Source organism: Rhinopithecus roxellana, chromosome 8 (genome assembly GCF_007565055.1).
Source record: "Rhinopithecus roxellana isolate Shanxi Qingling chromosome 8, ASM756505v1, whole genome shotgun sequence".
NCBI lineage: Eukaryota > Metazoa > Chordata > Mammalia > Primates > Cercopithecidae > Rhinopithecus > Rhinopithecus roxellana.
In genome coordinates this window covers 39,514,058-39,658,236 of record NC_044556.1, presented here as the reverse complement: position 1 = coordinate 39,658,236, position 144,179 = coordinate 39,514,058, and the positions used below count along the sequence as shown (strand labels likewise).

General features: G+C 41.2%; 2 protein-coding genes and 1 long non-coding RNA gene across 7 annotated transcripts; 1 reads left to right on the top strand and 2 right to left on the bottom strand.

Annotated features, from left to right (window-relative positions):
• Positions 1 to 36,959: 36,959 nt before the first annotated feature.
• FCRL5 (Fc receptor like 5) lies at positions 36,960 to 73,535 on the bottom strand. Of its 2 annotated transcripts, none has more exons than XM_010381266.2 (17): positions 73,335 to 73,535; positions 70,496 to 70,516; positions 69,032 to 69,286; positions 67,256 to 67,507; positions 66,691 to 66,975; positions 65,290 to 65,568; positions 61,510 to 61,788; positions 58,109 to 58,387; positions 51,049 to 51,327; positions 47,899 to 48,177; positions 44,649 to 44,924; positions 44,064 to 44,180; positions 43,369 to 43,396; positions 42,324 to 42,406; positions 42,053 to 42,121; positions 39,422 to 39,453; positions 36,960 to 39,344 (listed from the first exon to the last, which is right to left on the bottom strand). In XM_010381266.2, the coding sequence occupies exons 1-17, from the start codon at positions 73,363 to 73,365 to the stop codon at positions 39,255 to 39,257; spliced, it is 2,934 nt and encodes a 977-aa protein (XP_010379568.2). In that variant the 5' UTR covers positions 73,366 to 73,535; the 3' UTR covers positions 36,960 to 39,254. The 2 variants fall into 2 exon arrangements, with proteins under 2 accessions (XP_010379568.2, XP_030792272.1); XM_030936412.1 differs by having other exon boundaries at positions 39,114 to 39,344; positions 47,899 to 47,979.
• An 18,091-nt stretch (positions 73,536 to 91,626) lies between these two features.
• LOC115899259 lies at positions 91,627 to 102,149 on the top strand. The gene is made up of 3 exons (XR_004058977.1): positions 91,627 to 91,944; positions 95,476 to 95,591; positions 101,767 to 102,149. It is a non-coding gene; the product is annotated as an uncharacterized LOC115899259 (long non-coding RNA).
• FCRL4 (Fc receptor like 4) lies at positions 94,655 to 117,879 on the bottom strand. 4 transcript variants are annotated; one of them, XM_010381265.2, is made up of 12 exons: positions 117,713 to 117,879; positions 116,137 to 116,157; positions 109,160 to 109,414; positions 107,806 to 108,060; positions 107,217 to 107,501; positions 106,129 to 106,416; positions 101,353 to 101,466; positions 100,185 to 100,212; positions 98,657 to 98,739; positions 98,361 to 98,429; positions 95,631 to 95,662; positions 94,655 to 95,542 (listed from the first exon to the last, which is right to left on the bottom strand). In XM_010381265.2, the coding sequence occupies exons 1-12, from the start codon at positions 117,741 to 117,743 to the stop codon at positions 95,432 to 95,434; spliced, it is 1,572 nt and encodes a 523-aa protein (XP_010379567.2). In that variant the 5' UTR covers positions 117,744 to 117,879; the 3' UTR covers positions 94,655 to 95,431. The 4 variants fall into 4 exon arrangements, 3 of the variants coding, with proteins under 3 accessions (XP_010379567.2, XP_030792856.1, XP_030792858.1); XM_030936996.1 differs by having other exon boundaries at positions 109,160 to 109,411; positions 117,713 to 117,849; XM_030936998.1 differs by lacking the exon at positions 109,160 to 109,414 and having other exon boundaries at positions 117,713 to 117,849.
• Positions 117,880 to 144,179: the final 26,300 nt, after the last annotated feature.

The following is a 144,179-nucleotide window of genomic DNA, read 5'->3' as shown; positions in this document are numbered from 1 at the left end:
ATACAATTCAACATCCCTTCATGTTAAAAACTCTCAATAAGCTAGGTATTGATGGAACATACCTCAAAATAATACCCATTTATAACAAACTCATAACTCATATCATACTGAATGGGTAAAGCTGAAGCTTTCCCCTTGAAAACTGGCAAAAGACAAGGATGCCTCCTTTCACCACTTCTATTCAGCATAGTATTGGAAGTTCTGTCCAGAGCAATCAAGCAAAAGAAAGAAATAAAGGTATTCAAAGAGGAAGAGAGGAAGCCGAATTATCTTTGTTTGCAGATGACATGATTGTATATCTGGAAAATCCCATCATATCAGCCTAAAAGCTTCTTAAGCTGATAAGCAACTTCAGTGAAGTCTCAGAATACAAAATCAATATGCAAAAGTCACAAGCATTCCAATACATTAACAACAGGGAAGCAGAGAGCCAAATCATGAACTTCTATTCACAGTTGCTACAAAGAGAATAAAATACCTAGGAATACAGCTAACAAGAGAAGTGGACGACCTCTTCAAGGAGAACTGCAAACCACTGCTCAAGGAAATCAGAGCTGACACAAACAAATGGAAAATCATTCTATGCTCATGGATAGGAAGTATGAATATCATGAAAATGGCCATACTGCCCAAAGTAATTTATAGATTCAATGCTATTGCCATTAAAATGCCATTGACATTCTTCACAGATTTAGAACAAATAATTTTAAAATGTATATGAAACAACAAAAAAAGAGCTCATATAGCTGAGACAATCCTAAGCAAAAGAAACAAAGCTGGGGCATCATGCTACCACACTTCAAACTATACTACAAGGCTATGATAACCAAAATAGCATGGTACTGGTACAAAAACAGACACATAGACCAATGGAACAGAATAGACAACTCAGAAATAAATCCATACATCTACAACCATCTTGTTTTTGACAAACCTGACAAAAACAAGCAATAAGGAAACGATTCCTTATTTAATAAATGGTGCTGGGAGAACTGGCTAGCAGTTTGCAGAAAATTGAAACTGGACTCCTTCCTTACACCTTATACAAAAATTAACTCAAGATGGATTAAAGACTTCAGTATAAAACCCAAAAGTGTAAAAACTCTAGAAGAAAATCTAGGCAATACCATTCAGGACATAGGCACTGGCAAAGATTTTATGACAAAATTGCCAAAAGCAATTGCAACAAAAGCAAAAATTGACAAATGGGATCTAATTAAACTAAAGGGCTTCTGCACAGCAAAATAAACTATCATCAGAGTCAACAGGCAACCTATAGAGTGGGAGAAAATTTTTGCAATCTATCTATCTGACAAAGGGCTAATATTCAGAATCTACAAGAAACTTAAACAAATTTACAAGAGAAAAAACCCATTAAAAAGTGGACAAAAGACATGAACAGACATTTCTCAAAAGAAGACATTTATGCAGCCAACAAACAAATGAAAAAAAAAAAAAAAACTCAATGACACTTTCATTAAAGAAATGCAAATCAAAACCACAATGAGATACCATCTCCAGTCAGAATGGCAATTATTAAAAAGTCAAGAAACAACAGATGCTAGTGAGGTCATGGAGAAATAGGAAGGCTTTTACATAGTTGGTAGGAATGTTTATTATTCAACCATTGTGGAAGATGGTGTGGTAATTTCTCAAAGATCTAGAACCAGAAATACCATTTGACCTAGCAATCCCATTACTGGGTATATACCCAAAAGAATATAAATCATTCTATCACAAAGATACATTTACGTGTATGTTCATTGCAGCACTATTCACAATAGAAAGACATGGAATCAACTCAAATGCCCATCAATGATAGACTGGATAAAGAAAATGTGTCACATATCCACCATGGAATACTATGTGTCATAAAAAGGAATGAGATCATGTCCTTTGCAGGGACATGGATGGAGCTGGAAGCCAGTATCCTCAGCAAACTAACACAGAAACATAAAACCAAACACTGCATGTCTCGCTTATTAGTAGGAGCAGAACAATTAGAACACATGGACACAGGGAGGGGAACAACACATACTGGAGCTTGTCCAGGAGTGGGATAGGGGAAGGGAGAGCATTAGGAAAAATAGCTAATGCATGCAGGGCTTAATACCTAGGTGATGAGATGATAGGGGCAGCAAACCACCATAGCACACGTTCACCTATGCAACTAAGCTGCACATCCTGCACATTTGCCCTGGAACTTAAAATAAATTTTTTTTAAAAAGAAAGTATATACCCATTTTATTTTATGAAAAGCTTTATCAAAAATAAAATGTCAAGTATTAACATCTCCCTTTCTGCATCTTTGAATATACCATATAGTTTTGTGCTTTTAATTTATTAGTAATACATTAATAGATTTCCTACTATCAAACCTTTCCTGTATTATTGGGATAAACCTCAGTTGATGTATTACTCTTTTAATGTGCTATTGTTGGATAATATTTTTATTTATGATTTTTGCATCATTATTCATAAATGACATTCTCCTCTAGTTTTTATGCTTTACTTTGTCAGTTTGGTGTTTGTGTTATGCTTATTAAGGATTTGTTTACTAAGGATGTATTTTATCTTTACTTCTTTCAATAATCTAATAAAATATTTTTAAGTAAAAAATGTTCTTTTTAAAAAGTTTTATTACTGTTTATTTAAATTATTTTTATTACAATGTTACTTAAAGACATACAAACATAAAACTATGCATAAATGTCTTGGGCTTATAGCTTTTATATTACAAATGAAAAATGTATATAATATAAATAAAAACAAAACAGTAAAACAAAGAAAAAATGGTTATTAAACTAATATTCAAAGCTACAAATGTAAGCTAATGGGATGGGTGTTTTTGTTTTGCTGAAACTAAATAACTGATGTTGGGATTGAGAGGAAAAACAGGCTTCATATCAGGTTCTATAACCTTTAAAAAAAACTTTAATACAAAGAATGGTAATTCATATACATTTATTGTACAATATTTTATTAATTTAAAGTATTTGTTTACTAGTTCAAGACAGTTAACCTTATTCTTAACCAAAAGGCTTCCAGGTAACAACTAATCTGTAAAATTGTTTTCTTCACCTGAAAAAAATTAACATTTCAGCATAATTGAAATTTTGACTCAATGCATATTATCTACTTATTATTGGAATCATAGAACAAAAAAGTTATACCCTGGGTGTTTGCTACCATAGTGAGCATTTACCACAGTATTGCTAATGAACTATTTCAAGTGGTTACAACAAAAATAGAATCCCATACCTCTGCTTGAAAGTCAGGTATGTCCCTGGCAGCTGTGAAACAAGGACTTTTGGGTTTGACAGGCCTGTTTTAGAGGCGCTATGGGACAGAAGTGAGCCAATTTGCCAGGTGCCAATTCAGTGAATGATCAAGTCATCAAAATTATCAAAGCCATCCGTTTTTCAGAATCCTCTTTCTTTTAACTATGGATAAGGCTTAAAGCATATTGTATAGGATGGTTTAAACAGCTTTTAAAGATTTCTGTGTCATTTTAGTTAACAGGTTTTCATTATTTCTTCTTAAGAGTGCCTATGTTTAATTTTTCTCTACCCAACTCCCTGCTAAGAGAAAGAAAGACAAGTCAGTTCATAAGAATCTAGAGTCGCTGATTCCTGAAGGTAGGGGATTGAGGGACAGAGAGAGGAGGAGACTGAAGGGGGAAGCAGGGGCGAATGACTTCCAGGGAAGAAATCTGAAGCCAGAACCTTTTCTTCCCAAAGGTCTTATAACCTATCTGATTCAAACCATTCCACACTTTATCAAAAATTGATAGAAATACTTATTTTATAAATTTAGCCAATTCAGCAAATTGGTCATTCAGTGATTTGCTCACTCATGAAATGGATTCTCTAGTAAACTGTCTTTCAGCAAATTGGTGTCAGAGGAGTTGACTTTTGGGTAAATTGATGAGAGCCTTACAGCTTAATGGATAAGAAATTTGGCTTTGGGGCCAAGCTGTCTGTGTTACAATCCTAATACTTTCTGGCAGCGTAGGCTCTGGAACAGGGACTTAGCCTCCCAGTGCCTCAGTGCCTTTATCCATGAAAATGGGAGTAACTAGAATGTCTTCCTGCATAGACCTGTAAAACAAGATGATTAGTTAATACGCTGGCAGCACTTAGAGTGGTGCTGGCAATTGCAAGTGCTCAAAGCAGCCCTGAGTAAACTTTTTCTTCTTTTTATTATTATTTTTTTTAGAGACAGAGTCTTGCTCTGTCGCCCAGGCTGGAGTGCAGTGGTGCCATCTCGGCTCACTGCAACCTCCGCCTCCAGGGTTCTAGCAATTCTCCCGGCTCAGCCTCCCGAGCAGCTGGAATTACAGGCACATACCGCCATGCCCCGCTAATTTTTGTATTCTAGTAGAGATGGGGTTTCACCATGTTGCCCAGGCTGGTCTCCAACTCCTGAGCTCAGGCAATTCACCCTCCTTGTCCTCCGAAAATGCTGGGATTACAGGCATGCGACACCACGTCCAGCCAAACTTTTTCTTACATATGATTGGTCAGACTAGTGTCACATGCCCACCTCGTCCCTGATACCAGGTATCTCTCCTTGACACGTGAACCATAAAGGTTCTCTCAGTAAGAAGGGGAATGGCTTTGGGGGAAGAAACTGATAGTATTGATTACTGTATTTTCTCCTCTCCATACCTTTGATCTCTTTTTTGGGGACACTAGTTACCCATATATTTGATCTCCCTCATCAGTCGATAGTGTTAAAAACAACAGAAAATGGATTAAGACGCCCTCCTTCGTCTTGTCAAGATGTTGCTCTTAACAGAATACCTGGAACTAGGTAATTTATAGAGAAGAGGAATTTATTTCCTTACAGTTATGGAGGCTTGGAAGTCCAAGGTCGAGGGGGCACATTGGTGAGAGCCTTCTTGCTGGTGGAGATCCTGTATCGTGTCCTGAGGTGGCGCAGGCTATCACATGGCAATTCTTGCTGCAGCATCATCACCTGACAAAAGATTTTCTATGAGGGTGAAGGCAGGAAGGACTTTCAGTTATGAAGCTGAGGGGGTGCTGGGGCTTCAGATACGCTAGGGAGGAAGGGGAGCCTTAGTCTAAGGGGCCTAGGTGTGAGTGTACTAGTGTACTTGCTCAGGTCTCTCTTCCTCTCATAAAGCCATCAGTTCCACTCCCATGATCATCCATTAATCCATTAACCACTCGTAAAAGAAAAACTTTAGACAAATTACATTTAACCGAATTTAACTGAGCTAAGAACCATTGAGAATTAGATAGCCTCCAGAATCAGAATAAGTTCAGAGCAACTCCTGGGCTGCCAGATGGTCAGATAAGATTTATGGACCAAAAAAAGGAAAGGGACAGACAGAGAGTGGAAGTGAGATACAGAAACAGTGTGATTGGCTAAGCTATAACCTATCCTGTTCATGTAAGGAGCTTAATGCCTACTTGTATTAACACAGTTTGAGGAGTTGACGTCTGTGATGGGCAGAAACTCTGCGATTGATACAAGAGTAGGTTATAGTTTGTTTAAACATCCAGCTAGGTCACATTTCACTATGTGTGGAGAAAACTTTAGGCTGAACCTAAAATATGTAAGGGGGCGATTTTAGGCTAAACTTACTTTTACACCCGTTAACCCATCCATGAGGACTCTGCACTCTTGACCAAATCACCTATAAACATCCATTAGCCTATTCGTGAGGGCTCTGCCCTCATGACCCAACCCAACCTATTGAAAGCTTTCACCTTTCAATACTGCCACATTGGAGATTAAGTTTCAACACATGAAATTTGTGGGACAATTCAAACCATAGATAGGGTGAGGAAGAAATTTGGCCCCACACTGCCCACTGGTTTCTGCCTCTGCATGTGGCTGAGTGAGAATATGGTACTCAGAACTGTAAGAGCCCAGGAACAGAAAACCAAACAATGCAAGTTCTCACACATGAGTGGGGAGCTGAACAGTGAAAACACATGGACACAGGGAGGGGAACAACACACACCAGGGCCTGTCAGGGGGTGTGGAGTGAGGGGAGGGAGAGCATCAGGACAAAAAGTAATGCATGCTGGGCTTAAACCCTTAAGGACGGGTTGATAAGTGCAGCAAACCAGCATGGCACATGTATACTTATGTAACAAACCTGCACGTTCTGCACATGGGTCCAGTAACTTAAACTAAAATTAAAAAAACAGAACAAAACAAAACATATCTGTGGCAGCCCTCTCAGAGCAGAGGTTAAGAGGAGGCAGAGGCTGACCTGGGCCCTGGAATTCCTGAGTGCTGATCCAAACTCAGCCAAAGCTCATCTCAGTGCTTAGACGTTACCACAGGAGCAGCATGAGTAACTTTATGATTGTGGGAAAAAGTGTGTAAGTGGGAGGAAGGGAGTGGTCTTGGAGTTTGTTTGTATTTGCTAAATTACAGAGTGCTGAGAAGGAGTAGTTGGAGATTAAGTTGGACATGTAAATAGACATGTAAAGTTAAGTTGGGTGTAAATCACAATTGAAATTAGGCTTTGGACTTCTTGTTCAAGGTGTTCATGAACCAGGTACATCCACGTGTTTCCTATCCTTCCCTAAGCTTCTTAAAAATAATATAGTGAATTTATGTTGTTTTAGTCTCTGAATCACAACATGAAAGTAAAACTGGTTGGCAGCTAATAGCATACCAGAGAGGCCTGGAATCTCACTGAGAGATGGAAGATGGTTTGGAAAGACAGACAGTGCCAGACTCTGGACCAACCACATCAGAATCTCTGGGATGGTTTCCAAGGAACAGTTTTCCTTTAAGGACCCAGGGGAGCCCAATGTGCCCAATGCACAGCTAAGTTTGAGAATCACTGACCTAGAATACACAAATAGAGGTGCAGCAGGGATTGGAGCTCTCTGGCCAGAGGAACCTGCAGGGATTCTGAGCTCAGAGAAGCCAGGTGGGATGCAGGGTTGGGTGAGAAGTGGGGCTGAGGCAGGGAGCTTTGTGGGAGGCCCATGTATGACACAGTCAACCCCCAACCACCAGCAGCTCCAGATGTAGCAGGAGGAGCCACAGACAAAATTCCTCAGACACCAAGTTAAAGAAGGAAGGGGTTTATTCGGCCAGGTGCATCGGCAAGACTCCTGTCTCAAGAGCCGAGCCCCCTGAGTGAGCAATTCCTGTCCCTTTTAAGCGTTCACAACTCTAAGGGGGTTTGTGTGAGAGCAAGCAGTGGGTACATGATGGGGCTGCATGCACCTGTAATTAGATTAGAACAAAACAAGATAGGGATTTTCACAGTGCATTTCTATAAAATGTCTGTAATCTATAGATCACATAACCAATTAGGTCAGGGGTCTATCTTTAACTACCAGGCCCAGGGTGTGGCACCAGGCTGTCTGCCTGTGGATTTCATTTCTGCTTTTTAGTTTTTACTTCTTCTTTCTTCGGAGGCAGAAATGGGGCATAAGACGATATAAGGGGTGGTCTCCTCCCTTACAGACACTGACCTTCCAGAAGCCAGGCATTTCCTCCTCAGACACCAACAACAGATGGCTCTTCAAACACGAAAAGGAAAAATCCCTGAATGTATGGTCTGGAGAGAACTCGGGCAGCTGGTGTGGGTAATGGAGACTCAGGAAAGTCCCCCTCATTGTTTAAATTTTTTTCTTCTTAATTATTATGGGTACATAATAGGTGTATATATTTATGAGGTACATGTGATATTTTGATACAGGCATACAATGTGTAATAATTACACCTGTGTAATTGGGGCATCCATCTCCTGTACACTGTTAGTGGAAATGTACATTAGTACAGTCACTATGGAGAACAGTATGGAGATTCCTCTGATGGAGGAAGATTCCACTGATGGAGAGATGGCTCAGGTCTGTGGTAGGGTCAGCTCCCGCCCAACATCAGTGTGTTGGTGACCTTTGCACCCCAACCACAGCAGACTGATGCCTTTCTGCAGGACTTCCTTTATCTCAGGAGTTCCCTCTCGGTTCTTGGTTTCTTTCGTCCATCAGAGGAGGACAGACCATGTCACCTAGTTCAACCTCCAAACCCACCAAGGACTCAAGCCACAGCTATTCCACCCATCAGGGAAGTGTGTGGTCTCTGTAGATCCCAACTGCAACCCGAGAACATGCCCACAGGCCTTTGAGCCCCCTCCTGATGGGATACAGAGGGGAGAGAGAGCCCAGCAGGAGCTGTTCATTGGGTAAACAACTCCTCATTTACAGGGGTTAGCCCCATTCCTTATGGACCACAGAAGGATGCCCCGTCAGCCTCCAGCCTGCCCACCTGCACCCAGTCCCTGAGTAAGAGCCTTCCCTGCCATCCCCTGTCAAATGTCTGCTGCCCCTTCCACATGCAGCTCACATGGCCCTGGGGAGCTGGCCCCGCCCCGCCCCAGGTGAATTAGGGGCTCTGAGCTCTCCTAGGACTCTTAGCTGTTCTCCATGAAGACCCTGAGGGTGTCATGTATGCTCTGGAACAAGACAATTAGCTTCCAGTTAAGCTACAGGCAGCAGCCTGGACTGCTTGTCATGCAGCACATATTTACTGAGCACACCTGAGCCTGGTACTGGAGGAGACTTCCCTTCCTGTCCAGTCACCATGTGCTGCTGTCACTGAGCCGCTAGGTGGCTTCACAGAGAGCATAGCCTCACCCAGCACCTCCCCTTCTGACAGACACCTCAGCCCACAAGGGCCCAAGCTACGTGTTCTGTGGTAAAATGAAGGAGAGCTCCTCTCCTCTAGTTGTCTTCAGGCGGCCCTGAGCAGTCAGGTGTGAGCTGCTGTTCCGTAGCTGACAGCACAGCCCACCCTGGCACTGTGGTGCCCACCTCCTTAGGAGCCAGCAGGGCTCCAGCTCAGGGCTGGCCCCAAGACACACTCCAGTGCCAGCCGTCTTGCTTGCTGGGAGAGGCATCTCAGGTGCAGGCTGAACTTCTGAAATGCAGTTTTTTACCCTCAGCAAAGAAAAATGAGAGAAAAAAGTAACAGTTTAAATTGTGCAGCAATTCTACCCCAGTAGCTATCTCTTCAACATACTAATTTCATTTCCTTTGGATATATACCAAGAAGTGGAATTGCTGGATCATATGGTAGTTCTGTTTTTAATTTTTTGAGGACTCTCCATGCTGTTTTACCTAATGGCTGTACTAATTTCCATCCCCACCAAGAGTGTACTTGGGTTCTGTTTTTGCACATCCTCACCAACACTTGCTATCTTTCATCTTTTTGATAACAGCCATTCTAAGAGCTGTGGGGTGATAGCTCACTGGTGTTGATTTGCATTTCCCTGATGATTAGTGACTTCGAGCATTTTTTCATATACTCATTTGCCATTCATATATCTTCTTCTGAGAAATGTCTATTTGGATCCTTTGCCTACTTTTTAATCAGATTCTTTGTTTTCTTATTATTGAGTTTTTGGAGTTCCTTATATATTTGGATAGTAATCCCTTATCAGATGCATGGTTTGCAATTATTTCTCCCATTCCATAGATTGTTTCTTCACTCTGTTAATTGTTTCCTTGGCTGGGCAGGAGTCTTTTAGTTTAATGTAAGCCTATTTATTTCTTTTTGTTTTTGTTTTCTTCTGGTAGTTTTATAATTTCAGGTCTTATATTTAAGTCTTTAATTGATTTTGAGTTGATTTTTGCACATGGAGTGAGATAAAGGTCCATTTTCACTCTTCTGCATGTGGAAATCCAGTTGTCCCAACACCAGAGTAATTTTAACTGTATTTAACTTCCACTTTAAAACTTAATTCTTCCTTCCAGTAATCGAAGTAAAGGCATGGTTACTCCTTCTCCACCCTTCTTCACTAGGCCATCCAAGTCCAGGCTGAAGGGAGTTCCCCCATCTACCTCCCCACCAGACTAAAATTTGAAGGCACAAAATGACTTTATATTTGGGAGCCCAACATGCTCGGAGGTAGGACTTGGGATCCAGCGAGACACTGATTCCATTCCTGCTTTTACCACAAAGCTCTATCATCCAGTAGATCCCCAATGGCCTCATCTGGAAAATGGGATAATATTTCCTCTGCAGGATTGCTGGTAGGACTAAATAGATAGAAGAAAGCCCCACACACAGCACAGCACACAACAGGGCAACTCCTATTCCCTCTCCTTCCCTATTCTTCCTCAGAGAAACAGGGCTGAGCCTCGTAGGCGGGCAATGTCGCCACTTAGTGGCTGTGCTCAGAATTGCCGAAAAGACCAACAGTTCCTGGATTTGAGGAAAACAGGGAAAGCACTTAGAGAAGAGGTGTTGGGTTTCTGAGAGGCCATTTGGCATTATGGAAAGCGACTGGGCACTGGCATCCGGAAAACCAGGTTCAGGTCCCAGCCTTGCCAAGTATTAGCTGTTTGACCCTAATCAAGTTGTGTAACTTCTCTAAGCATCGGTTTCCTCTTGTGTAAAATGGAGACAAGAATTGTCATCTCATTAGATTAATGCTCGTTAAGTGTTCATTGCCCTTATCTTGCTCCTGACCCTCTTTCATCCCCCTCTCCCCATCCTGATAAACGTCACCTTCCTGGTTCCTGACCCCCTCAGTAGTTCCCTTGGCCACATCTTTTCAACTTTATTTTTCAGATATGGAACCTAATTTCCCCTCAAACCCTTTACCCCTCACGGGAGAACCTCAAATTCTACAGTTTTATCCTCAGTACCTCAGGTTTAAAAACTCTAAATTCTTATATTATTTAGTAACAGACTCCTGGTGATACATTCATGGTGACAAAATTATATGGACAATGATCTATAAAGCAGAAAGCAAGTTACTCATTTATAATAGAAAAGATACTCCTGTCTGGGGATAGGCACCAAGTCAGCAAACCAAGATACTCCCCATTAATAAGGGAGCAGCTTCCAAATAACAAGTGCTGTTGCTGGACACAGACTCCGAGGCGGTCAGGGTGAGGGACTGTTTCTCCCACATTCAGGAACACCCCGACACTCTGTGACCCCGGCTGGAAACACCTCCCTGATGGGCTGATGCCTGCGACCCTGCTCCAAGGACGCGTGCCCACCAGCCTCGCTTCCGCACTGACCAGCGCCTTCCAAGTATCAAGCTCTCCCTAGATGGGCCGAGCCTTAGTCAGCTGGCCTGGGAAAGCCTGGGCTTTAGAACTGCACAGAATTGGGTCTGAATCTCATTTTCCACTTATTACCCGAGTGACCCTGGACAGATTGCTGAACTTGCCTGAGCCTGTGAGCTCATCACAGTGGGGCACAAGCATCCACTTCAGGGAGTGTCTGCGTTTAGTAAGTGAGACTCTGTGCGTGCCCAGTGAGGTCCCCGGCAGATGCTCAGCCAATGCTCCTAATTCATTCTGAACCCCGCACCTAGGAGATCTTTCCTCCTTTATGAAGGTGCTGGCTTTACCACCAGACCAGAGTCCAGGGCGCCCCCTCGTGGCTCTGTATTTTCCAACTTTTCTTTCAAAGTAAAAACTATTAGACAGGCTTGGTGGCTCACACCTGTAATCGGGAAGCAGAGGTGGGAGGATGGCTTGAGCCCAGGAGTTTGAAACCAGCGTAGGCAACACAATGAGACCTCGTCTCTACAAAAAAAAAATCTAAAAATTATCTGGGCGTGGTGGTGAACACCTGTGGTCCTAGTTACTTGGTAGGCTGAGTTGGGAGGATCACTTGAGCCAGGGAGGTCGAGGCTGCGCTAAGCCCTGATAGCACCACTGCACTCCAGTCATGGCAACAGAAGGAGAATCTGCCTCAAAAAAAAAAAAAAAAAAAAAAAAAAAAAAAAAAAAAATCTGAGGACAGGAAACACCTGAGGATAGATACATACTAATTCTTTTAGTCAACGTATTTCTGCATTTTGAAGTATGAACCACTGAAACCCATTTACAATGAAAGAAAAATTTTAAAGTGTATATTTATAACACTTCCCTCCACACCCCCAGTAGGTTCAACACTCATCAGAAAGAAATGTCATTAAACCTAAGCAAATGGATAGGCTGAATAAATTATATATTTGTGTCCAAAGGACTAGAAAAAACCGGTTATGAAAAAGGCAATTATTTCAAACGAACATTAGAAATCCATGGGGAACTGTATAAATATGTGCCCAGGGTTGAAGTCTCTGGGGTAGAGTTAAGTGTGTGGCATGATCCCAAGCGCCTCACCAACCAAAATACCAATCAGAGATAAGACCAGGCTAGTAATGAGGCAGGGGCCCTCCCTCCTGTCTGGGATTTGGTTAGCGAGCACAGCCCTGTTCTTGCCAGGACCCTCACTCAGCGCCAGCTCCATCACAGAGTGGATGTTTTCTCCCCCACTGACCTTCGGAGACCACTAGGCTCCACAGATGATGTTGGCTGCTGTTGCCAAAGTCCTCAAAACCTCCCTACCTGAGAGATGGAAGAACCTTTCCTGTGCAGAGACAGATGTCCCCTGGGCTGAACCCTTCCATCCACTGAGATCTGCCATGAGTCTCCTCATGACCTGGAGGGAGATCTGACCTCTGCCCATCACACTCATGTAACCACTCTGCTCTCTGTCCACCCCTTCTTTCCCCTGGACCTTCTGCCCAGGGAATGTGCAGAGGAAAGGAGGGAAGTCCACTGTCCCCATTCCCCGTAGGGTAGGCATTTATCAGAATCTAACCATGCAAAGAGCATCCGCACTCCACCCAGGAAAAATGTCTACTACTAAATGGGTGTCCCTATGTTTGGGGCTTTCAAACAGGTTTTATCCCTTTTGGAAAGCAGTGCCCACCAAAGGACAAAATCTGCTCTTCTAACAAATTTATTTGCAGGCTTCCGAATAATCTCTGGGGTCCCTGGGCATCTTCTCTATGTGTTTACATCTGACTGTGTGCTCCCTGGCATATTTCGGTCAGTTAACAGTCATTTAGTGCCTACTATGTACAAGGCAATGTGGCTAAGCACTTGATATGCATTATCTCAATTCTCAAAACAACTCTTTGTGGTGGGTATGATCAATGTATTCACTTTACAAATGAGAAAAGCAAGGTTTAGAGGATCAAAGGGACTTAATCCAGATCCAAGGCTGGTAAATACTGGAGCGAAAATTCAAACTCAGGTCAGTCTGGCCCCATATCATTTGTTCTATACTTCCAATACAATCTTTAAAAGAAAACAACTTTGCTTACATACCATGTATTTCCCCATTTAAAGTGTACATTTCAATACTTTTTAATATATTCACAAGTTTGCACAGCCATTGAAGCAGTCCATTTTAGGACTTTTTTTTTTTTTTTTTTTTGAGAAGGAGTCTTGCTCTGTTGCCCAGACTGGAGTGCAGTGGTGCAATCTTGGCTCACTGCAACCTCTGCCTCCCCGGTTCAAGTGATTCTCCTGCCTCAGCCTCCTGAGTAGCTGGGATTACAGGCATGCACCACAATGCCCAGCTAGTTCTTTTAATTATTATTTTTAGTATAGATGGGATTTCAGCATGTCAGTCAGGCTGGTCTCGAACTCCTGACTTCGAGATCCACCTGCCTCAGTCTCCCAAAATGATGGAATTACAGGCATGAGCTACCATGCCAGGCCAGGACATTATTGCCTCAAAAAAAGTTTGTATCCTTCAGCCATCCACCCATTTTCTCCTATTCCCCATCTTTCCTCAGCCCTGGGTAATCACTAATCTAATTTCTGTCTCTACAGAGTTTCCTATTTTGGACTTTCATAGGAGTGGAATCAAATGGATGTGGTCTTTTTGACTGGCTTCTTTAATTCAGCACAACATTTGAAGGTTCTTCAGTGTTGTGTTATATATCAGTTCTAATATCCCATTGAATGGATATACAATATTTTATTTATCTATTCATTCATCCACTGATGTCTGAGTTGTTTCCACCATTTGGCTATTATGAACAATGCTGCTGTAAACACTCATGTGCAAGTTTCTGTGTGAACATGTGTTTTCATTTCTCTTGGGTATATGCCTAGAATTGGAACTGCTGGATTATATGGTAAAATTCTATGTTCAATCATATGAGAAACTGACAGACTGCCTTCTAACACAGCTGCACTTCACCATCAGTGTGTGAAGGTTGCAATTTTCTCACATCTTTCCCAGCATTGTAGTTATGAACTTTTTGATTCTAGCTATCCTGACAGTTGTGAAGTGGTATCTCATGGTTTTGATTTGCATTTTCCTGTTGACTAATGCTGTCAAGCACCTTTTCATGTGTGTATTGGCCATTTGTATATCTTCTTTGGGGAAATGCCTATAAGATCATTTGCCTGTTTGTAAATTAGGTTACTTGTCTGTTTATTCTTCAGTTGTGAGAGTTATTCATATATCCTGGATAAAAATAACTTATCACATATACAATGCAAATAATTTCTCCTACCTGTGGATTATCTTTCTATTTCATTTTAAAAAACTATTTCAGGCAGGGCGCAGTGGCCCGTGCCCATAAACCCAGCACTTTGGGAGGCCAAGGAGGGCAGATCGCCTGAGGTCGGGAGGTTGAGACCAGCCTGACCAACATGGAGAAACCCCATCTCTATTAAAAATACAAAATCAGCTGGGCATGGTGGCACATACCTGTAATCCCAGCTACTTGGGAGACTGAGGCAGGAGACTCACTTGAACCCGGGAGGCCAAGTTTGCCATCAGCCAAGATCATGCCATAGCACTCTAGCATGGGCAACAAGAACGAAATTCCATCTCAAATATATATATATGTACACACACATATATATAAATATATTTCAATATTTTGTTTTATTTTTACATTTTCTTCCTGTAAAAAAAAATTTGAACCTAGGGGTCTTCGAGGCTCAAGGACAATATAGACGCTGCTGGGGACTGTCCCCCAGTGCCAGAAAAGAATTTGCTCAGAGTCTTCTTAGAGAGATCTTCTGTTTTTCACAATTCCAGGATGGGGCAAGAGGTGGTAGTTTCAATCCACATTCACAGATGGGTTCATCTGATGATGAGAATACAGTCCTTCATGGAGCATATGTATGCAGAGAGAACCACACATTAAAAGCAACAGGCACACATAACCTTTAGTTACAAATGATAAATGCTTCAGAAGCAAAACGCTGCAGATCAGATGTAGTATGAAGGAGCTGGGAACTGGGAGGAAATGGACGTGACATTCCAGGCAGAGGGAGTGGTGTGTGAGAAGCTCTGAGATAGGAGGAAGCAAGTGTAATTCAGGGGCTGATGGCTTCTATTGAGGTCCAGTTTACATCCAGTAGAATTCATCACTTTGAAGTATATTAGCAAAGTTTCCTTGTGTTTCTTAGAGAAAAATTTTAACTTTTCTACAACTGCGTATTAGATTCACGTACTATTTTTCTTCTTACATGGGAATAGGGGACATTCTGGTCTGGTCTGTCATTTTTGACAATATCATGAGTCAAATCATGTCTCCTCTTTCTGTTTGCATCTTCTCCTTGGAAATTAAGTTGAGAGAGACACATGTTGATGTTCTCTGCTTAGCTACTGTGTAGACACAGGTGGGTTTAGAGGCTGGACTGTGGGTAGCTACATTCTGAAAGCTTAGTTTCTGTGGTCTTTCTCTGAATTTGTTGGAAACATTTGCACTTCAGGTCAGTGTCCTGGGCTTATGCACTGTTTTCCAGTGACAGTAGTGGCCCGTTAATGTTCATGTCTGTGAGTGGGCATGTGTATTTTAATTTCTGCAAGACCCACCAACTTGGTAACCAGTATCATTTGTATTACTATCTCTGGGAGCAGAGCCTAAAGAAAACAGCAAGCAGCTGGGTGTGGTGGCTCACGCCTGTAATCCCCATACTTTGGGAGGCCGAGGTGGGCAGATTACGAGGTCAGGATTTCGACAAGACTGGCCAGCATGGTGAAACCCCATCTCTACTGAAAAACAGAAAATTAGCCGGGCATGGTGGTACACACCTGTAACCCCAGCTACTCGGGAGAGTGAGGCAGGAGAATCACTTGAACCCAGGAGGTGGAGGTTGCAGTGAGCCAAGATCATGTCACTACACTCCAACCTGGGCAATAGAAGGAGACTGTCAAAAAAGAAGAAAGAAAGAAAGAAGAATGAAAGAAAGAAAGAGAGAGAGAGAAAGAAAGAAAGAAAGAAAGAAGGAAAGAAAGAAAGAAAAAAAGAGAGAGATGGAGGGAGAGAGAAAGAAAGAAAGAAAAAGAAAGAAAGAAAGAAAAATAAAACAGCATGCTCATTGCAAACCCTTCTGGGAGAACTTCTTGGGTAAGAATGAAGAGCTTTACAGAAGCTACAAAGTTTGTTTCCTGAAACAAAAGGCAGAGCAGGGTATCTTGGCTGTTGTAGGGCTGAGATTTGGGTTCACTTGGCATCGAGCCATTCTTCCCTCTTGAGATGCTTACTCAATGCAGATCAGCTCCCACCGCAGATGTTAGAGAGACCTGTAATTACAATAGAGTGTTTGGGAATTCTTCTAACAGATGTTCAGCCACATCCTCACGTTTCTCGTGTGCAGTTCCACTGCGGGAAAGACCTGGAGCTTGGGTGAATTAATGGGACTCTTCTCCTTATATGTTGATTTGCAGAGGCTGGGGAGGGATGGAACCCACACATGGACTCCCAGCTTCCCAGTTGTGCTCCCAGGATATAATGCTGTTCTGCTTTAGACTCCTTTCAGAGCTCGCACCTGAAGGCCCAGACCTATGATAGCTGAGCTGAGCTGAGCAGGGCAGGGAGGGTAACCCACATATTTGGCCTCATAGTTGAGACCCGGTGTCAGCAGCTCATGGTTCTGGGGTTTGTTGCCTCTGATGACAAAGCTGGTGGAGGCAGGTGTTGAAGACCACAGGGACCTGCAGGGCAGGGGTGAAACAGCTGCACCGCTTGACTCAAGTTGCACCTGGTGGTGGTGTCAGGAAGGATGGAGCAGACCTGGTAGCTTCTGCTCTCCAAGGTCGGGCTAGCTCTCATTCACTGAAGGACACAAAGAAAATATTAGTAGCTACTTTAATAGTTTGTATTTACATATAACTCTTTTAGGGAAATATTTCAAAGATAATTAGCATTATAAAGAATCAATACAGCAAGGGATTGTGTAAAATGGGGTATAATTGAATTGAATTGTTGGAGTTGTATTCTTCAATTTATTGGCACCTGAAAAGGATGGGTTGATGATTTTAAAACTAGGTAGTTTTTAAGTGAAAGTTTAAAAAATGACTCAAGTGATGGTCCATCATATGTGTAGTAAATAGACTTAAGTCCATGACCAGTAGACCAAAAAAAAGAATGCACATTAGTGATGTTAAAAACTCCAAATCACTCATTTAGTTCCAGTAGAACAACATTACCTAGCATATTAAATTAACTTGAATTTTATTGCTTTGTTTCTATTTGTACACTTTTAATTTTATTGCTTTGAGCTAAGCATACAATATATAGATTTTGTGTTTGTATGCCTTTGAGTAATGTGATAATAAAGCAATTTAAGTCAAAATTGGGGTTCAAAGGGCATGTTTCACTTTTAACAGGGGACTCAATTGTCAGCCCTCACACGTGTCTGCCACGCATAGTGTCAGTGACACCTAGTGGTTCAAGTCAGAACTGCAACTTCATTGAATGGTGGACGATTTCAATGACAAACAGGTTCTCCTTTAGATAAGTCTCTGGATTCCTCTGGCGTGGTGTTGAAATGAGGGCCTACCAGTCCCTGGTGTCTCCCATAATTGGCCTGTTCCACACTGTAGCTCTTCAGGTATTTGCAGCAACTTTATGGAGGAAGGGATGACACTTCATATACTAGGAACAGAATGCAGAAACAAATGATGACTTTTAGAGTAAGAAAGTTTTCAGGAAGGCATTTCTAACAATTACAGTGGTTCAACAATGTACACGACTAGAGAGCCACTAAGCCATGATTTTAGGTTCACTTGGCAGTCTGCTGGGCTCACTCACTAGCTAAGCCATCTACAATACACCAACCTCACAGAACACACAATTCAAATTTTTTGTATTTGTAAATTTGTGAATTGCTACATGCTAGAGAACTTCAGGCAATTTATGAACGGTCAAATCCACTGATTACAGAATTCTAAAGGTCATCATGGTCTTTACAATGCTCTGTCCTCAGCAGCCTGTGCCTGACCCTTTCCCATTACCATGCCTGCTCTCCCACCCAAGCTCAAGGCCATCCTGAAAAAGTTGCCTACAGCATCATGCAGCCACCAACACCTCTGAACTCTCATAATTGTCTTCCTGAATCCTGGGATTGGGCACAGGAAGAAGAAGAGGGGAGAAGCAAAAGTAAATTGAGCTTGCAACACCTTCGGCACGAATCATGAGGTCTGCTGCTCTCTGACTGCTTCCCCACAGTTGTTTGGTGCCTGTTGCCTCAGAATCACATAGATCCTGTTATGGATTATAGTTCCTATCAACTGCTCTATAAATAACAACTTGAAATGTTATGTTTTCCCTTTGAGATACTCCTTCAGGTCTTGCATACTGATGAAACTACTGAGTCAGTGGGTCTGAATGATCCCAGGAACAGCTGACTCACCAAAGTTTGCAGTTTCCAATTGCTAATTATTTCTTCCCCCTTACCCCAACCAATCAACAACCCCAGCTTTCTGGTCTCTCACCCTCCACGATATCCTTAAAAAGCCCGGCCCAGAACTTCTCAGGGAGATGGATTTGAGGATCTTCGTCTATCTCCTCACTCAGTGCCCTGTGATCATTAAACTTTTTCTCTGCTGCAAACCCTGCTGACCTAGTGTAATTGATCTGTTACTGCACAGCAGTCATAGGAACCTATTAGCCCTATAACAGTAGGTACCATTAATATATTCATATTCCCATTTTAGAAAGATGTGAAACTACTTTTCATAAGTTCTCCAGGCACACCCAGCTAGAAAGTGACAGAACTGGGCATCTGTCTGCAGAGCCTGCACACTCAACTTCTGTTCTTAGAGTGTGTCTCCAGATGGTGGTCACAGTTAAGACCCACAAACCTGTCATCATTCCTAGGCCACACGAAGCCCTTCCAATCTTTGCAGGATTTCAGACCCACCTGTGTGTCCAGACAGACCATCCCTGCTTCCAAGTGGAATGCCTGGAATTTCATTTATTTCTGCTCTGCAATGTTGCCAGAGGTTCCCCAAATGGGGCCAAAGGTCAGCGTGCTCTCAGGAAAAAGTATACAGTGTCACAAGGAAACTCCTGTCAAGTTTAGGAGCTCACACAAGAGCAGGAAATCAAACTTGAAGAGGATGGTCAGGTCCCGCAGCACAACATGCCCAGGGAACAGAACCTGCCACAAATAGCTAAGGTCCAGGGCCTGCAGCATGGAGACCACAAGGCCAGGCACCTGATTCTAAGGAAAGGCGTTGAATAATGGCTGAGAATCAAAGTGAAGAAACCATTTGCATCTGATCTTTCCCAATTCTGGAAAGCCTGGAATCCAGAGGCCTCACGATCCCCTTAATTTATTAGGCTGCCTCCTTCATTTAATGAGAACTGTCATGTTAACCCCATTCTCAGGTCTGTAGAACCATCAGAGTTTTTGTTTTTAAATATCTCTTTTGAACACAGTTTCTTTTTATCTCAGGATCCCCATAAATCTCCTCTTTGTAAATAGGATGTTGGTCACAATCATACTTGGGATGAATATCTCACAACCTCTTAACTGCATTTTACCCATGACCTTACTAATTTTATCACATTTGTTTGAAACAACTTTATGTTGCCATCACCCTTCTTCCTGGCCTCTGTGGATTTTTCCTGATGGCATCATAGTTGAAAGCCTTCACCCTTCTGAGGGTGTTTGTGGATGTTGCACCTATGTTCTCATTGAGTTTGCTCTGTAAATCTGTGGCTCGAACTCCTGAGCCTCCCACTGCACATGTTATGACACATTAAGTACAAGGCCACCTTTGGCTCCTTCATCGTCACAAAGGTGCAATCTTTTCCCTGTTTGCAATTTGGAGCACATCTGTTCTTGTCCCTACGGCAGTGACTCTCAAACTCTAGGCTGTATCAGAATCACCTGAAAGGCCTGTTGAACCACAGATTGCTGGGCCCCACCCACAGAAAAGAAGATAACAGACAGGAAGGAAGAGGGGATAGGAGGAGAGGGGAGAAGAGAAAAGAAATGACTAGAGTTATTGCATGTCACAGGGTCAGTGGTGAAATATGCATTTATTGTCTGTCAGTGGCAAAAGCTTTCAGGACTTCTGTCACCTCTCTGCTAAGAGTTCCTCCAGTCTCTGCTTGGGTAATTCTAGGGAAGGAGAAACCCACTGCTTCCCAGGATAGCACCTTAAGCATTGGGGAGCTGAGACAAGTCACATGCCATGTGGGGGCAGGAGTGACAATCAGGAAGTCAGAGTCATTTCTGACCACAACTTCTCTTATGTCCCTTGGTTGTGAATCTCTTTTTCTACCATGGTCTTTGACAGTCACTGGTGTGTTTGCCGTCCCTATAGTTCTGTCTTGTAAGAGTGTCATGAGAATGGAATCTCACAGTTTGCAGTCTTATGAGAACAGCTTCTTTTGCTTGGCATAATGCATTGAGAATCATAAATGTGAGACAGGCAGGTGGCAGGGGCTCCTCAGAAATACTCCAACCAGCCTGCACACTGGGTGGAGCCACAGAATTTTGCACCCTTTGCAGTGGGGAGGAGTTGGGCCTCTCTTCTTCCTGTGTGAAACCTGGGATTTGAAGGGTGGGAGGGAGATGCTCCAGCAGGGACTCTGACCTTCCAAGAGTTCTTCCTTGCCCATTTTCTTCTTTTCACCCAATACAACCCTATCTTGCTCACCATTTAAATTGTATGCAAGCCTGAATTTTGATGGCTGTGGGACAAAGAACCTTGTTTTTAGCTGAACTAAGGAAAAGTTCTGCAACATTTTTGGTGCCCAACATTGGGCTAGAAAAGCAGTGAGTGAAATAGGGACTCAAAAACTCTCACTATTGCTCTAAGCCTTTTCATCCTCAGACTCCTAAGACAAAACCTTACACCTAACCACCTTAACTCCTGGGATTTTAATGGCCTTTTCCTTCCCTTTTCAGGACCCACTGGTGAGCAGCAGCTCCTCGCTGCTCTCCCCTCCCTGCCAGGGCTGGGATGCATGGCCCAAGGGTCTCACACAGCCAGCTGGCTGGCATTTTCCCACAAGCCACCGGAGACTTCTCCTTCCCTGCTCAAGGGGTTCAGCTCCATTGGGCAGTGATTAAACTTTTCTCTTGGTGGAGGAACCCCTTGCCTAAGAATAAGAGATTCTTCCCCAGGCATTTTTAAACTATTCTCTTTTTTTACCCTCTTCTCTACCCTGTCAACAGTTAAGTTTTAAGCACATTTAGCACATTTTTTGTTTTTGGTTTTTGTTTTTATAGAAGAAGTGTTACTAGGCCAAGCCCCACAACTATCACTGTTTGTACTCTCCATAAAGTTTTTCATTGTGAAAAAGAATCTCGTGGGGACTGGGTTTTCTTCTGCATGTTCGTGTGTGTATTGTGCGTAATGTCTGTAAAAAGAGCTCTAATTAATTTGGCCTAAAGAAAGACTAGTGCTTGAATCAAGCATTTTTTAAGGGAAGTTAAAAGCTGCAGTACCCTCAAATCTTCACAAGGATAACTATAGCCACCAGTTGTCTGGGTGTGTCACAAGACATCTTTTTCTCTCCCTTGTTGGAGAAGGACTCAGTTCCACAGTTTCACCTTAACATTCGGCTTATGAGAAGGAGTCCATGCACCCCCCGAGACACATTTTTGTCCCAAATTCAATTGCGAGCTTCAGGTCAATGCTCTAAGAAAGAGAACTGGATCTAAGGGATCCAGGGGCAGGCAACTACAAAGGCTAAAAGTCAGAGTGCAGGTGAGCGTGGCTGATTCCTGCCAATTAAGCCAACCCCTAGCTTCCTATTTCATGGATAAAGGCCACATTAATATCCATGGCATAAATGAGATCTAGGGAACTCCAAGGCTACTGACAGCAGGGGAGATAGGGCATACGTGGGTAAGAGTGGATGATTCCCACCCCCAAGGTCCCGTGCTTCATGGGTGCAAGCCTCTTTGTCATTCATGGCAGGACCTTCCAAGGTCACTGGAACGCAAGGATGGAAGGACAGAAGAGGAAAGAGGACGCTCTTCCTTCTCTCCCTCACATATCCCGGGTATCTGCTAGGAAGAGAAGTGAACCAGGGATGCCTGCTCCCCTCTTTCTTGATGGGTAACCATTCATCTTCAGTCTATACCCCTTTCGAATGCATCCTGAACCTCTAGGACTCATTTAACTGGTGCCTCTTTTTTTCCTTTCTCCTTCTCTGTCCTCTCTTCACTAATAGGTAATTGTGTCTCTGTACTGCAAGACACTCCCTTCAGATGCATCCTACAAACTGGAAAGAGTTAATTTCCCAGGCCTTAAACTGGTTGGCTTAGGATTGGGCTCAGGGGAAGGGAACCCAGGAGCCCAACATGCTGACAAAAGAGTAAAGTATTTTAACCAATTGGGTTTTTGGCCTCCCTCTTTCTGTGCAAACTGGTAAAAGGCCTCGGAGTTTTAGAACTGTCCTTAACCCTCCCCTTGTTTCATTTTGATACGTGTTTTCTAATAATCTGGTTTTTCTTTTCTTGCCTTCAGGCCATTAAACTCCAAACAGTCATGGAACTGGAGCCTCTGACAATGTCCCCTTCTGCTGGGAAACCTTAAATAGACCTCAGAGGGAACTCGGACAGTTGTTTCCCCAAAACAGCGTCCCTGTCAGCAGGAGGCAGTTAAGCTGGGTCTTCATCCTTATCCTTAATCTAACAGTAGTTAGATGTACTTCTTTAGAAAGGGGAATGAGACAGCCGGGCGGGAGGGGGCTCCCCGGCAAAACTCTAAGCAGCCTGCACAATGGTATGGAGCCACAGAAGTTCACACCCTTTGTGGGGAGGAGTCGGGCCCCTCCTCTTCCTGTGTGGAACCTGGGATTTGAAGGTTGGGAGGGAAGCGCTCCAGCAGGCTCTGTCCTCCTAAGAGCTCCTGTTTGTCCCTTTTCTTCCTTTTAAGTCAATAAAAACCTGCCTTACTCACCATTTAAATTGTCTGTGAGCCTGAATTTTCATGTCCATGGGACAAAGAACCCCATTTTTAACTGAACTAAGGAAAAGTCCTGCAACCCAAGTCATATGTTTCTTGAGTTTGTTCCCTTTTTTAATTGCTGAGAAGGATTCCAAAGTATGGAACTTGTGCAATTTGTTTATCCATTTCCCTATTAAGGGATATTTGGGTTGTTTCCAGTTTTGGGTGACTATAAACAAAACTGCTAAAAATGTACATGTATAGGTTCTTCTGTGAATTTCAGATTTCATTTCATTTGGGTAAAACCTAGGGGGGATTTTCTGGCTTGTACAGGAATTGTATGCTTAACTTTATAGGAAATTGCCAAACTAAGAAGCAGTTTCTAAAATGTTTATGAATATTTTAGTCTTCAGAACTGCGCGGGGTGGGTACTGCTCTTTTCCCACTCCCAGGTGAGGATGCTCAGCTCTCCTGGGCTAAGCAGCTTGCTGCAGTCAAAAGTTGGCACGTGGCGGATCTAGGGAAGGTGGGTCAGGCACTCTCGCTTGATGCAAGTACTGCTCTCTGCTTCAGTTTCTGTTTTCTCACCACTGACTTCCTTTGCTTTCTCACAGTCTCTGCCCTCCTAATGCAGGTTGGCCCGGCCCAGCCTTCTGTGAACTGCCTCCACCGGGACATTTTCCCCATGATGGTGCCATCTGGGGCTGCCCATGCCCTGAGAACTGCAGCTATGTGGAGAATGCCAGCTCTGCTGCTGGCAAGCCACTGGCCTCCAGCAGCTGCCTCCCTTTGCCCCGTTCCCTGTCAGGGTCCCAAAGAGACAGAGCAGTCAGCTCTCCTAGCTACTTTGCTCAGAGCCCTGCACAGCCCGAGGACCTAGTGACACCTACCGGCCATTAGTTAGAACTGAGGCTGTACTTGAGTTCAATGTGGAAGAAGAAGGCTCCACGTTAATATAGGTACATATGTGGCTAAAGGATATGTGCTCACGTTTAAAAATTCAAACAGCTGGTACAGATATACAATAAAAAGTAAAGTTTCTCCTCCCTATAGATTGTGTTGATATAGGTTGTTTTTAGTTATCTGGTCAGCACACGAATATAAATAGCATAATACGTGTAAATCCTTGATTTACCCATTTTAGATAGTGTATTAGTCCATTCTCTCTTGCTATAAAGACATGTTTGAGACTGGGTAATTTAAAAAGAAAAGAGGTTTAATCGGCTCATGGCTCTGCAGGCTGCACAGGAGGCATGATGCTGGCATCTGCTCAGCTTCTTGGGAGGCTTCTGGAAACTTACCATCATGACCGAAGGCAAAGTGGGAGCAGGTGCATCACATGGTCATAGCAGGAGCAAGAGAGAGAGGAAGAGTGTAGGGGGAGATGCCATGCACTTGTAAACAACCAGATCTCACAATAGCTCACTATTGTGAGGGCATTATCAAGGGGGATGGTGCTAAACCATTCATGAGAAATCTGCCCCAGAGGTCTAATCACCTCCCACTGGGCCCCACCTCCAACACTGGGGATTACATTTTAAAATGACATTTGGGCAAGAACACATATCCAAACTATGTTAGATGGTGTCTATTAACTGCATTGTAGGAAAGATCAAGAATTTAGGGCATTATAGGGCTTTCCTGTCTTCCTGTCTTCCTGTCCCCTTTACTTCCTGGTTTCAATCTGTAATATGACTAGGTTCTTCTAATGGATAGATTTATGCTTTAAAAAAAGTACTTAAATGTCAATTTCTTTTTTTCTGTGCTTCAGAATTTGGATTTATTAATACAGATTTTTTTATTATACTTTTAAGTTCTAGGATACATGTGCATAACGTGCAGGTTTGTTACATATGTATACTTGTGCCATGTTGGTGTGCCGCACCCATCAACTCGTCAGCACCCATCAACTCATCATTTACATCGGGTACAACTCCCGATGCAATCCCTCCCCACTTCCCCCTCCCCGTGATAGGCCCTGGTGTGTGATGTTCCCCTTCCCGAGTCCAAGTGATCTCATTGTTCAGTTCCCACCTATGAGTGAGAACATGCGGTGTTTGGTTTTCTGTTCTTGCGATATTTTGCTGAGAATGATGGTTTCCAGCTGCATCCATGTCCCTACAAAGGACACAAACTCATCCTTTTTTATGGCTGCATAGTATTCCTTGATGTATATGTGCCACATTTTCTTAATCCAGTCTGTTACTGATGGACATTTGGGTTGATTCCAAGTCTTTGCTATTGTGAATAGTGCCGCAATGAACATACGTGTGCATGTGTCTTTATAGCAGCATGATTTATAATCCTTTGGGTATATACCCAGTAATGGGATGGCTGGGTCATATGGTACTTCTAGTTCTAGATCCTTGAGGAATCGCCATAGTGTTTTCCACAATGGTTGAACTAGTTTACAATCCCACCAACAGTGTAAAAGTGTTCCTGTTTCTCCACATCCTCTCCAGCACCTGTTGTTTCCTGACTTTTTAATGATTGCCATTCTAACTGATGTGAGATGGTATCTCATTGTGGTTTTGATTTGCATCTCTCTGATGGCCAGTGATGAGCATTTTTTCATGTGTCTGTTGGCTGTATGAATGTCTTCTTTTGAGAAATGTCTGTTCATATCCTTTGCCCACTTTTTGATGGGGTTGTTTGTTTTTTTCTTGTAAATTTGTTTGAGTTCTTTGTAGGTTCTGGATATTAGCCCTTTGTCTGATGAGTAGATTGCAAAAATTTTTTCCCATTCTGTAGGTTGCCTGTTCACTCTGATGGTAGTTTCTTTTGCTGTGCAGAAGCTCTTTAGTTTAATTAGATCCTATTTGTCAATTTTGGCTTTTGTTGCTGTTGCTTTTGGTGTTTTAGACATGAAGTCCTTGCCCATGCCTATGTCCTGAATGGTACTACCTAGGTTTTCTTCTAGGGTTTTTATGGTATTAGGTCTAACATTTAAGTCTCTAATCCATCTTGAATTAATTTTAGTATAAGGAGTAAGGAAAGGATCCAGTTTCAGCTTTCTACTTATGGCTAGCCAATTTTCCCAGCACCATTTATTAAATAGGGAATCGTTTCCCCATTTCTTGTTTTTCTCATGTTTATCAAAGATCAGATGGCTGTAGATGTGTGGTATTATTTCTGAGGACTCTGTTCTATTCCATTGGTCTATATCTCTGTTTTAGTATCAGTACCATGCTGTTTTGGTTACTGTAGCCTTGCAGTATAGTTTGAAGTCAGGTAGCGTGATGCCTCCAGCTTTGTTCTTTTAGGATTGTCTTGGCAATGCGGGCTCTTTTTTGGTTCCATATGAACTTTAAAGCAGTTTTTTCCAATTCTATGAAGAAAGTCATTGGTAGCTTGATGGGGATGGCATTGAATCTATAAATTACCTTGGGCAGTATGGCCATTTTCACGATATTGATTCTTCCTATTCATGAGCATGGTATGTTCTTCCATTTGTTTGTGTCCTCTTTGATTTCACTGAGCAGTGGTTTGTAGTTCTCCTTGAAGAGGTCCTTGGCATCCCTTGTAAGTTGGATTCCTAGGTATTTTATTCTCTTTGAAGCAATTGTGAATGGAAGTTCATTCATGATTTGGCTCTCTGTTTGTCTGTTACTGGTGTATAAGAATGCTTGTGATTTTTGCACATTAATTTTGTATCCTGAGACTTTGCTGAAGTTGCTTATCAGCTTAAGGAGATTTTGGGCTGAGACAATGGGGTTTTCTAAATATACAATCATGTCATCTGCAAACAGGGACAATTTGATTTCTTCTTTTCCTAACTGAATACCCTTGATTTCTTTCTCTTGCCTGATTGCCCTAGCCAGAACTTCCAACACTATGTTGAATAGGAGTGGTGAGAGAGGGCATCCCTGTCTTGTGCCAGTTTTCAAAGGGAATTTTTCCAGTTTTTGCCCATTCAGTATGATATTGGCTGTGGGTTTGTCATAAATAGCTCTTATCATTTTGAGGTACGTTCCATCAATACCGAATTTATTGAGCGTTTTTAGCATGAAGGGCTGTTGAATTTTGTCAAAGGCCTTTTCTGCATCTATTGAGATAATCATGTGGTTTTTGTCTTTGGTTCTGTTTATATGCTGGATTATGTTTATTGATTTGCGTATGTTGAACCAGCCTTACATCCCAGGGATGAAGCCCACTTGATCATGGTGGATAAGCTTTTTGATGTGCTGCTGGATCCAGTTTGGCAGTATTTTATTGAGGATTTTTGCATCGATGTTCATCAGGGATATTGGTCTAAAATTCTCTTTTTTTGTTGTGTCTCTGCCAGGCTTTGGTATCAGGATGATGTTGGCCTCATAAAACGAGTTAGGGAGGATTCCCTCTTTTTCAATTGATTGGAATAGTTTCAGAAGGAATGGTACCAGCTCCTCCTTGTACCTCTGGTAGAATTCAGCTGTGAATCCATCTGGTCCTGGACTTTTTTTGGTGGGTAGGCTATTAATTATTGCCTCAATTTCAGAGCCTGCTATTGGTCTATTCAGGGATTCAGCTTCTTCCTGGTTTAGTCTTGGGAGAGTGTAAGTGTCCAGGAAATTATCCATTTCTTCTAGATTTTCTAGTTGATTTGCGTAGAGGTGTTTATAGTATTCTCTGATGGTAGTTTGTATTTCTGTGGGGTCGGTGGTGATATCCCCTTTATCATTTTTTATTGCGTCTATTTGATTCTTCTCTCTTTTCTTCTTTATTAGTCTTGCTAGCAGTCTATCAATTTTGTTGATCTTTTCAAAAAACCAACTCCTGGATTCATTGATTTTTTGGAGGGTTTTTTGTGTGTCTATCTCCTTCAGTTCTGCTCTGATCTTAGTTATTTCTTGCCTTCTGGTAGCTTTTGAATGTGTTTGCTCTTGCTTCTCTAGTTCTTTTAATTGTGATGTTAGAGTGTCAATTTTAGATCTTTCCTGCTTTCTCTTGTGGGCATTTAGTGCTCTAAATTTCCCTCTACACACTGCTTTAAATGTGTCCCAGAGATTCTGGTATGTTGTATCTTTGTTCTCATTGGTTTCAAAGAACATCTTTATTTCTGCCTTCATTTTGTTATGTACCCAGTAGTCATTCAGGAGCAGGTTATTCAGTTTCCATGTAGTTGAGTGGTTTTGATTGAGTTTCTTAGTCCTGAGTTCTAGTTTGATTGCACTCTGGTCTGAGAGACAATTCGTTATAATTTCTGTTCTTTGACATTTGCTGAGGAGTGCTTTACTTCCAATTATGTGGTCAATTTTGGAATAAGTGCGATGTGGTGCTGAGAAGAATGTATATTCTGTTGATTTGGGGTGGAGAGTTCTATAGATGTCTATTAGGTCTGCTTGCTGCAGAGATGAGTTCAATTCCTGGATATCCTTGTTAACTTTCTGTCTCATTGATCTGTCTAATGTTGACACTGGGGTGTTGAAGTCTCCCACTATTATTGTATGGGAGTCTAAGTCTCTTTGAAAGTCTCTGAGGACTTGCTTGATGAATCTGGGTGCTCCTGTATTGGGTGTATATATATTTAGGATAGTTAGCTCTTCTTGTTGAATTGATCCCTTTACCATTATGTAATGGCCTTCTTTGTCTCTTTTCATCTTTGATGGTTTAAAGTCTGTTTTATCAGAGACTAGGATTGCAACCCCTGCTGTTTTTTGTTCTCCATTTGCTTGGTAGATCTTCCTCCATCCCTTTATTTTGAGCCTATGTATGTCTCTGCATGTGAGATGGGTCTCCTGAATACAGCAGACTGATGGGTCTCGACTCTTTATCCAGTTTGCCAGTCTGTGTCTTTTAATTGGAGCATTTAGTCCATTTACATTTAAGGTTAATATTGTTATGTGTGAACTTGATCCTGCCATTATGATATTAACTGGTTATTTTGCTCGTTAGTTGATGCAGTTTCTTCCTAGCCTCGAAGGTCTTTACATTTTGGCATGTTTTTGCAATGACTGGTACCGGTTGTTCCTTTCCATGTTTAGTGCTTCCTTCAGGGTCTCTTGTAAGGCAGACCTGGTGGTGACAAAATCTCTAAGCATTTGCTTATCTGTAAAAGGTTTTATTTCTCCTTCACTTATCCTTGGCTGGATATGAAATTCTGGGTTGAAAATTCTTTTCTTTAAGAATGTTGAATATTGGCCCCCACTCTCTTCTGGCTTGTAGAGTTTCTGCCGAGAGGTCTGCTGTTAGTCTGATGGGCTTCCCTTCAGAGGTGGGTAACCCGACCTTTCTCTCTGGCTGCCCTTAAGATTTTTTCCTTCATTTCACCTTTGGTGAATCTGGCAATTATGTGTCTTGGAGTTGCTCTTCTCGAGGAGTATCTTTGTGGTGTTCTTTGTATTTCCTGAATTTGAATGTTGGCCTGCCTTGCTAGGTTAGGGAAGTTCTCCTGGATCATATCCTGAAGAGTGTTTTCTAACTTGGTTCCTTTCTCTCCATCACTTTCAGGTACACCAATCAAATGTAGATTTGGTCTTTTTACATAATCCCATACTTCTTCCAGGCTTTGTTCATTTCTTTTTCTTCTTTTTTTCTTTAGACTTTTCTTCTCGCTTCATTTCATTCATTTGATCCTCCATCGCTGATACGCTTTCTTCCAGTTGATTGAGTCGGTTACTGAAGCTTGTGCATTTGTCACGTATTTCTCGTGTCATGGTTTTCATCTCTGTCAGTTCATTTATGGCCTTCTCTGCATTAATTATTCTGGTTATCAATTCTTCCACTCTTTTTTCAAGATTTTTAGTTTCTTTGCGCTGGGTACATAATTCCTCCTTTAGCTCTGAGAAGTTTGATGGTCTGAAACCTTCTTCTCTCATCTCGTCAAAGTCATTCTCTGTCCAGCTTTGATCTGTTGCTGGCGATGAGCTGCATTCCTTTGGAGGGGAAGATGCGCTCTTATTTTTTGAATTTCCAGCTTTTCTGCCCTGCTTTTCCCCCATCTTTGTGGTTTTATCTGCCTCTGGTCGTTGATGATGGTGACATACTGATGGGGTTTTGGTGTGGGTGTCCTTCCTGTTTGTTAGTTTTCCTTCTAACAGTCAGGACCCTCAGCTATAGGTCTGTTGGAGATTGCTTGAGGTCCACTCCAGACCCTCTTTGCCTGGGTGTCAGCAGCAGAGGCTGCAGAAGATAGAATACTTCTGAACAGCGAGTGTACCTGTCTAATTCTTGCTTTGGAAGCTTCCTCTCAGGGGTGTACTCCATCGTGTGAGGTGTGGGGTGTCAGTCTGCCTCTAGTGGAGGATGTCTCCCAGTTAGGCTACTCAGGGGTCAGGGACCCACTTGAGCAGGCAGTCTGTCCATTCTCAGATCTCAACCTCCGTGTTGGGAGATCCACTGCTCTCTTCAAAGCTGGCAGACAGAGTCGTTTGCGTCTGCAGAGATTTCTGCTAGTTTTTTTTTTTTTTTTTTTTTTTTTGTTGTTGTTGTTGTTTAGCTGCGCCCTGTCCCCAGAGGTGGAGTCTACAGAGACTGGCAGGCCTCCTTGAGCTGCTGTGAGCTCCACCCAGTTCGATCTTCCCAGGGCGTTGTTTACTTACTTAAGCCTCAGCAATGGTGGGTGCCCCTCCCCCAGCCTCGCTGCTGCTTTGCAGTTAGATCTCAGACTGCTGTGCTAGCAATGAGGAAGGCTCCATGGGCGTGGGACCCTCCTGGCCAGGTGTGGGATATAATCTCCTGGTGTGCCCGTTTGCTTAAAGCACAGTATTGGGGTGGGAGTTACCCGATTTTCCAGGTGTGTGTCTCAGTTCCCCTGGCTATGAAAAGGGATTCCCTTCCCCCTTGCGCTTCCCAGGTGAGGTGATGCCTCGCCCTGCTTCAGCTCTCACTGGTCGGGCTGCAAGAGCTGACCAACACCGATTGTCTGGCACTCCCTAGTGAGATGAATCCAGTACCTCAGTTGAAAATGCAGAAATCACCTGTCTTCTGTGTCGCTTGCGCTAGGAGCTGGAGACTGGAGCTGTTCCTATTCTGCCATCTTGCTCCGCCCCCCCCTTTTTTTTTTTCTTGAGACAGAGTCTCACTCTCTTGCCTAGGCTGGAGTGCAGTGGAGTAATTTCGGCTTACTGCAACCTCCACCTCCCGGGTTCAAGCAATTCTCCTGCCTCAGCCTCCCAAGTAGCTGGGATTACAGGTGCGTGCCACCATGTCTGGCTAATTTTTGTGTCTTTAGTAGAGACGGAGTTTCACCATGTTGACCAGGCTGGTCTCAAACTCCTGGCTCAAATGATTCACCCGCCTTTGTCTCCTAAAGTGTTGGGATTACAGCTGTGAGCCACCGCATCCAGTCAAATCTCAATTTTTTGATGTATTATTTTTAGAAAAAGTCTATATTGATTCTCCACTACAAAAACACACACACACACACACACACACACACACACACACACAAAGTTAGTGTATGTAGACTTTCCTCTGTTCTTCACCTCCAGATTTCTATCAGCCATAATATCACTTTTCTGTTGCACATGTTTACAGAATTTGAATACTGAAGTAGCCATAATTAAGTGTTCTGTGCTTGAAGTTGATTATAAAAATTGAAAACCCTTAAACAGTATTTACGGCATTATGATTATGTAAACACGATTCACTACAGAACCAAGTACTGTGATTAAGCCCACAGAAAAGGAAATAAAATACTATGTAATTAAACTTTGGGCACTCAGAGGAGAATGTTCTGTGAATGAAGGTCTCTTTTCTCCACTCCATTAATTATCCACAGTTACCCACACTTCCGTTGCATCAAATTTGAACCATGACTTTCTTAGACTGTCTTGTTTTCCCTGGGTTTCTAATTGTCATTCTACTTGCTGTAATTTTTATTGAAGAATAACACATCTCATCCGATTGTTTAGAGTCTACCAAGACCTGCTTAGAATCTTTATTTTGTGTTCTTATTTCTATAGTTTCTGGAGTGGAAGTGACTTGTTCTGGTGGAAGTGGCACAATCTTCACCGAGTCCTCTGATTTTTGGATGCATTGTTTTCTGGGGCTGCTGTGTAGTTGTCAGCTTGGATTTTTTTGGGGCACATCTGAGTCCTACATTCTCATGGATCTTGTGACATTTTCTTTCTTGGATTTTATTTTTATTGCTTAGGTTTAGATTTGCTGGAACGTGTGCTACGTTAGCATAACATGGTGGTTAAGAGTGGGCCTCCTGAGTTTGAAACCTTGCTTCATATTAATCCTGTGGTCTTAGATAACTGGATCTCAGCACTGTGGCATCTTCATCTGTAAAATGGGAACAATATAACTCTCTTGCAAGTTATTTTGAGATGGGGTGAGACAATATATGTACTGTTAGGACAATGGCCAATAAATGGTAAACCTAACATTTTGGTGCTCATTTGGCCATCCTGAATTGGCAGCCAAAACATGTTTCTGAAGTAGTCAAGAAGGCCCACCTCATCACTATGCACACCCTTGATGCCCTCCGGCCATCCTCCATGCCAATGACTGACACGTACATCTCCAGAGCTCCCTCCTGAATCCAGCCTTCCATTGCCGACTGTCTCCTTGACATCTCCACCTACGTGTCCAATGCACATCTCAAGTGCAACTTGCTCAAAACCAAACTCCTGATCATCTCCCACAGCGTTCTCCACCTCAGGATGGAGTTGCCATCCTTCTAGAATCTCAGGCCAAATATTGTGGAATCATGTTGTTTCGTTTCTTTCTCTTGAATCTTCAGTTCATCCATCAGAAAATTCTGGATATTCTAGCTTCAAGATATGCCCAGTATTCCATCACTTCTGACCCCACAACCTTCACCCTCATCTCAACTGTCATAATCTCTCACCTGGATCGTGTAGTGGACTCCTAACTGCCCCGCCCCGCCTCCATGTGGCTCTCTGCTGTCTAGCCCCAGACTTGTTGGGTGTGATCCTATTTTATGCCCTCTTCTTGGGGCACTCCTCCCTCCGACACCCATGGGCTGTCCAAATGGCCATGGAAACTTTCATGCCTTTGTTCAGATCACCTTCTCCGTGAGGACTTCCCCGGCCACTCTTTATTGTTGCAGCCTCCCCGGGCATCCTAATCTCCCTATTTGGCTCTATTTCTTATTTTTCATGGCGCATGCCACCTTTTAAATTAAGACATAAGTTACATATTTATCATGTTTAGTGTTCACTGTCTGTTTCCCCTGCTAGAATGTCAGCTCTTTGAGGGCAGAATTTTTAAAATCTGCCTTGTTTACCAGTGTATTCCAAGTACTTAGTACAGCAAGCACCTGGCTCAGTTGCAGGTACAGAATATGAATACATATGAATATGAATTCTCAGCTGTAGGCAGAACTGAGGATGTGCATAGTGACAAGGTGGGTCTTCTTGATGAATTATCAGCAATTCTCAGTTGTAGGCACTGAATATGAATTCACACTAAATAAGAACACATGCTTAGTGAAGGAATTTGCAAATGATAGTGAGGAGAATGGAGGAGCTCCCACACTGCCTTGCCCCACAGTTTAGCTATTGAACGTGACACCTGAAAGAGGCAGTTTGGCTAATAAGTACAAGGAGCAGACTCTCCTTAAGGTTAAGAGTGACAGGGAGGTCACTTTCAGAGTATAAGAAGGGTGACAGGAAGCATGAGCATGGGCAGGGCCTGACAGTCCCAAGGGCCCCTTCCAGCTCTAACCTTCGGTTATTTCAGGCCAGGTGAGGTGCTGAACTCTCTGACCCCGGAGGCATTCCAGCATAGGCTGGCTGATGTCTCAGCATGGATGCTGTAGAGGGGCCTAAATATGAGAAAAGTACAAGAAGAGGATGCCCTTTAAGGTCTTCTCTAATAATAAGACTTGAAAATTAGACAATCACCCCTCCCTGGCCACTCCCACACCCCAAAACCTGAAGCCTGGAGTCCCTGGGCCAGCTGGGGAGGGTCCTTCTGAGCCATTCCCTGACCCTCCCTGCACCTCTGTTACCCTATGGTTATGGCCACAGCACCTCCTCCTTCCCTTCCCATGCAGTGCTCATTCTATTTTTGGTGAGGCCAGGTGACAGTGACCCTGACAGAGAGTGCAACCTGGTCAGATGGAAGGAAGGCAAGTGAGTGACACCTGCCTCTCAGCCTTACTCTCCCATGTCTTCTGCCATCTAATCCATGAAATGCTGAATTCATGTATTCCCACACCTCCCATTCCTCTCACATTAAAAAGAATACCAGGTTATTTTCCATCATTTTCTTCTGAAGTATGCTTTTGCAATTCAGCATCTGCTTCACTGTAATGATAGGGGAGGGACAAACAAAGGCAAACAGAAAGCAATGCAAACTTTGCAACAAACACAGGCACCTCCCCACCTGCTTCCAAGAACATCTGCATGGTGTTTACTCAAACCTTACCTCCTTCCATACATAATTCAGTCAAGCAGCTGTTATTTCTTTTCCAGTTTTATACACGAGGTAACCAGAGCTCACAAAGGCTAAACAGCAATGGCTAGTGGCCTGTACAGGAGCCAGGCCTTCCAGCTCCAAGTCTCATGTACTCTTTTCCTGCTTCACAAATGCCTCTCCCCAAATAGGACTCTGTGGCCCACAATACTCATGGAGGACATTTGGCAAAGTGACTAAGTGTGGACTCTGGGGATGCACAGTTCTAGCTCTGACTTACTATTGTGTGGTCTTAGGCTAAACTAATTTCTTTAAGTCTCAGTTACATCATCTGTAAAACAGGGATGTGGCAGGTCAATTCTCCCTGATAGTCACACAGACAGGCCTGCATGACAATCACACAGACAGGCCTGCATAGCACCCCAGCGACACACACAGATTTCCACAGCACTGCCTTAACATTGAGCAAATAGTTAAACCTAGGGAAGTCGGTGCCCAGACATCAAAGCTGGAAATGAAACATATGGTCAGTAGAAGTCTTGCATGGGCTTCTCCCTAACCTGGAGCAAGCCAAAATCATAGAGACAGTCACACATTCCTAGTGCCAGGACCTGTCTCTGGTCAATGAAATCTGAGATGAGTCACAGTAACAGAGGCAGCTGTTTGAATAGATTCATTGGAGAGTCTAAGGCAGGTCTCTGGACCAACAGTCATTGGTCCTATTCATTGACCTAGAGCCAGGACCTGTCTCTGGTCAATGAAATCTGAGACGAGTCAAGGTAACAGAGGCAGCTGTTTGAACAGATTCATTGGAGAGTCTAAGACAGCTCTCCGGACCAAGCCGTAAAGGAGATAAGATAGAAATAATCACTCCAGTACCACAGTAGACAGGTGTTGAAGGTACTGGGGGCCTTTTAATTGGACTTAGCAAGCTCTTTTTTTTTTTTTGCCTCTGACCTTCTAGTTGAAACAAAATTAGTTACCAATAGACTTAAGCAAATGCTATACCGCACGTAGGCACATAACCCCAACATATATAAACACTAAGAAAATTGTAACACTTTGAGTTGGACTGATGGAATTATCTCTGGCTTTCTCACTATATCTGGTTACAGCAATAAACTCCCTTCTTTCCTAGTTTGTCTGCTTCTCATTATTGGGCCTTGAGAAAATGCAGCTGAACTCGGCTTCGTTCTGGGAACAGGGACAGTAATGGATACGTATTGCATAGGCCTGTTATGCACCCTAAATAAGATAATTTATGCAAAAAGCTTAGCATAAGGTATGACACATTAATTCCTTAATAAGTAGTAGTTATTCTTACGGCAAGCTCTCTGTTGAGTGGGCAGTATTAATCAGAGGAGATTGGAAGAGGGGAAAGACAATAAGGTTGGCTAGTTGAGATAAAATTGACCAAATGTCTGGACACTCTGTGGCCCAGTGAAGTTGACACATAAGCTTAACCATCACAATCACATCACTTAACCATCAGTGAAACAGGTCAGCTAGTTGTCAAAGAGACAGGTGGACTTTGAGAAGTGACAAAAGCCAAAACAAAAAGAGGAAGTGGGCATAATCTTGGAATAGCTTTCTTTTAACCACAAACGTGAGGGAAACCGAGCCTCTCTTCTCTTTGAGGAGACCCTAAAAGTAACAGCTCAGAGATCTGAACCAACTGAGAAACAACCCAAAAAAATGTGTGGAGCCGAGAGACCGCCTTTGTGATTGTGATGGTTAAGCTTATGTGTCAACTTCACTGGGCCACAGAGTGTCCAGACATTTGGTCAAACATGATTCTGAGTGTTTTGTGAGGGTCTCTCCGGGTGAGGTGAACATGTGAATAACTAGACTAAATAGAGCAGATTGCTCTCCCTAATGTGGGTGGGGCCCATCCAGTCTGTTGAAGGTCTGAATAAAACAAAAGGGCTGATTCTTCCTCTAGTAAGGGGGAACTCTTCCTGCCTTGGGCTGGAACATAGTTTTTCAGCCTTCAGACTCAAACTGCAAAGTGGCTCTTCTTGGGTCTTGAGCTTGCTGCCATTTGGAAGGAAAGAAACTACACTATTGGCGCTCCAGCTTGCTGACTGCAGATCTAGGGATGTGTCAGCCTCTGCAGTCACAAGAGCCATACTGCTCTCCTAGCATGTGGGGCCATCCCCCTAAAGAAAACATTCTGCCTCTGTGGAGCCTCCTGAGACCTCTGCTGGGCAGTTGAGATTTTGTCCCTCGAGAACTCAAATCCACTCCAGGCCACACTATCTTCGAGGCTGCGGTTTGCTCTTTGTCCATTCTGAATTACAGACAGACCCATTTCACTGGGTCTGTCCTATCCCAGGCGAGAGCATGGGGAATTTATTCACTTTCTCCTTCTTCTTCACTCAGGACCAGCACAAGGCGGCAAACTAGAAAAACGAATCTGTTCGAAAGACGGAAGCCTTCCCTCTCAGGGAAGTCCAGCCCCGAGAGCAGATGCTTAGCCCGCCCGTTTGGTTCTCACATCCCTGTTAATCATTGTGTTTGTCAGCTTTCTCTGGAGAAATAGAACCAACAGGATGTGTGTGCTTGTGTGTGTGTGTGTGTTTGTGTCTACACACATGCACCCATGAGGTAAGCACACAGATATACACCTCATCTGTGTACACACACACATATACATATACACACACATACACATGCACACATACAGAGAGATTGGTTTATTAGAATAAATTGGCTCTTGTGACTGTAGAGGCTGACACATCCCTAGATCTGCAGTCAGCAAGCTGGAGATCCAGGAGATCCAAATAGTGTAGTTTCTTTCAGTCCAAATGCCAGCAAGCTCAAGAGCCAAGAAGAGCCATTTTTCAGTTTGCGTCTGAAAGCAGAAAAACTTATGTCCCCACCCAAAGCAGGAGCTCCCCCTTACTTGAGGAAGAATCAGCCCTTTTGTTATATTCAGGCCTTCAACAGACTGGACGGGGCCCACCCACATTAGGGTGGAGTTTGTTCTGCCACTGTGCAGTTATCATTCTGGGATGGGGATACCTTACTTTCCCAAAGAGAAATTTTAAATTTCCTCTTGTGAGCCTGGTGCCTCCACCTTCTCAGAGCTGCATAGGGTGTGAGCTTTGTTAGTGATGTGACCTCCAGAATAGACTGTGAGCAGATATTTTTCTTTAATCCTGAGCCTACACTTGCTGCTGTCCTTCTTGACTTTCAACTAGGCCTAAAAATGTGGCCTCAGTGGGAATGCATTTCTTTTGCTCCACTTCTATGTTAGTTGCATATTTGTAGTGATGACAAATGCCTCTGGCCTTGTACTCCGCAAGGCTGCACCAGGCTGCATACAGGCTCCTGTCTCAGGTGTCTGCTTTCCTCCTTGAAAGGTTGGGGCAGCAACCCCAACCTGTCTATCTGGGCAAGGCTCTGACACTTAGAAGCATGAAAAGCCATGTGGGAGGTAGAGTGAGCTTCCAATGCCCTTGGAAGGATTTTATTTCAGGGCCATGGGGCTTAGAAGTGATCACTGTACAATCCACTGGGAGCAAAGATCAAGATAAGGTGTGATGGACCTCATAAAAGTGGAACAGAACATCCCATTGCTCAGAGATGGGAGAACAACTCTGAATGGAGAGGGCTCAGGTTGTATACATTCACTCTTTTCATGGGAAAGTGTGAGGCCTGAGGTGGGGAAACAAAGATAGTGGCAGCTACTTTCCTCTTCCCAGGGTGGCTGATGAAAGCCAACATGTCACAGAAAAGCTCTCTCAGCAACAGCAGCTGGTGGTGCTGTGGCCAAGGGCTGGCCAGGGAGCAGCATGATCCGTGTGAACCGAGTTAGGCCCTGGGCAGCCAGAGCCACACACTGCCTCTCTATGGGCCTCTGCTGAGACCTACAGGGCCTCATATGCATGCACTGTGGTCCCAGGACCAGCAGCATCAGCATCCCCTGGGAGCCTGTTAGAATGGCAGTCTCAGGCTCTATGCAGACCGACCAAATCAGTATCTGTATTTTCACAAGATCCTCAGGTGATCCACAAACACATGAAAGTGAGAAGCCCTTCCTCTTGCTGAAAGTTTCCTCTTCCAAGCTCCTTCTCTTCCATTATTTCTTACTCAGAGAAGCCAGACTACCTCCTGGATTTCCTAGGGAGCACACTGGATTTTACGCCCGTTTGATTACCCACAGTTTTCTTCCTCATTCATTCATTCATTCATTCAGTCAGTCAAATAGTAATTGAGCACCTCCTATGTTCCAGTATGTGTTCTGTCTGCATCCCTGGTCCTCCTGGCCTTGACTTGCTGGGTTACTTCTGTTAGGATGGGAGGTACCTGGGACCTGATATATGAAAGCCACTTATTGGGCAGGTAGACACTGACACATCAGCAGGAGAGAAGTTACCTTGGTGTCAAGTGCTGACCTTAGAGTTTGAGACAGGTGGAGGAGTGTGAAATGCAGCCCCTGTGGGGAGATCCATTACATGTCCCGTGTGCACAGGCTGTGTACTGTCCCATTTGGCAGCACACTGTAGTAGCCCCACCAGGCTGATGACAATTGAGAAATGCGTCCACCCAAAGCAGGAACTCTGTGTTGGAGTTTAGGAGCACCTGAGCTGTTAGGCCAGCCCAGCATCTCCTGAAGGTCCACTCTCCCTTTGTGTGGTAAGACCCCCTCAGTGGGGGTGTGATGGGAGCAGTATTTAGAATAGCAACCACAGCTGAAGCCCACTAAGGAAGCCAGGAGATATGCTGGGCCTTGGGGTGGGAGCACCTTGCCTCTGGATTAAAAAACCCGCCAGTCAGCGCTGTAACTAGGAAATAGGTGAGACTCCAGCAGGGCCCTGCATTCTGGTCAGACTGAGAATGAGGACATGTGAAACAAAGGCCCGTAGATATGGTCTGGGGCAGTCTAAATCTTCCCACTTCAATGCTTCTTCTCCCCCAAGGGGAACTTTGGGGTGCAGAGGCTGAAACAGCAGTTGGAGAGACGTGTGGACTCATCTGTGAGGAGCTGAGGAAGCCAAGAACAGGGATCTGGAGGCTGGGGTTGATGCCACCTTCACTTCAGAGTAGATGATAGGGGAAACCTAGGAGGCAAGGGCACATGTGTGAGGACCAGGGTGGGCCTGGAGGTGGGGGAGGCCGTGCAGAAGGGGAGACTCACCTTGTTCCTGAGATGCCTGGGGTCAGAGGCCACTGTGGAAAGAGGAAAGTGTTCAGTTGTGAAGACTGGCATGGAGCTCTCCCCTTGCACTGACCTGCACTGTCAGGCCAGCCCTGAGCCTCCTGGAGGCCCGCTCTACCTCTGTGCGGTGAGTCAGCCGCTCCTCTTGGTTGGTGCTCACTCTGTCCCGCTCCATTCCTAACACCCTCAGCCTCTCAGCACTGACAGACCCTGTCTTCAACACCCCTTCACACTTCGTGGCCTACTCTGAGCTGCCTAGAGGCTCTCAAGAGAAAGACATTTGTCTTTTATCTTGTTAGTTCTTTGAGCATAATTGGTATTATTGTTCTGGGAAGGTGTGGCGGGTGCAAGTTTTAGAGAGCACACTCCATCTGGGTCTAGGCCACTTGAAACTGAGCCTGCCACCTGCCTTGTCACCTCCGTAGCTGGGGGAAGTCACTCAATGTCTTGTGCCTCAGTTGTCTCATCTAAATGATGGGAATAAAAATATCCTCTCCCTGCAAGGTTATGTGGTGAAGCTATATGAGTTTACACATATGTGTGTGCACATGTATCGGTGTGTCTGTGCATATATTATTTCTATCATCTATCATGTGTTGAGAAGTTTCTATGTGTCAGGTACAGTCCTGATTGCTATATTCAATACATTTTCTCTCTCTATTATCATATGTATGCATGCCATAGTTCTGTATAAGTGCTACAGTTATAGTTCTAAAAGCTATCCATACGAATATAGTGTATTTACTTATTGCACTTATAGAACTATACCCGGCACATAATAGGAACTATTCAGCACATAATATGTATTATAAATTGTTATTGTTATATTATCATCAGACTGGAGAGAAATATGACACTCTCCAGACAAGGCTCTCCCCTTTTGGCTTGGAATGAGCAGCAGGACTCCCTGGAATTGCACAAAGAAGCAGAGTTTGGTCCAGAGTTTGGACTCTGGAGAAGACTGTTTGGTGATTGACTACAAGATTTCAGGCAAGTCATTTAAGGTATCTATGCCTTGGTTTCCTTATCTGTAAAATGGGAGAAGTAACAGCGCATTCCTCAAAGGGGCTTGTAAGAGTGAATGAGTTCACATGTCTCAGAGGGGTGTTATAGAACCAAGAATGAGGCACAAACACAATTCACTTGACTTTATACAAGAAAAATTGGAAAACCAGAGAGGGAAGCACACTGGGTAAAATCATGCAGCACTTTTTATGAAGCAGAGGTAGAAAGAAAAGTCTGCCCCGAAGGACTTTGTTCTTCTTTCCCGCTCAGAGGAAGGAGGCAGCCAGGTTGGGATTCCCTCATTTCAAACCACTGACTGTGAGTGAGGTCTGATGACACAGCCAGACCTCCAGCATGTAGTCATCGTCACAGCTGCTCAATCTTCTGCAGTTTCAACAGCATTTCCACACCTATTTTCTTATTTAGTCCTAACAGTTACCCCATGAAATAGCATGGCAGCTGTAATCATGTGGCCCCAAAGATGTCACACCCTAATTGCTGCAACCTGTGACTATATTACCCTAATGGAAAAGAGGACCTTTCAGATGTGATTAGGATTACAGACCCTGAGACAGGGAGATTTTTCTGGGTTATCCAGATGGGCCCAATATACTCATCTGACTCCCTAAAACCTGAGGACTTTTCTCAGCTGAGGTCAGAGGGAGGCCTGTCTATGGAAGAATGGTTAGAGAAATGTGACTTTGCTGGCTTTGGGAAAGGAAGAAGATATCAGCCCAGGAAAATGGATGGGATCTAGAAGATGACAAGGCAAGATCACATTCACCCCTGGAGCCTCCAGGGAGGAACACAGTCCTGCCAACACGTTGGTTTTAGCCCAGTGAGACTGGTGTCAGACTTCTGACTCACAGAGCTGTAAGATGATACATTTGTACTGCTTCATCCCCCCAAGTTGATGGTGATTTGTCACAGCAGCAATCAGAAACTAGTACAGGTAGGTAGGTGCTGTGGACTAAATATTTGTGTTGCTCTCCAAATGCATAGGTTAAAACCTAATCCCCAGTGTGATGACATTTGGAGATGGAGCCTTTGGGTGACAATTATGTCATGATGATTATCATGATAAGACATGAGAGATGATTTCTCCCTTTCTCTCTGCTGTGTGGGGGATACAGCAAGGAGTCATCTGTCTGGAAGCTGGGAATAGGGCCCTCACTAAGAACCTGACCATGCTGGCACCTTGATCTTGGACTTCCAGCCTCCAGAATTGTGAGAAATAGATATTAGTTCTTTAAGTCACCTAGTTTATGGTACTCTGTTACAGGAGCCAGAACTGACTAAGACAGTAGGGAAGTAGTCACAGTTTATGGATAGGGATACTGAAGCTCTGAGAGGTTAAGTGAACGCCCAAAAAGAAAGTTTTGTTATTCAGGTTATACTGGGGCCCGCTGCAGAGAATGGGGAAAGGAGAGTGCAGGGGAGGCTTGGATTCACCTGAAGCAGCGTAGGCACAAGTTAAGAAGCCCGGTGACCCAGTGGGAGGGGCGGCTCTATGCCTGTCTGGCTCAGAACTGCTGAGGAGGTAGAAACGGAGCTACATTGTCTAAGTTGAGGGTGGGTCAGAACAGAGACATCCTCGGGTCTTACCTGCATGTTTCTTTTTCTCTCGGATGATCCGTACTTCTGAGTAAACCACATTTTCTCCTCTAGGATTTACTTAGAAAGAAGTTGAAGTTTCAGAGGATGCTGAGGTTCTTGCCTCTTGTTAGAGACACTTCCTCCTCCCCCAGCCAGAGTCTCTTCTCTGGAAGGACTAGAGCCCTCTAGGCCTCCGCATAGTCCCTCCCCATCTCCTGCCCCACCCATTTCCCGCATCAGCCCTCTGGCTCCTGCCAAATGCAGGATCCCTGGGCCTCACCATTACTGTACACTGGTTGCAGCTCTTCCCAGGCTGGTACATTGTGGTAGGTGGGCTCCTGGGAGTCCGAGTCTGAAGGGCTCCTGTGAGACAGAGAAACGTGAATCTTTCTTAGGAATCCTGACAAAGTAGCTATAATGATCACTTCCAGTGAGTGACTTCTTACTGCAGGGTGGCTGCCAGGCCTGAAAACATGGACAAGTACATGACAAATGGCCCATGGGCATTCTATTATGAATCATAATCATATTATCTATGTTTCCAGGCTTTATGGTCATCTAGTATGTAACAGGCATTGTGCTGATGTTTATAACAATACGACGTTCGTTCTATTTCATCCTCATTTTGTAGCTGAAACAAACAGAGGCTCCAAAAAGTGACTTATGAAGATCATGTAACCAGAAAGGGGATGAGCCAAGTCTCAAAGCTGGCTCCAAAGCCTGCATGCTCAGAGAGATCGGTGACCAGAAGGCTCAGAGGTGCTCTGCATGGTTTGGATGCTGCTATCGTGGGTTTGCCCAGGGATAGCTGTGAGCCTTTTTGTGGCTCCTAAAGTCAGCCTTTGGGATACAAGTTGGTGGCCCCTTCTTCATAGGGACCACCTCCTGCTGGCAGAGTGACCTCTCTGGGTGGCCAAGTTGCGTGGCTCCATCTTCTCGGTTGTTATCACAAGAGGTGTTGATGAGATCAGCGTCTCCAGAGATTTCTAGGTTGACTGAGCTAAGGTCATCCCAAGACATGGAAAGACTTGGTAGTCTTAGTGGTCACTCAGACAACCGAGCCAACAATGGTCCAAGGATGTGGGTTAATAAATGAAAAGGCAATTAACACTTGATGAGAAAACAGCCTATACTGCCAAAGGGTGGATGCAAAGGTCCTGGGAATTGCCTTGAGATATCCCCAGGGAGGTACAACAGGTAGTGGCCACATCCCAGCTCAGCAGCACCTGGCAGAAACTGTGCTCTTGGTAATCATCAGATTCAATTCCATTTTTCCACCCTGTGGACATTTCACTAATCACACAGGAATGCAGCTCAGCTCTTACCTGCAGAGGTCAGAGGCAGGCTCTCTCCCTGTAAAGGAAAGCAGAGGAACATTGGATTCAGTAAGAAGAGACCCTCAGTGGGGCACAGCTCAGGCAAGGCTCACTTAGAAACTGCCAGGAGTTGCTGTCACTGAAGGTTGAATCCTTCTTTGTTGTGCCCCAGGGACGTAGCAGATTGGGCAAAAACTACTAACCCTGCCAGAGGGGTATGCTATGATGTGAAACAGGAGTCCACAATCCATAAGCTTTAACTTGGAGATTTTAAAGATAATGATTGGTAGCTGCAGGCAGGAAAACTTGACTTGATCAGCTATAAAAATAGTATACATTTAAAAAATCGGAAAATTACCAAATCCTATCTGGTTTCTATTTTCATTTCTATTTCTCTGAGTTTTTCTCCTCCCCTTCCCATTCGTTGTGGGGTGGGGGTGGGTGGGGGGTTTGTAAGGGTCAAGAGGAAGACACTCTGCAGTTTATGATGTTGGATAAACTACATCTCATCAAGACGTCTGTTTTGGAAGCTGTGCATTTGGTAAAAGAAATTCTGGAGGACCCAGCGGGAAAGGAAGAGGATTGAGGGACAGAGCAGATGAGCTCTTGCCAGCCTGGGATGGTCACAAAGGCAGCATGAGGCTCAAGGGAGCATTGCTGGGAAGGGCATGAACTCAAGCCAAGGTGTGCCCAGAGTCACCCACCTGCTTTTCTTGAGAGCCAGCAGTAGAGCAGCAGTGCCCCAGTAGCAAGGCCTGCTAGGCTGAGCAGACCCCCGGTGACGCCTGTGGCAACAGGGCCACTTCTGTTCGCGGTCAGGCCTGAGGGGGAGACTCCGTGCATGAGTCAGGGAGAGGCTGTTGTCTGGAACGACCCATCCCCGGAAGCTGCTGCCTGGGCCTGAGGGTGAACCTAGGTGAGCAGGGCCCCGGCAGCTAAGCAGGGGCTGGTGTGGCACAGAAGATGACTCCCATCTTTGTGAGGAAGCCGTCTCTGCGCCTGAGGCAAGTGTCGAGGGTCAGGGTGGCCGATGGCCAGTGAGAGAGGAGGCAGCCAAGTGAGGAGCTCTAAAGTCAGTGATGCTCTTGCCCGCAGCCCACCAACCCGCACTCTCAGCCCCAACACTATCACTTCAGAAGCACTTCAGGAAATGTAGCAGTTTAGAGAACTGCCAGCTGTGTTACTTGTCCCTGAGGAGTGCCTTCCTGGTCAAGCACTGTGAGGGTTATCAGAGGGTCCGCGGAGGAAACATTTTGTCCGCATCTGTGGCCCAGGCATGGGACGCTTACCTGTGATATAAAGTGTCACTGTCTCACTGCGCTGGGCCCCCAGACCATTGTCGGCCTCACAGCAGTAGTTTCCAGAGTGTTCTGCAGTCAGAGAGAGGTTGAAGAACGCTCCTCCAGAGAGGGCCGAGCTATTTCCTAGGGTGACATCCTCATGATAAAACCGGTACAGGATCAGGGGAGAGCCTCTCAGGGCCTCACAGTGAAGCTCCAGCAGGTCCCCCACCGCAACCTGGGCCCTGGGAGCCCTGAGGGTGAGGACGGGGCGAGACACTGGAACTGAGAGAGAACAAAAAGTCAACAGCCGTTTCTGCTTCTAACATATTTGTAGGAAACAAAAGGTATTATAAATAAATGTAAAAAGTCATATCTCAATCTTGGAAAGTAGATTAAAATGCAGATGATAAAGCTAATTACTTTGACCTAGTTCCTTTTCAGTGTACAAAAATATCCAATAGAAAACTGTAGAAAGCGTATAAATCACTGAAAACTTCAAATAGACAATAAATATATAAAAAGATTCTCATCTTCATTACTAATTAACTAAACACAAAGACAACCATACAGTACCATTCTTTTCTCTATTTTTCAGGTTGGCAAAGCTTAAATAGACTGATCATACTGATTAGCTTGTGGATAGACAGCCACCTACATATGCCCTAGGTGGTCATACAAATTTAACACACTTCCTTGAATGGCAATTTGGCAATATCTAAAAATTTAAAGTGAACATAAACTTTGACCAACAAATCTACTTCTAGCGGGCCAGGTGTAGTGGCTCATGCCTGTAATCCCAGCGATTTGGGAGTCTGAGGCAGGAGGATCACTTGAGCCCAGGAGTTCAAGTCCTACTTCTAGGGCCATCTCCTTTAGCGATACTGACATAAAATATGCCAATATATTTTTACAGGAATTTCTATTGTAGCATTTTTATAAGAGGTGAAAATTAGAGACCACCTACTAGATTGGGTAATGAAATATGAATGATATCCAAGATGCACTTCTTAAACAAAAGTCAGGATGTATTTTTAAGTTAAAAAAATGCAACTGGCATAACTATATGTATAATATTATTCTAGCTTTGTAAAAATTAGACACCTTTAGGTTTGTAGAATATTTCTAGAAGCATACACATGAAACAATTAACAGTGGTTATGTCTGGAGAGTATGTGCATATGAAGTGATTATAAGCAGGTAGAAAGATACCTTTACTTTTCAACATTGGCCCTTTTGTATTATTTGATTTTTTTTCATCACAAAGATTCATGTGTTCTTTCAGAATAACAAATTACTAAAAACTAAAATGCTGTGTTAAAAAGTGGCCACAATGGATGAGGAAATGTCATCATGTTTCAAACTAATGTTAAGAGTTAGAGAGGACCATGCTTCAACCTGGCTTTACCCTGCCTAACTGTGTTACTACAAGTTAGTTACTACACTTCTCTAAACCTCAGTTTCTTTTCTGCAAATAGGGAATACAATGGCTTAAAATTTATCCTCACAGGTTTATCTTAATGATTAAATGAGATATTGCATATTAAGCATTTAGCACAGAGCCTGGAACCTGGTGAAGGCTCAGTGAGTGTTGATGATGATGACATTGGTCATGATGATAATAAGAAATAATATTTCCTTTTGTGGCAGTTCCTGATCCCTATGACCTGTGTCCTAGTTTCAGGATTCAGACACAATTTATTCAGGCTGGGCAAGAAACCCTTTAGCTGTGATAACAGCAGCAGCAGCAGAAATAACATGCATTTGTGACAGGGAAAGAAGGGAGTGAGGATGAGCAGAAAATCATGAAATCATAAGTACAGAATGTGGGAGGTATGATGTATTGACTTGCTGTTGTGAGGAGAGATAGAGCAGCCCTTGGTCTGTGGTGCATGCCTGTGTGCTGGCTCTAAGGGATAGGTGTATAAACTGTGTGGGAAGAGCCCCTGCAAATCTCAGGAAAATTGGTTGAGGCTGGTGCTGCTGATGGGGGAAGAAGAATGAGCTGACTGAATGGGAAAACCCAAATCTGAAGTCATCACCTCCTGGATAACAATGAGATGGTTTCACCGGCTACCTTGTGAGATGCTGGAGCCTGGGTTAGCATGCCCAGATCAACCTGCTTATGTGGCTCTGTCTATTCCTTATGATACCCAGGCATCTTGCCAAAGGGAATAAGCGCGTCAGTGTATATTTTGCTTTACATGACTGGAATGGTGATTGCATACCATTGTATGGTCTCCTGTTTCTCCAGGATATACTCCAGGAGCAGGTACAACCTGCTTTTACTTTTGCACATCTCCTTCTATGAGTCTGTAAGTCTACCAAAATCATAGAATTCTAGGACAAGGGATGATCATGATTTTCATCTAGTCTGATTTTCCCACTTTATGGGTGTGGAAATTGATGTCGTTATGGGAAAATGTGCTTAGTCAATGTCATGCAATATAGACAATTGTCTAGTTATCTTCAGAGCCAAGTCTAGAACATTCATCTCAACACCCCTTAGTATACTTTTGCTAAACACCAGGTCTCTCTAAACAGGGGTTTCAAAGTTTGGCTTGTAGGAGGTCATCACCAAAAAGATTCAAAGCTCACTAGAAGCAGCTTTCCTTGGGTTATTACACTTAATTGCAAGAGATCAAAGAAGAGCTTCGAGAATAGAGGAATTTGGTTGATGGGTGTCCATTTCCATTCCACATTATCCTGCTCCCCCTTCTCTGCCCTGGCCACCTGTGTCCCTTGCTTTAAAGATCACCGAGTGTGTCTCTTGAAGGGCTGTGCACATAGCTCATGTTCACATAGGATTTTTAATGTGGAAATGTAAGGAACATTTACATCCCCAGTAATGTAAGAAACTCAAGAGTAGAGGTTTGTTGGAAGTCAATGAGAGAAGAATCTGGACAAGAAATGACCTAATCTTTTCTAGGGCAGAGAAACATATACTCAGAATTCTTTGGTCTCACTTTCGTATAATAGTTTCAGTTCAGAATGTAGTTTATGTTCTAAAAAATTCTTATTTGCAATTTTAGTGAGGTGCTTTGATCACATTCAAGAAGACTGCTGGGAAACTTCAGATGCCTGGAACCATACCACAAAGGATCCCAGACCTTCACAGGGAGGTTCTGCAGGCAGGAAGTGTGCTGGGATGCCACATAAGCAAACAGCCCTGAGGAGCTCTCTGGCTCCATTTTAAGCTGTGGGGAGAGCAGGCACAGTCAGTTCTCGGCTGTGCTGCTGGTGGGCAGGACCCACTCACCTGCAACTTTCAGTGTCACCATCTCACTGCGCTGGGCCTCCAGACCATTGTCCGCCTCACAGGAGTAGATTCCAGAATGTTCTGTAGTCAGAGAGAGGTTGAAGGAGGCTCCTCCTCCGGAGGGGGCTGAGATCTTACCCAGGGTGACATCTTCATGATAAAACCCGTACAGGATTGGGGAGGAGCCTCTCAGGGCCTCACAGTGAAGCTCCAGCAGGTCCCCCACTACAGCCTGGGCCCTGGGAGCCCTGAAGGTGAGGATGGGACGAGACACTGGAACTGAGGGAGGAAAAATGTTATCTATCAGCTGCTTCTGCTAAAATATATTCCTTCATGCTAAAGACATTTCAAATGGAAAAATGTTTTTCTCTACTTTTAATGCCCTTGTGATGTTACTCAAAACTCAGCAATATTTTCAGATCTCCAGAAAGAATAACATTTGTGTAGTGCTATAGTAGTGCTACAAACAGCTTGGAATACTGGAATATACAAACTCAAATGTGTTCGAGGAATGTGAAAACAAATATTAAACTGAAACTCAGATGTCTTAGAAGTCAAAAGGCAATTGGAGAAAGGAGAAATCAGTTCAACAGAAAATGAAGAACAGGAGAGACTTGCTGCTTACATCACCAGGGATGTAATTGCATCTGGGCTGCATCAGAAATAGGGCCCACAAGAGAATGAGTATTGTCAAGTTATTTGCTCATTTTTATATTCATTTATCCATCAAAAATTAATTGAACAAGAATTTTTTTAAAAATTGAGCAAAAATAAAAATTAATTGAGATTTAATAAGTTCCAAGAATGGCATGATATGCTAGGGAATCAATGATGGGAAAGACATAGTTCCTGCTCTCATAGAGCCTACAATCTAGAAGGATGAGAGGCAGCAGTTAAATAAAAATATAGTAAATTAGAATTAAAACTTTGATAATTGATAAAGGACAGGGTACTATGAAATGTATGTGTTAGTCAGGGACAGCTTCCTCACAAAATGACCTTTGAAATTAACATTGAAATTAGCCAGTTGAAGAGGGAGGTGGAGAGTACAACAGGCAGGCAAACAGTGTGTGCAAAGGCCCTGAATTGGGAATAAGACTGGCACATTTGAATTATTGAAATAAAGTAGCATCACACTGAGAAGAGTCTGCAAACTACTGTGAAATAGGATACTGGAGATCTAGGCTGGACTTCATAAGCCATGAAAGGATTTTGATCCTTCTTCACAGAACAATGGGAAGTCTATAAGTCTATCCATGCAGGGGTGTGAGATGATCAAATTTGTCCCTTTTAAAAGACCATTTTGACCTCTGTGCACGAAATGGACTGTGGTGGAATGGAAGTGGAATTGAGGGGTAGATGAGTAGCATTGCAGTAGTCAAAATGATGATGGATTTGTCTAGATAGAGGTGGTAGAGATAGAGACTCAAGAAATATTTAGGAAGTCAAATCAACAGGACTTAATGACTAACTGGCTGTGAGGGGTGAGGAAGAGAAATGTTGAGGAAGTCTCCTCCATTCCTGCTTTGTGTATCTGTTGAGGAGAGATGTGTTTCACAGAGGTAGGAACCCTTGAAAGAGGAGGGGAATGTCAGCAGTTCAGTTTTAGAGATACTCAGATTGAGGTGCTTTTGAGATATTTGAGTGGAGATACGTCACATAAGAAGACTGAGAAGAAGTGGCCAGGGAGAAAAGAGAGCCAGAAGAAGATGGATTCACTGAAGGGAGGGTTTCAAGAGGAAGAAATGGTAAACAACATGGAATATATCTGAGATGTCAAGGAAGATGAGGATTGAAAAATGGCCATTGGATTCAAAGCCTTGGAGGTCATCGGTGACCTTTGTGAGAAGCATTTTGGTGGAGAGGTTGGAAAAACGTAGTAGATTAGAGCCTAGTGGATAATGAGGACATGGGGACAACCTGGGTAGCTGACTATTTTTGGAAGTTTAGTCATGAAGGGGTAGTGTATGGAGGCACAAGTGGGACCAAGAGAGGGTTTTCCTTGGATATGGGAGAGACATAGCATGTTAAATGCCAGTGCGAAGGATCCTACAGAGAAGGAGATGTTAGGGGCCACAGAAGAGAAAGGAATAATCAGTTGTATAGCTTCTGAGAACGCACAAAATGATGAAATCTGCAGACCAGATGGAGATGTTCACCTGTAGGGAAGAGAGTCCTCTCCTCTATATTTTAGGAAAAGGAGAGATGAGTTACTGGGTGGATACAGAGCTAGACACTCAATTTGGTGGTGGGAGTGGAGGGGGTTATTGTCTAGTGGAGTAGGGAAGAAGTAGAGGTATTAATGACCTGGGGGTTCTGTTGAGGTCTGAGAACAATAGAGATAGGAGGAGCTGACTCAAGCAGAAGGATAGGGGGTCGTTGTCAGATCATAAGGGCTTAAAATTGTCCTTTTGGAGATGAAGTAGTGTATGTATGTGGGAGTGGCTGACTGGTGTGGAGAGGACAGGCCATGATGTTAAGGGGGTCATACATGTGGCCATGAGAGTCATGAAATGATGGCAGATTGTGGGGTATGGAGGAAGACTGAAGGTGCCAAAGCCTTCACTGAGAGTGGACATAACTAGGAGTCAGCCTGTGACAAGGATGCATGGAAGATCATGATGTTGCTGAATGGAACAAGAACAGGTAAGGAGGCAGAAGAATGATGTCTTCTAACAATGGTCTTGGGTGGGAACCCAAGCCACTCTGGGACAGGGGCAGGAGAGGCTAGAGAGAAATGTGTGAGCCAATAAGAGAATTGTGTTGGCCTTTTTATTGATTTGCAGACAGAGAAAACCACAATTAAATCTCTTCCAAGGTGAAGCACAGAGAAGTTTATAACTTTCTTTCTTAGTCTCATTGTTGGCGAGAATATAGTTTGTATTTTGAAAGCCTTTAGTTGTATGTTAGGGTAATTTTGGTAATGGTGGCTGGACTGCTGCTAGCAGGAAAAGTACAGCAAGGGAAGGGAAGGTGCAAGTTCCTGAACGTGTAGGAAAGAAAACTCAGAGATGGAGGCTGTATAGGCACCAAGCCTGACAGGATGTCACACAGCAAATGGCTCTAGAAACTGTTCCTCCGATTTTTGCTACTGGTAAAGTTGGGGGAGATGGTCTGTTTCTTTTTGTGCTGCTGGTTAGGTCAACTTACCTATAACACTGAGTGATATTGTATCACTGTGCTGGGCCACCAGGCCATTGTTGGCCTCACATGAGTAGTTTCCAGAATGTTCTGCAGTCAGAGAGAGGTTGAAAGAGGCTTCTCCTCCAGAGGGGACTGAGCTGCTCCCCAGGGTGACATCCTCATGATAAAACCAGTACATGATCGGGGGAGAGCCTCTCAGGGCCTCACAGCAAAGCTCCAGCAGGTCCCCCACCACAGCCTGGGCCCTGGGAACCCTGAGGGTGAGGATGGGGCGAGACACTGGAACTGAGAGAGAAAATGAGTTAGGGACACATGCATTTTTAAAATTAAAAACAGCTCTTTGTCTTAGCCAGAACAATCAGACAAGAGAAAGAAATAAAGAACATCCAAATTGGTAAAGAGAAAGAAGTCAAACTGTTGCTGTTCAGTGATTATATGATTGTATACCTAGGAAACCCTAAAGACTCATCCAAAAAGGTCTTAGATTTGATAAATGAACTCAGTAAAGTTTCAGGATACAAAATCAATGTACATAAATCAGTAGCACTGCTATATACCAACAGTGACCAAGTTGAGAATCAAATAAAAAATTCAAACTTTTTTATGACACCTACAAAAAAATAAAATACTTAGAAATACACCTTCACAAGTAAGTGAAAGATATCTATAAGAAAAACTACAAAACATTGCTGAAAGAAATCGTAGATGACACAGTCAAATGGAAACACATCCCATTCTCATGGATGGGTAGAATCAATATTGTGAAAATGGCCATCTACCAAAAGCAATCTATAAATTCAATGCAATTCCCATCAAAACACCACCATAATTCTTCACAGAACTAGAAAAAGCACCCCTCATATTCATATGGAACAAAAAAAGAGCCTACATAGCCAAAGCAAGACTAAGCAAAAAGAACAAATGTGGAGGCATCACATTACCCGACTTTGAACTATACTACAAGGCTATAGTTACCAGAACAGCATGGTACTGGTATAAAAACAGACAGGTAGACCAATAGAAGGAGAGAACACAGAAATAAAGCCAAATACTTACAGCCAACTGATCTTTGATAAAGGAACAAAAACGTAAAGTGAGGAAAGGACATCCTATGCAACAAATGGTGCTGGGATCATTGGCAAGCCACATGTAGAAGAATGAAACTGGATCCTCCTCTCTCACCTTATACAAAAATCAACTCAAGATGGATCAAAGACATAAATCTAAGACCCAAATCCATATAAACTCTGGAACATACATTAAAAAAAAACTCTTCTAGACATTGGCTTAGGCAAAGAGTTTATGACCAAGAACCCAAAGCAAATGCAACAAAAACAATAATAAATAGACGGGTCTGAATTAAACTAAAAAGCTTCTGCACAGCAAAAGAAACAATCAGCAGAGTAAACAGACAACCCACAGAGTGGGAGAAAATATCCACAGACTATGCATCTGATATGGGACCAGTATCCAGAATCAACAAAGAACTCAAACAAATAATCAGGAAAAAACAAGCAATCACATCAAAAACTGGGCAAAGGACATGAATAGACTATTTCAAAAGAAGATACACAAATTGCCAACAAACAGGTAAACATGCTTAACATCACTATCAAGGAAATTCAAATCACAACCACAATGTGATACTACTTTACTCCTGCAAGGATGGTCATAATTAAAAAAACAAAAAATAATAGATGTTGGCATGAATGTGGTGTAAAGAGAACACTTTTACACTGCTGGTGGGAATGTAAACTATTACAACCACTATGGAAAACAGTATGGAGATTCCTTAAAGAACTAAAAGTAGAACTACCATTTCATTCAGCAGTCCCACTGCTGGATATCTACCCAGAGGAAAAGAAGTCGTTATATGAAAAAGACACTTTTACAAACGTGTTTATAGCAGCACAACTCATGATTGCAAACTATAGAACCAGCCCAAATGCCCATCAATTAAGGAGTGGATAAAGAAAATGTGATATATATGCACGTGTGTGTCTGTATTTGTGTGTGTGTGCTGTGGAATACTACTCAGCCATAAAAAGGAACAAAATAATGGCATTCACAGCAACCTGGATGGAGTTGGAGACCATTATTCTAAGTAACTCAGGAATGGAAAACCAAACATTGTATGTTCCATTTCTCAGTGGGGCTTAAGCTATGAGGACACAAAGGCATAAGAATAATATAATAGATTCTGGGGATCCATTGGAATAGTGAGAGTGGGGTAAGGGATAAAGTACTACACACTGGGTTCAGTGTACACTGCTCTGGTAATGAGTGCACAAAAATCTCAGAAATTACTACTAAAGAACTTACTCATGTAACCAAACACCACCTGATCCCCAAAACTACTGAAAAAAAAAAAAAAGAAAGAAAGAAAGAAAGAAAAACCCAGTTCTTCATTTAATAAAATCAAACTTTACAGAATTATCTAAGTAAAAATAAAAAGTTTTACCATTTTCTTTATTTTTTCAGAAATTACTTCTGTGGAGTATTTGGTGATACTTTCTAGATCTTTTCTATGTATAAGTACACTCATAGACAAATAGATACATTAGAAGCACATACATGCATGGGATCACAATAACATACTGGTCTACAACCTGCTTTTTCCCCTTAGCAATACATTATGGACATCTTTCTGTGGTATTACTTAAAAATCTACATCACTAACTTTTAAATCTCATATTTATTAAAGCATAATTTAGACACAATAAAGTACAACTTTTAAATTTACAACTTGATAGTTTTGGAAATATATTACCTGGTTATTCTTTTTTTTTTTTTTTTTTTTTTTTTTTTTTTTTTTTTTGAGTCAGAATTTCGCTCTTGTTGCCCAGGCTGGAATGCAATGGCGCGATCTTGGCTCAGCACAACCTCCGCCGCCTGGGTTGAAGCGATTCTCCTGCCTCAGCCTCCCAGGTAGCTGGGATCACAGGCATGTACGACCATACCCGGCTAATTTTGTATTTTTAGTAGAGACGGGATTTCTCCATGTTGGTCAGACTGGTCTTGAACTCCCAACCTCAGGTGATCTGCCCACCTCGGCCTCCCAAAGTGCTGGGATTACAAGCGTGAGCCACCTTGCCCGGCCTACCTGATTATTCTTAACAATGACAAAGTATTCCAATGTATAGATATGCTATAATACATTTAAGCATTTTCCCATTAATGGATGTTTGGGATGTTGTTGTTTCTTAAATGTCAAGTAATGTGGCATTAAGTAATTCTGTAGACATATTTTTGTATATTTACACATGCATTTCTTAGGATAAATTCTTAGAATTTCTGGGATGAAGTATACAAACACTTTAATAACACATAATGTCTAATTGTTCTTCTAAAAGACTGGACCTTTTAAAACACAAAAGTACAGACAACAAAAGCAAATATTAGACAAGTGGTATTATATCAAGCTGAAAATAATTTGCACATCAAAGGAAACAATTAACAGAGTAAAAAGACAACTTATAGGACAGAAGAAAATATTTGCCAAGTATATGTCTGACGTGTTAATATCCAGAATATATAAAGAACTTTAACAACTCAACAGGAAAAACCAAACAAGATGATTAAAAAATGGGCAAAAGACTTTAACAGACATTTCTTTAAAGAAGACATAAAATGGACAACAGGTACATGAAAAAAATGGTCAATATCACTGATTATTGGGATATACAATTAAAACCCCAATGAGGTATGACCTCACTCCAGTTAGAATGACTGTTATCGAAAAGTCAAAAGAAAACAAGTGTTGGTTAGGTTGTGGAGAAGACAACCCTTATATTGCTGGTGGCATTGTAAATTAGTACAGTCACTACACGAAACAACATAGAAGTTTCTCAATAAAATAAAAATAGAACTACCATATTATCCAGCAATTTCACTGCTGGGTGGATATTCAAGGGAAATAAAGTCGCTATGTTGAAGAGATATCTGCACTCTCAAGTTTACTGCAGCACTATTCACAACAGCCAAGATATACAAGCAATCTAAGTGTCCACCAACAGATGAATAGATAAATAAAATGTGGTATGTATACACAATGGAATAGTATTCAGCCATAAAAAATAATAAAATCCTGTGATTTGCAGCAATATGAAAACACCTGGAGGATGTCCTGGAGAATGAAATTAGGCAGGCACGAAAAGACTGATACTGCATTATTTCACTCATATTTTGAATATAAAAAAACCAAAGTTGATACTATGGAAGGAGAGAGTGGAACTGTGGTTATCAGAGACTGGGGAGGTGACAGGGAAGAGGAGGATAGGGAGAAGTTGTTCAACGGGTACAAAGTTATAATTAGACAGGAGGAATAAATTCTGTTCTATTGGACAGTAGGGTGATGATGGTTAACAGTCAGTTACAATATATTACAAAAAAGCTGGAAGAGAGGCTTTTGAATGTTTTTATCCCAAAGAAATGATAAATGCATGAGATGATGGGTACATTAAACATCCTAATTTGATCATTAAATACCATGTATATGTATCAAAACATCAAATTGTACTTCCATAAATACACACAATTACAATGTGTCAATTAAGAAGAAAAGGTTGAACCAATTTACACTTGTAATAACTTGTACTCTCTTGTATGAGAGTTCCCGTTTCTTCTTTCCCTGATCATTTATGATCATATCAATGCACAGGTTTATTTTTATTATTTATTTTTTGGTCAGTCCTAATATCTATGGTTGCTTCACTCAAAGAATTCACTTGTTCCATCCTATGTGACCCTACAGGCTACTAGTTGGTTTTCCATGGAATTTTAGTGAAATATAAGCCATTAATGATGAGTTACTGTTGACAAAGTATTCAGAAATGATTTACAAAATGAACATTTTGAAATGTCACTAATTTTTAAACCGCCTGTTCTAATTGAATTATGAAATAATTCACAGTTTACTCTGAAATAATAATAATCATGAGAAAATGATTGTTCCTTTACTTCCTCTCCTTCCTCTGACCAACGGATTTTTCTTTGTCACATATTTTTTTTTACGTTTTCAGTGTTTATAATAGTTACTTTCTATTCTGTGACCATAATTCTCACAGTTGATTAGCCTTTGTTTCTATATCTAAATCAGTGGTTTCCAATCTTGTCCACACAACATTCTCACCTGAGGTTTTGTCAAAAAATATTGATTCTGTGGCCCCGTCTGTGAGATTCTGAATTGAATTAGTCTGGAGAGGGGCTTAGTAATGTGTCTTTTACAAAGGTCTTTGACGAGTCTAATGTGCAACTGGGGTTGAGAACAAGTCATAGTGCAGTTTCCTCATTATGTGTCCTTTATCTTCATTTACATCTTGTTGGGCTGGATTTTGTCATTAGGTGATTTTTCAAGAAGGCTTAGTGCATTCTCAGTTTCCTGAATCCTTGTATTTTTGACAATGCCTTTTCGATTTGATATAAAATTTTCAGTTATTATTCCTCCCTCGGAGGTCCAAGTCTGGACATCACTCCTCTCTCTTTGGTATTGCGTGCTCTGCAAAGTCTAAGACTAACTTGGTATTTTTCTTTCTGAGATGACTGCTTTTTTCCCCATAATCATAAACACATACATATATTTTTAACCTCAAAGGTCAATAACTTCATCAACATATATGTTCTGATCTACATATTCAAGTTTTCTTTACTTCTCAACCATTTCTACTACATCTTTGAGTTTCATTTTACCCTTCAGTTCAATTTTCTGAAGGTCTCCACTTTAATTATCGACATAACTGGATAACTGGGGGGCTCCATTGTCTGATTTCCATATTATAATTTTTGCCTTTATTTCTGTATCTTTCTACTTTGCATTCTGTATTGTTTTCTCAAATTGATTCTTCATTCAATTAAAGGTTTTCAAAGGTATCCATTCTAGTCTTACTGCTTCAAGTTGGTATTTCATTTCTAAAATAGCTTTGGTTTTTTTCCTCTTGGGCTTTGGTAGATGATTTTAAAAAATCCCCTCTTACCATCCTGTCATATCATCTGTCCACTAAATTACAAATGTTGACTGAGGACCTACTGTGTTCCAAACACTGAGTAGGCACAGGGATGTTGTGGAGACCAAGATGGATGCAGTTCTGTTCTCATGAAGCTTACATTCCACTGGCATTAAGGGTGACAGTGAAGAAACAGAAAATGAAGAGGCTTAAGATGCTGCTAAATATGAGAAGAAAGTAAAGCATGGATAAAAACATGGTAATGGGATACAGAATGCGTGAAGCCTAGAAGCTTCCTAGATAGATTTGGCTCTGACTTTGGAGTAGTCTCAGAACATTTACATTTGAAAAATAACCTCTTTACTCAGCAAGTTATACTAGGGGCATGTCTGACACATCAGGCTCAAGATTTTTCTATCATACCATTTTGATTCTCTGAAAAGAAAATAAACTTTCCCCCAGTTTCTGCTAAACAAAGATTCAAGTAAAAACAGAAGCAACTTAGCTCCTAAAAAGACACCAAATCATACACATATAATTTGCACACGTTTCTTGAATGTATGTCATACTTCAACAACAGTTTTTTAAAATAATGCAATAAAATGATACTGATTTTAGCGGGTTAGAAAACAAGGGATCATAAAAACTCCATAAGTTTGAGGAGCTGGTTCCTAGGGAGCCATTTCCCCCTTTGTTCACAAGCAGACTTCTCCAAATCTACCATAAGATTGGAAATCCTTTGGAGAATTTAAGGTCTTGACCAACATTTATCTACAAGACTGTGCTTGTAGCTAAGTTAATATGTAAATGTCAGTGGAGAAGTAGGACACGCTCTACGCCTCAAGAAAAATCAGCATACTGTTAGAACATACAAGTAATGAGGAGAAAATACAATAAATAAATTCATTTGGTAAAAGCTGGGGAATCTACTGAGCTGTTTTAGGGGTCTGGCTGAGCCAGGACTTATGAGGACTGAGAACCCCAGCTAGTTAGTTGAGGAGGAAGCCAAGAAGGGGATTAAGTTGATTCGGGGAGGAAACTGGACAGTGCAAACAGATTTTTAAAGGAATGGGTGAGAGGGAACTCGGCCAGGGGTGGGTGATTGGCAGGAACCCAGCACTTACCAGTGACAAAGAGGCTCACCGCCTCACTGCGCTGGGGACCAAAGCCATTGTCAGCTGTGCAGTAGTAATTCCCTGAATGTCCTGCAGTCAGAGAGAAGCTGAAGGACACTTTTCCCACAGAAGGTGTTGAGTTGCTCCCCAGGGGCACGTCCTCATGATAAAACTGGTATAGGATTCGTGGGGAACCTCTCTGGACCTCACAGTAAAGTGTCACAGTGGCTCCTTCAAAAGTCAGGGCCTCAGCAGAGCTGAGGGTGAGGGCAGGACGAGACACAGGGACTGAGGAAGAGAAAAAATGAGTCAAGAGTTTCTTTTGCCTCTTACTTTAGATTTCAACACTTGACCAGTGCAGATGCCCAGTCTCCAGTCCAGCGTCTCCAGGCTTCACCTACCTGGAGGGCAGCCAAGCAAATTCTCAGGCTTCTCTGACCAGCTTCCCTATGCTCCATGCTGGTCTTTCCCTATCTGTTCATTTTTCCAGCAGACCAATATTCTCTTCTTCTCTCATGTAGTGTGATCTGCCTCCCTTTTGCAGAGGAGATGATACTTTCAAGGAAGAAATTCCTTGTCTTGCCACCACCAGACTCACTTGCACCAGCTCCTCACTTCTTCCTGCAACCATGCAGGCTTCCCTGCAACCATGGAAGAGCCACGCCTGGCCTTTCCAAGGGGGAATTTCCTACATCTCTTGACCTGTGCACACCTGCCTCTGTCCTAGACATGAAGTCCTTACCTCTATTGGCTTCTTCCAAACTACATTTTGATGTGTTTAACTATCTCCATATACGAAAAACTATCAGACAATACAAAAACAACTTTATTTACATTTGAAGTTCCTCACAGTCGGTTTCTCCACTTTTCTGTGGACAGTCTTCTGGAAGAAGTGACCTATGTTTATCATTTCTACTTCTTTATCTCATATCTCATATGCACATTTTGTCCATTACAACTCAGTTTTTACCCCCAATAATCTCCTAGAGCTGATTTTTCATGTTTATGAATGTAGTAATGATGATAATGATAAAAATAAAAAAGATATTTATTACAATGACACTATAGTGCCTTTAAGTTCTAGTGTGTGTATATTTGTCAGATGTAATTTGTGAATATCTATACGTATACAGACACTAAGTTAATCATCAAAACAATTCAATGAGGTGGGTACTATTGTTGTCCCTATTTCACAGATGAAAATACTGAGGCCCCGAGTGGTTGAGTCACACAGCTAGTAAGTGAAGAGGCAGCAGTCAAACCCAGGTATTCTGGTTCTAGTCTGTGTTCTCCTGCCAAAGAGTACTTTGTGGCTAAATTCATTGGCTGTGACTCAGTTTTTTTGTTTTGTTTTAAGATGGAATCTCACCCTGTCACCCAGGCTGGAGTTCAGTAGCATGATCTCAGCTCACTGCAAACTTTGCCTCCTGAATTCAAGCGATTCTCCTGCCTCAGCCTCCCAAGTAGCTGGCATTACAGGCGACCGCCACCACACCTGGCTAATTTTTGTATTTTTAGTAGATACAGGATTTCACCATGTTGGCCAGACTGGTCTCAAACTCCTGACCTCAGGTGATCTACCCCCCTTCAGCCTCCCAAAGTGCTGGAATTACAGGCATGAGCCACTGCTCCCGGCTGTGACTCAGTTTTTATCTTTCATCATCTCTTAGCTTTGTCTTATCCAAACTGGCTCAGTATCATCTGCTTAGAACATGTTCTACCCTTAGTGACAGTGGGGCACACTCTCATAGTGAGTGCCTTTTCCCACGGCCAGAGGCCTTCCTTCTCATGTCTCATCTCCTCTACTGGGACTAGACTGGGGGTTCTGTCCAACTGGACACTCCCTTGTTGGGCTCTCTCCTTCACTCCTGGCTGCTCCTCAAACAGGTTGCTCTATGACCTGATCCTCACTGTACTGCTGGAGTGGTTTTCCCCAACATTTAAAACCTTCATGAAGCCCAGATTGCCCTGCAGAATACGACCCAAGCCCTTACTCTGCTTCTAAGTAGGTTCTAATGATGTCGTCTTCCCCAACCTTGTCCTTCCTTTCTCCACTGTTCTGTCTATGCTTCAGTCATCAAGAACTGACCCCTCTCCAGTTCCTGGAAAGTGTCCTCCCTCCCTCACCACAGCACCCTTCTCCTTCAGGTCTTATCTCAAATTCCAAGAATTGTTTTCTCGCTTCCCAGCTCGGATTGGATGCCTTTCCATCTTCTCCTGTAGCCACCAGGTACTTCTAACTTTAGGTTGATGTTTTCTCTATTACTTGTCTGCATTTGCCATTAGCCCCTATGAACTGTGTGGGCAGGACCAGGTTAGTGTAGTCTTAGATGCATCCTTAGATGTCAGTACAGTCTGGTCCATGGAATATATGCAATCAGTATTTATTAGGTGAAGAAGTGAGTCTTTGAATAGACTTTAAACATCTCTGAGTGTGTTTGATCATGATGTCACTGTCTCCACTTTCCTTGGGACTCTGAATGTTAGGGACATTGCTTTTTTTCTATGTCATTTGATGTCTCCCCCTGGGTTCCCTGGTCCTCTCCTTTATAATCTCACACATCCATGTGGGAGGGACTGGATTCTTGCTTGTTTTCTGAGCTGGTATTATTGTTTTACAAGAGAGGAAACTGAGGCCACTTCCAGGCCCAACAAACACTGGACTCTTTGTCTCCAGTATAGGCCCAAATCACACTGTCTCCTTTAACATTGGACCTGGCCATTTAGCCACACGTGGATGGTTCAAAATTGAGATCCAAAGCTCAAAGGAAACCTTTTTGATGTCATAACTATTTGCCAGCTACTTGAATAGCCATGAGGGCATTAAGCCAAGCAACCGGAGGTGAAGCTGTCTCCTGGCCTGCTCACAGCCTGCCGCGGTCTGTGCCTTTCTTACCTACTGCCCAATCAACTGTAAACAAGGCTTGAGCAAGGGAGACATGTTGGGTTAACCATGATCCAGTGACTTGTCTTTGTGTCTCACATGATATTGCATCTGGTTATTCATTGATGTCTGATATTAACCAGACAGGGGACATTTCTGCGCTCCTGGGAACTGAGTCTGAGTCTATATCTACTAAGAATAATTTAGTAAATGAAAACCAGGCATCTGGCAGATCTACAGGACAAGTGGAGAGCATGAGAAAAGCAATTGGTTGCTCAGAATTTGAGGAGCAGGGAAGAGAAAGCTGCTGCATCATGAGGCAGGGGTAGGAAGGCATCCAGACTGCAATGAGACAAGGCTGAAAGTGGTGGACAGCAGGTTCAGTGAGCCAGAGAGTGAAGGAGGACATTAGGTTGTCCCAAGAAAGAAACAGACGATACTGGAAAGTACATGCTGACTTCTGAAGGACTGGGTGAGAGAGGACTCTTGGCCAGGGGTGGGTGATTGCCAGGAACCCAGGGCTTACCAGTGACGGAGAGGCTCAATGCCTCACTGCGCTGGGGGCCAAAGCCATTGTTAGCTGTGCAGTAGTAGTTCCCTGAATGCTCTGCAGTCAGAGAGAAGCTGATGGACACTCCTCTTGCAGAGTGGGCCGACCTATTCCCCAGGGCGGCATCCTCATGATGAAACTGGTACACGATGGGGAGTGAACCTCTCTGGGCTTCACAGTGAAGTGTCACCTTGGCTCCCTCAGAAATCAGGTCCTCCGCAGAGCTGAGTGTGAGGACAGGATGAGACACAGGGACTGAGAGAGAGAAAAAATTAGTCAAGATTTGTTTCTGCCGCTTGCTGGAGATTTTGTAAAAGGAAAATAAATCTTGGGAACCCCAAATCACTAAGCCAAAGGGAAAAGTCAAGCTGAGAACTGTTTCAGGCAAACCTGCCTTTTATTTTATTCCTTAATAAGATAACTTCAAAGACTTTTTTAAAAGCTACATACCTCCCTCAAAATTTGTCCACTGAAATATTTCTTTGTGGGCCCCACTATCTTTACCCTGAAATGGTTCTGTTTTAAATGGTTCTGTTTTACCCTAACAATGTAAATTGATAGCTGATTTTCACAGGTGCAGGACAAAAGACAGAACTTTCAGTCATCCCTGCTTATAGGAGACAAATGCATATCTGATTGTTTCCCTGATTTAAAAATGCAGATTCACTGGGCTAGAGGAAGACAGCATTGACTATTCCTCTGCCCCCTCTCACATGTAAATTGTGTATTCTGCTAAAGGCTGATCAAAGACTCAAAAGAATGCAACTGTTTGTCTGTTATTTACACATACTTGTAAAAAAATGTCTTCCTTTTTCTCCAATATCTGCCCTTTCACCTCTAAATATTGAAACCCTCAAAATCATCTTTGGAGAAGGCAGGTAGCTGAATCCGGGGCACATATCCTTAACCATGGCAAAATATACTATCCAAATTGATTGAGACCTGTCTCAGATAGGTTTTGGTTCACAGATTCAATGTTTCGCCAGTGCAGATGTTCAGTCTCCAGTCCACAGTCTCCAGGCTCCACCTACCCACAGGGTGACCCGGCCACTTCCCAGGCTGCTCTCACCGGCTCCCCTGTCCTCTATGCTAGTCATTCCCTGTCTCTTCCTTTTCCACCAGACCTCTTGTCTTTTCTCCTCTCCCAGCTCCCCTTGTTGTATGATCTGCCTCTCTTGTGCAGAGATGTTGCTCTCAAAGAATTTCCTTGTCTTTCCACGAGCAGAACCACACCCTTACCCACAGCAGCTCCTCACTCCGTCCTGTGCCCTGAGACCATGGAAGAGCCCTCCTTGGCCTGCCTAGGGGGATTTTCTTCTGTCTCTTCATCCTGTGCACACCTGCCTCTGTCCTAGATAAAGCATTCTTACCTCTACTGGCTTCTTGCAAACACCATTTGCATGTGTGTAACCCGCTCCATGTTAAAAAAAAAAAAAAACCATCAGACAATAGAAAAACAACCCCATTTGCATTTGAAGTTCCTCACAGTCGGTTTCTCCACCTTTCTGTAGTCAGTCTTCTGGAAGAAGTGACCTACCTTTAACATCTCTACTTCTTTATCTCATATCTCATATGCATGTTTTGTCCATTACAACTTGGATTTTATCCCCAACAATCTACTAAAGTGGATTTTCATGTTTCTGAATATAATTATTGTGATAATGATAAAAATAATAAAATAGATGTTTGTTATAATGACACTATGGTGTCTTTAAGTTCTGGTGTGTGTATATTTGTTGGATGTAATTTGTAAGTATTGATACATAGAGAGACACTTATTTAATCATCAAAGCAATTCATTGAGGTGGGTACAATTGTTGTCCCTACTTCACAGATGAAGATGCTGAGGACCCAAGTGGGTGAGTCACACAGCTAGTAAGTGAAGAGGCAGCAGTCAAACCTAGGTATTCTGATTCTACTCTGTCTTCTGCCAAAGAGTACTTTGTGGCAAAATTCACTGGATGTGACTCAGTTTTTATCTTCCATCGTCTCTTAGCTTTGACTTATCCAAACCAGCTCCCTCTCTTCTGCTTAGAACACAGTCTGCCCTTGGTGACAGTGGGGCACACTCTCACAGTGCCTCTTGCCTCGGCCAGAGTCCTTCCTTCTTAAGTCCCAGTTCTACTGGGACTGGCCTGGGGGTGTTGTCCAACTGGACACTCTCTTGATGAGCCCTCCCCTTCACTCCTGGCTGCTCCCCAAACTGGCTGCTCTATGACTCGTTCCTCACTGTACTGCTGGAGTGGTTTTCCCCAAGATTTAAACCATTCATGGAGCCCAGATTGCCCTGCAGAATATGGCCCAAGCCCTTACTCTGCTTCTAAGTATGGTCTAACCATACCTTTCTCTGCAATCTTATCCTACCTTTCTCCACTGTTCAGTCTACACCGCAATCATCAAGAACCGACTGCCCCTCCAGTTCCTGGATCATGTCCTCCCTCCCTCACCACAATCCTCTTCTCCTGAAATGTTCCCACTCATCCTCAGGTCTCAACTCACACATGAGTTCTTCCAAGAAATTTTTTCTCTTCCCAATTCAGATTGGCATGCCTTTCCGTCTGCTCTTGCAGCCACCAGGCACTTCTATCCTCAGGTTGATGTTTTCTCTATTACTTGTCTGCATTTGCCATTAGCCCCTATGAACTGTGTGAGCAGGACCAGGTTAGTGTAGTCTTAGATGCATCCTTAGATGTCAGTAAAGTCTGGTTCATGAATATATACAATCAGTATTTATTAGGTGAAGGAATGAATCACTGAATAGAATTTGATACAGCTCTGAGCATGTTTGATCATGATGTCACTGTCTCCATTTTCCTTGGGCCTCTGAATGTCAGGGACACTGTTCTCTTTCTATGTCATTTGATGTCTCCCCTTGGGTTCCCTGGTCCTCTCCTTTATGATCTCACACATCCCTGTGGGAGGGACTGGATTCTTGCTTGTCTTCCAAGTTGGTATTATTGTTTTACAGGAGAGAAAACTGATGTTGCTTCCAGGCCCAACCAAGACTGGACTCTCTGTCACCAGTACAGGCCCAAATCACACTGTCTCCTTCAACATTGGACCTGGCATTCAGTCATGCATGGATGGTTCAAAATTAAGATCCAAAGCTCAATGGAAGCCTTTTGATGCCATAATTCATTGGCAGCTGAATTGGTACCTGAATAGCTCTGAGGGCATTAAGCCAAGCAAGCAGAAGTGAAACTTTCTCCTGGCCTGCCCCAAGCCCACCATTGCCTGTGCCTTTCTTACCTACTGCCCAATCAACTCCAAAAATGGCTTGAGCAAGAAGGACATGCTGGGTTAACTATGATCCAGAGACTTGTCTTTGTGTCTTACATGTCTTTGCCTCTGGTTTATTGATTAATGTCTGATATTAACAGAACAGGAGATACCTCTGTGCTCCTGGAAATTGAGTCTGTGTCTACTGAGAATAATATAGTGAATGAATATCAGGCATCTGGGGAGCCAGAGGACAAGTGGAAAGCACAAGAAAAGCACCTGGCTTCTCAGAAATTGGTGACCAGGGGAGAGAAAGCCACTGCACCATCAGGCAGGGGTATGAAGACACCCAGATTGCAATGCAACGAGACTCAAGAGGCAGACAGCTGGTTCAGTGAGCCAGAGAGTGGAGGAGGACATTAGGTTTTCCCAAGAAAGAAACCGAGGATACTGGAAGGTACATGCTGACTTCTGAAGGGCGGGGTGAGACAGGACTCCTGGCCAGGGGTGGGTGATTGGCAGGAACCCAGGGCTTACCAGTGACTGACAGGCTCACAGCCTCACTGGGCTTGGCACCATGGCCATTGTCAGCTGTGCAGTAGTAGTTCCCTGAATGCTCTGTAGTCAGTGAGAAGCTGATGGATGCTCCCTTTTCACAGCGGACTGACTTGTGCCTCAGGGGAACACCGTCATGATAAAACCTGTACAAAGTGCGCAGAGAATCTTCCTGGGTTTCACAGTGAAGTGTCACCTTGGTTCCCTCAAAATTCAGAGCCTTTTCAGGGCTGAGAGTGAGGACAGGATGAGATGCGGGGACTGAGCAAGAGAAAAAATAGTCAAGAATTGCTTTTACCTCTTACTGTAGATTCCAAGGCATGGCCAATGCAAATGCCCAGTCTCCAGTCTCCACCCTTACCTTGCTGCCATCAGAACCACACACCGTTTCCTGCACCTGTTTCTTGCTCCTTCCCTCTGCCCTATGACTATGGAATGTTGCACCTGGAGTGCCCAATTATTATGAGTCTTCTTTCCTATTCCTGTTCATTTCTCCTTCACTTGCATTGGCCTCAGGGATTTATTTGCTGTTGGTAGTTTTTCCTTAAAGATTAGCATAGTCTTCTAGAGCTTTTTCTCCTGCTCCTACTCTCTCCCTTGGCCCAGACTGACATTCTTTATTTACAGGTGAGAAAACTGAGTCAGAGAGAGACGAGGAGACCTGCCTGTGTAGGCTGTTTAGGGCCAGCCAGGGCCAGAGTTGGTGTCCTGACTCCTACTCTGGTGATGATCACATTGTCTCCTTAGAGTGAGCCTGGAGTTTGCCATGAGTGGAGGGGTGACACAGGGCTCTACAGAAGCTGTTTTTCCCTCATCACTGTAACTACCACAATAGCTTTGGGGGAAGGATGGTGCCGTATACTAGTAAGGGAGGTGATGTAATCTGGGGTGCATATTTATACTCATAACTAGGGAATGGTAAACCTCCAGAATTACATATTTGGAGTAACTACGATGTTGCAACCTGTCTTTGTATCCTACAGAAATTTTCACATTGGTTATTGTCAATAAGTAATGTTAATTGAGACAACAGATCTCTCTGTACCCCAGAGTCAGAGAGCTATGCCACAGCCCAAGGCTTATCCCTATGGGCCTAGAAGAAAAAAAAAAATGATGTCAGGGAAGAGAGGGCTGTGAGAGAAAAGAAAGACTTGTATTTAATGGCATTGAAAGAAAAAAAAATAGACCTTTCTTTTCTTGGATTTTCCTGGGTCTAAACTCTTCTAAGATGTCCATAAGAGTAAAGGTCTCTTTGCTTGCACAACTCCCATTCTCACAGGTACAAGTTGTTTCTACAGAGACTGGTGACCCAAGCTGATATGCAGCTCTGTCCCACTTTTCTAGCCCTCTCTGCAGCAAATCTCAGATTCCACCAGCACTTACTCTGCACCTGTATCCAGGATCTCAAGCTGTTAGATGTGATGCTGTAATCCATTGTTGCTGCCTTACACCAGTAGGATCCTGAATCTTTACTCCACGTGGCAGTAATCTGGAACTTCGGGGAGAGGCTCCAGCCTGATCCCAGCATCTGGTCATTTCTGAAGAAGCAGAACTGGAGCGGGACATCTGACCTCTCTAGAGAGAGCCAGGTCTCACAGGTCAGGGTCACTGGGCTCCCGCTGATGGGCTGGAAGGAGCTGACTCTCAAAACTGGACGTGTAAATGACTCTAGAGAGAAGAATCACAACAGTCCTAGAGCAATGAGGCTGAGATGTGCTTTGGAGAAAACAAACTTCAAGCAGCAGCACATCCAAAAGCAGGCAAAGAAAGGAATGTCATTGATCCCTAGCTTCCTTCAGCCCAAAGCACTACTATACTTCCTCTGGTCCTTGCAGGAATGTGGCCTGTAGTTTAGTGGTATTCCAGTCCACCCTTTTCCTCCTGTTCTATCTCTGTGACCCCAAGGAGTCTCCTTTTGACCAACTCACTTCACAAAATAATGCTTTACCTTGGACTTGGATTTTGACTGTGTTGGAAGAAACAGGGCAACAAGTTTCCTTATAACCAGTACAACGATATGCACCATTGTCCTTGAGACTTGCATGAGGAATATGGAAGTCAGTTCTTCTATTAAGGAATGCCAGGACATTATCATTCTTGTAAATAGTAGTATTCAGTGTCACTTTCGCCTTTGCCCGGCACCTCAGAACCACAGAGTCTCCTTCAAACACAGAAAGTGGAGCTTGCAGGATCAGCGAAGCTATGAGAAACACAATAGCAGTTATTTGGTGCATCCCATTGTTTCCCCTTTCTTTTCATTGTTTTTCCAAGTAGATTTCATTTTTTAAAAAATGGGTTGGGAAAAAGAACTCTTAAAATAATTATCATTTCTTTTTTTCTGATTTAGAAATGAACACATATACCTTGAGAATAGTTGAAAAGCAGAAACGTAGGTAAAATCACCTATCATCTCACCACCCACATTTTGGCATATGTTTTTCCAGCTTTCTCTTCCACTTTCAAGTACTTGAGAGCTCATGTGTATTTCTTTTATGGAATAATAATAATATTTGTAGATTTGATAACTTTCCTTTCACTTACTATGCTATGAACACTTTCCTATGTCATTAGTATCATTATTGAACCTGATTTTTAATGTTCATAAAGTTTTCCTTCACTGGCAGTAATGCAATTTCTTTAATGACTATTCTTTTTTTAAACCATGTTAAGGTCTGCCGTTTTCAGGGGTGTACATCTATGGTTGTTTCAGTAGGTAAATTCTTAAAAGAGGAATTGTTAAGTCAAAGAGTATAAGCATTTTGTTTATTCCTTGCTAGTACACTGCTCCCACTACCTTAAAAAATGATATAACTTCAACTTCAAAACAGGTGGCTTTAGGACAAAAAAGGAAATGTCTCTTCCTTTATCTTTCTTTCTCTGCATATTTATCTACCTATGTATTAAGTACCCATAAGTATGAACAATTCTCCTGCCACTTAGTATTCCAAGTAAATAATATGGCTTAAAACTATACATAGAGGCCAGGTGCTGTTGCTCATACCTGTAATCCCAGCACTTTGAGAGGCCCAGGTGAGCAGATCACTTGAACCCAGGAGTTCAGCATTAGCCTGGGCAGCATGAGGAAACCCCATCTCTACTAAGAATACAAAAATTAGCCAGGCGTGATGGCGGGCTCTTGTAGTCTTACTTACCAGGGATACTGAGGTGGGAGAATTGCTTGAACCCGGGAGACGGAAGTTGCAGTGAGCCGAGATAACGCCACTGCACTCCAGCCTGGGTGACAGAGCGAGACTCCATCTCAAAAAACAAAACAAAACAAAACAAAACCAAAAAACAATTCAGGAACCATTCAAATAAATTAGTCCTCAGGCTTTCTGGTACCCGAGAATCTTGTAAAAAATGCAAATTAATGGACCTCACTTCTATAGATTTTGATTGAATAAGCTTAGGTAGGTCCTGAGTGTCTGTATGATTGATAAGCTGCCCAGACTTTTTCACTCAAATCAAACTTCAAGAACCACAGGTGCAGAGACATTAATCCACTCAAAGTAAAAATTTTATTCATTTGAATGTTTAAAATTAAGCAGCTAATTCCATTCCCTGTCTGGTTGTATTCTGAGCTTTTTACTCTCTCCCTGTCTTACCACAGTGTGAAATAAAATTGTCCACTCATGAAGGGTCTGAGGTAAACAGTAATAACAGCTAGAGAGAAACATGGGCTGAATTGATTTCGAAAGTTGTTGCATCTTTCATGCTCTCTCACCTGACGAAAAGTCCAAGTACACAGGGCTACTGAGAGGGGAGTCCTGGGCCTGGCATCTGTACTCTCCAGATTCCTGAACCTCAAGGGTATTTTTTTGGGTTTCTCTTGATATTTCTTTCCCACGGTACCGATAGTACCATTTTGTTTTTTGTGTTGAGTAGAAGCGAAATCCCTTGCAAATCAGATTCACTCTCTCTCCTTGGAAGACTGTGGTCCATGGAGGCTGGAGGAAAATAATGGACTTGTGTGTCCTTGCTGAAGAGGAAAGAGAAAAGGAGTCTGAGGTGGAGGCACCTGCAGGCCCAGCCTCAGGGCCTCCTGCTGCATAGCCTGAAGGACCTGGGTTTGGAGGATCTGAAAGAGGTCCTCGGGGAGGGTCACTGATAGCTCAAAGCTCCATGTCAGCCAGTGGCCCTCACCTCACCCAAGGGAGAAATTGCCCAGGGGATGGCAATGGGCAAAATGATTTCAGGAGAGTGACACCAGCAGGATTCACCATCAAATATCACAGTTAGGTAGCCTTACATGGAAGTGGGTCCCAGAGAAAATCAATGCTGCGCTGCCATTTCATCATGTTCAAACACTCATAAGAAACTCCAAAGGTGATGTTAAAATCACAATTTTGCACTTTCCCTAAGAGAATAAATCATATTATCTTAAGATTTGTCACTGAGAAAACCTCGAGAGCTCAACTTACCTAACATCTTCATTTTGTAGATGGTGATTCAAATGCCCAGAAGAACCCCATCATAGCTAATTGTGGCAGAGCAAGGAAGGGGCAAGTCACTCACTGGCATCCAGAGGTGACTAGGACAAGGTTATAGGTGGGACCACTGATTCGGACAAGGAGAGGGGTTGTAGAGGGTTCTTGCTACTCCTGGGTTCTCAATCATCCACTCTGAGCCAAAGGAATGGGAGTAAGAGCCGGAACTAATTAAATGTGGGATGCAGATAACTTGTCTTCTCCCCTCTCTCCCCTTTCTGTGCCTTTCTCTTTTGTGAGGACCCAGTTGTTGGATGTCCAGGAGGATTTTACTCCAAAGCTGCAGAGAATGCAGCATTCCTGCTGGCATCAGTATAGTGGGATGTTTTGGGGGATTTTTCTGGCTTGCTGATTGGAGAGGATCCTATCCTGAGTCCAGCACACTTGCCGTGGAGTTGAAGATGTCCTGCCTGGCTAAATGGGATCTGTTGGCAATAACAGTAAATGCAGGGCTTAGCAAAGGCCAGGAGCTGCTTGGGTATTCACCCCTTCCCCCTGGGAGGGTCAGAGGGTGACCGTGGAGCTCTCCTCGCCCTTGGGAGATACCAAAAAACCAGGCATCACTTTCAAATCCCTGCTGACCTCAGTGAGAAAAGAGGAGATATTAGAGATCTCAGGCAGCCATCACAAATGTTTTCTATTTATTAGGAAGAGACACTCTTAACCAGAGATGCTGAAGAGTCAAAGACAGGAGAACTCACCAAACTGTCCACTGACAGGAGCTGCAAAAAATAAGAGCCAGAGATGAGCACAGAACCACGATTATTTTGTTTGAAGAAGATAATTCCACTTTTTTTACCCATGCAGGTATTACTTGTCCCTTTAAAAAATTCATTTAAAAACTCTAATAATTATTCATCAAATGTGTATATGTATACACAGAGATATATACACACACATATACACAAAAATATATATACACATATATATACAGATATATACACACATATATTATATACATATATATGGCATGGTATTTGGACTTTTACAATGTACTTTAAAAATGGTATCTGCCGTCAAGAAGTTGACTAGTGGAAAAACAGAAACACGATATAAAATAATATAACACAGGGTGTAAGTGCAATAACAGAAATACACATGGGGTATGTTGGGGGCAGAAGGGCCACCTAGCCCAGTGTGTAGGATATATGTGTGTGTGTAGAGTGTGTGTAGGGTGTGTACATGTGTTGAACAGGATGGGTGGATCCTTGAAGGTACCTGAAGGAGATGATACTTCACAAAACTGTGAGTGAGAACATGAGTCTGCAGGTGGACGTTAGCATTTGTGTGTGGTAAGAGGCGATGGGGAGGGTAATAAAGGTAGAAAGGGCACAGAGGTGGAGAAATGACACTGGTGCTCAGGAGTTGGGAGGGTTGGGGGAAATAAGGTAAGAGAAGCATGCAGGGCCTGAGTAAGTGGTTCTAATTTTATTAAAAAGTCATAAAGAGTCATGGAATGGTTTCAAGGGGGAGATTGACAAGGTTAGAATTTGAAACTTTGATGGAGCACTCTGTCAGTGGACAGAATTTAATGGGATAATATGAAGCAGGGGGACTGATTAGAAGGCAGGGCAAGGAAATGGACATGAATTAAGCCTTCCTTGGGCACCAGACTCCAGGCTATACTCTTTTCATGAGATCATTGAATCCAAGGGCTCGTTATCATCATGCCTAATTTTTAAACAATAAACTGAGGCTCAGATTATTTAGACCTGATACTCAGCCCAAGAGATGGCAATGTGTAATTTTTTTCAGAGTGTTTTTCCAAAATTATCTTCATTATCTGCTTGTTTATTTTCCCTTCTCTATAATGCAAGCTCTGTGAGACCTAGGACTTCTCTTATGTTCACCATATATCCTCTAAGACCTATAACAGTGACTGGCATATAAAAGATGTTCCGTTAATATTCACTAAATATATTTTTGTTGTATAATGAATTAATTAAAGAACTCGGTTAATAATGTAGAGATAGAAGAATAGAGATTTGAGAAATGGGTAATGAAGAGAGAGAGGACACAAAACTGGCGTGTTTATTAATTTAATAGATATTCTGCATATGGGTTGATTTATTTATTCAACAGATTTTTGGAATGCCAATCATGCTCCAGAGCAAGGCAATAGAAATCCAGGAGTGTGTGAGAGACACATCATCCCTGTCCACATGAGGCTGTTGGAGACTTATCCAAACTTAAGTGTTTTACTGAGAACAACAAATTATTCACCATTCACCTGAATATTTTGGCTTCTTTGGTCTTTGCATTGTTTTAAATGAAGCTAATATTTTTGTGAGTGGTTTCTATATGGTCTGCATTTACATAGGTTATTTCATATAACCATGTCAATAACCCTATGAGGTAAGTGCTAGGATTAACCCCATTTTATAGACCAGGAATCTGGTAGCCAGTAGGTGGCAGGATGAAGTTTTGAACCTAGATCCTGTTTGACCCCAGAGCCCATGTTATAAACTTTGCCCTCTCATGCTCAGGACCTGGCCGTTACCCACAATGTGTGGGGCCATAATTGAGATGTGTTCCTACTTCAGGAATTATAGTCCATGCACCTTCCAACTTTGGGGTCCTCCTTTCTTATATCATGCCTGCTCCATTTCTGCTCCTCTAGCTCCTACTCACCTCTAAGTTTCATGAAGTCTTCACTAGCTATTTTGAATACAATTTATTATCTGCCTACAGCATTCATTGGTAACTTTGCCTGGACAATAACTTAACTGGGATCTTGTTGCATAGCTGCTTGAAAGTACATTGGCCTTGCTGGGAGCCCTTCTATGTCATGACCTTCCAGAACACAGACATAGTGTCTCCTATGGACTCTCATTGTTCAGCACCTGGTACAATACTGTGCATAGATATGACTAAACACATTTGCTGAACAAATAAATAAGCATATTTAATTCTAATATTTAAACTTTAGTAAAAATCAACCAGTTCGCACATATGAGTTGATAGAGACTTATGCACACCCAGAGGGACAAAGAGAAAGTCATGTGCTTTAGACTTGTCCTTGCTTTGTCCACCTACCCCTCTCTTCCACACCATGTTCTTAATCAGCTCATTGCTGCAGTGTTTTGCAATTATGTGCCAGAGAAAGACCTGTCTTTCTTGTTAGAAATCTTGCCCTCTCATGCTCGGGACCAGGATCTGGCCTTGTCATACAAGGAGTAAATACATCTCTACAGAGAGCAGAGTGGGCTCTTCTATGAATAAGACGATATGAACAAACAAACATGAAACATTTTCTGGACTTCATGAAGTTCTTTTGAAAGAAAAAAATAAATGAAATTTTAACTGTTGTGGTTACTGTGGTTTCCTACTCTGTAAGATTGAAAATTCCTTCCAGCTGTGGCCATTTTCTTCAGCCTCAAGAGAAAGCCCTGAGCTACAGAGTAAAGTTCAAAAACACAGTCTCCTAATGTTGGAAAGATTCTCTCAGCAGGGGCTGTGCCGAAGAAAGGACCAGGCCTGTGGTGGAGAGAGAAGCTGTCCCGACCCCACCCAGGGCCCATCGTGAGCTCTTTTACTCACCCAGGACCAGTAATATCACCCACAGCAGCATGAAGACCTGGACCACCAAGGGCGGAGATCAAAAGAGAAGTTTTCTCAGGAATAACAGGTTTGAACTTGATCTTACACTCAGGACACTACACACCAGCTCCAAGGAGCACATCCGAGAAATTGCACTCTCAAAAACAGCAGAATACATTAGTGAATTAGAAAAAAGGAAGTGGGAATACCCATCTTCAGCTACTAATCAGAGTTTCCTGTCCGATGATCAAAGAAAAAAAAAAGTTAAGGTTTTAAAAAATCAAATACCCTTGACCCTACATTTTTGCTATTGGGAAATTACCCTGAAGGAAGTATCTGAAGAGAGTTCTATAAGAACGTTTATTGTAGCATTCATTATTGCCTAAACACTGGAAACAAAACAAAAAAACCACAATATGGGGACTGTTTAAGAATATTCTGATTCTTCCGTACAATGACAAGCAATCATTAAAGAATAAGGTAAATCTGAACATGCCAAGAAGACAAGACCACCTTGTTTGATGTGAAGAGAATAAAAGTGAGATATAGGTTAGTTTTGTAGTATCATCCCATTGGGTAAATATTAAAAATAGGATATATGTGTACATCAACTCTTTTAAGTATACTTTTTTTTTTCCTGGAACGTACACACAAAAATACTGATTATGTTTGAGGAGCAATAGGTGGGAAGAAGACAATTTATTTTATGTATTTCTGTACTGTTTGATTTTTTTAAAAAAATTACCATGTGAATTTATAGCTCTCATGATTTTCTAAAAGTCAAGTTTCCATCCTGGTATACTGATCAACAGAGGTTCCTAAGACATCAGCTACCATGAGGAGTGCCAGTTTCTTTCTTTCAAATAATTTCCCACCCTTTCTCTCTGGGCCCATACCTTGGTCTTCCTAAGGGGGCATTTAATTTTATATCTACAAATGCACATCACCTTAGGTATATTATGTCACATCCGCCCCACTGCACCCTGAGGCAAGAAAATCATACAGGGGTTACAGGAGGGAATAGAGATTAATCCATCTAAGTACAAGAGGAGAATTTCAAAGGGAACACAGAGTCTTTGCCTACTTTTTGTGCTAAAACAAATAGTGCTGCTATGAATATTCTTGTATACATTTCTTGGGGCATGTGTGCACATAATTCTATTGGGTGTATACCTGGGAGTGGAATTCCTGGCTCATAAGGTGTGCATATATTCAGTTTAGGAAGTATTACCAAATTATTTTCCAAAGTGGTTGCGCCAATTCCCACCACACTCACCAACCAATGTATGAGAGTTACCATTGTTCTAAAATACTTGCCGATATTCGTATTGTCATCTAGTAAAATTTGGCCATTCTGCTAGAATTATCTCAATGTGGTTTTAATTTGTATGTCTCTGGTGAATTTGAGAATGAGCATTTTTTCATAGTCTAATTGGTGATGTAGGTATCCTTTTTATGTGCAATCTTGTTCAAATATTTCCTCATTTTTCTCTTAACTTTCAGTCTTTCTCTTTCTGTTTTGTAGCTATTTTAAACTCTAAATATAAACCCTTGTTGGATATATGTATTGCAAATGTCTTCCTTCAGTCTGTGGCTTGCTTCTTTGCTCATTGATAGTGCCTTTTGATGGACAACCATTCTAACTCTGACATAGTCCAGTTTATCAATCTTCTCTTTTATGGTTAGAGATTTTTGTATCCCTTCTAAGAAAGTTCGTCTACTCCAAGATCATAAAGATACTCTCCCAGGTTATCTTCTAGAAACTTTATTTTTTTTTTTTACCATTTATTTTATATTTATAATAGCATTACAATTGATTTTTGTGTACAGTATTAGTGTTTATATTCACTTTTAATGTAAATATAGATAATTTACCCAGCCCTATTTATTGAAAGTTAATTTTTTCCCACAATACAGTCCAATTTCACCTTTTTTATAAAACAAAAAGCCATGTAGGTCATTTTTGGAAATTTCTTTCATGTCCATTAGTCTATTTTGCCTGTCCTCATGCCAATACCACACTGTTCTAATTATTGTTGCTTTAAAATAATGCTTATTAACTGATAGATTAAGTCATAAAATGCTGCTCTTCTTCAAAATTGTTATGGCTGTTTTTGGCTCTTTGTATTTTTCTGTACGTTTGAAAATCACCTTGTCAATTCCTGCTCCCTCTCTCCCCAAAAGCCTAGAAGACTTTTAATAACTGGGATTGCATTGGATTTATAAGTTAATTTGTATAAATTAGAAGAGATTGAGTCTCTCAATCCATAAACATAAAATATCCCCTCATTTGTTTAGGTCAACTTGACATTCTTTCAGCAATTTTCTATAGCTTTGACTGTGGAAAGTATATCTTTTGGTAGGTTTATCCTTAGGTTATTGATATGTTTTTGATGATATTGTAAGTAACATCATTAGATTTTTTTTCTAAATGTATAATTGGTATATAGAAATAGAATAGTTTTTTGTTTTACTGACCACCATTTTTATTTTTATTTTTTTGAGATGGAGTTTCGCTCTTGTCCCCCAGGCTGGAGTGCACTGGTGTGATCTTGGCTCATTGCAACCTCCACCTCCCAGGTTCAAGCGATTCTCCTGCCTTAGCCTCCTGAGTAGCTGGGATTATAGGTGTCTGCGACCACACCCAGCTAATTTTTGATTTTTAGTAGAGATGAGGTTTCACCACGTTGGCCAGGCTGGTCTCAAACTCCTGACCTCAAGTGATCTGCCTGCCTTGGCCTTCCAAAGTGCAAGGATTACAGGCGTGAGCCACCATGCCCGGCCTTACTGACCTTCTAATATCTACTAAAATTGCTGAATTTACTTATTAATTCTAATAGTTTATCTTTAGGTTATTTTAGATTTCATACATACACAATCATATAATGATAGTTTTATTCTTTATTTTTAATACTTAAACTTCCTTTTCCCTCACTTATTGAACTGACTAGGAACTCAAACATGATACTAAAGAGAAGTGGTAATATCAGGCGTCCTGTCTTAGTCTCACAGAAAAGCTCTTAATATTTCAATATTAAGTATAATATTTTCTGTAATTTTTTTGGTAAATACTATGTATCAGACTAAATACCTTTCCTTATATTTCTAATTTGCTAATAAATTTTTCTTTTTTCCTAAATAATGGATGCTGTTTCAGTAATTACTTTTATTGCCTCTATTAGTATGATCATATGATTATTTACTTTTATTGTTAATATGATGAATTACATGGATGATTACAAATGTAAAATCAACTGTACATGCCAACTTGGCCATGATGTGTTATCTTTCTTATATATTCTTGAATTTGACTTATAAATTTGCTGTGCCTTTTAGCATTTGTGTTCATGAGAAAGATGGACCAATTTTCTTTCTTGATGAATTTTAGTAACAAAATTATATTGGTCTCATAAGCAAGCTCCTTCTTTTTCTATTCTCATGAAGAGTTTGTGTAAGATTGATGTTATTTCTTCCTTAAATGTTTGGAAGATTTTACTGATAGAGATGCTTAGGCTTGGAACTTTCTCTGGAGGAGGGCAAATTACAGATTTGATTTTTAAAACTGATATGAGATTATTCAGATACTTTATTTCTTCTTGTGCCAGTTTTGATATGCTGTATATTTTTTGGAATTTGCTCATCAATATTTCCAAGTCTATTGACATAACATTATTTGCAATGTCCTCATTTATTTTTTAACATATTTGAGATCTGTAGTAATGTTTTTTATTTTTTCACTCATAATATTGATAACTGTCTTCTCTTTGTCGTTCTATTTTTTTTTATTCTTGATCAGTCTCTAGAGGAAATCATCAATTGAATGAGCATTTTCAAAGAACCTTTTGGCTTTGTTGATTTTTCTGTATTGTATGTTCATTTTCTATTTCATTAATTTCTCCTCTTTTCTTTAATATTTACTTCATTTTACCATTTAAAAGTGAACTTGCTTTTTAAAAACTTCTTACAGGGATACTTACATCTTTGATTTTTTAGTCTTTTATTTTCTAATATGCTATGCAGTTTTGTCTAAGTGTGGCTGCAATGTGTAAGTTTTGATATGTCATATCTCTATGATTATTTTGTTAAAAATATTATTAATTTCCATTAGGGTGTTCTTTCTGGCCCATGGGTTGTTTTGAAGTGTATTGTTTCTTTTCCTAATAGAGATTTTCATTTTTGTTGATATTAATCTCTAATTTAATTCCACTGTGGTCTGAGAACATATTTTATGATTTCAGTCTTTTGAAATATGTTGAAATTTGCTTTCTGGGCTAGTATACAGTCAAGTTTTATAAATTTTTCACGTTTTCTTTAAAATAATGTATATTTGCAAATGGTGCAGCATTTCATTTCTGTCAGTTACATAATTCTATATTCTATATTGTGTTACTCAAATATCCTATGGTCTTACTATTTTTTCTGATACTCTATAAGTTACCAAGAAAATTATGTTAGGACTTTCCATTATTATTGTGAGTTTGTCAACTTCCTTTTGATTTCTGTCATTTTTTTGTTTTATATTTTGAAGTGATTTTATGAATTGCTTACACATTCAGAATTGTTACCTCTTCCCGATAATTTGACACACTTGCCATTATTAAATATTTCTCTTTGTCTCTGTTTCTTGCCTGAAAGCCACACTGGGAGAGTCTCATCTACATTTGGACTTGATTCAGTTGATTGGATGCTATGCTTAAAAACCTGAATCTGATGCTGTGTTTGCTGTAATGTTTTTAATGATGTTCAGCCAATCTGAGTATATAGTTGAGCATGGTCCATTTATAGAACCATTGTTGTTTTAAGTCACAAGGTTTCGGCTTTTTTTTTTTTTTTTTTAATGCAGCAACAGGTAACTGAGATGGGTTTATTCCATCATGTTTAGGAATGTTATTTTTTGTCATTAAGTGATAATCCAGTTATCTCTAGTAATGTTTGTTTTAAAATTTATTTTTCTTGTTAGATCAAACTTGTGAATCATGGTATTCAAATCTACATCTTTTCTAATTTTAATCTATCTCAACTCTTGATTTCTCTTATAGCATAGCTTTTGCATGCTTTAATTTTATCTCATTCTTTGCAATTTTTATAATTGTATAGTTTTATTTCTCTTGAAATAACGACATTTACTGCTCACAGAACACCCATATGCTCCCCGTTTTTCAGCTCTCATATAGTAGAGGACCATGTGACTAGATGTGTCCTATAGGCTGTGAGAGGAAGTAGTATAAGTTATTTCCATGCTGTCACATACAAGAGCAGGCAAGAAATGCCCCTGTATCACTTCTCTTGCTATAGGCACCAAACAGCCTATGTGATTCAGACAGTGCAGGTACAAAATGGTGAAGCCTCTATGAGCCTGGATCTGTTGCCAGTTCATGTTGGACATGTAACTTGAATTAAAATAAGCTATTATGTGTTGGGTCACTAAATTTTTAGGGTTGTTTCAAACTGTCTTCTTCTCACTAAAACACACTACCAGAACAATTCTAAATTACTGTTTTTCCAGCCTTACTGGAAACTATTTTGGTGCTCTTCATTAAATACAAATCTAATTTTTGGCTTGAGATATATAATTGTTATCATATTAAGAAGAAGATCTGGCCGGGTGCGGTGGCTCACACTTGTAATCCCAGCACTTTGGGAGGCCGAGGCGGGTGGATCACGAGGTCAGGAGATCAAGACCATCCTGGCTAACACAGTGAAACCCCATCTCTACTAAAAATACAAAAACTTAGCTGGGCATGGTAGCATGTGCCTGTAGTCCCAGCTACTCGGGAGGCTGAGGCAGGAGAATCGCTTGAACCCAGGAGGCCAAGGTTGCAGTGAGCCGAGATCATGCCACTGCACTCCAGCCTGGGTGGGAAAGTAAGACTCCGTCTCAAAAAAAAAAAAAAAAAAAAAAAAAGATCCTTCTAGTTTTAATTTTTGTGTGCCTCAGGACCATGTAAGTAACTTGCAATTATTTATTCTTTGAAAGTTAGAAAGATTTGTCTTTGAAACTCTCTTATACTGATAGGTTTCTTAAATGGGATTGTTCCTCGGAAACTGTTTAAAATTCTACTATGATAATTTATGTTTACTTTTCTATCTTATTCCCGGGCAATTCTGTTTTTTGTTCCTTGGCATTTGTTTATTTTTTTCTTTCGAAGCAAAATTAGCTCTTTAATTACCAGCTCTGTTGTTTTGTTTTCTAACGTGTGCATTTCTGCTTTTCTTAGGTATATTTTTGCTTTCTAAATTCTTAGATTAAATGTTTATGTATTTTCAGTTTTCCTATTTGGTAATTTAAATGTTCAAGGCTGTGAATTTTCTTCAGTGCTTTAGTCATGTTCTATAGGTTCTGATATATTCTTTTCATTACAATATGTTGTACATAGTTTACTATTTCAGTTTTGATTTCTTTAATGCAGGAATTTTTAAAACATTTAAAAATATCTAGATGGTAGATTTTTCTTTTTCTGGTTTTGCTATTAATAGTGACATTTTACCATTTATTGCATTTTAATACAACAACGTGATATATGCAGTTTCTTGAATTTACTACTTTCTGGAATTTATTGAGATTTTCTTTGTGACCTAAATGGTCTTTCTTCCCCTCTTTTTTTTTTGATAAGTATTTCATGGACCTTTAAAAATAAAAGAAGATGTATTCTTCATCTTCAGGATAGGGTGTTTTGCATATATTTATTATAGCCAGTTATTGAATATGTTAAATAAATCTTCTATAACCTCATGTAATACTTATTTTTCACTGATTTATAAAATTTTAAAGTACAAGATCTGATGCATAAAATTCATAGCCAATATTTGTTGCAGGTTGTACTCTCTATAATTATAGAGTAGTGTTTTGGGTATGATTTAATACTTTATTGTTTTGGGTGTGATTTAATACTTTATTGTTTTAGCTGAATTAGACTTGTTTGATATTAATGTCATGATTCTTGTTCTCATTTGTTTGCATGGCTGTATGCTTTTGTCACCATTTTATCATGTCTTAGGCTACTTTGTTTTAGAATTATTTCTTGCATATAGTATATGCTTGGGTTTTGTTTTTAGATTACAAATCTATTTCTTTGATAAAATTATCATATTTCCACATTCATAAGACAAAGGTGGTTGGTATTAACTCTGTCATCTAATTCATGTTATCAAACTTTTGCTTTTAAATGTTTTATTTTCTTTCAATCCTTTGTATTTTTAAAGAGCGTACAGCACTGCTCATGTTTTGAAGGAATTATAGTTTGTTCCTAGTATCGCAGTGGTTAACCTTGTAACTCTGGTATTCTTATAGCTATCTTTCTTGATTTGACAATATCTACTTATTTCCTATTAAAAAAGAAAGGAATCTGCCTGCTATTACTTTGTCCCATATGTTTTCATATTCTCCACCTCCTGATTTTTATTACTAATAGTATAATTTCTATATTTTCAGGGTTTATAATATTTACGCTGTGTTCTATAACCCCATAATTCTCATAATTTCCTGATTTGAGTGTTATATTTAATTGAATTCAATACTCATCATAGGTTTTAAGTCATGTTTTGTCTTAAAGTGCCACAGTCATGGAGTTCTTGCACGTTAGAAAGTATGTCTTTGGTTTATTCCTGAAATATATCTGGATTTAAAATTCTTGGGTTAATCTTTCTTCTCTTGAGGGTCTTTAAACATTAGACTATTGTCTTCTAGTGTTGAACGCAGCTATGAGTTTGAAGACAGCTTTTTCCTCTCCTCCACATAACTTGACTTTTTTCTGGTTGTCCACCAAATTCTTCAATTTTTTTTTTTTTTGAAATGGAGTCTCTGTCACCCAGGCTGGAGTGCAGTGGCACCATCTCAGCTCACTGCAACCTCTACCTCTGAGGTTCAAGTGATTTTCCTGCCTCAGCCTGCTGAGTAGCTGGGATTGCAGGCGTGTGCCAATGCACCCTGCTAATTTTGTATTAGTAGTAGAGACGGGGTTTCGCCATGTTGGCCAGGCTGGTCTTGAGCTCATGACCTTAGGTGATCTATCCACCTTGGCCTCTCAAAGTCCACTAAATTATTTTTTTAAAAATCTCTGAAGTATAGTAACTTTATCTAAATATGTCATGTTGCTAATTCTGTACCAGTTTTCTGGATGCTTTCTTCTATTATATCTTTAAATATTTTTCATTTGCATTTATTCTGTTGGCTTCAGAATACCACTTATGGGAATATTGGAGATCTTTTATCTGTCACTCATATCAATTATTTTCTCTGTAATAATTTAAACCTTTGTTCTTTCCTATTTTATTTTGTTTAGTTTTATCAAATCCATCTATCATTACTATATTTTCAGCAATTTTTATTCATTTTTTGTTTTCTGATTATAATATGGCTGATTTTCCTCTTCTGGTTTTTGAACTTTATTAATTTACCCTCAATATTCTTCTGTTTCTGCTACATTTTCTCAAGCCCAAAGTGTCATTATATGAAAAAGAGACTTTATTTTTAAAATTTCTCTGATGTCATGGAGAAGAGGTTGTCTGATATTTTCCGGGTGGCTGGGTGGCGTTGTGCTTCTTCTGCCTATACTCTTTTACTGCCTACACTTTTTCATTCTGTCTACATGCCTGAATCCCATGCTAGTGACAGTCTGATTACGGCTGATCTCTCAACAAGGGCCACACTTTCCCAGCTCTCTATTGACTGAAGAGCAGCTTGTGGGACAAGCTGGTGTGTGAGCTGAGGCAGCAGACAGCTTGGACCTAAGTATTTTGCTTCAGAATATTTCCTCCTGTGGTGATTTAGCATGTACTTCTCTTCAGCAAATAATGTTCACATCTGCAGAGCCAGTATTGTGTACCATCTCTCCTCAAGTCTGCAAAGTGTCTCATTCGGACTGTATGTCCCTGCTTTTCTGAGTGTTCTGTGGGACTTGAGGATGTTCCTACAGTCTCCATACTCCCCACACCTTGTCTTCTGAGTATGAGTTTACCAGTTTGGAGCTTCAGGACTTTACCCCTTACTTTTGGAAAACTTGGAGCTTTTCCTATAGAAGTGTATTGGAGCCTGTGTTTCCTGCCACCTCATTTCTTCCCTTGGTTTGATTTGAATTTTAATTTTACTGTGGTTAGAAGCTGCTCTCCAGAGTTTATAAGTCGGGGAATGTGGGTTTTCAAAAGTTTCACTGAGGATGGAGTTTCTTTTTTTGTTTGTTTTTTTGTTTTTTGGTCATTTGTGGTTGGTTTCAGTACGTAGAATATGGTAGATATGCCTTTTTCTCAACTGAAGGAGATCCTTACCCTTATCTCAATAATAGTTACCATATATTGGATGATTACTGTAACACAGTATCACACCAGATACTTTGTAAATATTACCTTATTTAACCTTTGAATCAATAGGGAAAAAAACACAGATAATATTCTTTTAGGGAGGTATTTTTATCCTCATTTTATAGATGAGAAAAACTGAAGTTCAAAGAAACTGCATACTTTACTTTCAAGTACCTCATAAGCCAAAAGCCAAAAGTGGTAGAGAGCTGTCTGAGCATGAACCTAAAAATTTCAGCAAAGAGATTCAACAGTCACAGGTATCTGAATAGGAATCTAGATGCAAGATCTTCCTACAGCCAGCTGTAGCAGCAGCAGGGGCCACGGTTTAATGGTTACCTCTCAAGAGTAATTACTAGGGGCCTATTTTGGTGACAGAAAATGGAAACTTAGAGTTCTGAAGTTTATAAATAACCACTGTACTATTTATAACACAGAGAGATAAAAACTAAAGGTTCTTGGAGGGCATATTTAAACAGGCAGTGTGGAATTAACCACAGTAATCTCATGATCACTAAGTGGGCTTGGAGCAGCTCCTGGGCTCTGTCAGTCAGTTTGGAGAGTGGGCAGAGCCTCTCAGGAGCTCCTGGAAGGAATTTTGTATGCTGACAAGCAGGATGCTATGGCCACAAAATGTACTATGGTAAATGGGGAGAAAGAGTTGATACAGATGAAGAGAAAGTGTTGGCAGTGAAAACAAATCTGGGCAAAACAAAGATTTAATTTCTTAAATATTAATATTGGATTTTCCTGAGGGAAAGTCTTACAGGCAATGTTCTGTCACAATGGAGAGGTGAAGGAGCACAGGCACTGTTACCAGAAAAACTCAGGGCTCTGCCACTCACCAGCTGGGTGACCCTGAGCAAATTATTAAACTTGAGCTTAAGTTTCTTCATCCTTAAAATGGGGACCACAGGCCGGGCGCGGTGGCTCATGTCTGTAATCCCAGCACTTTGGGAGGCTGAGACGGGCGGATCATGAGGTCAGGAGATTGAGACCATTCTGGCTAACACGGTGAAACCCTGTCTCTACTAAAAATACAAAAAATTAGCCAGGCGTGGTGGCAGGTGCCTGTAATTCCAGCTACTAGGGAGGCTGAGGCAGGAGAATGGCGTGAAGCCAGGAGGTGGAGCTTGCAGTGAGCCCAGATCTCACCACTGCACTCTAGCCTGGGTGACAGAAGGAGACGCTGTCTCAAAAAAAAAAAAAAAAAAAAAAAAATGGGGACCACAATGTCCACCTCACTAGGCTGGTGTGAAAAATCACACTCAATATATTCGAAACCTTTGTCTACAATGACACCAAAATCTGTTGCTTTTTCAAAGTTCTATTCACTTTCTGCACTTCAGCCTTTCTACCAGTTGTCTTTACTTATGCTAATGGATGCTTATTAAAAACCCTGGGTGGCTGCCTATATGTTTAACAGCTCTATTGAGGTACAATATTTAATGATATTATTCACTCGTTTTATCACCATCATCTAATTTTAGAACATTTTCACCACCTCAGAAAGAAACCTGGCATCCATTTGCAGTCACTCTCAATTTCCACCAACAACCCAGGCTACTAACTGTTTACCAGTTGACTTTTTTCCTCTATAGAGTTGCCTTTTCTGAACACAGAAATGAATTCATATAATTTGTTCCCTTTTGTATATGGCTTCTTTCACTGAGTGTAATGTTTCTGGGGCTCATCCATGTAATAGCATACATCACTACTTTGTGAATTTGTTTTTTTGTGGTTTAAATATTCTAGAGCAGTATAAAAAGGTTTATTAAGAATCTATCGGAGGGCAGGCATGGTGGCTCATGCCTGTAATCCCAGCACTTTGGGAGGTATAGGCAGGAGGATCGCTTGAGCCCAGGAATTTGAGAAGAGCCTGGGTGGTATAATGAGATAACCGTGTGTCTACAAAAGATACAAAAAGTAGGCACGTATGGTGGTGCGTGCCTGTATTCCCAGCTAATTGGGAGGCTGAGGCAGAAGGATTTCTTGAGCCTGAGAGGTTGAGGCTGCAGTGAGCTTAGATTGTACCACTGTACTCCAGCCTGAGCAACAGAGGGAAATCCTAGCTCAAAAAGGGGAAGAAGAAAAAGAATCTACTGGAATATTTCACAGTTTTCTGAGTGTACTACCTATACCAACCTGAATGTGACAAATAAGGGCAACAGCTAGAGATGAGGAAAGAAAATGTCTTGATGTCCACCATAAGCAACTTCTCTTCTTTGTGGCTCTTCTCCCACGCAGCCATCTCAATACAGCATTGGCCTTGTTTATTCAGATGCTGATCCTTGGCAATGGAGAAAGCTTGTTATATGGAAAGAACATAGGTTTTGGGCTGGGCATGTTGACCCATGCCTGTAATCCTAGCACTTTGGGAGGCCAAGGTGGGTGGATTGCTTGAGCCCAGGAGTTCAAGATCAGCCTGGGCAATATGGCAAAAACCTTTTACAAAAAGTAAAAAAATAAGAAATTAGCCAGGTGTGGTGGCGTGTGCCTGTAGTTCCAGCTACTTGGGGGGCTGAGCTGGGAGGATCTCTTGAGCTCAGGAGGTGGAAGTTGCAGTGAGCCGAGACTGCACCACTGCACTCTAGCCTGGGTGACAGAATGAGACCCTGTCTCAAAAATAAATACGTAAATAATAAATAAGAGTATAGGTTTTGGAATCGGACAGACATGAAACTGAATCTTAGCTGTGTCACTGTCTAGGTGACTGTGGGAAAAATTTTGCAAGATGTTAATCCCAGTTTTTTCATTTATAAAGCAGGTATTAGTTATACTTGCCTTCTAGCTGTTGTCAGGATTAAATGAGATGTTTGTAAAGTAAATACTAGAAGCACATAGCAGAAGCTGCATAAATAGCAGTTATAAAGTTTATCAGCCTAGCCCCCTGAACTCTGGCCTCAGGTCTTCTTTCTATTCACACAATTACTATTTCATCAAGGCTGTTCTTAGGCCAGGGCTTTGATGCTCAGTAGCCCCCTAAGCACAGCACAGTCATGGTCAGAAATTCCAATGACAGGTTGAAATAGCTACAAAGAATTTATTAAAAGAGAGTACAAACTTGTTTGGGGCCTGTTTAAATCTAGAAGATCAGTTCCCCATTGAAGAGCCCTCCCACCAGCCTCTTGTGACTTGATGAAAATACTCAATTACAGTTGGCTTCCTCAGATATGTCCGGTGTGGTCACGCAGGGCCCAACATTCAGAAGGGCCCTGAGCTTGGTTTAACGCTTTGTTGTTGCCATCTTGAAACTTGTAATAGTTCTATCTTTGAACTTGTGTTTAGTACATGAAGTCTAATCGGATAAGAGTCTATGCATGAGCTGAGGAGATACTTGCAATATGCGTGTTCACTATTGTAACATCACAGGATCACAGAATTTCAAGTGCACCCACAACGAGTGGGACTTCAGTGAGACGCAAAGCAAGTACAAAGTAAGTGTATGACATCAATGACCGACAGCCCCAAGAAGGCATCACTTTGCATTTGACCCAGATCTTGCTTCTCATATAGAAAGAAGGCAGTGGTGTTTCTAAGAAACAAACAGTCAAGGAACTCTATCATATCTTCCTTATGTTACGTCCTTATATTAGCTAATTACTTTCATTGAAAATAACAGAAGGAAATGAAAAGATAGGGCAACCTGGAGTTGTTTTACCTTTCCCTCCTTCCATTCTCATCAATAAACCAAAGGTAGAAAGTGTTGTTAGGATGTGCACATATCAAGAAATAAAATAAAAAGAATTGCTTATTTTTTTGAATTTTGTAGCATTTCCACTGTTCTGATAAGAACAAAAGGCCTGTGTGCATAAGCTATGAAGTATGTATTGTCTAATTTTAATAATCCTGCATACTGATTAAATGCTTTAGAGTACAAAATATAAAGATGAACAGTAAAAATTCACACTGATAATTAAAAATGTCATTTTTTTCTTCTCTTAGAATGACATTAAATAGCAAATAAAGAAGCATCATGACAAGTTAAGGGAGAGACCATGGAATAAAGGAAAAAGTGCCTTTAATGGCACATTTTTTCTTGCTTTTTGAACAAAGGGCCTTGCATTTTCTTTTTGCACTGAGCCCCACAAATCATGTAGCCAGTTTTGCATCTAACTCTGTTCTCTTTTCTGCAGTCCCTGGGTAACTGCCAGGGGAGGACTTTGGCTTTTTAAAGAGATAATAGAACAGATGTGTTCTCAGAGAAGGAAGGCCCTATGCAGATGAACTTTCTTCCTTTTGTCATGAAAACCCTCACTATTAAACCAGAAAATAGAAGCCACTGGTTTGAGGCTTTCCCCTTATCCCCTCAGCTTATGTAAATATTTGAGGTGTTATTTTTCCATGGCTCTGGGAAGTCCGATGACCCAACACACTTTTGCATAAACATAAATGATATATTTATCTTGAGGTTCCTCTTTCTGAAAGTCTAGAACTAACATTTGGGTGGGGGCTGTGAGTTTTTTTTTTTTTTTTTCTTTCTGAGATGGAGTCTCACTCTGTCTCCCAGGCTGGAGTGCAGTGGCGCAATCTGGGCTCCCTTTAAGCTCTGTCTCCCTGGTTCAAGTCATTCTCCTGACCCAGTCTCCTGAGTAGCTGGGACTACAGGCGCCCGCCACCACACTGGTTAATTTTTTGCATTTTTAGTAGAGACAGGGTTTCACCTTGTTAGCCAAAATGGTCTCGATCTCCTCACCTCGTGATCTGCCCACCTTGGCCTTGTGCTGGGATTACAAGCATGAGCCACCACGCGTGGCCTGTGTGGGGGCTGTTTTTAAATCTTCTCTAAAGTTCATGCCAGCTTTGGAGATTTCATTAAATATGACAAGCGAGAATTTGGGATGGAGCTTATGTGCACTGAAGGCTGATGGTGTGCACAGGGGAATCATGGAATATGTGGCACTGGTCACAGAGATTATATAGGTAAACTTTCTACCTTGACTCAGGAATAAAGGCAAGAAATTGTCAAAAGCTATTTTTTGTTTTTAGTTAAGACACAAAGTGATATTCTGGGAGAAAGAAACTCAATATGAATCTCAAAGTTTCTAGAAATTGTTTTGGGAACAGATTTGGAAAATTAAATCATGGCGCATAAAATGCAACATTAATAGAAAAAGAATGAAACTGCAATATGACCAAGGAGCTTTTAGATTATGCTGCATTCTGTCTCCATTTATGGCACATCATTCCCCTGGCTGTCCAAGCCAGAGTCCTGGGAGTCAACTGTCTCCTTCACCTCCAATCAATCACTACTTTTACTGTTTCCTACAAAACAAGTTTTGCACCCTTCTGCTCTAGCACATCTGTGGCTCTGGCCCTCTTTTTCTAACCTAGGTGATAGTCACAGCAACCAACCACCCTTCCTGCCACCAGCCAATCTCTCCTACCTTAAAGCTATTTTTTACACAGCCACCAGGAGAATCTATCTGAAGCACAAACCTGGATATGTTGCTTGATTAAGCACGTCAGTGGCTTTCAGTTGTTACAAGATGAAGCTCCTGATTATGGCACCAAGGCCTACTAGGGTCTCACCCTCTCTGGACTGACATGATTTTCCAGTAAAGAGAATCTTATTCTGCAAACACACTAAATTGCTTGTAATTTCTTGAATGCATGTTATTGTCTTATGCCGCTGCACATTTTCTATTTCAGTCTAAAGCCATTTTCTTCATTCTCCAGCACATCTTCTCTGTGTCTAATTTTCCAACTCTGTCTCCTTTTGCTCTTCTTTCTGTTCCCTCTTGCCTTCTCATACTTCCTCCTCTTCCTGAGAGCTAGCATTTATTAAATGCTTACTATGTAATTATGCAGTACTTAAGATTTCACACATTTAAGTGAGCCGAGATCACGCCACTGCCCTCCAGCCTGGGTGACAGAGCAAGACTCTGTCTCAAAAAAAAAAAAAAAAAAAAAAAAAAAAAAATGGATTTCACACATGTAATCCTCACAATAAGTTTATAGGTTCAATTTTATTATATTTTACTGTTATTCCCATTATTTAGAGATTAAAACGGGTTGGTGAGTTTGAGTGATTTAACTAAGCCTACTAATTCTTACCTGAATTTCAACTCAGCTTTTCATGACTTCACATGTTACTGTCTTAATGTCTGTGCGCTATATCCTCCAGTAAAATTTCCCTGAACGTTTCCCTTTGCTGAGTATGGGAGTATGGCAGTTACTTTCCAGGATGATAAGCAGATCTGTATCCTCTGCTTCTTGGGCAATAGCTAGACTATTTTTCCTACCCCTTGAGATAAGCAAGGAACTGTGATTGAATTCTGGCAGATGAAATGTGGAAAGGATGAATGCATGCCACTTTCAGGAATGACCTCTAGAGTCTTCTGGATGATCTGCCACATACTCCCTACTTTCGCAGAGAATTTGGAAGCCCTGAAGATGGTGGTACCATGAGATGTAAGGAGCCTAGGATCCTGAATGATCATGTGGAGCAGAGCCTTGCCCTTCATCCTGGGAGCAAGTGATGGGGTGTTTTGTTTTAGAGAGTTCCTAAGATTTCTAGGATCATCTGTTAAAACTGCTAGTATTATCTTCCCTAACACATTGACTTAGTGCCTATTAGTTCTAATGTTACGTTCGTATAATATGGAAATTATCTTTTTATGCATCTATCTCTTCCAGTACGTTACTGGGGAAATTTCACAAAGAGAGACTCTTTTCCCCCTAACCTGTATGTTGGTCAAAGGAGACACCTTTTCCTGATCAAAGTTTGTATTTGGTATACTAAGTCTTCAATAAATGTTTTTTGACCTAGAAACATATCTGTAGTAAATACCAATACTAATGATTAACATGTATTGGGTGCTTATACGAGAAAGACACATTATCAGGCACTTACACTCATTGCTTTATATAATCCTCATAATTCACAAATGTTACTTCAGCACTTACCATATATTGGTTTCTATAGGATGCAGTGGGCATACATTAGTGAACAAAACAGATAAAAGTCTCTGTCTTCATAAAGCATAAACAATAGGTGAAACAATCAGATAAATAAATGAGAATATTTTAGAATATTTGATGGTGAAAAGTGGCATTGGAGAAACATGAGGTAGAGTAGGATGAAAGAAGTTGATAAAGGCTGGGGCATGTTGCTATTCTAAACATGTGGCAACAGAAGATTTCCTTAAAAAGATAGCATTTGAACAGGCACTGAAGGTTGTGAGGTCACAGACAGTGGTTGCCAGGGGAAGAGCATTACAGTCAGAGAGAATAGCAAGTGCAAAAGCTTGGAAGAAGAAATGTGCTCACGGCACCTGTACAAGGTAGGTGTTATCTTCATTTTGCACAGAAGGAAATAAAACCCAGAAAATGTAAGTGACTTGTCTAAGGGCTTATACTAATAAGTGGGACATTATGGACTTGAACTAAAATCTCTTGAATTTAAAAATCTGTATTCTGTTTTGATACACTCCCTCTGTCTGCAACTTTTACTAATTACACTAAAAGAATACACACACACACACACACCATTCTAAAAGAAACATGTTGGTAAATACTGAAGAGTAACTGTTTCAATAGCAATTTAAGCTCCTTCTAGAGTGACTTCTTGTGACTTCTTGTTCAATAGGAAATAGAAGGGTAAAGCCAGGGTCTTTGCATATAGCCTCTTTTCCACTAAACAGACCACCTGTAAGACTCAGAAGTGAGCTTGAGTCTAGTTAAATCATACCTGTGTGGCTATTCTGGAAGCTGAGTGATGCAAGTGGATATTTTGCTTTTTCTGAACTATGGCCTTTGGTCGTCTAATCTTGTAGTACCGAGTGGCAGTTAGGCAGCTTTTTGACTTCAAAACTTTTGCAGTAGCAGCAGAGGCCCCACGGATCTTGAGTCAGCTGTGGTGACAGTGGCTGCCCTCTTGTCAGGCCAGTTTGGCAGTTTGCTTCTGGAAGTTGTTCCTAGAGGCCCAGCCTAGAGCCTTACTCTCTAGTCTTTCCACTAATACCCTAAACAAATTCCTTTCTTCATCAATCAGTTAGGGTGGCCTCTATTGTCTGCCACTGAACCCTGACTGGTAGAGCAACTGGCAGGAAAATGGGGTGACTATGATTCTCTTCGATGATTCTAAGCAGGCTTCTAGTTTACTGTCATTTGTATACATATGGCCTGCTCACCTATTTTGTTCCTATGATCCAAAGTTCTTGTCAGTCATAGTATTGTCATTATCATTTTCTCATTATTGTAGCCATGCCTTCTTTTGTCTCTGCTACTCTGAGACTCCATCATAATCAGGGAGCCTACTTGTGAGACAATGTCTTCACCTTTGCCCTTGACCTATTTCTATTATACTTTTCAAAGGTGCTGGTACTTTTATCACTAATGTATTTTTCAATGCTCTGTGGAAATACCCTTTTAAGAGATATAGGGCACACGTGAATGGAACATGTGTGATAAATCCACCACAACAATCCCATCTCTATACATCTTTGAATTTTTCCCCTACATTATACCAAGGACCTGTTATTATCTCACTTTATTTTTCCAAGGCCATTGTTGCCTACAGATTTTGATCCACCAAGAGAGAACTAATTAGAATCACTCCCAGCTGCTGATCTAGTCCATTGCGTTGAGAGTCTCTTCCAAGTGTATCTGTATCAATTCGTTTAGTCTGAAACAGAATTATATTCCTCTACCCTTGGTTTGCTATTCTCAGCAAAATATACAGATTTCTGTTGTTAAAATTAATAGTTAAAGAAATTCTATTAAATCTAATTCTTCCTTTATGGGGATTTATTGTGCAATTAGGTGTCTGCAACATGTTGGGATAGTAAATTAAATTGTTGCTTCTATTCTTTTAAGGAAGAAGCCCAACATTTGATAGGTCTCTGGATCTTGGAAGCAACAGACGTCACATTTGGTTGCCTATTCTGACTCAATAACTGGATAACTCACAAACCTATCATCTTTGAGTGGGCCCCTGAGCAAGCAAGGGGTATTTAGCTTGTCTAGGTTACAGTGCAAGCAGCATGGACCTTGGCTTTTAGGATCCAGCGTATCCAAAGAGCCCAAAACTGTTATGGCTGGTCAGGATGTTGTGTAAGGGCTACAGCAAGGCTCTACAGGAGAATCACAGTTGAGAACCATAAAATTTTGGAGCAAAACTATGTTCTCTTCAAGTAACTTTTCTTTTTCACTGAACACTTGAACGTGGCCCATCAGAGATCTGAGCTGTTCCCCATGAACTGGAAGCTGTCTGATCCACTAAGCAAAAATTCACAATATATTGAGGATTATTCCATCATTAAGTGGAAATGATTTACAGGAGGTCTCACTCCAGAATGGTCTGAAAGCAATGGTAAGTTGAATAAACAGTGAATAGCTCATATTCTGCTGCTTTTTTACTTCTCTCAACCAGCAACTATAACCTGGTGGTGAGTTCCCTATGACCATCTGACAGAGGAGGAATAAACAGTCTATCCTAGTTTAAATACACCCTCATGTCAGCTGAGGGTGGCAACTGCAGCACCACAACCACATTTGGGAATCCCTGGAGGATTGTGACAAAGGTGGGTATTCCCAGTGGTCCACTTTACCTGGAAGATGAGATGTCCAGAGGTGAGGCTCTACTCTGATTCATGAGCAGTGGCTAGTGTTTGGAGCTGTACGGTCAGGATTTGGAAAGAATAAAACTGCAAGATTAGGGAAGAATCATATTGTTGGACCTCTTCCAATGGATCCAGAGTACGAGAATATTTGTGCCTTACGAGAATACTCATCCAAGGCCTTACTGAGGAAGACCTCAGTAATCAGGAGGCTGTGGTCACGTGCTCTGGCTGAATGTCAGGCAGCCTCTTTCTCCAGTTACTCCAGCGATTGCTCAAAGGGCTCATTCATGAAGCAGCCTTGCTGGAAGGTGCAGAGTTTATGGAATGATTCAGTAACATAAGCTTGTACTCACCCAGGTCTCTCTGACCACTGCTAAGTGCCCAACTGACAGACATAGAGGCCAAATCTGAGCCTCTGATGGAGAGTCAGATCCTCAGGGGCCCGTGTGCTCTGTGGTTGTGGATTATTTGCAATGGATCCTTTCCATCATGGAGAAGGCAATGATTTTCCTCACTGAAATAGATGATTCATTCATTCAAAAATATCGATTAAACACCTACTATGGACCAGGCAGAGTTCTAGGTACTTGGGGTATACCAATGAACAAAGAGAACAAGGTTTGTTGCCCTTAAGAAATCTAGTTTTTAGAGAGATGATATGCAGTAAGTGTAGTAAATCAGCAACGTTTGTTTCAAAGTATGTTTGAAAGTGATAGGTGCTATGCAAAAAAAGCAAATCAGGATAAGGGAGACTGGAGGTGCTGAAGATGGGGGAGAAGTAGTTTCCAAATTTACATGTGACTCAAAGCCTTGAGTCACCAGGGCAGACCTCAAAGCCTTGGTGGATATCAGGGAGGAAGAGCATTCTAAGCAGAGAGCAGCCCATGCAAAGGCCTCCAACAAGCATTTACCTGGTGTGTGCAAGAAGCGGTACAGAAGGCAGCACTTCCTCAGTGAAGTGCTAAGGGGAAGAATGGCAGGAGACTGGCAGCAATGGGGACAATCAGGTGTAGCCTTGTGGGTACTTAGGGCCTCTGGCTTTCACTGTAAGCGAGATGGGGAGGCACTGCAGGGCTTTGAGCACAGTGACCACAGTGCTGAGAATGGGCTGTGGGGATGAAAGGGAAAAAGAAGGGAGACACGAAGCTACCACTATAACAGAAGTGAGTGGCACCTCACACAAGAGTAGAATAACGGGGTGGTATAACGAGGCGGTCTTCTGGGTGTAGATATTTTAACTCTTTATTATGGAAAATTAAAACATACAAAAGTAAAGAGTAGCATAAACCTCCTCTTCTTACCCATCACCCAGCTTCAGAACTGGTGCACATATGACTGATCCTGCTACATCTATACCTACCCACTTCCTACCCACCCTCACTTCATAGGGTTATTTGAAACCAAATCACATAATTTCATCTACTAATTTCATGTACATTGAATCTACATTAATAAGCTTTAATCTAACACTTCAGTATAAGCTATAAAAGTGAATATCCTTTTGCTTTTATAAAAACATCACTACAATAAACTATCATTTATATACAAAAGACACAACAATTTCTTAATATTAGTGTACACATTTTTCTTAGTATCTCATGGGTAATTTTTTTTTCTTAATTTGAGTCAGGATCCAAACAAGACCCATGCATTCCTTTTGGTTGATATATCTCAAGTCTCATTTAATTGATATGTCTTCTCTTTCACTTTTTCTCTTTTTTGGGGGTGATACATGTGACAAATTGATCCATTCATATAATTTGTAAAGATCAAATCAGTGTAATTGGGGTATCTATCACCTTAAATATTTGCCTTTTCTTTATGTTGGAAATATTCTAATTACTTTTCTTCATTTTTCTTTTCTTCTCTCTCCCTTTCTTCCTCTCTCTCCTCTTCTTTTTATTTCATTTCATTTCTTCTTCTTTTTTTTTTTTTTTTTTTTTTTGCCATTTATTTGTTAAAGAAGCTAGGTCGTTTGCCCAATAGCACTTTTTCTCAGTTTGTGTTTTACTGGTTGCAATCCCATAATATTATTTAAACAAGTTCCTTTTTTCCAAGCATTTTCTATAAAACAAGTATTTAGTTAGAAAGACTTGACTGGATTCAGTTTTAACATTTGGGGCATGGATACTTTGTAGGTGGTATTGTACACTTCCATCAGGAGACCTATAAGATTTGGCTGCTGGTTTTTGTCAATTATTTAACCAGCAGGTATATCATGAAACATCCATACAAAATTGTGGCTTCCTATTTCTTTTATTCCTTCTTCATTTATTGCAAGAGTTATTCTCACATTAACGAAGTAGTAACTCAAAGACACAGTTCCTACAAGAAAAGCAACCTTATTTCCTTTGAGTAGGGAATGGTATTTAGAGAATCTGTAAGGAGTGCTTATTGCTTACGGGTTGGTAATTAATTTCTAGGCCTTTTCAGTGAACAGATGTAGGAAATATTTATCTATTTTTAAAGGCAGATTTTATTATGAGTTTATACTAATATTTTAAATTCAAATTTAGGTTTGGAGAATTGTTACTTAAGTTTTTAATTATATATTTGTGTCTCTTTTCTCTAATGTTGCAAATCTTTGTCCCTAATGACATTAACATAATTATCATTTGCTTTTGGAAGCACAGCCTAGAGCTTGCATCTCCAGCTCTTCTGATGTCCTCTTTTAAATTCCTCTGTCTGTAAACCATTTCAGGTGGGTTCTTTTATCTGCAACGGAATCCTGACAATGTAAGCTGTGTGGGCAGAAGTGAAGTGTTTGTGCAGTACCCATGCAGCCACTCACAGTTAAACAAACTGATGCAAGTGAGTCTCCAGTGAGAGAATTGTTGTAGATGTATATAGCAGAGATCCAGGTCACCCAGTCTTTTTCATCTCTGTGCAAATCCCAATTCACCAACATTTGTGCTTCTGTTTTTCAAAAACAGTCATTCTTTCTCTTTATCCCCCTTCTCTAATGTAGACCCTAGGGAATGTATTAGGCCAGGCCTACAGCAAATAATCCAGGGTCTTGTCTTAACTGTGGATCCTGGTCATTTTAGTGAAGTCTTTCACGCCATTCCATCCCAACATCAGAGCAGATGAATGAGTATTCCTGGGAGTGAATGCATATGCATGAGGAGAATTGGAAAGCTGGAATGAGTTGATCATTCCAGGAGCCACAAGGACTGCACTGGGCCTGGGACTTTGGATAAGGTACAGATCACATGAGTAGGACATTCTCGTAACTTTTCATTCTCGTAACTTTTCATTCTCGTGACTTTCTTCATCCTTAGAGCTGATCTCTCCAGCTGAGTTATCTGGGTGTTGTGTCTTCACCTCAGAGTAGACAACTGAGACATCCTGGAATGGAAGAAAGAAGTGGAAACCAAGAGGGAGTATGAGGCTGCAGGTAATGGTGGAGATAAAACTGTGGGGAAATGAAACTCACCTTATCCTCTAGAAGTGTCCTGGAGGTATTAGCTGTGGAGAGAAAGATAATCACTGGACTATGAGCATAAGGATGCACTTAGAACACAGTCTGTTAGCTGATTCCCTAGAGTCTGGGAGCCACTGGGCCCTGTCCATTGATTGTCATGTTTTCTCCACCTCTTCCCCTAACATGTCTTACAATACATTTGACTTTCTGTTCTACCATTTCTTAACCCAGCCCTCTGCAAGTTCTTTTCAAGCTCCGTTGATCTGTAAAGTCCTCCATCAATACCACACTAAGAAACCTCACATCCTTCCTCTACCAGATATTGAGAGATTATTTTTTCTTTCTTAGTTTTAGTTCTTGCTTCTCTTAACTTACAATACTGTCATCTCACCACCCCTGATTGTTTGACAAGTTCCCATTACAGTGCTCTATATGTATGCCCTGTGAGAAAAACTCTCTCCTACATTAACAAGTTCTAGTTCTTGATTTTTATTGCCATGGTTTCCTAGAGTTGGAGCCAGAGTGAGAGGTAAGTTTAGCAGATATGATTTGGTGGACCATGCATATTAGGAGTTAAGAGTCTCAGAGTAAAAGGTAGAATTATCAGAGCAGCAGAGCAATTTTATGGAGAGAGAGAGCCTGAAAAAAAGATACACTCTGGGGCACTTGAGGTTTCTCTCTGTTTCTTACTGTATTGTTACCATATTCTTACCCCAAACCTTTAGGGATTGCAGATATTTTTCATAATATGAGGGAAGCTATGTACTCTCCCCAGAATAATGGTCGTATGCACAAAACTTTGCATATGATTTCAGGGGCTTCATGTAAACCTTGAGGAACAGCTAAAGAAACTGTTCTATAAATCATTAATACTTCAAGTGTCTGAAATGTAACTAGTCTATCAACAGAATACTTGGCTTAAATGGTGTTTTCATAAATATGTCAAGGAAAGAGTATGAAGAGAAGCAAAATGATCAAGAGAGCGCTATAAGATAAGATGTACTCAATCCACCCAAGAAAGGTAGTGGCCTTTCTAATGCTCCCACTCAAAGGGGATCCTGATTAATGGAGGTGGCTCAGGGAACAAAGCAAAAGCAAAGCAAGTGATCAGGTGATATCTGTTGGTCAAATATAATAATAGGCTGTGCATGCAGAAAATACAGCAAGACAGAAGACTTAGTCTTAGCTTTGTCCTTTACTGACTTTGTGACCTTGAGAAAGTCCTTCTCTGAGTCTTATGTGTAATACTTCATTTTCATAGAACACCTTCAGCATCAGGTTACAACTGAAATTCCTAGATTCTAACTTCCCAAGTGAGGTGCCATGGGGAGATTTATACAAGAAATAGAGAGAATTGTTTGTTTCCTTGACTATAAGAACCCAGGTTAATCAACCAAAGCAAGGAAGTGTGGGGAGGAAAAAAATAAAAAGATTTGTTGAAGAGATGTCTTTAGAAAGATTGATCAGTTTATGTCCAATGTGTCTCTGCTTTGGTTTTCTGAAGTGGGAGTAGCAGGTGGAGACCGCTATTTTATAGCCCCCAGCCTGGTGAAGGAGATCTTAGAAATTCCTCTTGAACTTCTGAAGTGATTTTGAAGTGATTTCCCTGATGCTGGGATATAGAGCTCCCACCTCAGAAAGCCAAAGTGGACCACAGGTTGCAGTTACCTACAGTGATATTTTTCTGCTAACAGATCTCAATTCATTAGTGGGTCTTAAAATGGGGTCTGAATAGGATTAAAGAAGTGAAGCAGAACTTCAAGAAACAATTCAGCTTATTCTGGCCAAAATGGACTAACAGGGACTGGATTTGTCTTCCCATTTTAAACAATGAGAAAAAAGGACAAAACAGTGCATTTCAGATATTGCACCAGTTTACCACTAAGCTGTGCGTGGACTTGGGAGTTCAGACAGAGCCTGACTTCTGACTTGAAGCCTTGCTGACTTGAAGTGACAGAGACCAACAGTTCTGTTTTACTAAAGCAGCTAGAATTTGTAGGACAGTACCAAAGAGACAGGAGGAAAACAGATCGAAAGCTCCAGAAGTCTGCAGAGGGCTCTCCTCAAGTCTTTGGCTGAATACTGATAGGCATATTTGTAAGATGAAAGTATCTTAGGCCAGGGTAAGAACCACCGGAGAAGAACAGGCAGAATAATCCCAGAAGCTGATGCAGATTTTGTAATTAATGGACCATCTGATGTAGAATGCATTGCTTTACTATCAGGCTAGATTAACCCTACTCTAAAGGTTGCTTGAGACTCACCCTAACAAAGCTTAAAAGCAAGCCTCAAAAGGATCCAACTCATTCCAAATAACTTACCTTTCTCCAGTATAAAATTTAAAATCTGACAGTAATTAGAGGAATACAATACTGCAAAAATCACATTTTCTAGCACTCAATTAAAAATGCCATGCATATATATGTGTAGTAGACATTTTACAAACATTTATTCATTCAGACCTAAGGGAGACCTTAGTACATACACTATAATGATCACAATATCTATCAGAAGGCTGCTTAATTTCCATCCTGATCATCAGCAAAAGTATACTGTGTCTATTTCAGTACCTATTTTCCCTCCTTAGAATCTAAGCTCCCCATTGCAGGGATTTTTGTCTGCCTTGTTTACTGGTTGACTTCCCATACTTACAATAGTACCTAGCACATAGGAGGTACTCAGTAAATGTTTGTTGAATGAATGAATATAGTTTGCAGCCAGAATCTCTTCCCAGGGACATACCTTCCCCTTCTTCTGCCAGCCGAATAGTCTGGATCTCAGAGTACATCAAATCTCCCTCTTTGGGGTGTACTGGAAAGAAAAGACATTTTCAAGGCTGTTCTTGTTAGTATTAAAGTGCTACAGATACCTCTTCCTAAGCATCATTTCCACTCTTCTTGGACACACAATGGAACAATTATCTGGGAATATCTGGTTTTGGGACACTTTAGGGAGTTCAGAGGCATTTCCCATGGCTGAAAGCGCATTATCTTTCCATGGCTGAGGCCAGGAACAGCTTCCTAGAGGGGAATCCTCACCATCGACATACAGCGACTGAAGCTCCACCTGGGCAGGGTAGATGGAATGGGAGGAGTCTCCTGGGCCTGGAGTGGGAGGGAGCCTGTGAGACACAGAAACACATAATAATCCCTGTCACATTATAACATGCAGGAGAGTGAGATACTCAGGGAGAGCGGCAGAAGAGAAAGAGGATTTGGAGAAAGTCAGCAGCCAACAGGGAACAGGAAAGCCTGAATGGTTTAATCAGAGTTTCAATACATCTATGTAGAGTGAGATTGTTCTTTTGGAAGAAATTCTGGGGCTGTAGGATGGACAGGCTGCCTGGAAACAAGGTTAGGGAGTCTCTGACATCATAGTAACAATCATCGTCTCATAGTTAGAATGATTACTCTTGGTTGGTTAAAAAATACTGGCTTTCCAGCCTGGGCAACATAGTGAGACCTTGTCTCTACACAGAATAAAATAAAGTTGGCCAGGCATGGTGGCATGTGCCTGTAGTCCTAGATACTTGGGAGGCTGAGGTGGGAGGATTGCTTGAGCCTGGCAGGTTGAGATTGCAGTAAACTGAGATAATGCCATTGCACTCCAGCCTGGGTGACAGAGCCAGATCCTGTCTCAAATATATGCGTACTGGCTTCTTCATCATCAGGAAGTAGTGATTAAATATCTTTACTTTACTGTTGGCCTGGTTCAGTGGCTCACACCTGTAATCTCAGAACTTTGGGAGGCTGAGGTGGGTGGATCACTTGAGGCCAGGAGTTTGAGACCAGCCCAGCCAACATGGTGAAACCCAGTCTCTACCAAAAATACAAAACTTAGCTAGATGTGGTGGCTCACGCCTGCAATCCCAGCTACTTGGGAAGCTGAGGCACAAGACTCACTTGAACCTGGGGGGCGGAGGTTGTCATGAGCTAAGATCGTGTCACTGTACTCCAACCTGGGTGAAAATAAATAAATAAATAAAATGTCTTTACATTGTAATGTCTGTACAATTCAAGAAGGAATTAGACATAATCCATACTCCTATTCGTAACCTATGACTGAGACACTGACATAGAAAGAGGAAGATGACAGTATTTTCCAAATGGAAGTTAAGGACATAACATTTAATGAGTATATATGCATGTATGGTGCAAAAAGAAGATTATTAGAAACATAGAGTTCCCTGGAAAACCTAGAACATTTGTAGAAAATCTAGACTCTAGTCATTGTATGCATAGTTATAGTAACACATTGTCTAACTTAATTATAGTACAAGAAATATTCTTTGCCAATCCAGAAAATTTATAACCTTTGGTATTATCCATTTAGAGGAGTAGGTTAAGGTCAAATAAGAAATCTATCATTTTGTATGTATTGCAAACTATTAGCTGACAAGCAAAATTCTAGGAAGCTTCATTTTTGACCAATTCAAGGAGTGTGAAAATGGAAGTATCTAGCTACAGGGCCAAAGAGAAATAACTTGACCTAATTTCGTAACCCCACAGTTTTGCATATTGTGTACTTGGGAAACTAAAAAGGAACTGGCAGAAGCTGAGGTCTCACCTGGTTTCGTCTCCCAAGAAACCAACTCCTGCAAAATAAAGCAAAGATGCATTTATGTCAGCAGAGGGAGCCCTTTCTCAATGACTTCACATAACAGGAACTATCTAAGGGATGTCATCAAGAAAGTCAATTCAAACACCTGCCTGGTCCTGAGTTTTCATGAAAATGAGGTGAAAAAAAGATTGAACAAAGCATATAACTTGTTCAGACCAAGACTGCATACTCCTGAGTTAAATATGCAATTGTTTGAGAATTTATTAAGACTCAAGTCTGTGTTGAAATCCCTCAGGAAACATTACATATAACCAAAGTGTCACTTGGAGAGTAGTGAGCTGTGGGTGAACTTCGAGGAACATCTGTGGCCATGCCCAGAGGAGCACCGGGCTCTGACTCAGGCTCACTAAGGAGAATCGGTCAGAGGTCCAAAGCTCCCTACCTCCAGCTCAATGCAGGACACATAGAAGGTGCTGTCAGGAATCTGGAAAGTTGAATTGAATTAAGAGACAGAGTTGAAGGATGTGGATAATTGTTCTAGAGCTGAAAAAGGTTCTGCTCCTGTCTTCTACACCAGGTTTCTTGGCATCTAAAGCCAGCCTGAGGTGGGCTGAAGCAAGAAGCCTTTGGAAGTATGCAGCAAACAATGCCTGGGACAGACCATGTCCAAGAGGCAGGGGAGGCTGACCTGAGGAGAGAGGGGCTGCTGGAGCACTAGACGGCAGGCTCAAACTCAGACCCAGAAAAGCCCCTGGGGGGACAGAAGGATAAAATTAGCCAGCTCTTATTCTCAGTCATTTCTGCAGAGCACTTTAGTTCATTTTGAATCTCCATTTATGGTGGATTTAGGTTGAAGTATCCAACTGGCCAGTCTGTATGAACCAAAGAAACTGCCTAAGTAAACTGTTCAGATACAGTTTTTGGAACTTTACATTAAAAATTTCACTTTTCCTCCCCTTCCCTGAGACTTAACCAATCAGACTAGATATGAGCAGCTCTCATTCATGGCCTCTATTTGCAAAACTACCCCTTAAGGAAGGGACAGACGTGAGTGTGTGTGAACGCTGGGAGTGGAGACTTGGGAGTGGTGGCCGGGTGGCCACTGAGGCTGGCTGCACGCTGAGTTCAGGGGAAGGGACAGGGCAGGAACTGTGGCAAAGAAAAGAGCACAAACCTGACTTCCTCCGGCGCCAGCAGTGAAACAGCAGGGCCAAGGCCAGGAGAAGAGCACTGAGCAGCCCCCCAGTGGCTCCCGCAGCGACAAGGCCATCTCTGTTGCCTGGGGTCTCTAAGGGGAAAGGACCTGTGTGAATCTCAGTGGAGAGGTTTAGGGCTTGGGATTGCCTTTTCCTCAGCTTAGTTGGGTACTGAGCCCTAGAAGAGAGAAGAATCTAAAGGACTAGGACTCATAAAGACATCTTGGGCCAGGTTTTGGCCAGAAAAGCTCACATTGGGTGGGCCAGGGTCTGCCTGAGTGGAAGAGGAAACAGCTCCCTCTACCTTCAGTGAATCATTTTAGAAACTAACAATTTAGGGGAAATCCTAATGCTGTATTCTGGTAACCTGGCTTCCTGTGAATTGCCCCCAGACACCTGGAGAGATACTGTGGGACCATGGCTCGGCAGCACCTAACTTAGGAACAGCAAACTGCATGAGAGAGAATGAAAATTGCACCAGTGATTAGGGCGCCAATTGAACCAACAGTGACTCTGAGATTGCTCTGCATTGGGACACCATGATGAAATGGCATCAGCCTCCTTCCTCATAGAAGCATGTGCCTGTGTGTTCTGAAGGGCAGGAGAGAAAAAAACGGATGGTAAAAGTACACACAATCAATACATTGTTAGGGGATTTTGATATTTCCATGGGGTCCATTCTCCTATCCTTTCATCCACAGAAAAGGAGGTTTCATTCAATTTACTCATTTATACAGCAAGTATTTACTGAGGCTACCCTGTGCCGGGCACTGACCTAACCCTTGAAGATACAACAGTGAACAAGGCATTAAAGTCCCTGCTCTTGAATTGATAACCCAGGGAGGGGAGACAAGCAATAAACAAATAAATAAATTTATACCATGCCCTGTGGTGATGAGCTAAAGAGCAAAAAGCATGAGAGAGGGAGAGAGAGTGGAGAGTGGGGGGTGGTACTTTCCCATACGTATTCTTGGTCCCCAGGTAAACTAAATTCAGACCTCAGACGCAGGTACCACAGAATTGACAGAGAACATGCAGGTAGTAGAACAACAGCAACACTGACCATGATTTCCATTTGTTTTCATCTATGATTTTGGGCAGAGAGAAGCCATTGGCCAGGAGTGGCTGGTGACATTTCTGATATTATCCTTCCCTCCCTGACAATACCAACATACCTGCACTTTGACCTATGAGTGGTTCCACTGATAGACAGTATTCAGTGGACAGCCAGCCCAGCCTCCCAGCCACAACAGCTGAAAGAGTAGGGTGGACAGCAGGAGAGAAATCTAAGGACAGAGAGGCTTGTCCACTACATCCTGTGTTGAATCTTGCCCTGTCGTCTGCTGGGGCGTCTGCCTGTGCAAAATCAGAATCAGCCATGCCCAGGTCTAGGATTCTAGACTCAATGGGCAGAAAGCAAGTTACTCTACCTTCCTGGTAACTCTATTTCCTAAAAGAAATGGCTAGTTTGGGGAAAGCAATTGAAATTTGTCTCAGTTAGAAAGGCACAGATTCTAAATCCAGGTTGTTGGGTTAGAATCCCAGCTCCTCAACTTACTCACTGTGTGAGCAGGGACAATTATTTAATCTCCCTTTGCCTCAGTTTTTAACTACTTACTGTTGTAAATGAGTTACATGTAAAGTGTTTTGAACAGTGCCTGACACTTAAGTGTTATGTCTAGGGAAGTACTAGTTCTTATTTTGTGGACCTGACACCATGACCTAGACTCTCAGGAACTTCAGGCTGGTCTCTGATTAGCTTAGAGAACACCTCCATAGGTTAAGCCTGCTCCCATACAGCCCTACCCCAGACAACCTCAGTCCATGCTATGGATTGATTTGTACTCTTCTCCCCCAGATTTATACGCTGAAGCTCTAACCTCAATGTGATGGTATTTGGAGATAGGGCCTTTGAAAGGTAATTGGCTTTAGATGAAATCATGAGGGTGGGGCCCCAAAGATAGGATTAGTGCCCTTCTAAGAAGAAACACCAGAAAGGTTGTCCTGCTTTCTCTCTCTGCCACGTGAAGATACAGCAAACAGGTAGCCTTCTGTAAGCCAGAAAGAGAGCCCTCATAACAATCCACATTATATTAGTGCACTAATCCCAGACTTCCAGCCTCCAGAACTATGAGGAAATAGATTTCTGTTGTTTAAGCCCCCCAGTCCCTGGTATTTGGTTATGGCAGTTCAAGTTGCCTGAGACAGCCCACCTTAGCCCAGTGCATGAGGCTACTGCAGAGTTTCTCTCTTTGTTATATATTCTCCTATTTTTAAGCACAGGGGATTTTGCACAAAGTCCATGATTAAAAAATATTTAGGAGGGAATCCCTGTTCCATCAAATATCACTGGATCCTTGACGTCCATTTAATCTTTGAGATCATCTGTTTCCTTAACAGATGTTGACACTTGCTTTCCAGAGCTGTCATGAGAATAAAGTGAAATGATACATGTGAAGTGGCCAGTTCACTGCCTGGATCAGGATCCTGAAGCTGACCCATTCTAATGACCCTAACCCCCAAAAGGAAGAGGAATGATTTATACTTACCAACAAATTCACTGTTATCTCCTCAGAGATTATAATCTTTGAGCTTCCTGAGGCAAACTTTTCAGAATAAGAGCCTTCCTGCAGAAGAAACACCCTCTACCATCAGCGTTACTCTGGATTTCAGGGCATTCAGGAGTCTTTAGAGGGAGCCCTTGGCAGTTTGCAATTTTGCTAATCCCTTCTTTCTCTCCCGTAATCTGATTCTTGAAATGCCATTGAGCCCTGGAATTCAAGACCAGACTGGGCAACATAGTGAGAACCTTTCTCTATGAAAAACAAACTAAAAAATATAGCTGGCCACGGTGGCACATGCCTGTGGTCCCAGCTACTTAAGAGGCTGAGGTGGGAGGATCACTTGAACCCAGAAGGTCAAGGTTGCAGTGAGCCAAGATCACGCCACTGAACTCCACTCCGGAAAATGGAGAGAGACCCCGTCTTAAAAAAAAAAAAAAAAAAATTGAAATGACATTAGCTCAGTCTCAGTCCTTCTCTGCTGGGAATTACACCCAGTGTTATTCCTAGACTGAGATGCAGACTGCTGTGGTACTTAGTTCTGGGGAAACACCTCAGTCTCTTAACCTGGTGGGGCCTGCTTGATCACAAGACTTGCCAGCATCTGGGCTATTAGCATAGCAATCCCCTTGCTGGAGCCTCTGACTAAACTGTTCAGGTTTATGGCTCTGACCAGCAGAGCTGATTTTGTATAAACAGTGCAGCTGTTTTGGGAGAGCAGTCTCCAAAATTTAGAAGTTGGAAATATTAAAAGGATCCAGAAAGAAAACTTCAAAAAGTATCTGGTGAATAGATAAAATACTAACAGGTTATGTCCCAGAAATTGAGCAGGAAAATGTTTCAAGAAGGAGGGAGGGATCAACTGTATCAAAAGCTGGAGGTAGGTCAAATCAAATGGGAACAGTTTTCCACTGGCCTTAGAAATATGGAGATCATTAGTAATTTTGGTAGATTGAGGCAAGCCTGGTGGTGATGGGTTTAAGAAAAAATAACGGAAGTAAGGAGAGTGAATTGAGGAGTTTTACTATATAGGAAAAAAGGAAATCTAGCTTTCCAGTAACTTAATAAAAGCTACCTTCTTTCTTTCTTTTTGGGCTGTAGGGATTAGGGAGGGATGGGAGGGAGGGAGTGGAGCGGAGGGAGTGGAGGAGGAGGAAGAAGGAATGTAGGAAGGACGAAGTAGAGAAGGGAGGGTAGGGCTTCGGAGAGGATCATAAATAAACGCCTCCCTCACTCCCTCCTCTGCTTTCTTTACTTCGTTATTTATGTAGTTCTGTTCTTATGTCTTCTTCTTGGGCTTTTTTCTTTCTTTCTTTTCTTTCTTTTCTTTTCTTTCTTTCTTTCTTTCTTTTCTTTCCTTTCTTTCTTTTCTTTCTTTCTTTCTTTCTGTTCTTTCTTTTATTTCGTTCTTTCTTTCTTTCTTGCTTTCTGTCTTTCTCTTTTCTTTCTTTCTTTTCTTTCTTTCTTTCTTTCTTTCTTTTTCTTTCTTTTTTCTGCCAGGGATGCAACCAAACCTGAGATTGAGGAGGAACTGAAGCCCAGTAAAGACCATTTCCTTAGTGCCAAGGTAGCTGAGTGAGAACATAGCTTGGCCCAGTGTGGCTTCTTAGGGATGGAGGAAGAGACCTATATGAGCTAAACCTGTGAGATCCCAAAGTAAGGCTTCTCTCCTCAATGGACAAAAGGGGGCTCTGTATCTGCTCTCCATGCTTCTTGTGAGTTTCCTGACCCACATACGATTTGGCTGCCGAGAATCCCTCAGGATTCTATTGTAGTAATGAAGGAAAGGAATGCCTCGTGCTTTTGGTTCTGTGAGGCTGCTGGTCTGATGTGTGTGGATGATTTACTGAAAGGAGAGGTGTAGGGTGACAGATCTGTGCCCCACCCAGAAACACTGCTAACGAGGGAAGGCTCCTCTTGGAGATTAACACACAATGGGTCCAAACATAGACAAAAAAAAAATCACCTCCAAAAAGCAAAATGGCTCCCAGCCAGCATTACCTCACTACAGGACCTTACTCTGACCTAATTGAGTCATTAATATTCTAATGGAAGAAATTGTTTATCACAGTGGAGCATGGCAAAATGGAAACAGAAAAAGCAGAATCACAGGGTAATGTTAATTACCTTACCCACCCTTAATTTGAGGAAGTTTGCTGATAATAAATAAGGTCAATAGAGATGAAAACTCACCTCTCACAGTGATATTCAGCAGCGCGCTCTGGACGGGGCCGTAGCTGTTGTCTGCTGTACAGTAGTATCCCCCTGCATGGCTCTCTCTGATGACAGGGAGCTCCAGCTCCGCTTTGGGGGAACGCTGAGTTTTCCTCCCCAGACTCTCATGCGTGTCCTCTCGGTGCCAGGAGAATGTGGTGTACCCTGTGCCTTCAGCCACGGAGCAGACAAGGACCAGCGTCTCGCCTTCAACCGCCTGGCCCCCTGTGGGCTGGGTCTCCAGGACCACCCCAGATACAGGGATCCCTATGTGAAAATGAGACCACAGGTCAGGGCCAGTTATGAAGGAGGGCAGGGCTGGGTAGCTGGGGTGTTGGGCAGGGTCACTTTTTATGTGACTTCAAGATATACTCTTCAGCAGGCACTAACATTGTGACCAACAGACTACGAATTTAGGGCTGAAAATATCACTAAATGTGATAAGCTTTCCATCCTGATATATGAGGTCCCAGGAAAGAAAAAAGGACTAACCCTGAAGAAGCATTTGGGTTTTGTCTGACATCCTGGCTAGAGGTCTGAGTTGTTTTGAGGGAGAGGTAATAGCAATAGTGGCCATCATGGCAGTAGGTTGGACCACATCTGTTTTTAAAAGTCATAATTTGGTACCTAAGTGATGTTTATTGGGCCTATGTATCTCTCCTTCTCTTCTGCTGTACACATCATAGGCACTCACATTGTTCATTGCTACTGATGGATGCTTATCTTCTAAATAGTTTTCCTTAAGATCTAGCCGTTCTAGAATCTGCCAACTCCCTAGCAGGGCACCTTATTTTCTTGTTTTGCTTTGTTTTCCATAGCTCTCAAACATAACTCCATGAGTCAGCTGTGATTCTGAAGTCATAGAATTTCAAAGGAAGACTGAGTTTTTAGGAAAATGGAGGAGAAAAGAAGTCATGTATTTCTCTTATTATAGTACTTCACTTCTTGGCCTAAGCCCAGTTCCTCTGTTGGGATAATAAAACCGGTCTCTGCCACATAGTCCCCATGCCTGCAGAGCCTGAGGGGCCCAGAGAGGCAGGGAAGACGCCTGGTTCTCCAACACTCACGCTGCACATGGATCTGTAGCGAGAGACTGCGCTTGTGGATGTTCCCCATCACTGTTTCAGCACCACACCAATAGGATCCTGAGTTTTCTCTCCAGATGGCTGGGAGCTGGAGTTCCCAGGACCGGCTCCAGTTTGACAGGATGACCCTGTCATCTCTGAAGAAGATGAAATGAAGTGGGGTGTCCGACCGCTCTGGAGGAAGCTGTGTTTCACAGCTCAGGTTTACAGAATTCCCCTCTGTAGGTTGAGAGTCTGTAGCTTTCAGCTCTGGATGTGGAAATAGTTCTAGAGAGAAGAGGTAAATCAAGTTCTGAGCATGAGAGTATTTAGCACTCTGGGAGAGACAGGTTTGGATGCTCAGTCCCAGGAAACTTCAGACACACAGCAAGACAAACTTGTCAAGCCCACTATCAAAATTTTCTACCACAGGTTTATTCAAGTACAATCACCCCACTTTCTCTGCCTCTTAGAGGACTTGTGCCTCTTATCTATCCAGAGTTTCAATAGTAACCCATAAATTCCTTCCTTACATTCTCAGTTTCCCACCCCTGACATTACTAAGCAAATCTATATGAACTGAAAGACTCACCTTGAATTTTAATTATTTTGAAATTTGATCTAAATACATCATTGTTGTCTCCATATCCAAAGCATTGATAATTGCCATTGTTATTTGAACTTGCATGTGGGATAAGAAGATCCCAGCTTTTATTAAAATTGGGAAGAATTTTTCCATTCCAAGTATATTTCACAGCAGTCAATTTCTCGTTCCTCCTTCTGTGGCATCTCAGAACCAACGTGTCACCTTCAAACACAGAATATGGGACCTGCAGGATTAAGGAGTCTGGAAAAGACACAGAGAGGAGATCGTCATTCAAAGCATTCCTGCTACTTCCTTCTTCTCTGTCTCTTGAATTACAAAGGCTTTATTGTTTTCTTCTTTCTTCCACAAGATGTAGTCTCTTGATCCAAGCTCACAAAACTCCTCCTAAATCAGTGTAACATGCTTCGGATACAATTCCTAAATTTCCTAAATAAATCCCAGAGGCAACTATTTTATCATTCAAGGTCAGATTCCAAAGATAAGGAGTCTAATATGGAGAATAAAAGCTGAGAGGAGGGGTGATCAAAATCCCTGACCTAATAGAGTACGTCCGAACTTAAAACCAACCTGCTCACCGAGTCTCAGAGCAGGAGCTATGAAAGAAGGGGCACTTGGAGAACTATGTGAGGAACTCTTCCTGGGCATTGGAGTGTGATTTGTAGCAGGATTCTTGTCAGAGACACAGTCTAGGTTCAAGGGACAGTGGATGTGGTCCTCTATGGAAATTCCATGCTGTTCATATTCTAATGATTCTAATTTGAGGTAAGCTATATCTCTTCTTTCTTAGATGACTGTATTGAATGCCTATGCCTGTAGACCATGCCCTTGCAAGTGACCAAAATCATTATCAATCAGGTAAAACTGGATGGGAGGAGCTGTGGGAGCTTGATGCCAATCAGAGGGAAAACTAGCAATGAGGAAGGGGCACCTAACAACAGGTGGGGATAAAAAGCATCAAGTCGGAGATTTCCCACCTCTGAGCTCCTCTGATGGCACTTCTGTCCTCAGCACAGTTATGTGTGTGTAACTTCTCCCTTATGAGGTTATAAAGCCCTGCAGGGCAGGATCTGAGACAGTTTCATTTTTGTACTCCCTAAAACGAATTCATTTTCTTGACCGTGTAAGTGTGTGGGGATGTCGATTAATATTAACCATTTAAACTCAAGTTTCAATCATAGTTTGAAAAACACTTGTAGACATTGGATGGAAAATGTGAAACTAAAGGAGCTGGGATCGAGGGTTAGAGAGGAGTGAAAGACCCCAGTTCGTGGAACCTCCAGGGAGCTAAGATAAACGGAAACTCTTTATAAAGTTTCAACTAATTCACCTTCTTTCTCACCTGAAGAAAAGAGCAAGCGCACAGGGTTACTTCGCGGGGAGCCCTGGGCCTGGCATCTGTACCGTCCAGATTCCCGAACCTTGAGGGTGTTTCCTGGGGTTACGGTCAACTTTTCTCTCCAATAGTGCAGATGATACCATATTGTTTTCTCTGTTGCATAGAACTGAAATCCATTGCAAGTCAGAGTCACTCTCTCTCCTTTGAAGAATGTGGTCCATGGAGGATGGACGGAAATCACAGGTTTGTGTGCAGCTGCTGAGGAGGAAAGAGTAGTAGGCCTGAGGTGGAGGTGCCTGCAGTCCCAGCTGCAGTGGCTTGTGTAGGTTACACTGGAGGACACGGCTTGGGAGTTCCCTAAGAGGCCCCTGGATGACTTCTGTTTCCCCAGGTTGCAGGTGAGCTGTGCTCACCTCCTCCAGGGTGTAGTGGCTGCTCAGCGGTCTATAGCAGCAGATTGGCCTTTCAGAGGGAGGGCAGCCCTGGCAGGATCCACTCAGCAGTGATAGATAATGGGAGGCTCACAAACCCTCTCGCTTGTTTCAGTGAACCAAGTCCTCAGGTAGGTAGTTGGAAATTGCGTTTCTCCTGGACTCTCACCTGAGATCTTGGTGTTACAGGGACCTCTTTAAGATGAGTTCTAGTGTGTGAAGGGTACCAGAAAATGCCATCTCCAGGCTTGTCTCTTTGGCATATGGATTATTTTGAGCCAAAGGCCATTGAGAATCACCAGAAAAGTTCTAAAAGCAAGGCACAAGTTTTCCTTTATAAGCGAAAAGGGAAGTTTTCCCTTATAAAGGAAATTTCCTTTTGTAAATGTGTCTCCCTCTCCCACACTAGGAAGAGGAAGACTCTTAACAACTTTCATCGATAGAGAAGGCGTTGACTTAAATATGCATAAAAACCCTTGTTTACCATGTTTTTCCTAGTCAACCTGCCACAGCCTGCCTCTCCCACCCAGAAGCCCAAAACTCCTTTTCCTTTGTTTAGTCCAAGATGATATACAGGTTGAGTATACCTTATTCAAAACACTTTGGAACAGAAGGGTTTTGGAGTTTGAGTTTTTTTCAGATTTTGGAACATATGCATAAACCAAAAATCTGAAATATGAAATGCTCCAATGAGCATTTCTTTTGATCATCATGTCAGTGCTTAAAAACTTTCAGATTTTGGATTTCAGATATTTGGAAGAGGGATATTCAACCTGTGTAAATCTCAATCATCTGGCTGCCTCCTTCAGCCATTTTTTTCTTTGTAAATTCCCCTGTGTATGTACATAATTAAATTTTTTTTTCATTTGTTAGTCTGTCTTCTTTTTTTTTTTTTTCCAAGGAGTCTCGCTCTGTCACCCAGGCTGGAGTACAGTGGCGCGATCTTGGCTCACTGCAACCTCTGCCTCCCAGGTTCAAGCGATTCTCCTGCCTCAGCCTCCTGAATAGCTGGGACTACAGGCGAGTGCCACCATACCCAGTTAATTTTTTGTATTTTTAGTAGAGACGGAGTTTCACTTTCTTAGCCAGGATGGTCTCAATCTCCTGACCTCGTGATCCACCTGCCTCAGCCTCCCAAAGTGCTGGAATTGCAGGCGTGAGCCACCGCGCCTGGCCTAGTCTATCTTTTATCAAGTTAATGTATGGGCCCCAGAAAATAAACCTGTAGGATCAAGAGACTTTTTCTTTGCCCTCTTAAGGTTTGCTGAAAAATCAACTGATGAAAGGCAGATTCATAGGAGAAATGGCCTACAAATTTATTAACATGTGCAGGGCAGAATTACAGAGTGATTCCCCAAATATACCAATAAGGCCCAGACACTTACACAGCCATTTTTGGAGGGGAGTGGGGAGACGGGGAATGTAGGTAACTCTTTTGAAGGGCAATAAATAATGACCATGGTGAATTAATGGATAAATGGTTCTATTTGGAAGATGAATGAGCCTGAAGGATAGATATTTTCTTGTGATGGGGTCTGTTCAGGTGTGGTTACACCCGTCAGTCTTCTTTTCTACAGTAGAGAGGAAGGAAGAACAGCTGTGCTTACTGGTGGGTCGATTGGTCTTTAGGTGGATAGGGAAAAGTTTCTTCTGCTGGTCTTTAAAGGCCTTTAATTCAAAATACTAGTTATACCAAGTGGCCACATTTTGGGGTGAAATATTTTGGTTTTCTTCAAACCTAAGAGAGATGGAAATTTTTTCCCTCCCCTACAGGTAGCATGAGCATGTGGTGGGATAGGGGTTATAGATGGAGTGAATATAGAAATCAGGAGGTCAATTAGACTATTATGGAAAGGGGTTTAATTTATGTTTTTACTGTCAAGAAATATGTATGGGAGAGGTGAGCAGGCTCTGTCTGTCCTAAGAAATATATCTAGACAGCTGCAGAGAGTAAGAGTGCAGGGAGCTAGGTGGTCCTAACTTCCCAGACCTCAAAGCACTCTCTTGTGACAGTAAAATAGTAACCCTACATGAAATTAGGCCCTAAAATCTTTGAAGCATTGGTGGATAGAAACTGAAGAATTTGAGGATAATACAAATTAAAAATAAGAGGCTTAATTCTCCCTGACAAAAGGAAGAGACTTTTCTTCCTCTTTCAGAATTTCTTTCTCTGTCCTTTGCAAATGCATGTAAATGTTTATATTGGTTAAATAACCAAAACAGCATGGTACTGGTACCAAAACAGATATATAGACCAATGGAATGGAACAGAGGCCTCAGAAATAACACCACACATCTACAACCATCTGATCTTTGACAAACCTGACAAAAATATGAAATGGGGAAAGGATTCCCTATTTAATAAGTGGTGCTAGGAAAACTGGCTAGCCATATGTAGAAAGTCGAAACTGGATCCCTTCCTTACACCTTATACAAAAATTAACTCAAGATGGATTAAAGACTTAAATGTAAGACCTAAAAACCATAAAAACCCTAGAAGAAAACCTAGGCAATACCATTCAGGACATAGGCATGGGCAAGGACTTCATGACTAAAACACCAAAAGCAATGGCAGCAAAAGCCAAAATAGACAAATGGGATCTAATTAAACTAAAGAGCTTCTACACAGCAAAAGAAACTATCATCAGAATGAACAGGCAACCTACAGAATGGGAGAAAATTTTGCAATCTACCCATCTGACAAAGGGCTAATATCCAGAATCTACAAAGAACTTAAACAAATTTACAAGAAAAAAAACAAACAAACATCAAAAAGTGGGCAAAGGACATGAACAGACGCTTCTCAAAAGAAGACATTTATGCAGCCAACAGACACATGAAAAAATGCTCATCATCACTGTCATTAGAGAAATGCAAATCAAAATCACAGTGAGATACCATCTCATGCCAGTTAGAATGGTGATAATTAAAAAGTCAGGAAACAACAGATGCTGGAGAGGATGTGGAGAAATAGGAGCGCTTTTACACTGTTGGTGGGACTATAAACTAGTTCAACCATTGTGGAAGACAGTGTGGCGATTCCTCAAGGATCTAGAACTAGAAATACCATTTGACCCAGCGATCCCATTACTGGGTATATACCCAAAGGATTATAAACCATGCTACTATAAAGCCACATGCACACATATGTTTATTGTGGCACTGTTCACAATAGCAAAGACTTAGAACCAACCAAAATGTCCATCAATGATAGACTGGATTAAGAAAATGTGGCACATATACACCATGGAATACTCTGCAGCCATAAAAAAGGATGAGTTCATGTCCTTTGCAGGCACATGGATGAAGTTGGAAACCATCATTCTCAGCAAATTATCACAAGGACAAAAAACCAAACACGGCATGTTCTCACTCATAGGTGGGAATTGAACAATGAGAACACATGGACACAGGGCAGGGAACATCACACACTGGGGCCTGTCGGGGTAAGAGGGCTGGGGGAGGGATAGCATTAGGAGAAATATCTAACGTAAATGACAAGTTGATGGGTGCAGCAAACCAACATGGTGCATGTATACCTGTGTAACCAACCTGCACGTTGTGCACATGTTCCCTAGAACTTAAAGTATAATAATAATAATGATAATATAATAAATAAGCCTACTGCCTGGCTCACAACCCTGGGAAGTCCTGGGAACCACCTTTTTGAATACAAACATCTAGAGAGAGAGTTCCTCTGTCTCTCTCAGTTCCTGTGGGAGAGTAAGGACCTAACTTTGGTGGCCTCAGCTTTCTCCAGTGTGCAAAACAACTTGCTGTTGTAAAGACAGAAGTTTGTTTCCCTTCAGTTACTTAAGATGACGGGGTGGAATCCTTTCTGTCTTTGCAGCTTCTTAGTGGATTGTCTGTGATGTTCATCATATTCTGGCTTATTGCTTATTCGATAATACAAATGTTTCCTTTCTCTACTACCCTTGTGGAGAGGATTTCTGAGTTGGGAGGAGATTTTGTTTTTAATTGTGTGCCTTCTAAGAAGAAACTGTTTCTGAGGCTCTTTTTAATCTGAATGTTTGTGTTCTGAGTTTTGTAGTTCTGACTTTGTGCTGGCTAACAACAAAAGTAACTACAACACAAATTATTCACTATTAGAAATATTCACTCAAACGTCCTTACCAATATAATACTACTCTCTAGCCTTCTCCAAGATCAGTGCTTTGGTAGGCTAATCTTTAGTAGGTGTACAAATGAAAATTGATTGCTATTTTAGATTCTGCTGAAGACGCAGTAATTTATAAACTTGGTAATAGTTATGTGAAACCACTGATCTGATGAGTTATAAAATCACTGAAGAGTATGGCCCAGCAAGACCTATTAATGATTATGAAGGAGAAATCAATAATAGGGAAAACACTTGTTTGGCTCTCAAAAGTCAGTTCCAATGCTCTTCTCTTTAACCTGTTGCCCACTAACGTGTTTGAAAAAATGAAGTACTAACTTTCCCACCTACATGATCCAGGTCTGAATAAAGGGATGTCAGAGAAATAATGCTAGGGATGGACTAGGGAATAAGGATTCTGGGAAAGTGCTGTTCCTTTATTTGAAAGAAGAGATGTACTCTGGGTGCTCTTTGACAGCTTCGCTTTCCTTCTCCACCTGCCTCCCTACTTCTCCCCACTTTCTGCCTTCAACAAAGTCATGAAGCCTGGAGCTGTTGCAGCTACCACATTTTGAAAAGTCAATATTAGATTCATGCTTTGTCCTACACATTGCCTATGGTAATGTCACTTCTGTGAAGTAGAAAATAAAACACATTATTTTCATTTGTATTGATTTTCAAAAATGAAATCTCAATTTTGGGGATTGCTATTTACTATAAAATTTTTAATAGAATAACTTCCAATTATTTTCTTCTTGGAACCTTTTCTACTCAGATGAGGACTGTCTGCCTTTAAGGATTTATAGACAATTGACTTTTTAAAGTTTAAAACTTTAAATATTCTTGCCTTTGTCCAGAAGAACTTCCCAAACAGATCTTTTAATACATCTAAATTAGAAGAAAATGCCCTTTCTCTGTTTGGGGGGAAAAAAGAAAACTGTAAAATAACCCAACTTTATGTTTTACAGGAAGAAGCTAAATGTTCTGTTTGGTAAGGTGAAACATCTGTGTGTCTCTGCAGAATTTATTTTATTTTATTTTTCAGATGGAGTCTTGCTCTTGCCCAGGCTGGACTGCACTGGCCTGATCTCAGCTCATTGCAACCTCCACCTCTTGGGCTCAAGTGATTCTCCTGCCTCAGCTTGTAATCACGTGCCACCACGACAGGCTAATTTTTTGTATTTTTAGTAGAGATGAGGTTTCACCATGTTGCCCAGGCTGGTCTTGAACTCCTGACCTCAAGTGATCCACCTACCTCAGCCTCCCAAAGTGCTGGGATTACAGGCATGAGCCACTGTACCCAGCCTCTGCAGACACTTTTTAAAAAGAAACTTCTGTATTTAAAGGTTTAGACAGAATACCCGATGTCATCAGTGGGAATGGGGCTGTGTTTCTGCTGAAGAGAATAGAAAACCCTACCAGTATGTTCCTGGGAAGCACCTGGATGCGGGGCAATTGACACTTAGGCAATAGGTCTTCTACTGGAGGGAAGGAGAATTTATTTCCTTTGATGTGTGCAACTAGACTCTTCTTTGCTCTGAAGAAGCTGCCCCTGCTATGTGCAGGTGGCCCTATGGCCAAGAAGGGACATAACTTTTCAGGGCCTTCGTGTGTTTGAGACTGAGTTGATGGGCTTTGAGATTAACTACATCCTTGGCTGTAGTGAATTCAAGACACTTTTTGTATTTCATTTCCCCATTCAAGAACCATTAGCAAAGTCTGCCAAGTTATAATCTTGTCTCAGGAAGGGTGTGTGGGAAATAGTCTGTGTCCATGGCACCAAGGAGGGGAAGAACAGCAGACTTAGGAGCCGCAAGAGACAGTGCACCTCAAGGGGGCCAAGACCCTTGCTGGCTCCAGCAGCTCCTAGGGTGCTCTAGAGGAATGGCCCAAACACCTGTGAGGCGGCTCCCTATGGAGGATGGGACTTTTTGTTGACCAGTAGGGTAGATGGAGACTCAGGGTCATCATAATTTGAGCTATTCACAGAGAAGCGTGTCTCCATCGGATGTGGAAGTTGGGGATAAATTTGTTACACATGGTTAGTGGAAAAGCTGCTGGAGCCCCAGCCTCCCCCAGTGAAGTATTGGCTTATTTCTACCCTTTTCCTCTCTGGATGCTATGCATTCCATCAGGCTTGGCTAGAATCCCACATCAGGCGGGGTGGCAGCTCCTCCTCCTGTGGACTCTGTGACACATATCCCAGGCCCTGCCATGTTTATCCAGCACAATGGCAGTTTTGGTTTAAGAGAGTGACCCCCAAATAGCCTGATTCTTAGAGTCAGGGTCACCATACCAGCTGATGTTTCCACATCCCTGCAGTCCTCAGGAAAAGAATGAAATGGACAATGGGGACTCTTGTAAGTATTTGAGATAAGATATAGTTATTAGGAAATCTAGAGACATAAAGGAGAAAGAAAATAAGGACTTACCAGATTGTCCACAGACTGGAGCTGAAAGAGAGTAAAGAGCCAGCCATCAGCATAGGCAAGGAGTCCCAAACTATTCACCCTGAGAGCCCACACACTCGTATGCTACTTCCAACCAAGAGGAAGAGAAGCACGTTCCGTTTCACCCATCCCAGGGAAGTAGGGAAACACAGTGGCCAGACGCTCAGGCTGTGGGTTCAGACGGTCTGGTTTGAATTTTAGCTGTATGACCCAGGGCAAACCACATGAACTTTCAAGTCTCAGTTTTCTCATTTGAAAAATGAGGCTCTCAAAATGGACCTCATAGTAGTACTGTAAGGAGTTAGATCCATAAGGTTTCAATTAATGGCTGCTGTCATTAATTTTTTAGTATGGGACTGCTGCTGCTCCCTCTTCTCTTGACTCAGAACACTTATTATCATAGCTAATTTGGAACTCAAAATGAGACAGACAGTAGAGGGTAGTAGTTAAAAGCCTAGTTTCCAAAGTTAGATTATGGGTTTGAATCCTGTACTAGCTGCATAAACCTTAGGGACAAGACCAACATCTTTGTGCCTTCATTTCCTCATTTGTAAATGGGAGTTATAAAAGTTCCACCTGATCAAATATTAGAGAATTGGATAAATTTATACGTGGTGTAACCTTAGAAACGTGGGATGTGGTCAGGGCTCAGCAAAAATTAATTGACATCCTCACACATTATCGTATAACTATTTGCGTAATATTTTTCTCCTATTGTCGAGTCAGATGTTCTTGCATATGTACATTGAGGTTCTATTGAGAATGTCACCTCTTGAGGGCAGAATCTCTGTCCTTCAGGTCTCCATATCCTCTGTGGTGCCCAGCAGTGTGGTATGCCAAGTATACCCATCCATTCACTCCTTAGTTCTCATCATATGTCAATCACACTAACAGGTCTTCCCTTAGTTGGGGTCTGGGGATCAGGTGGGAACTAGACAAATATGCTTAATAAATATTTAATGTACAACAGACTGACTGTTCTTTAATTCCCTAGCTTGAGCTACTAGAAATCAGTGCCTCATTTGTACAAACACTGACAAGTGGTACAAAAGCAGGAAGAAAAAAATCAAAGGGAAACCATCTTATCTCTCCTCTTCTCATGCTCTTTGCAAACATCAGAGTAGGTTTGATCTTAGAATACAGAGAAGGAAATAACTATTCCCAGCAGATGATCCTTTCTACCTGAGTTCACAATCAGGACTTGGTCCTTCACAAAGAACTCAGTCCATCTTCTCTTCTGGGTCCTCATGCTCTGTGACTTAGGGACTGAACCTAGCCATAGGTTTCTTTTTACATAAACAAAATAAGTCCATTTGGGGGTAAAATGATTTTCCGTAGGCAATTAATAGCAAAAGTAGATGAGAAATACATCTTTGGAAATCAATCATTATCATTTTTCCCCTTCTACCAGTAAATCATTATCTTTCCGTTTTGTTCATTTTCTGCTGTTCTAAAATGGGAGTAAAAATCCATGATTGCAGCAGCCCAGAAAAGAGGGCTTTTGCTCATGGTGAGGCTCAGCTTTGCAGCAAGCAGAGGCCTCCTCTCAATCACTTACCAAAGAGCAGCAAGGACGCCCACAGCAGCATGGAATCCTGCTCCAGGGTTAGAGAAGGAGTTCTTAGTAGACAAGCCAGGTCAGCCCAGATTGCCAAAGTAGCACTCGCCTACACCAGCACCAGCAGTGAGCTCAGTAAGCTTCGTCTCTGCATAAAGCTGATTGAGATAATGAAGTGAAAGGAGGAAGCAGTGGAATCTTTCTGAAAACACCAAACAGCAATGTGGCCCAGTGTGAGAGAATCCAAACCACAAAAATCAAAATTTAATAGAACTAAGTACTGCTGTGACATCCTGGTATAAATCACTTCTGAAGGCTAAAGCTACTCTATTTTCAGGACTCTCTAGCCTCTGTCTTTCAAGGAAATCACAACCTATTCTCTCTGCTACCAGAGACGAGGTAAGATTGCAGGCATATTGAAATCCACATAATCTAAGGATGTCTCTGAATCTCGCCAGAGATGAAGAATTTCTCATTCAACACGGAAGAGGCCTCCTCTGACCCCTGATGCCTTTACTGGAATACCTCCAGCAGGCCGTCTGTATATCTGATGAAACATCTCAATCACAAGGCAACTCTCACCTTGTCTGATATATATGAAAATATCCTGACTCATCAGTCTGGGAGAAGCCACAGCTTTTGATCTGAGTAGAAGGCAAGCTGAGGAGTAAATTATAGCCCCATCATGCTCTTCCTAGATAATAGACCATAACATTTTTACTTAATGTCCTAGAATCCGAAATTTGCTACAGGAATGTCTTGGCAAATATATATTGATTGAAATACATATGCCTGGTATCTGGTGGCAGAAAGAATAAGTTGTGATATCCTTGAAAGACAAGAGGCTACAGAATTCTGAAAATATGATGGCTTTAGCCTTGACATCAGGATGTCAGAGTGAGTACTTAAATAATTCTATTAAATTTTGATTTTTGTCATCTGGATTCTTTCACACTGGGCAACATGCTGTTAGGTGTTTTAAGAAACACCTAATGCTCTCCCTATCCATAACAAACCTGAACACTCTGCTCATGTATCCCAGAACTTAAAAAAGAAATTAAGAAAAAAAAAAACAGGGAAAAATCCATAATGACTTTTTTGGTACATATAACCTTTTGGTATGTATAACTCTTCAAAACTTTTTTATGCTGTTATCTTGTGTATATAGATATAAAAAAATGTTAATGGCAAAAAAAAAAAAAAAAAAAAAAAGAAACACCATGGTGCTTCAGGTATAGTGCTAGGTGCTGGAAATACAGTGTTAATCAAGACTTGGAAAGCTTTCATTCTAGTGGGGAAGACAACAAGTCAACAGGAAATTACATACGAGTGAAAAGTGTTCTGAGAGTCCACTAGGAGAGAAATCTGACCCAGTTCTGGGGATGTACGAGAGGCTTCCCGAGGAAGTAACATCCAAGCTGAAAGAATATCATTCCAGCACTGAGAGATTAGCATGGACTAAGATGGAAGGCAGTTATCGTGACCATCATCATCACCCTCAAGATATCTGTGAATAGATGATAGACATAGGATGGATTAAGAGTGGTCTGTATTTTTCTAATATAATGTTTTTCTATATATTTGTAATATTTTATTTTCTTACTAGAGTTTGTATCAAACATCAACTGTATTTTAGACAACGTCCATGGCCTTAGAAGAATAAAAAGGTGAATAAAGTGAATCTCTCTTAAAGACTTAAAAAAAATCAATGTGGTAAGGACCAGAGTAGACATAGGCACAAGGAACCATAGAGACATAGAGCTGTCAAGGCGGCAAACGGGTCCTTTGTCTCCTTGCCTTGTGACCTTGCTGTCATCTTTCAGCTGCCTTCACTCGTCCCAGGAGGAGCAAGGGTGTAAAATGGCAGTCAAGAACCTGATCTGTAGAATCCCACACATCTGGATCAAACCTTGACTTCACCTCTTGCTATTTGGGTGACTCTGGTCAAGAACTTAGCCTCTTTCACACTGGTAAAAAGGAGATAAAAATAATGTCCAGCTGAAGTGGATGTCGATATTGATGTTTGTATGAATACATTAATGACGTGGAACTCTTGGGTCAGTCCCTGTGCTGAGAACTATTCTGTAATACTCGAAGTAACAAGTATAATGAACTGGAAAGCACTTTATAATTGACATAATATTCTACCATCATTTTTGTATTCCTTATAACACTGGAAAATAGTGTTTTGCATGAGTTTAGAACTCCAATATTTATTGATTGACTAAGGATTGAGGGGAAGTTGAAATCATATTGCCTGTTTTCTTGTTTCTACTGTATAAGTTTTGTTGAATGAATAAATTTCAATTAGCAAAATAACATTTCCCGTTTATGACATTATACAAGATGTCCAAACACAAAAATCGTATTTATTTACAACTACTGTGTAAATGTTTAAGTTTACATCAGTCAAGTACTATTTTTGTTGTTGTGTTTGTCACGGACAGAAATGTTTTAGTTATTGGTTCCAGAAGTATGGTTTTACTTTGAAACGTCAGCCAGGGAGGCCGGGCGCGGTGGCTCAAGCCTGTAATCCCAGCACTTTGGGAGGCCGAGACGGGCGGATCACGAGGTCAGGAGATCGAGACCATCCTGGCTAACACGGTGAAACCCCTTCTCTACTAAAAATACAAAAAGCTAGCCGGGCGAGGTAGCGGGCGCCTGTAGTCCCAGCTACTCGGGAGGCTGAGGCAGGAGAATGGCGTAAACCCAGGAGGCGGAGCTTGCAGTGAGCTGAGATCCGGCCACTGTACTCCAGCCTGGGCGACAGAGCGAGACTCCGTCTCAAAAAAAAAAAAAAAAAAAAGAAACATCAGCCAGGGAATACATATACCATGATTTATTAAGCAATTGCTTGACTAACCCGGAACTTTTAGATTTTATGTTAACAAAGGACAAAAATAATTGTTTTCAGTGAGAATGTAAGAAACCGAAAATTTGAAACTTTTCTAATTGTTTTTGAAAAACATTTAAACCATTACAGTTTAAAAAATAAATTTTCATTTTGGGGTAATTCTAGATTTATATACAATGGTAAGGATAATACAGAGTTCCCATATAGGAAGCCCTCACCTGTTTCAATTTCCCCTACAGTTATCATTTCACATCATGGTGGTACATTTGTCAAAACTAAGAAACAAAGATTGCTGCATTGCTATTAATTACAGGCTTATCCAGCTTTTTTCAGTTTTTCCATTGATACCTTTTTCCTCTTCTAGTATCCCCTCTAAGATACTACATTACATTTGGTTATCTTTGCTCCGTCTCTTCTGGTCTGTGAGTTTCTCAGTGTTTCCTTGTTTTTCATGATCTTGACAGTTTTGAGGAGTACTGGTTAGGTAGTTTGTAGTGTCTTTCATTCTGGGTTTGTCTGATGTTTTGCTCATGATTAAATTGGGGTTATGGGTTTTCACAAAGAATACCACAGTGGTAGAGTATCCTTCTCATCATATTGGGAGTATGGAATTTCAACATGACTTATCACTGGTAATGTAAATTGTGATCACTTGGTTAAGGTAGTGTTTGCCAGGTTTCTTCAATGTAAAATTACTGTTTGTCTTTTTCTATATTCTTCTGTTTGGGAGCAAGTCCAGCCCACAGTCAGGGCGAGAGGTGAGGTGGGGGGATTTGTCTCCTTGTTCTTATTTACTTATTGATGTAGCCATCCATTCAATCATTTATTTATATCACTATGGATTTGTACGTTTACTTTAAACTTTGGTAACAATATAAAGCTTTATTTATTTTGTTGCTCAAATTGGTCCAGCTTTGGTGAGTGGGAGCTCTTTCAGGTCAGCTTCTTTGTGCCTTTGACAAACCCTCATCCTTTTCCTTGTTGGAACATTTTTGTACTCTCTGGCACTATGAGATGCTCCTGGCTCATCTTACATTTTCCTGCCCCAACTCTGGAATCAGCCACTTCTTCAAGGAGCCCCAATTCCTTTCAATGGAGATTGATATTTAGAAACCAAGATCTGAGTGTGAGTATGGTCTTTACTACTACGGGAGAATCACACATTTTTAACTGTGTGATAGGGAGTCTGTGGTCTTGTCAGTGCTTTATGGGTGGGAAAAATACTGGTGGGATAAACTTGTTGTTCTTGTTATTAAAAGACTCTTCTCCCAAATCAGTGGCTATATACATAATGATTTCTATAGCCATTTGTTAGTGATGGAGGAACAGCTGCTTGGAGTAATCAACTTTGAACTTCAAAGAAAAGGCAGTGAATAAGCTCAGTTACATTTATTTGTAGGCTAGTGCCATGTAGAAACTTCATTTTATTTTCCATGATGGCAGATAAGAATATTTCTAGCCTTCAATGGTAAAATATAATCTCCTTTTGTTTTAGAGACTTTTCAGAGATGATTTCTTGTTCTAAGTTGAGACTCTTCTATCTTCATGAACATACAGATCTTTTTGCTCAAAAACTTGTCCAAAGTGAGAACAGAATCACAGGTTGTTAGTGCCCTCTATTCTAGATTCATAGATCCACAGTTATGTAGTAGAGGGTGTAAAATGGACACCAGATTTGAACTCTAAGGCCTGGCTATGGTTTTGCTTCATCACTTAGAAGCTATGTAGCTCAAGGCAGATCCATTTTGTTACTTGGAGACTTTAACACCAAAACTTTGATTTCCCCAATATTTTTATTTCAAAAAATTTTAAACCTTTCAAAAAATGGCAAGAATAGTAACAATAAATACTTACCCGCTCCACTGAGAGTTATCAGTTATTAACATTTAGCCATATTTGTTCAGCTTTTTCCTGAGGGTTGGCCAAGGCAGTGCTGTTTGAGGGATGTATCAGAAGGTTGCATGTGCAGGCTGGTTCATTCCAGTGTATTGTATTATGGGATGGAGCTGGGAGCAGGAAGAGAAGTAGGAAGCTGTAAGCTTGGAACCGGAGACCAGAGCCTGCTTTCCTTATCACGCCTTGTTCTAACATAAAATTCCCATGATCTTAAAATGTTATATTTGAACCCAGACTTCCAGGTCCTTATGAAGGTATATTTGTCAAAGTAGGAGAATAAAACACATCTTATTAGGTTATTAGATTGATTTATACTTTTTTTTTTTTTTTTTTTTTTTTTTTTTTTTTGAGACGGAGTCTCTGTCTGTCGCCCAGGCTGGAGTGCAGTGGTGCGATCTCGGCTCACTGCAAGCTCCGCCTCCCAGGTTCCCGCCATTCTCCTGCCTCAGTCTCCCGAGTAGCTGGGACTACAGGCGCCTGCCACCACGCCCGGCCAATTTTTTACATTTTTAGTAGAGACGGGGTTTCACCTTTGTTAGCCAGGACGATCTCGATCTCCTGACCTTGCGATCCACCCGCCTCGGCCTCCCAAAGTGCTGGGATTACAGGCGTGAGCCACTGCGCCCGGCCAATTTATAACTTTTAAATCCCCGGATTTGTATTAGGAAGACCTCAACTTGCACTGTTGCCAGGGCCTCTACAAAAGTTAGGGAGGCACAGAACACTTACCTAGAAGGGGAAGGGAGATGCTGCTTTTCCATCAATTCACTTTATGTGGAAACTGATTTTCTACTACATTCATTTCTATTAGCCAAAACTGAGTTAATTTCTTGAAAAAGAATCACCAAAATAAAAGTTTTAAAATCGTAACTTTTAGATTTCAAGATTTCTTAAATGAGGCAATTTATTAGACTGTGTATTGAAGAATTAAAAAATTACCTAATTTTACTTTAGGTGCTAACGTAAAATCACGCATCCACTGGTAAACAACATTAAGCTAAGCATTTTATGGCTTCCAAATTTTATCCACAAGTACTCATTTTTAGCTGGAACTGCACATCACAAAAACATTCAACAGAGAAACACTTTAGAGAGGTGTATTTACAAAATTAAACTGGATAATGAGCTTCACTTCATGGGAGTGGAGGAAGTTTACATTTTACTGATTAATCCTGGTTTGATTACGTTTTGTAGATTGGTACCCCTGGCATCAGTTTTAATCTGGCTCAGCCTATTTCAGGGGGTGTAAATTCAAAACCTATGGGAGCCAGATAGGCAATGTAGAATGAAGAAATAATGTGTAAGAAAAACTAACTGCCAAAATTTAATAAAATTTGATTATTTTTGCTGAACTATTGGATATGTGTGTAACACAATACAAACACTTGTTGGAGGTTATATTTTAAATTCACATTTGAAAAATACAAATTGGAATGAAGACACAATTAATTTTTAATTTTTCCTTTATTATTTATCATTTCTGAACTGGGGACTAAAAAGTTGACATCTCTTCTTTTGCACCAAGAAATCAGTGGCAAAACTTACATTTCACAGTGTATGTGCAACACAGGATTCAGCTTTGTATCCTTTAAATGGTTGCGATATTTAGTTTATTGTTTTATAAAGGCAAATTGCTGTTTGCAAATGTAGGCACTCTGCCCATGGATAGAAACTTTGCACAATGGTTTTATATTTAGGATAGCTTCTTCTGAGATATTTGTAGATTTCTGGCATTCCTACATTGCCATATTGTTTTTCAGTATTGTCTTCCCTACTTCTATAATTATTGCTATTTGTAACTCTTCAGTCCTGCTATCAATATTAATTGAAAAAAGTCAATTCAACCATGCCGGTTTATTTTTAGATTTTTACTTTCTGAATTCACTTTTCAATTCAGCAATTTAGGATATGTAATTCAATCCTTTTATTTCTGGAAACTGATTTCAGTGAATAGGATTATAATTTTCGGTAATTATTCATAAATGTTTATTTGAGAAAGATTCAAAGTGTTTAAATGGGTTGTATTGTTCAGTAAAAAGGCCAAGTATTTGATCTAATGTTTGGTAAGGAGCCAACACCAAGTTTGTTCATTGGGTGAAATGAAGGAGTTATTTTTTTTTTCAATTCACCATGCCACAAGCAAGCCACCTAAAATTCATGTATAGTTGATCGGCATACTTTGCATCTAATTCATCAAGTAAAGTGCTAATGCTTCTGTGCTTCTAACCTCAGGAATATATCTAACTCATGGTTTTAATTACTGAGTTTGAGATATGTTCTGTTTTTAACTCTTTAGTACAGAGTGAGTCTGGTGAATAATATAATGAGATTTAAGTTATCTGTCACTACAAAACATTACCATCTTGAATTTAAATTTCATAACAAGTTCAGTGTTAGCACCATTCACAATAGGGTCACCTCTCTATTATGTTAACTAATTTGTCCAGACTACATTCAACTCTTCAGGACCCATGGTAGATTATAAAAATGGCCACAAATTTTTCCCTTCCCTGAATCCATATATTTGCAAAGTGACTTTGTAGCTGTTTACCTAGAGAGGTGGAATTTGTTTCTCTAGCTCTTGAATATGTTTTGGCCTGTGTCTTTGTGACATGATAAGCAATATGTCTTTGGTCTCTGTCAATGGTAATCAACTTTGATGAGTAAAATCAATATCACTTGTCATCATTCTTGTCTTGAGAACATCAGCAGGGCTGAAGTGGTGAGGAGAATCCTCCAATCCTCAACTCCTGGTCCCTTACCCACATGTCTTCTCCCCTTTGAGTCTAGTCCTGAAACATCAACCCAAAGAAAATAATTATCATTGCAGTACACTGGCTACAGCTGGGCAACTAGGCACTATCTAGGGCTGAGTGGACCCTTATGACAGCAAGAAAAATAAAACATGATATTTTGACTGAGACATAAATGAGAATGGGAGATAAACTGGGAAGAAACAGGTTTGAGAGAGAGGATCTCAGAAAATCAGTAGTCAAGAAAAAGAAAGGTCCTTTATGAATAATGGGGTAATGTAATTTATGTAGGGCTTTTCAACATGGACATTTAGGTGGAGGAGAAACAGGAAGAGGGCAGAGGGTGGTGGAGGGAATACCTTAGCTGGAGGAGCAGTCTGCCAACTGGACACTCACAACCACAATTCTCCACCTTGCTTGGCTTTAAAATTAATGGTATCAGTAGGTTAAAAGTAAGAGGAGAAAAAAAAGAAAGATGTACTATGCAAACACTTGTTCAAAGAAAGCTGAAACTGATCAAAGTGATGTCACCAAGATGGCAGAATAGAAGATATTCTGCTCATAGATAGGAGTTTGTAAAAGCCCAGTGGAGCTAAAGATCTAAGAAGGAAATTTTGAGAGTGCAGACAGATATCCAGGTGGCTGATCTGCCTTGCAGTATTTCTTCTGGATTCAAGCCCAAAAATAATCCAGTGCCTCAGGGGGTTGATTACTTCTCTGTTTGGTCTTCAGTTTGCAAGCAAAACTACCTGTCAAGGGCCTGAGAAAAAATTGTTCACACCAGTGCCTTGGCAGAAAGGTTCATCTATTTGCTGACACCAGTCTTGGCAGTGAACCTGAAAGTTGCCTGGTTGCCCTGCTACAGCCTTCTTCAGCTGAGGTCCGGCATCAGAACAGTTTATATAAGGACCCAGAGGAAGATTCACCTATACCTCATAGCCTGGGAGTTTAACCCTTACCGATGGGCTCCTTAGCCTCTGTCCTATACCAGATCCCAAGGGGGGGCCAGTCTCAGCTCTGGTTCCTCTTGCTACAGATGGGGAACTATCTCATATGTTCTCAGACCTGCTAAAATATGCATATCTGACTGGATGAATGACACAGGCTCTCCAGTCTCTGTACTACAGAGGATCCTGAGGGGTCTCAGTCTCAGCTCTGGCACTTCCTATTGCAATCGGGGAGCTATCTCAGCTGTGCAGGAACTTGCTGGGAGAGGGATTGTCAATCAAGGCCACCAGGGCAGACTTTTGGCCCAAAGTCCCTGACCAGTGTTTTCATGAAGTCCAGTACCTTCCTTGAGTTTTCTCCAGATCCACCTGGGCTGGAAAGCTGTATCAGAGTCCTCATGAGACTCACAGAAAGCCTGAGATTAGAAAATCTTCTTAGTGCTGAGAAAACTGCAGTGGTCACAGGGTCAGGGAACACAACAGTCAGAAAACTTAGAATGCCTAGAAGGACCTCTGAAGAAGGACAGGCACACAAAAAGCCAGACTGTGAATAATAAAACAAATACTTAATATCTTAATCTGCACACATTGTTGCACTTCCACAAGTATCAAGAAACTTCAGAGAAATATGACCTCACCAATGAGACAAAATAAGACACCAGAAACTGACCCTAAAGTAATGGAGATGTGTGATTTCTAAGACAAAGAATCCAAAATAGCTGTTTTAAGGAAACTCAAAAAACTTCGGGAAAACACAGAGAACCAATTTATAAATTTATCAGAGAAATTTAATAGAGAGATTGAAACAATAAAAAACAATAATCCCTGGAGCTGAAAATGCAATAAATGAAACAAAAAATGCAGTGGAGATTGTCACAGAATTGATCAAACAGAAAGATCGGTGAGTTTGAAGACAGTTTATTTGAAAGTACACAGTCAGAAGATGGCCGAATAGGAACAACTCCAGTCTCCAACTCCCAGCGCGAGCGACACAGAAGACCGGTGATTTCTGCATTTTCAACTGAGGTACTGGGGTCATCTCACTAGGGAGTGCCGGACAATCGGTGCTGGTCAGCTGCTGCAGCCTGACCAGCGAGAGCTGAAGCAGGGCGAGGCATCGCCTCACCTGGAAGCGCAAGGGGGAAGGGGATCCGTTTTCCTAGCCAGGGGAACTGAGACACACAACACCTGGAAAATCGGGTAACTCCCACCCCAATACTGCGCTGTAAGCATACAGGCATTCCAGGAGAATATATCCCACACCTGGCCGGGAGGGTCCCACGCCCACGAAGCCTCCCTCACTGCTAACACAGCAGTCTGCCGCGATCTATCCGCAAGGCAGCAGCGAGGCTGGGGGAGGGGCGCCCGCCATTGCTGAGGCTTAAGTAGGTAAACAAAGCCGCTGGGAAGCTCGAACTGGGTGGAGCTCACAGCAGCTCAAGGAAGCCTGCCTGTCTCTGTAGTCTCCACCTCTGGGGACAGCGCACAGCTGAAGACCAACAGGGGAAGTAGCGGGAGCCGGTGCAGACGCGAACGACTCTGTCTGACAGCTTTGGGGAGAGCCGCGGATCTCCCAACGCGGAGGTTGAGATCTGAGAACGGACAGACTGCCTGCTCAGGTGTGTCCCTGACCCCTGAGTAGCCTAGCTGGGAGAAATCCCCCACTAGGGGCAGTCTGACACCCCACACCTCACAGGGTGGAGTACACCCCTGAGAGGACACTTCCAAAGGAAGAATCAGACAGGTACACTCGCTGTTCAGCAATATTCTATCTTCGGCAACCTCTGCTGCTGATACCCAGGCAAACAGGGTCTGGAGTGGACCTCAAGCAATCTCCAACAGACCAACAGAGAGTCCTTCTGACTGTCAGAAGGAAAACTATCAAACAGGAAGGACACCTATACCAAAACCCCATCAGTTCGTCACCACCATCAAAGACCAGAGACAGATAAAACCACAAAGATGGGGAAGAAGCAGGGCAGAAAAGCTGGAAATTCAAAAAATAAGAGCGCATCTCCCCCTGCAAAGGAGCGCAGCCCATCACCAGCAACGGATCAAAGCTGGTCAGAGAATGACTTGGACGAGAGGAGAGAAGAAGGCTTCAGTCCATCAAACTTATCAGAGCTAAAGGAGGAATTACGTACCCAGCGCAAAGAAACTAAAAATCTTGAAAAAAGAGTGGAAGAATTGACAGCTAGACTCATTAATGCAGAGAAGATCATAAACGAAATGACAGAGATGAAAACCATGACACGAGAAATACGTGACAAATGCACAAGCTTCAGTAACCGACTCGATCAACTGGAAGAAAGAGTATCAGCGATTGAAGATCAAATGAATGAAATGAAGCGAGAAGAGAAACCAAAAGAAAAAAGAAGAAAAAGAAATGAGCAAAGCCTGCAAGAAGTATGGGATTACGTAAAAAGACCAAATCTACGTCTGATTGGGGTGCCTGAAAGTGAGGGGGAAAATGGAACCAAGTTGGAAAACACTCTTCAGGATATCATCCAGGAGAACTTCCCCAACCTAGTAGGGCAGGCCAACATTCAAATTCAGGAAATACAGAGAACGCCACAAAGATACTCCTCCAGAAGAGCAACTCCAAGACACATAATTGCCAGATTCACCAAAGTTGAAATGAAGGAAAAAATCTTAAGGGCAGCCAGAGAGAAAGGTCGGGTCACCCACAAAGGGAAGCCCATCAGACTAACAGCAGATCTCTCGGCAGAAACTCTACAAGCCAGAAGAGAGTGGGGGCCAATATTCAACGTTCTTAAAGAAAAGAATTTTAAACCCAGAATTTCATATCCAGCCAAACTAAGTTTCATAAGTGAAGGAGAAATAAAATCCTTTACAGATAAGCAAATGCTTAGAGATTTTGTCACCACCAGGCCTGCCTTACAAGAGACCCTGAAGGAAGCCCTAAACATGGAAAGGAACAACCGGTACCAGCCATCGCAAAAACTTGGCAAAATGTAAAGACCATCGAGGCTAGGAAGAAACTGCATCAACTAACGAGCAAAATAACCAGTTAATATCATAATGGCAGGATCAAGTTCACACATAACAATATTAACCTTAAATGTTAATGGACTAAATGCTCCAATTAAAAGACACAGACTGGCAAACTGGATAAAGAGTCAAGACCCATCAGTCTGCTGTATTCAGGAGACCCATCTCACATGCAGAGACATACATAGGCTCAAAATAAAGGGATGGAGGAAGATCTACCAAGCAAATGGAGAACAAAAAAAAGCAGGGGTTGCAATCCTAGTCTCTGATAAAACAGACTTTAAACCATCAAAGATCAAAAGAGACAAAGAAGGCCATTACATAATGGTAAAGGGATCAATTCAACAGGAAGAGCTAACTCTCCTAAATATATATGCACCCAATACAGGAGCACCCAGATTCATAAAGCAAGTCCTTAGAGACTTACAAAGAGACTTAGACTCCCATACAATAATAATGGGGGACTTCAACACTCCGCTGTCAACATTAGACAGATCAACGAGACAGAAAGTTAACAAGGATATCCAGGAATTGAACTCATCTCTGCACCAAGCGGACCTAATAGACATCTATAGAACTCTCCACCCCAAATCAACAGAATATACATTCTTCTCAGCACCACATCGCACTTATTCCAAAATTGACCACATAATTGGAAGTAAAGTACTCCTCAGCAAATGTAAAAGAACAGAAATTATAACAAACTGTCTCTCAGACCACAGTGCAATCAAACTAGAACTCAGGACTAAGAAACTCAATCAAAACCGCTCTACTACATGGAAACTGAACAACCTGCTCCTGAATGACTACTGGGTACATAACGAAATGAAAGCGGAAATAAAGATGTTCTTTGAAACCAATGAGAACAAAGATACAACATACCAGAATCTCTGGGACACATTTAAAGCAGTGTGTAGAGGGAAATTTATAGCACTAAATGCCCACAAGAGAAAGCAGGAAAGATCTAAAATTGACACTCTAACATCACAATTAAAAGAACTAGAGAGGCAAGAGCAATCACATTCAAAAGCTAGCAGAAGGCAAGAAATAACTAAGATCAGAGCAGAACTGAAGGAGATAGAGACACAAAAAACCCTCCAAAAAATCAATGAATCCAGGAGTTGGTTTTTTGAAAAGATCAACAAAATTGACAGACCGCTAGCAAGGCTAATAAAGAAAAAAAGAGAGAGGAATCAAATAGATGCAATAAAAAATGATAAAGGGGATATCACCACTGACCCCACAGAAATACAAACTACCATCAGAGAATACTATAAACGCCTCTACGCAAATCAACTAGAAAATCTAGAAGAAATGGATAATTTCCTGGACACTTACACTCTCCCAAGGCTAAACCAGGAAGAAGTTGAATCCCTGAATAGACCAATAGCAGACTCTGAAATTGAGGCAACAATTAATAGCCTACCCACCAAAAAAAGTCCAGGACCAGATGGATTCACAGCTGAATTCTACCAGAGGTACAAGGAGGAGCTGGTACCATTCCTTCTGAAACTATTCCAATCAATAGAAAAAGAGGGAATCCTCCCTAACTCATTTTATGAGGCCAACATCATCCTGATACCAAAGCCTGGCAGAGACACAACAAAAAAAGAGAATTTTAGACCAATATCCCTGATGAACATTGATGCAAAAATCCTCAATAAAATACTGGCAAACCGGATTCAGCAGCACATCAAAAAGCTTATCCACCATGATCAAGTGGGCTTCATCCCTGGGATGCAAGGCTGGTTCAACATTCGCAAATCAATAAACGTAATCCAGCATATAAACAGAACCAAAGACAAGAACCACATGATTGTCTCAATAGATGCAGAAAAGGCTTTTGACAAAATTCAACAGCCCTTCATGCTAAAAACGCTCAATAAATTCGGTATTGATGGAACGTACCTCAAAATAATAAGAGCTATTTATGACAAACCCACAGCCAATATCATACTGAATGGGCAAAAACTGGAAAAATTCCCTTTGAAAACTGGCACAAGACAGGGATGCCCTCTCTCACCACTCCTATTCAACATAGTGTTGGAAGTTCTGGCTAGGGCAATCAGGCAAGAGAAAGAAATCAAGGGTATCCAGTTAGGAAAAGAAGAAGTCAAATTGTCCCTGTTTGCAGATGACATGATTGTATATTTAGAAAACCCCATCGTCTCAGCCCAAAATCTCCTTAAGCTGATAAGCAACTTCAGCAAAGTCTCAGGATACAAAATTAATGTGCAAAAATCACAAGCATTCTTATACACCAGCAACAGACAAACAGAGAGCCAAATCAGGAATGAACTTCCATTCACAATTGCTTCAAAGAGAATAAAATACCTAGGAATCCAGCTTACAAGGGATGTAAAGGACCTCTTCAAGGAGAACTACAAACCACTGCTCAGTGAAATCAAAGAGGACACAAACAAATGGAAGAACATACCATGCTCATGGATAGGAAGAATCAATATCGTGAAAATGGCCATACTCCCCAAGGTTATTTATAGATTCAATGCCATCCCCATCAAGCTACCAATGACTTTCTTCACGGAATTGGAAAAAACTGCTTTAAAGTTCATATGGAACCAAAAAAGAGCCCGCATTGCCAAGACAATCCTAAGTCAAAAGGACAAAGCTGGAGGCGTCACGCTACCTGACTTCAAACTATACTACAAGGCTACAGTAACCAAAACAGCATGGTACTGGTACCAAAACAGAGATATAGACCAATGGAACAGAACAGAGTCCTCAGAAATAATACCGCACATCTACAGCCATCTGATCTTTGACAAACCTGAGAGAAACAAGAAATGGGGAAAGGATTCCCTATTTAATAAATGGTGCTGGGAAAATTGGCTAGCCATAAGTAGAAAGCTGAAACTGGATCCTTTCCTTACCCCTTATACGAAGATTAATTCAAGATGGATTAGAGACTTAAATGTTAGACCTAATACCATAAAAACCCTAGAAGAAAATCTAGGTAGTACCATTCAGGACATAGGCATGGGCAAGGACTTCATGTCTAAAACACCAAAAGCAACGGCAGCAAAAGCCATAATTGACAAATGGGATCTAATTAAACTAAAGAGCTTTTGCACAGCAAAAGAAACTACCATCAGAGTGAACAGGCAACCTACAGAATGGGAGAAAATTTTTGCAACCTACTCATCTGACAAAGGGCTAATATCCAGAATCTACAAAGAACTCAAACAAATATACGAGAAAAAAACAAACAACCCCATCAAAAAGTGGGGAAAGGATATGAACAGACATTTCTCAAAAGAAGATATTCATACAGCCAACAGACACATGAAAAAATGCTCATCATCACTGGCCATCAGAGAAATGCAAATCAAAACCACAATGAGATACCATCTCACACCAGTTAGAATGGCAACCATTAAGAAGTCAGGAAACAACAGGTGTTGGAGAGGATGTGGAGAAATAGGAACACTTTTACACTGTTGGTGGGATTGTAAACTAGTTCAACCATTATGGAAAACAGTATGGCAATTCCTCAAGGATCTAGAACTAGATGTACCATATGACCCAGCCATCCCACTACTGGGTATATACCCAAAGGATTATAAATTAGTCTACTACAAAGACACATGTACACGTATGTTTATTGCGGCACTATTCACAATAGCAAAGACTTGGAATCAACCCAAATGTCCATCTGTGACAGACTGGATTAAGAAAATGTGGCACATATACACCATGGAATACTATGCAGCCATAAAAAAGGATGAGTTTGCGTCCTTTGTAGGGACATGGATGCAGCTGGAAACCATCATTCTTAGCAAACTATCACAAGAAGAGAAAACCAAACACCGCATGTTCTCACTCATAGGTGGGAACTGAACAATGAGATCACTTGGACTCGGGAAGGGGAACATCACACACTGGGGTCTATCATGGGGAGGGGGGAGGGGGGAGGAGGGAGGGATTGCATTGGGGAGTTATACATGATATAAATGATGAATTGATGGGTGCTGACGAGTTGATGGGTGCAGCACACCAACATGGCATAAGTATACATATGTAACAAACCTGCACGTTATGCACATGTACCCTAGAACTTAAAGTATAATAAAAAAAAAAAAAAAAAAAAAAAAAAAAAAAATGAGATCAAACTAGAAAAAAAAAAAAAAAAAAAAAAAAAAAAAAAAAAAAAAAAAAAAAGAAAGTACACATTCAGAGGAGAAAAAAAAAAAGAAATAATTAAAAGGAATAAACAAAGATTATGGTATCTATAAGGCAACATCAAAAGCAAATACTCAGGTTATTCAAGTTAAAAAGGGAACTAGAGAAAGGCAAAGTGGCATTATTATTGTGTTATTATAGTGTTATTATTTAAAGAAATAATAGTGGAAGGGTTTTCAAACCTTGAAAAGCTAGATATAGATAAGTAATACATGATGATGGTAATTAGATATATAGATCCAGATATTGATCTATTTATATAATCAGTTATAGGAAGGTCAAAGATTCCGATCAGATTCAACCCAAATTATAATGCCACAAGACAAATTGTAACTGAAAAAGAAGATCCTGAAAGCAGTGAGAGAAGAAAGCAAATAACATATGAGGGAAATCCAGTACACCTGGCAGCAGACTTCTTAGCAGAAAGTTTACAAGCCAAAAGAGAATGGGATGATATATTCAGCATACTAAAGGAAAAAAAAAAAAGAACCAAGAATACTGTGCCACGCACAGTTATCCTTCAGGAATAAAGGAGACAAAGACTTTCCCAGAACCCCTTCTGGCCCCCAAAAGTAAAGAAATTTATCAGACCTATTCCATAAGAAATGCTAAAATGTGATTGTTATAGTAATAATTTGTTAAGAGACAGGTAATAGAGAAATAAAAATAGACTGCAACATAATAATAGTAGAGTGCTCCAACATCCCATTTAAGGCCATAAGCAGATCTTCCAGGCAGAAAATCAACAAAGAAATATCAGAGTCACACTATATTCTAGGCCAATTGGACCTAACATGCATTTACAGAACATTTCATCCAACTGCTGCCAAATACAGATTTTTCTCACCAGCACGTGAAACATTCTACAGGATAGACCATATTTTAGATCACAAAACATGTCTTAACAAATTTGAAAAAGTAGAAATCATATCAAGTATCTTTTCTGACCTCAATGGAAGAAAGCTAGAAATAGCAAGAGAAACTTTGAAAACTGCACAAAAACCTGGAAATTAGACAACATATTTCTGATAGAACAATGGTTCAATGAATCAATTAAGAAATTTAAATACTTATTGAAAAAAATGAAAATAGAAGCACAACATATTAGAATCTGTGTTATATAGCAAAAGGGGTACCAAGATTGAACCGTAAAGAAACAGAAAACCAGAGTAGATCAGTAAGAAGTAATGAGATGGAAGCAGTAATAAAAATTCTCCCATCAAAGAAAATCAAAGGACCTGATGGATTTATTGCTGAATTCCACAAAACATTTGAAGAAGAACTAATACCAATTCTACTCAAACTATTTCAGTAATCAAAGAGAAGGGATACAACCAAACTCATTTCAGAAGGCCAGAAATACTCTGATATACAAACCAGAAAAAGAAACAACAGAAAAAGAAAATTATAGGCCAACATCTCTGATGAACATAAATGCAAAATCCACAACAAAATACTAGCAAACAGAATTCAGCAACACATTAGAAAGATCATTCACCATAGTCAAGTAGGATACACCCCAGGGATGCAAAGATAGTTCACTATATGCAAATCAATAAACATGATAACATTATATCAACAGAATGAAGGAAAAAAAGTAGGATGATTACAATAGATGCCGAAAATCATTTGATAAAATTCAACACTTCTTCATGATAAAAACCCTCAACAAATTGGGTATAGAAGGAACATATTACAATGCAATAAAAGCCATATAACAAGCCTATAGCTAATATTAAACTGAACAGAAAAAATTGAAAGCCTTTCTACTAATATCTGGAGGCAGACAATGAAGCCTATATTCACCACTTCTAGTCAATATAGGACTGAAAGTTCTAACCAGAACAATTAAGCAAGTGAATGAAAGAACAGGCATCCAAACTGAAAGAAGTTGAATCTCTCTTGTTTGCAGATAACATGATCTTATATTAAGAAAAAAATAAAGACTCCACGAAAAAACTCTTAGAATTGATAAACAAGTTTAGTAAAGTTGCAGAATACAGAATCAACATATAAAAATCAGTAGAATTTCTACCTGCTAATTGCACTCAATCTAAAAAAATATATTTAAAAAATCTCACTTAACAATAGATACAAAGAATATAAAATACCTAGAAATCAATTAAACCAAAGAAGTGAAAGATCTTTACAAGGAAAAATATAAAACGCTGATGAAAATCACTGGAGAGGACACGCAAAATGGAAAGATATTACGTGCTCATGAATTGAAAGAATTAATCTTGTTAAAATGTCTGTAGTGCCTGTAATGATCTACAAATTCAATGCAATTTTAATGAAAATACCAATGACATTCTTCACAGAAATATATAAAAACAATCCTCATCCTAGCATTCACAGAAGAGAAAGAAATAACAGGCATCCAAGTTGGAAAAGAGAAAGTCAAACTATTGCTGTTCACCATATGATTGCATAACAAGAAAACCCTAAAGACTCATCCAAAAAGCTCTAGATCTGATAAACAAATTTAGCAAAGACTTGGGTTACAAAATCAATGTACAGAGATCAGTAGCAGTGCTATACATCCACAATGACCAACCTCAGAATCAAATCAAGAACTTGGTCCCTTTTATAACAAATACAAGAAATAAATAAAACACCTAGAAATATACTTAACCAAGGAAATGAAAGATCTCTACAAGGAAAACTATAAAACACTACTGAAAGAAATAATAGGTGACACGAACAAATGGAGACATATCCCATGCTTATACATGGGAAGAATCAATACTATGAAATGACCATACTGTCCAAAGCAATCTACAGATTAAATGCAATTCCCATCAAAATACTATCAACATTTTTCATAGAACTAGAAAAAAAATCCTAAAATTCACATGGAATAAAAAAAGAGCCTGTATAGCCAGAGCAATACTAAGCAAAAAGAACAAATCCGGATGCATCACCTTACCAGACATCAAATTATACAAGACTATAGCTACCAAAACAGCATGGTACTTGTATAAAAATGGGCACATAGACCAATGGAACAGCATAGAGAACCCAGAAATAAAGCCAAATACAGTCCACTGATCTTCAACAAAGCATACAAAAACATAAACTGGGGAAAGGACGCCCTTCAATATTGTATGACCTTCAACAAAGCACACAAAAATATAAATTGGGGAAAGGACGACCATTCAATAAATGGTGCTGAGAAAATGGGCAAGCCACATGCAGAAGAATGAAACTGGATCTTCATCTCTCACCTAATACAAAAACCAACTCAAGATGGATCAAAGACTGAAATCTAAAACCTAAAACCATAAAAAATTCTAGAAGATAACATCAGAAAACCTCTTCTAGACATTAGCTTAGGCAGATAATTCATGACTAAGAATCCAAAAGTAAATGCAACAAAACCAAAAAATAAATAAATAGGACTTAATTAAACTAAAAACTTCTGCACAACAACAGAAATAATCAGCAAACAGACTACCCACAGAGTGGGAGAAAACATTCGCAAACTATGCATCCAACAAAGGACTAGTATCCAGAATCAAAGAGGAGCTCAAACAAATCAGCAAGAAAAAAAACAAATAATCACATCAAAAAGTAGGGAAAGAATATGAATATACATTTCTCAAAAAAAGATATACGAATAGCCAACAGACATATGAAAAAATATTCAACATCACTAATCATCAGATAAATTCAAATTAAAACCACAGTGAGATACCACCTTACCCTTGCAAGAATGGCCATAATTAAAAGGTGAAAAAATGATAGATGTTAGAATGAATGTAGTGAAAGGGAACACTTTTAAACTGCTGGTGGCAATGTAAATTAGTGCAACCACTATGGAAAACAACATAAAGATTCCTTAAAGAACTAAAAGCAGATCTACCATTCGATCCAGCAATCCCACTACTGGGTATCTACCCAGAGGAAAAACAGTCACAATATGAAAAAGATGCTTGCACACACATGTTTGTAGCAGCACAATTTGCAATTGCAAAGATATGGAACCAAACTAAGTGCCCATCAACCAACCAATGAGTAGATAAAGAAAATGTTTTACATATATACACACACATATATATACACATATATATATACACACACATACACATTTATATATACATATATACATGATGTGTGTGTGTATATATATATGTATGTATGTGTATATATATATATAGATAAAACATGGAGTACTACTCAGCCATAAAATGGAACAATAATGTCTTTTGCAACTTCTTGGATGGAGCTGTAGGCCATTATTCTAAGTGAATTAACTGAGGAATGGAAAACCAAATATCGTATGTTTTCACTTATAAGTGGGAACTAAGCTATGAGGATGAAAGGCTCAAGAATGATCTAATAGACTTTGGGGACTCAGGGAAGATGGTTTGGAGGTGGGTGGGGGATAAACAATTATTTATTGGATACAGTGTACACTGCTCGGGTGATGGGTGCACTAAAATTTCAGAATTCACTTCTAAAGAACTTATCCATGTAGCCCAAAACTACCTGTATTCAAAAACTACTGAGCAATAAGAAGAAAAAAATCCTCAAATTTGCATAGAACCACAAGAGACCTTGAATAGCTATAGCAATCTGGAGCAAAAAGAACAAAGCTGAAGACTTCACACTATCTGACTTCAAAATTTACTACAAAGCTATAGTAACCAAAACCGGGTAGTACTCACCTAAAGAGATATACATTGACAAATAGAATAGAACAGATAATCCAGAAGTAAATCTACACATTTACAGCCAACTCATTTTCAAAAAAGCACCAAGAACATATATTTGGGAAATGATGACCTTAATAAATGGTGCTGGAAGAATTGAATGTTCATATACAGAAGAATAAAACTAGATTCCCATCATTCGCCATATACAAAAATCAACTCCGAATGTATTAAAGATTTAAGTGTAAGAACTAAAACTATGAAATTACTGAACCATTAGGGAAACACTCCAGGACATTGCTCTGGGCGTAGATTTTTTGGTAAGGCCTCTAAAACAAAAATAGACAAATGGGATTTTATGAAGATAAAAAGCTTCTTCACAGCAAAGAAAACAAAGTGAAGAGGCAACCTACAGAAGGAGAGAAAACATTTGCGAACTATCCACCTGACAGGAGATTAATACCAGAATATATAAGGAATACAAATGACTCAATTGTAAAACAAATACATAATCTGATTAAAAATAAATCATAACCTGAATAGATATTTCTCAGAAGAAGACATACAAATCGCCAACAAGTATATGAAAAAACACTCAACATCACTAGTCATCAGGGAAATACAAATCAAAAACACAGTGAGATATTATTTTACCCCAGTTAGAATGGCTATTATCAAAAAGACAAAAAGTAATAAATGACGTCAAGGATGTGGAGAAAGGAAAACACTTGTGCACTGTTGATAGGAATGTAAGTTAGCATAGCCACTATGGAGAACAGTATGGAGGTTTTTCAAAAAGCTTAAAAGAGATCTACCATGAGATCCAACAATCCCACTGCCTGGTATATATTCAAAAGAAGGGAAATCAATATACCAAAGAGGCATCTGCACTCTCAAGTTTATTGCAGCACTATTCACAATAGATAATATATGGAATTGTCAACGGAGTGTCAACAGATGAATGGATAATGTGGTATATATCCACAGTAGGATATTATTCATCCATAAGAAAGAATGAAACCCTGTCATTTTCAGTAACACGGATAGAACTGGGGTCATCATATCAAGTAAAATAAATCAGGTACAGAAAGATAATTATTGCATGTTCTAACTCATATGTGGGAGGTTATAAAGTGGATTTCACTGAGGTAGAGAGTAGAATGATAGTTACCAGAAGCTGGGAAAGGAAGGGGAATGAGGGAATAAAGAGAAATTGGTTAATGGCCACTAAAATGCAGTCAGATAGAAGGAATAATTTCTAATATTTGATAGTGCAATATAGAAATTATGGCTAACAATAGTTTCATGTATATTTCAAAATAGCTAGAAGAGAAAATTTTCAATGTTTCCAGCAGAAAGAAAAGACAAATGTTTGAGGTGATGGATATCCCAGTTAACATGATTTGGTCATTACATATTGTATACATGCGTCAAAAATCACATGTACCCCAAAGTATATACAACTATGTTGTATTAATAAAAATACAAAATTTCCCTTAAAAAGCTGAAATGGCTAATTAGTATCAGAGAAAGTAAACTTTATAGCACAATGAGGGAAAAAGAAGGATATCACCTAATTATGAACAAGTTAACTCACCAACGAGAGACAACAATCTTAAATGTGCATGCACTGAAAACAGAGGTTCAAAAAATGAAGCAAAATCTGACAAAACTTAAAACAGAAACCCATCATTATAGTAAGAGATTTTAACACTTCTTTGAACTGTTAGAGGGAAAATCAGCAGGAATATAGAACTGAATACTACCATCAACCACCTAGACACAATTAATATTAATAAAACACTCCACCTAATAACAGCAAAAAACACATTCTTTTCAACGGCACATGAGAAGTTCACTAAGATACGTCCTATCCTGGGTCACAAAACAAATGTGACAAATTTCAAAGATTTGAAATAACGTAAGCCATATTCTCTGATTATAATGGAATTAGACTACAGCTTTATAACAGAAAGATAACAGAAACATCTCCAAACACTTAGAAATTATATAAGGTATCTCTAAGCATTCAGTGGTTCAAAGAGGGAGTCTGAAAGGAAGTTACAACATATCTGAGCTAAATGAAAATGAAAATATAATGTATAAAACTAGCGGGATGAAGCTGAATCTGCGCTTAAAGGGAAATTGGTAGGATTAAAGCTTACATTAGATAAGAAATGTCTCATTAGAAATTTAAATTTGCAGATTCTGAATAGAGAAAAAAAAGTAAAAACCCAGATCAAGTAGAAGAAAGGAAATAGTAGAGATAAGAGCAGAAATAAATGAAACAATAAAAATACCCCATCTCACCACTTCTATTTAACATTGTACTTCAAGTTTTATCAAGTGCAGTAAGGCAAGAAAAAGAGACAAATTTATACAGATTTGGAAAGTGGAGAAAATCCATTGTTATCTCTAGATAACACGTTTCTCTACATAGAAAACCTTCTAGAACCAACAAATGAGCTTAGTAAGATGTACTAGGCCATTCTTGTGTTGATATGAAGGAATACCTAAGACTGGATAAGTTATAAAGAAAAGAGTTTTGATTGGCTCATGGTTTTGCAAACTTTATAGGAAGAGTGGTGCTGGCATCTGCTTCTGCTGTGGCCTTAGGAAGCTTACAATCATGGCAGAAGGTGACAGAGAGCCGGCATGTCACATAACTAGAGCAGGAGCAAGAGAGAGAGAAGCGGGAGGTCCCAAACTAGTTGAGTGAGAAGTCACTTATCACCAAAGGGATGGTACTAAACCATTCATGAGGCATCTGCCACCATGATCTGATCACTTTTCACCAGGCCTCACTTCTAACATAGAGAAAACATTGGATTCTCACATTTAGGAGTCCATTTGAGGTCCTTGAAGGAGTGTGCAAAGAGGAGGATAATCTCTCCAGGCCTCTAAAATGGACTAGAGGGGAGGACAGGGCTGTGGTGGCATGTAGCCCTGTTAAACTTTGTAGCAATGATCATGGACTTGTGTACTCACCTCCAATCTCATCTGTCTCCCTTACCATTCAGTATAAATTGAAAATAGGAAGCATTTGTCCATTCAAGTTGGGGCACTTCCTCCATGGATTATTTGGAAAATATTACTGTCTATTATAGTGCATCTCAGTATCCCTTGGAAAGAAAAATACCTGCTTCTTGCCCACCAGCAAGGCTGAACTTCTGGAACCCTGAAGGGGAAAGAGCCACATTCAGAACATGTACTCGAGCAATTTAGGGAGAAAATGCTGCTCCCTAACTCATCTAGTAGGTGATTATGTCCTCGGGTACTTAGAATCCTTGTTTAACATGTGTACTCACCTCCAATCTCATCTGTCTCCCTTACCATTCAGTATAAATTGAAAATAGGAAGCATTTTTCCATTCAAGTTGGGGCACTTCCTCCATGGATTATTTGGAAAATATTACTGTAATCTTCATAGTTTGGGATGATCTCAGTTATAATTCACACACAGTGGCATGACTGGAAGCTGGTGTGTGTGGGTTGTGTGTTTGTGTGTATTTACACATTCATGTGTTTGTAGTGCATGTATGTGTGTCCTTTGAAGAGGCTGGGGATGAGGGATAATAAATTTGTCTGGTTCCCCTCTGATCTCTGGGAATCTGACTACTGCAGGTGGAACTGCAGGCTAAGCTGGGGAGATTGAAGGGAAGAGACAAACCAGACAATTTTTTTTTTGTTTGCATTAAAAATTGAGCAAAAAGCAGGTTACCTTGTTTGCATGAGGAATAGAGGTGGTGATGGGGACAGGTGAGAGAAGAGGATAGTTTTTAATATCTTTTTGTAGGACCAGTTAAATCACCTGAAACTATTCTAACTTTTCCCATGAGATGAATACCACTTTATTGCCAGATAATACACACAATGATAGCTTCTGCTTTCATTTCCTGTAACAAATAATGCATTTTTTTCCTCCAAGTTCCATATGATAAAGAACCTGCTATGTTGCAAAATAGTGTAACGAGGGACAAGTGAAGAACATCAAAAGGGCCCATGAGCTGGTCTGGACCTAGGAACAGAGGTGAGGAGGAAGATGCCACAAAATGTGGGGAAGCTGAGATGGCGTGTGATGGCTTAGGGAGCTCTGCTACAATGTTCTCACCAATAGGTGCTAGAAACAGCTGAAGTTTAATTATTTCTTTCCTCTCTGTTAAGATTATGAAAATAAAATGAAACCGTTGCATGTGAGGTGCTTGGCAATGGATCTGACACATTCTAGGTCCTTGATCAACTGCCCCAGGGGGTCAGGAGAGGAAGGAGCCAAGGATAATACCCAGGTTCCTGGATGGGGTCATTTGCTGAGAATGAGAACACAGAAATAGGCTAGAAGGTAAAGATAAACACAGCAGTGAACACACTGAGTGTGAGGTGCCAGTGGAGACATCTAGAAGAGAGCTGAATGTAGGGTCTGATGCTAGGCAGAGGGTGGGGGGTGGAGATACAGACATGGGCATTAGCAGCATGGGAATGATCATTGAAGGCAGGGAAGTAGATGTCCTAGTGAGAACGTAAAATATGAGATGAAAATGGGCTCATGACAAGATCCAGTGCTTGAGGGGAGGGTGGAGGTGCAGAAAGAGGAGGCAGCAAAGGACCCTGAGAATGGTGGAGGGCAGGATTCAGGAGAGAGTGATATCAGGGAAACCAAGGAAGACAGTTCTCAGAAAGAGACAGAGAAAGAAGTCAACAGTGCAAAATGCTGGGCGGTTCTTGGTCACCTGGTGGAGTTCTCAGGGGTAGTTGCTGGTGAAGGAAGTCCGAGGAGTGAGGGTCTTGGAGCAAGTGTAGAAATGCAGCTGTGACATGGAAGAGGAAGAAACAGGAGATAGTTGCAGGATGAGGTTAAGAGGATGCTGAGAGGGGAGAGTCCTGAGAATGTTTAAGGGCTGCAGCAAAGGAGTGAGCAGGGTCCATGGAACATACCAGAGAAAGGGGAACTGCATTAGAGATCGGTGTTCCTGAAACAGTGGGAGGAAAAGGGACTTGAACTACAGGAGAAGGCACTCACTTTAGACAACAGGAGCACACTGCTTTGTGTGGGGACAGGAGAGAATTAGGACAGATTAATATAAAGGCAGGTCAGTAGGAAGTGTGCTGGTAAGAACTTGAAGATATTACTTTCTACTCTCCATTTTTCTCTGAAAAATGGGAGGTTCTGTCATTTGCCATGAGTGATAAGGTAGGTTGGTGTCTTAGTCTGCTCAGGCTGCCATGACAGAACACCACAGACTGGAGGTTGGACATCCAAGATCAGGGAGCCAGCATGGTTGGGTTCTGGTGAGGTCTCTCTTTCTGGCTTGCAGATGGCTGCCTTCTCACCATGTGCTCACAAGGTGGCTAGAGAGTGATGGGGGTGGCGGGGGGGGGGGGGGGGGTGGAGAGAGAAAGAGAGAGAAAGAGAGAGAGAGAGAGAGAGAGAGAGAGAGAGAGAGAGAGAGAGGTTGATATATTCGTCTTATTGTAGAACACTAATCCCATCATAAAGATTCCACCCTTGTGATCTCATCTAACCTAGTTACTTCCCAAAGTTCTGATCTCCAAACACCATCACATTGGGCTTTAGGGATCCAACATAAGAATTTTGGGAGGGGAGGGTAACACAATTCAGTCCATAGCAGATGGAAGATTAAGAGAATGTGAGAGGCAGTCAGCAGAATGATGAAAGTGTGGGCTCTGGATTCAAACTACCTGGATTTAAATCCTGGTTCTGATACTTCCCAGCTGTGAGGACTTGAGAAATCACTTAGTCTTTCCATGTCTCTTCCTTTATAATCTGTAAACGGGGATAGTGACATCTATCTCACAGAGTGCTTATGAGGATTAGATGAGTTAAAACCTGCAGAATGCTTTGGAGAGTCTTGGCGCATAGGGAGCACTCAATATGTGCTAGTGATTATTAGTTTATATTATCTTTAGCTGTCATGCACTTAACTGATTGTTCAATGGTGTTAACATTTTGCTGTGGTTAGGTATTGTGAATTTGTGATAGGTCATCCAGAAGACTGGTGATTCTGTTAGGCAGTGTGAGTGTTGTGCAGAGGTTGGATCAATACAAGGTTCATGATTTGCTAACTAGGTAAGACCTGGTGGAGTGAAACAGTTATTTAGGAGCCTGGTTGGAATGTTCGGTGTGCTTATCCAT

Coding starts and splice junctions, on each gene's coding strand:
- FCRL4 (XM_010381265.2), bottom strand. CDS start 117,743: ATGCTGCTGTGGGCGTCCTTGCTGCTCTTTG. Junction 109,415..116,136: donor TCCAGTCTGTGGACAATCTG/GTAAGTCCTTAT, acceptor TTTCCTCCTCAG/CAGCTGCACACAAACCTGTG. Junction 107,502..107,805: donor CAAAATAATTAAAATTCAAG/GTGAGTCTTTCA, acceptor TCTTCTCTCTAG/AACTATTTCCACATCCAGAG.
- FCRL5 (XM_010381266.2), bottom strand. CDS start 73,365: ATGCTGCTGTGGGTGATATTACTGGTCCTGG. Junction 66,976..67,255: donor AGTCAAAATCCAAGTCCAAG/GTAAAGCATTAT, acceptor TCTTCTCTCTAG/AGTCATTTACACGTCCAGTT. Junction 39,454..42,052: donor AGAGAAAAAGAAACATGCAG/GTAAGACCCGAG, acceptor CTCTTTCCACAG/TGGCCTCTGACCCCAGGCAT.